Source organism: Bombina bombina, chromosome 11 (genome assembly GCF_027579735.1).
Source record: "Bombina bombina isolate aBomBom1 chromosome 11, aBomBom1.pri, whole genome shotgun sequence".
Taxonomy (NCBI): Eukaryota; Metazoa; Chordata; class Amphibia; order Anura; family Bombinatoridae; genus Bombina; species Bombina bombina.
In genome coordinates this window covers 199,386,646-199,530,824 of record NC_069509.1, presented here as the reverse complement: position 1 = coordinate 199,530,824, position 144,179 = coordinate 199,386,646, and the positions used below count along the sequence as shown (strand labels likewise).

Below are 144,179 nucleotides of genomic sequence, written 5' to 3'. Positions count from 1 at the left end.
TTGATCCCTATAAATGTTACCTTGTATACCGCCTATGATAATAGCGCTGAGGAATCTGTTGGGGCTCTACAAATCGATAATTTTCTTTCTTTTGATATCCTTTGTTAAAAAAAGCATATCTAGATAAGCTCAGTAGCTGCTTATTGGTGCTGCACATAGATGCCTCGTGATTGGCTTACTCATGCGCATTGCTATTTCTTGAACAAAGGATATCTAAAGAATCTAAATCATATTTTCTATCTGAATCATGAAAGAAAACAATTGGGTTTGATTTCCCTTTTAAAGGGACATTATAGTCAAAAATTAAAATACAATAATTTGATAGAGAAAATTTGCCATGGACACTTATTAAAAAATGTCCTGCTGAATTAGTTAAAAATGAGCATAAAGCTTCCTCATTTTAGCAGCCCTCATAAGAACTTTGAATATGGCCGCCGTAATACTTCCCACACAGCCTGCTCTTTACTGTCCCTAGATAGCATTAAAAGCAGTCTCTAGCACTGGCTGTTTACTAAGGCAAAGATAAGAATTTGCCGGTTCCCTTCTCCCCTCCCCAGCCTAGCAATGCTGCTGCTCCACGGCTCCTATAAGTAATGAATCAGAAGCTGCTGTCCTGGGTTTTACTGTCTCAGGAGTGTTTCTGAGAAGGACACCAGGATGTTCTTTTTCTCTAGGAGACCAAGTAAAAAGGACGATTGCTGCAGAATCAGGGGCTTCTCAGCAGCTTGTCTGTCCCCTCAGTTGTGCACACTGCAAGTAGCAGCGGGTTTTACCTCCCTCTGATTCATTACTTATAAGAGCGGTGAAGCAGCAGCATTGCTAGGCTGGGGTGGGGAGAAGGGAACCGGCAAATTCTTATCAAGTCAAGAATACTTTATTAGCATGACATTATTACATGTGTTGCCAAAGTAATATGTTACAATAAACAGATCAATAACAATTTATAACGTAGGAGTATAATGGGTAAATATAAATATGGATAAAATTATCTTTGCCTTAGTAAACAGCCAGTGCTATAGACTGATTTTATAGCTATCTAGGGACAGTGTGTAAAGAGCAGGCTGTGTGGGAATTGTGTATTAAGGCTGAATTCAAAGCTCTTATCAGAGCTGCTAAAAACAGGAAACTTTATGCTCATTTTTAACTACTTTAGCAGCATCATTTTTAATAAGTGTCAATGTCAAATTTTGTTTATACATATTGCTCTATTAAATTAAAGGGACACTGAACCCAAGTTTTTTTCTTTCATGCTCTATCTGAATCACGAAAGTAAAAATTTGGGTTTAGTGTCCCTTTAATGTATTTTAGTTTTTTACTATAATGTCCCTTTCGAAAGAGAAATAAAAATGCTTGCTCACATTATGTGCTTTCATATGGATAAAATAACACCAATCCAGCACCACAGAACAGTATGAATATTTGAAGAATTCCATTCTAGATGCACTGTACAGTGTATTGGATATCTTTGTAAAATACAATTGATGCAATCTGGTTATTCAGAGAAGTAGCACACACTGTAAAAACAAACAAAAGTGGGTAGAATGTTAGGTTAAGGACAGATGATGGATTGCATTCAATGGAAGGGGCTGTCACTATTGGTGTGCCTCAGTGTTCAGTGATGGGGCCTGTTTTAATTAGTTATAATTATAGTAGAATTCAGGGGAAGTTTGCCTTTTTGCAGATGCTATGGGGAAGGATATATTCATTATTAACAAGGTATTAGACAAAGTTTTAAGCATCATACTTTTACTGTGACAGTAATGTATTTAATGGGGGTGTGCATTTGATGGCAGCTGTTTTTATATCAGATCCTGATAAATTCATTTAAAATTAAGTCATTTAGAGGGCTCAGTATGAAGACATTTTACACCTTTTGCTTTTGTGTAGAAATTGTACTTGTGCCGCTCTCTACAGAGGCTGGAAAACAAATTCTGTAACCTGAAAATGCAGCGTATCAAATAGCCAGTTTATGTAATTTGCAGGTTACTGAATTTGCTTACTCTAGGGAGTACGGGGTAAAGCACAATTTTTATACAAAAGCAACAGGTGTTTAATGTTTAAATCGTGTTGTAGGTAAAAAAAAAAAAAAAAAACTATTTTCCATGAGGTGCTGTATGAGTTAGGTGAAAATCCCTTCACCTGTGTCATAAGGGGCCCATTTTTTTGGTGCTGAGGGCCTTTGTTCCCAAGGTGACCTGCTGTAGGATAGATGCACAGTGTGCTTGTCTAGTTCAGAATAATGAAACTATGCAGTAGAATAACGCTTTCTTTCTTCCTCAGGGTGGCCCTTTCATCGGGTGAATGCTACATTGTGCACGAAATTTACAATGGGGACAATGCACAAGACCAGTTTGAGTATGAGCTGGAGCAGGCGCTGGAAGCTCAGTACAAATACATAGTAATCGAGCCCACACGGATCGGAGATGAGACGGCTCGCTGGATCACTGTGGGGAATTGCCTGCACAAGACAGCGGTCCTATCGGGCACAGCCTGCCTCCTTACCCCTCTAGCCCTTCCCTCTGAGTACTCACACTATGTTTCGCTGCCTGCTGGTGTGCTTAGTGTAGCCTGCTCTGCCCTTTACGGCATCTCTTGGCAGTTTGACCCCTGCTGCAAGTACCAGGTTGAGTATGATGCCTATAAACTGTCGCGGCTGCCGCTGCACACCCTCACCTCCTCTTCGCCAGTGGTGCTTGTACGAAAAGATGATGTCCACAGAAAAAGACTGCACAATACAATAGCGCTTGCTGCTCTGGTGTACTTCGCCAAGAAGATTTATGAACTGTACGCTGTATGATTTCCACAGAGAAAATAAGACACAATATTTTGACACTTCTGTCTCCTCCCGATACAGTGGTGGAAACAGAGGGTGTTAATCCCTTTTAGGACTGCTGCACTGAATATGATGCTCAGCCCCACGTACACTTTGAGGACCCGCAGTGAACCCGACCCAGGATACCAGCTGGGAGCTAACATAGAATATTGACAGGAGGAAATGGGGGTGTGAGGGAGTAAAACTTACCCTTTTTATAAAAAAAACCAAAACACAACATTTAAATATATTATTCCTTGTACCATACTAAACCAGCCTGGAGTCCGTGTGACCATTAAAACGTATACAATACAGTTTGCTTGCCTTGCTTTTCTTATGACTAAATAGTGGCTCTGAGGATTAATATAATTGTCATTTATTTTAAGACTGCACGATAAAGCAGCTTTGGTAACAAAGGGATCTGTTTATCAAATGCACATTTGTTTGCATAAATGACATGGTGACCTCCCCACACAGTGGCAGCACTGTCCTTGCTGCCGAGACCCTCACTCATTAGTCACTAGAGGCGCCTGCACGAGCGGCAGAACCATATTGGGGTAATAAAATACAAATGTCACTTGTAACCGTAGCAGAGCATATGCTGCAGCTTTATATGAGATGTTGCTGGAGCCTAGCACGGTCGCATTACAGTGAGAGGTAAATGTGGGTCCAACATAAGGAGGGAGACCATCTGCCACCAAATAGCAACTTTATTTACTATCATCGAGAACATTATGGTTTTAACCCAGAGATTTTCAGCAATTAAAGATTTCTGTGTGTCTTCTTATTAATGGCTTTCAGATACAGTGAGCTTAATGTTCATTGAAGCACAGATTCGAAAACAAGTTGTTCTGACAATGTAACTGGTGTTAGAGTGGATCTGTAAATATATATTTTTTGTAAGGCATTTGGTACTATCCTGTATATCAATAGAGTGCTGTCTTAATCTGGACTAGTTAGATGGGGTAGAAAATGTTAAATATCCTGCTGTTGTGCCTCAGGGGTTAGTCTTTGGTTAACTCATATCCATAAGAGTATATTGGTCGTGAGCTTCAGAGGAAGGTTTGTCTGATTGCAGATGGTGCAAAGATTTGTGATTCAGGTGATGTTCCGGGAGGGGAGGATCAAATGAGTAGTGATGTTTAAAAATAAATAAAATGGAGGATAAAACAAATAAGTGAGACTTGACATTTAATACCTTGAGTGTAAAATCATTTAGGTTGCAAAAATCCAACGGCTGATTATAAACACAATATTTTACTGTCTGTAACAAAACAAACAGGTTTTTGGAATTATTTCAGATGAGAAATTTGAAAAAAAAAACATTGGTACAAAAAGTAAGGTCAGTAGGTGCTGGGTGTATAGGAAGAGGTATTAGCAGCAGGTAAGGTCAGTAGGTGCTGGGTGTATAGGAAGAGGTATTAGCAGCAGGTAAGGTCAGTAGGTGCTGGGTGTATAGGAAGAGGTATTAGCAGCAGGTAAGGTCAGTAGGTGCTGGGTCTATAGGAAGAGGTATTAGCAGCAGGTAAGGTCAGTAGGTGCTAGGTGTATAGGAAGAGGTATTAGCAGCAGGTAAGGTCAGTAGGTGCTGGGTGTATAGGAAGAGGTATTAGCAGCAGGTAAGGTCAGTAGGTGCTGGGTGTATAGGAAGAGGTATTAGCAGCAGGTGAGGTCAGTAGGTGCTGGGTGTATAGGAAGAGGTATTAGCAGCAGGTAAGGTCCGTAGGTGCTGGGTGTACAGGAAGAGGTATTAGCAGCAGGTGAGGTCAGTAGGTGCTGGGTGTACAGGAAGAGGTATTAGCAGCAGGTAAGGTCCGTAGGTGCTGGGTGTATAGGAAGAGGTATTAGCAGCAGGTAAGGTCAGTAGGTGCTGGGTGTATAGGAAGAGGTATTAGCAGCAGGTAAGGTCAGTAGGTGCTGGGTGTATAGGAAGAGGTATTAGCAGCAGGTAAGGTCAGTAGGTGCTGGGTGTATAGGAAGAGGTATTAGCAGCAGGTAAGGTCAGTAGGTGCTGGGTGTATAGGAAGAGGTATTAGCAGCAGGTGAGGTCAGTAGGTGCTGGGTGTATAGGAAGAGGTATTAGCAGCAGGTAAGGTCAGTAGGTGCTGGGTGTATAGGAAGAGGTATTAGCAGCAGGTAAGGTCAGTAGGTGCTGGGTGTATAGGAAGAGGTATTAGCAGCAGGTAAGGTCAGTAGGTGCTGGGTGTATAGGAAGAGGTATTAGCAGCAGGTGAGGTCAGTAGGTGCTGGGTGTATAGGAAGAGGTATTAGCAGCAGGTAAGGTCCGTAGGTGCTGGGTGTACAGGAAGAGGTATTAGCAGCAGGTGAGGTCAGTAGGTGCTGGGTGTACAGGAAGAGGTATTAGCAGCAGGTAAGGTCCGTAAGTGCTGGGTGTATAGGAAGAGGTATTAGCAGCAGGTAAGGTCAGTATGTGCTGGGTGTATAGGAAGAGGTATTAGCAGCGGGTTAGGTCAGTAGGTGCTGGGTGTATAGGAAGAGGTATTAGCAGCAGGTAAGGTCAGTAAGTGCTGGGTGTATAGGAAGAGGTACTAGCAGCAGGTAAGGTCAGTAGGTGCTGGGTGTATAGGAAGAGGTACTAGCAGCAGGTAAGGTCAGTAGGTGCTGTGTGTATAGGAAGAGGTATTAGCAGCAGGTAAGGTCAGTAGGTGCTGGGTGTATAGGAAGAGGTATTAGCAGCAGATAAGGTCAGTAGGTGCTGGGTGTATAGGAAGAGGTATTAGCAGCAGGTAAGGTCAGTAGGTGCTGGTGTATAGGAAGAGGTATTAGCAGCAGGTAAGGTCAGTAGGTGCTAGGTGTATAGGAAGAGGTATTAGAAGCAGGTAAGGTCAGTAGGTGCTGGGTGTATAGAAAGAGGTATCAGCAGCAGGTGAGGTCAGTAGGTGCTGGGGGTATAGGAAGAGGTATTAGCAGCAGGTAAGGTCAGTAGGTGCTGGGTGTATAGGAAGAGGTATTAGGCAGCTGGTAAGGTCAGTAGGTGCTGGGTGTATAGGAAGAGGTATTAGCAGCAGGTAAGGTCAGTAGGTGCTGGGTGTATAGGAAGAGGTATTAGCAGCAGGTAAGGTCAGTAGGTGCTGGGTGTATAGGAAGAGGTATTAGCAGCAGGTAAGGTCAGTAGGTGCTGGGTGTATAGGAAGAGGTATTAGCAGCAGGTAAGGTCAGTAGGTGCTGGGTGTATAGGAAGAGGTATTAGCAGCAGGTAAGGTCAGTAGGTGCTGGGTGTATAGGAAGAGGTATTAGCAGCAGGTAAGGTCAGTAGGTGCTGGGTGTATAGGAAGAGGTATTAGCAGCAGGTAAGGTCAGTAGGTGCTGGGTGTATAGGAAGAGGTATTAGCAGCAGGTAAGGTCAGTAGGTGCTAGGTGTATAGGAAGAGGTATTAGCAGCAGGTAAGGTCAGTAGGTGCTGGGTGTATAGGAAGAGGTATTAGCAGCAGGTAAGGTCAGTAGGTGCTGGGTGTATAGGAAGAGGTATTAGCAGCAGGTAACGTCAGTAGGTGCTGGGTGTATAGGAAGAGGTATTAGCAGCAGGTAAGGTCAGTAGGTGCTGGGTGTATAGGAAGAGGTATTAGCAGCAGGTAAGGTCAGTAGGTGCTGGGTGTATAGGAAGAGGTATTAGCAGCAGGTAAGGTCAGTAGGTGCTGGGTGTATAGGAAGAGGTATTAGCAGCAGGTAAGGTCAGTAGGTGCTGGGTGTATAGGAAGAGTTATTAGCAGCAGGTAAGGTCAGTAGGTGCTGGGTGTATAGGAAGAGGTATTAGCAGTAGGTAAGGTCAGTATGTGCTGGGTGTATAGGAAGAGGTATTAGCAGCACGTAAGGTCAGTAAGTGCTGGGTGTATAGGAAGAGGTATTAGCTGCAGGTAAGGTCAGTAAGTGCTGGGTGTATAGGAAGAGGTATTAGCAGCAGGTAAGGTTAGTAGGTGCTGGGTGTATAGGAAGAGGTATTAGCAGCAGGTAAGGTCAGTAGGTGCTGGATGTATAGGAAGAGGTATTAGCAGCAGGTAAGGTCAGTAGGTGCTGGGTGTATAGGAAGAGGTATTAGCAGCAGGTAAGGTCAGTAGGTGCTGGGTGTATAGGAAGATTTAATAGCAGCAGGTAAGGTCAGTAGGTGCTGGGTGTATAGGAAGAGGTATTAGCAGCAGGTAAGGTCAGTAGGTGCTGGGTGTATAGGAAGAGGCATTAGCAGTAGGTAAGGTCAGTAGGTGCTGGGTGTATAGGAAGAGGTATTAGCAGCAGGTAAGGTAAGTAGGTGCTGGGTGTATAGGAAGAGGTATTAGCAGCACGTAAGGTCAGTAAGGTGCTGGGTGTATAGGAAGAGGTATTAGCAGCAGGTAAGGTCAGTACGTGCTGGGTGTATAGGAAGAGTTATTAGCAGCAGGTAAGGTCAGTAGGTGCTGGGTGTATAGGAAGAGGTATTAGCAGCAGGTAAGGTCAGTAGGCGCTGGGTGTATAGGAAGAGGTATTAGCAGCAGGTAAGGTCAGTAGGTGCTGGGTGTATAGGAAGAGGTATTAGCAGCAGGTAAGGTCAGTAGGTGCTGTTGTATAGGAAGAGAAATTAGCAGCAGGTAAGGTCAGTAGGTGCTGGGTGTATAGGAAGAGGTATTAGCAGCAGGTAAGGTCAGTAGGTGCTGGGTGTATAGGAAGAGGTATTAGCAGCAGGTAAGGTCAGTAGGTGCTGGGTGTATAGGAAGAGGTATTAGCAGCAGGTAAGGTCAGTAGGTGCTGGGTGTATAGGAAGAGGTATTAGCAGCAGGTAAGGTCAGTAGGTGCTGGGTGTATAGGAAGAGGTATTAACAGCAGGTAAGGTCAGTAGGTGCTGGGTGTATAGGAAGAGGTATTAACAGCAGGTAAGGTCAGTAGGTGCTGGGTGTATAGGAAGAGGTATTAGCAGCAGGTAAGGTCAGTAGGTGCTGGGTGTATAGGAAGAGGTATTAGCAGCAGGTAAGGTCAGTAAGTGCTGGGTGTATAGGAAGAGGTATTAGCAGCAGGTAAGGTCAGTAAGTGCTGGGTGTATAGGAAGAGGTATTAGCAGCAGGTGAGGTCAGTAGGTGCTGGGTGTATAGGAAGAGGTATTAGCAGTAGGTGCTGGGTGTATAGGAAGAGGTATTAGCAGCAGGTAATGTCAGTAGGTGCTGGGTGTATAGGAAGAGGTATTAGCAGCAGGTAAGGTCAGTAGGTGCTGGGTGTATAGGAAGAGTTATTAGCAGCAGGTAAGGTCAGTAGGTGCTGGGTGTATAGGAAGAGGTATTAGCAGCAGGTAAGGTCAGTAGGTGCTGGGTGTATAGGAAGAGGTATTAGCAGCAGGTAAGGTCAGTAGGTGCTGGGTGTATAGGAAGAGGTAATAGCAGCAGGTAAGGTCAGTAGGTGTTGGGTGTATAGGAAGAGGTATTAGCAGCAGGTAAGGTCAGTAGGTGCTGGGTGTATAGGGAGAGGTATTAGCAGCAGGTAAGGTCAGTAGGTGCTGGGTGTATAGGAAGAGGTATTAGCAGTAGGTAAGGTCAGTAGGTGCTGGGTGTATAGGAAGAGGTATTAGCAGCAGGTAAGGTCAGTAGGTGCTGGGTGTATAGGAAGAGGTATTAGTAGCAGGTAAGGTCAGTAGGTGCTGGGTGTATAGGAAGAGGTATTAGCAGCAGGTAAGGTCAGTAGGTGCTGTGTGTATAGGAAGAGGTAATAGCAGCAGGTAAGGTCAGTAGGTGCTGTGTGTATAGGAAGAGGTATTAGCAGCAGGTAAGGTCAGTAGGTGCTGGGTGTATAGGAAGAGGTATTAGCAGCAGGTAAGGTCAGTAGGTGCTGGGTGTATAGGAAGAGGTATTAGCAGCAGGTAAGGTCAGTAGGTGCTGGGTGTATATGAAGAGGTATTAGCAGTAGGTAAGGTCAGTAGGTGCTGGGTGTATAGGAAGAGGTATTAGCAGCAGGTAAGGTCAGTAGGTGCTGGGTGTATAGGAAGAGGTATTAGCAGCAGGTAAGGTCAGTAGGTGCTGGGTGTATAGGAAGAGGTATTAGCAGTAGGTAAGGTCAGTAGGTGCTGGGTGTATAGGAAGAGGTATTAGCAGCAGGTAAGGTCAGTAGGTGCTGGGTGTATAGGAAGAGGTATTAGCAGCAGGTAAGGTCAGTAGGTGCTGGGTGTATAGGAAGAGGTATTAGCAGCAGGTAAGGTCAGTAGGTGCTGGGTGTATAGGAAGAGGTACTAGCAGCAGGTAAGGTCAGTAGGTGCTGGGTGTATAGGAAGAGATATTAGCAGCAGGTAAGGTCAGTAGGTGCTGGGTGTATAGGAAGAGATATTAGCAGCAGGTAAGGTCAGTAGGTGCTGGGTGTATAGGAAGAGATATTAGCAGCAGGTAAGGTCAGTAGGTGCTGGGTGTATAGGAAGAGTTATTAGCAGCAGGTAAGATCAGTAGGTGCTGGGTGTATAGGAAGAGGTAATAGCAGCAGGTAAGGTCAGTAGGTGCTGGGTGTATAGGAAGAGGTATTAGCAGTAGGTAAGGTCAGTATGTGCTGGGTGTATAGGAAGAGGTATTAGCAGCACGTAAGGTCAGTAAGTGCTGGGTGTATAGGAAGAGGTATTAGCTGCAGGTAAGGTCAGTAAGTGCTGGGTGTATAGGAAGAGGTATTAGCAGCAGGTAAGGTCAGTAGGTGCTGGGTGTATAGGAAGAGTTATTAGCAGCAGGTAAGGTTAGTAGGTGCTGGGTGTATAGGAAGAGGTATTAGCAGCAGGTAAGGTCAGTAGGTGCTGGATGTATAGGAAGAGGTATTAGCAGCAGGTAAGGTCAGTAGGTGCTGGGTGTATAGGAAGAGATATTAGCAGCAGGTAAGGTCAGTAGGTGCTGGGTGTATAGGAAGAGATATTAGCAGCAGGTAAGGTCAGTAGATGCTGGGTGTATAAGAAGAGGTATTAGCAGCAGATAAGGTCAGTAGGTGCTGGGTGTATAGGAAGAGTTATTATGAGCAGGTAAGGTCAGTAGGTGCTGGGTGTATAGGAAGATTTAATAGCAGCAGGTAAGGTCAGTAGGTGCTGGGTGTATAGGAAGAGGTATTAGCAGCAGGTAAAGTCAGTAGGTGCTGGGTGTATAGGAAGAGGTATTAGCAGCAGGTAAGGTCAGTAGGTGCTGGGTGTATAGGAAGAGGTATCAGCAGCAGGTGAGGTCAGTAGGTGCTGAGTGTATAGGAAGAGTTATTAGCAGCAGGTAAGGTCAGTAGGTGCTGGGGGTATAGGAAGAGGTATTAGCAGCAGGTAAGGTCAGTAGGTGCTGGGTATATAGGAAGAGATATTAGCAGCAGGTAAGGTCAGTAGGTGCTGGGTGTATAGGAAGAGGTATTAGCAGCAGGTAAGGTCAGTAGGTGTTGGGTGTATAGGAAGAGGTATTAGCAGCAGGTAAGGTCAGTAGGTGTTGGGTGTATAGGAAGAGGTATTAGCAGCAGGTAAGGTCAGTAGGTGCTGGGTGTATAGGGAGAGGTATTAGCAGCAGGTAAGGTCAGTAGGTGCTGGGTGTATAGGAAGAGGTATCAGCAGCAGGTAAGGTCAGTAGGTGCTGGGTGTATAGGAAGAGATATTAGCAGCAGGTAAGGTCAGTAGGTGCTGGGTGTATAGGAAGAGGTATCAGCAGCAGGTAAGGTCAGTAGGTGCTGGGTGTATAGGAAGAGGTATCAGCAGCAGGTAAGGTCAGTAGGTGCTGGGTGTATAGGAAGAGGTATCAGCAGCAGGTAAGGTCAGTAGGTGCTGGGTGTATAGGAAGAGGTATCAGCAGCAGGTAAGGTCAGTAGGTGCTGGGTGTATAGGAAGAGGTATCAGCAGCAGGTAAGGTCAGTAGGTGCTGGGTGTATAGGAAGAGGTATTAGCAGCAGGTAAGGTCAGTAGGTGCTGAGTGTATAGGAAGAGGTATTAGCAGTAGGTAAGGTTAGTATGTGCTGGGTGTATAGGAAGAGGTATTAGCAGCACGTAAGGTCAGTAAGTGCTGGGTGTATAGGAAGAGGTATTAGCTGCAGGTAAGGTCAGTAAGGTGCTGGGTGTATAGGAAGAGGTATTAGCAGCAGGTGAGGTCAGTAGGTGCTGGGTGTATAGGAAGAGGTATTAGCAGCAGGTAAGGTCAGTAGCTGCTGTGTGTATAGGAAGAGGTATTAGCAGCAGGTAAGGTCAGTAGGTGCTGTGTGTATAGGAAGAGGTATTAGCAGCAGGTAAGGTCAGTAGGTGCTGAGTGTATAGGAAGAGGTATTAGCAGCAGGTATGGTCAGTATGTGCTGGGTGTATAGGAAGAGGTATTAGCAGCAGGTAAGGTCAGTAGGTGCTGGGTGTATAGGAAGAGGTATTAGCAGCAGGTAAGGTCAGTACGTGCTGGGTGTATAGGAAGAGGTATTAGCAGCAGGTAAGGTCAGTAGGTGCTGGGTGTATAGGAAGAGGTATTAGCAGCAGGTAAGGTCAGTAGGTGCTGGGTGTATAGGAAGAGGTATTAGCAGCAGGTAAGGTCAGTAGGCGCTGGGTGTATAGGAAGAGGTATTAGCATCAGGTAAGGTCAGTAGGTGCTGGGTGTATAGGAAGAGGTATTAGCAGCAGGTAAGGTCAGTAGGTGCTGGGTGTATAGGAAGAGGTATCAGCAGCAGGTAGGGTCAGTAGGTGCTGGGTGTATAGGAAGAGGTATTAGCAGTAGGTAAGGTCAGTAGGTGCTGGGTGTATAGGAAGAGGTATTAGCAGCAGGTAAGGTCAGTAGGTGCTGAGTGTATAGGAAGAGGTATTAGCAGCAGGTATGGTCAGTATGTGCTGGGTGTATAGGAAGAGGTATTAGCAGCAGTTAAGGTCAGTAGGTGCTGGGTGTATAGGAAGAGGTATTAGCAGCAGGTAAGGTCAGTATGTGCTGGGTGTATAGGAAGAGGTAATAGCAGCAGATAAGGTCAGTAGGTGCTGGGTGTATAGGAAGAGGTATTAGCAGCAGGTAAGGTCAGTAGGTGCTGGGTGTATAGGGAGAGGTATTAGCAGCAGGTAAGGTCAGTAGGTGCTGGGTCTATAGGAAGAAGTATTAGCAGCAGGTAAGGTCGGTAGATGATGGGTGTATAGGAAGAGATATTAGCAGCAGGTAAGGTCAGTAGTTGCTGGGTGTATAGGAAGAGGTATTAGCAGCAGGTAAGGTCAGTAGGTGCTAGGTGTATAGGAAGAGGTATTAGCAGCAGGTAAGGTCAGTAGGTGCTGGGTGTATAGGAAGAGATATTAGCAGTAGGTAAGGTCAGTAGGTGCTGGGTGTATAGGAAGAGATATTAGCAGCAGGTAAGGTCAGTAGTTGCTGGGTGTATAGGAAGAGGTATTAGCAGCAGGTGAAGTCAGTAGGTGCTGGGTGTATAGGAAGAGATATTAGCAGTAGGTAAGGTCAGTAGGTGCTGGGTGTATAGGAAGAGATATTAGCAGCAGGTAAGGTCAGTAAGGTGCTGGGTGTATAGGGAGAGGTATTAGCAGCAGGTAAGGTCAGTAGGTGCTGGGTGTATAGGAAGAGATATTAGCAGTAGGTAAGGTCAGTAGGTGCTGGGTGTATAGGAAGAGGTATTAGCAGCAGGTAAGGTCAGTAGGTGCTGAGTGTATAGGAAGAGGTATTAGCAGCAGGTAAGGTCAGTAGGTGCTGGGTGTATAGGAAGAGGTATTAGCAGTAGGTGCTGGGTGTATAGGGAGAGGTATTAGGAGCAGGTAAGGTCAGTAGGTGCTGGGTGTTTAGGAAGAGGTATTAGCAGTAGGTGCTGGGTGTATAGGAAGAGATATTAGCAGCAGGTAAGGTCAGTAGGTGCTGGGTGTATAGGAAGAGGTATTAGCAATAGGTAAGGTCAGTAGGTGCTGGGTGTATAGGAAGAGTTATTAGCTGCAGGTAAGGTCAGTAGGTGCTGGGTGTATAGGAAGAGGTATTAGCAGTAGGTAAGGTCAGTAGGTGCTGGGTGTATAGGAAGAGGTATTAGCTGCAGGTATGGTCAGTAGGTGCTGGGTGTATAGGAAGAGTTATTAGCTGCAGGTATGGTCAGTAGGTGCTGGATGTATAGGAAGAGGTATTAGCAGCAGATAAGGTCAGTAGGTGCTGGGTGTATAGGAAGATTTAATAGCAGCAGGTAAGGTCAGTAGGTGCTGGGTGTATAGGAAGAGGTATTAGCAGCAGGTAAGGTCAGTAGGTGCTGGGTGTATAGGAAGAGGTATTAGCAGTAGGTAAGGTCAGTAGGTGCTGGGTGTATAGGAAGAGGTATTAGCAGCAGGTAAGGTCAGTAGGTGCTGGGTGTATAGGAAGGAGGTATTAGCAGCAGGTAAGGTCAGTAGGTGCTGGGTATATAGGAAGAGGTATTAGCAGCAGGTAAGGTCAGTAGGTGCTGGGTGTATAGGAAGAGGTATTAGCAATAGGTAAGGTCAGTAGGTGCTGGGTGTATAGGAAGAGGTATTAGCAGCAGGTAAGGTCAGTAGGTGCTGGGTGTATAGGAAGAGGTATTAGCAGCAGCTAAGGTCAGTAGGTGCTGGGTGTATAGGAAGAGGTATTAGCAGCAGCTAAGGTCAGTAGGTGCTGGGTGTATAGGAAGAGGTATTAGCAGCAGGTAAGGTCAGTAGGTGCTGGGTGTATAGGAAGAGATATTAGCAGCAGGTAAGGTCATTAGGTGCTGGGTGTATAGGAAGAGGTGTTAGCAGCAGGTAAGGTCAATAGGTGCTGGGTGTATATGTATTAGCAGTAGGTAAGGTCAGTAGGGACTGGGTGTATAGGAAGAGGTATTAGCAGCAGGTAAGGTCAGTAGGTGCTGGGTGCATAGGAAGAGGTAGTAGCAGCAGGTAAGGTCAGTAGGTGCCGGGTGTATAGGAAGATGTATTAGCAGCAGGTAAGGTCAGTAGGTGCTGGGTGTATAGGAAGAGGTATTAGCAGCAGGTAAGGTCAGTAGGTGCTGGGTGTATAGGAAGAGGTATTAGCAGCAGGTAAGGTCAGTAGGTGCTGGGTGTATAGGAAGAGGTATTAGCAGCAGGTAAGGTCAGTAGGTGCTGGGGGTATAGGAAGAGGTATTAGCAGCAGGTAAGGTCAGTAGGTGCTGGGGGTATAGGAAGAGGTATTAGCAGCAGGTAAAGTCAGTAGGTGCTGGGTGTATAGGAAGAGGTATTAGCAGCAGGTAAGGTCAGTAGGTGCTGGGTGTATAGGAAGAGGTATTAGCAGCAGGTAAGGTCAGTAGATGCTGGGTGTATAGGAAGAGGCATTAGCAGCAGGTAAGGTCAGTACTGTGCTGGGTGTATAGGAAGAGGTATTAGCAGTAGGTAAGGTCAGTAGGGACTGGGTGTATAGGAAGAGATATTAGCAGCAAGTAAGGTCAGTAGGTGTTGGGTGTATAGGAAGAGGTATTAGCAGCAGGTAAGGTCAGTAGGTGCTGGGTGTATAGGAAGAGGTATTAGCTGCAGGTAAGGTCAGTAGGTGCTGGGTGTATAGGAAGAGGTATTAGCAGCAGGTAAGGTCAGTAGGTGCTGGGTGTATAGGAAGAGGTATTAGCAGTAGGTAAGGTCAGTAGGTGCTGGGTGTATAGGAAGAGTTATTAGCTGCAGGTAAGGTCAGTAGGTGCTGGGTGTATAGGAAGAGGTATTAGCAGTAGGTAAGGTCAGTAGGTGCTGGGTGTATAGGAAGAGTTATTAGCTGCAGGTAAGGTCAGTAGGCGCTGGGTGTATAGGAAGAGGTATTAGCAGCAGGTAAGGTCAGTAGGCGCTGGGTGTATAGGAAGAGTTATTAGCTGCAGGTAAGGTCAGTAGGCGCTGGGTGTATAGGAAGAGGTATTAGCAGCAGGTAAGGTCAGTAGGTGCTGGGTGTATAGGAAGAGGTATTAGCAGCAGGTAAGGTCAGTAGGTGCTGGGTGTATAGGAAGAGTTATTAGCTGCAGGTAAGGTCAGTAGGCGCTGTGTGTATAGGAAGAGGTATTAGCAGCAGGTAAGGTCAGTAGGCGCTGTGTGTATATTAAGAGGTATTAGCAGCAGGTAAGGTCAGTAGGTGCTGGGTGTATAGGAAGAGGTATTAGCAGCAGGTAAGGTCAGTAGGCGATGGGTGTATAGGAAGAGTTATTAGCTGCAGGTAAGGTCAGTAGGCGCTGGGTGTATAGGAAGAGGTATTAGCAGCAGGTAAGGTCAGTAGGCGCTGGGTGTATAGGAAGAGGTATTAGCAGCAGGTAAGGTCAGTAGGCGCTGGGTGTATAGGAAGAGGTATTAGCAGCAGGTAAGGTCAGTAGGTGCTGTGTGTATAGGAAGAGGTATTAGCAGCAGGTAAGGTCAGTAGGTGCTGGGTGTATAGGAAGAGGTATTAGCAGCAGGTGAGGTCAGTAGGTGCTGGGTGTATAGGAAGAGGTATTAGCAGCAGGTAAGGTCAGTAGGTGCTGTGAGTATAGGAAGAGGTACTAGCAGCAGGTAAGGTCAGTAGGTGCTGGGTGTATAGGAAGAGGTATTAGCAGCAGGTAAGGTCAGTAGGTGCTGGGTGTATAGGAAGAGGTATTAGCAGTAGGTAAGGTCAGTAGGTGCTGGGTGTATAGGATGAGGTATTAGCAGCAGGTAAGGTCAGTAGGTGCTGGGTGTATAGGAAGAGGTATTAGCAGCAGGTAAGGTCATTAGGTGCTGGGTGTATAGGAAGAGGTATTAGCAGCAGGTAAGGTCAGTAGGTGCTGGGTGTATAGGAAGAGATATTAGCAGCAGGTAAGGTCAGTAGGTGCTGGGTGTATAGGAAAAGAGGTATTAGCAGCAGATAAGGTCAGTAGGTGCTGGGTGTATAGGAAAAGAGGTATTAGCAGCAGATAAGGTCAGTAGGTGCTGGGTGTATAGGAAGAGGTATTAGCAGCAGGTAAGGTCAGTAGGTGCTGGGTGTATAGGAAGAGGTATTAGCAGCAGGTAAGGTCAGTAGGTGCTGGGTGTATAGGAAGAGGTATTAGCAGCAGGTAAGGTCAGTAGGTGCTGGGTGTATAGGAAGAGGTATTAGCAGCAGGTAAGGTCAGTAGGTGCTGGGTGTATAGGAAGAAGTATTAGCAGCAGGTAAGGTCAGTAGGTGCTGGGTGTATAGGAAGAGGTATTAGCAGCAGGTAAGGTCAGTAGGTGCTGGGTGTATAGGAAGAGGAATTAGCAGCAGGTAAGGTCAGTAGGTGCTGGGTGTATAGGAAGAGGTATTAGCAGCAGGTAAGGTCAGTAGGCGCTGGGTGTATAGGAAGAGGTATTAGCAGCAGGTAAGGTCAGTAGGTGCTGGGTGTATAGGAGAGGTATTAGCAGCAGGTAAGGTCAGTAGGCGCTGGGTGTATAGGAAGAGGTATTAGCAGCAGGTAAGGTCAGTAGGCGCTGGGTGTATAGTAAGAGGTATTAGCAGCAGGTAAGGTCAGTAGGTGCTGGGTGTATAGGAAGAGGTATTAGCAGCAGGTAAGGTCAGTAGGTGCTGGGTGTATAGGAAGAGGTATTAGCAGCAGGTAAGGTCAGTAGGTGCTGGGTGTATAGGAAGAGGTATTAGCAGCAGGTAAGGTCAGTAGGTGCTGGGTGTATAGGAAGAGGTATTAGCAGCAGGTAAGGTCAGTAGGTGCTGGGTGTATAGGAAGAGGTATTAGCAGCAGGTAAGGTCAGTAGGTGCTGGGTGTATAGGAAGAGGTATTAGCAGCAGGTAAGGTCAGTAGGTGCTGGGTGTATAGGAAGAGGTATTAGCAGCAGGTAAGGTCAGTAGGTGCTGGGTGTATAGGAAGAGGTATTAGCAGCAGGTAAGGTCAGTAGGTGCTGGGTGTATAGGAAGAGGTATTAGCAGCAGGTAAGGTCAGTAGGTGCTGGGTGTATAGGAAGAGGTATTAGCAGCAGGTAAGGTCAGTAGGTGCTGGGTGTATAGGAAGAGGTATTAGCAGCAGGTAAGGTCAGTAGGTGCTGGGTGTATAGGAAGAGGTATTAGCAGCAGGTAAGGTCAGTAGGAGCTGGGTGTATAGGAAGAGGTATTAGCAGCAGGTAAGGTCAGTAGGTGCTGGGTGTATAGGAAGAGGTATTAGCAGCAGGTAAGGTCAGTAGGTGCTGGGTGTATAGGCAGAGGTATTAGCAGCAGGTAAGGTCAGTAGGTGCTGGGTGTATAGGAAGAGGTATTAGCAGCAGGTAAGGTCAGTAGGTGCTGGGTGTATAGGAAGAGGTATTAGCAGCAGGTAAGGTCAGTAGGTGCTGGGTGTATAGGAAGAGGTATTAGCAGCAGGTAAGGTCAGTAGGTGCTGGGTGTATAGGAAGAGGTATTAGCAGCAGGTAAGGTCAGTAGGTGCTGGGTGTATAGGAAGAGGTATTAGCAGCAGGTAAGGTCAGTAGGTGCTGGGTGTATAGGAAGAGGTATTAGCAGCAGGTAAGGTCAGTAGGTGCTGGGTGTATAGGAAGAGGTATTAGCAGCAGGTAAGGTCAGTAGGTGCTGGGTGTATAGGAAGAGGTATTAGCAGCAGGTAAGGTCAGTAGGTGCTGGGTGTATAGGAAGAGGTATTAGCAGCAGGTAAGGTCAGTAGGTGCTGGGTGTATAGGAAGAGGTATTAGCAGCAGGTAAGGTCAGTAGGTGCTGGGTGTATAGGAAGAGGTATTAGCAGCAGGTAAGGTCAGTAGGTGCTGGGTGTATAGGAAGAGGTATTAGCAGCAGGTAAGGTCAGTAGGTGCTGGGTGTATAGGAAGAGGTATTAGCAGCAGGTAAGGTCAGTAGGTGCTGGGTGTATAGGAAGAGGTATTAGCAGCAGGTAAGGTCAGTAGGTGCTGGGTGTATAGGAAGAGGTATTAGCAGCAGGTAAGGTCAGTAGGTGCTGGGTGTATAGGAAGAGGTATTAGCAGCAGGTAAGGTCAGTACGTGCTAGGTGTATAGGAAGAGGTATTAGCAGCAGGTAAGGTCAGTAGGTGCTGGGTGTATAGGAAGAGGTATTAGCAGCAGGTAAGGTCAGTAGGTGCTGGGTGTATAGGAAGAGGTATTAGCAGCAGGTAAGGTCAGTAGGTTCTGGGTGTATAGGGAGAGGTATTAGCAGCAGGTAAGGTCAGTAGGTGCTGGGTGTATAGGAAGAGGTATTAGCAGCAGGTAAGGTCAGTACGTGCTAGGTGTATAGGAAGAGGTATTAGCAGCAGGTAAGGTCAGTACGTGCTAGGTGTATAGGAAGAGGTATTAGCAGCAGGTAAGGTCAGTAGGTACTGGGTGTATAGGAAGAGGTATTAGCAGCAGGTAAGGTCAGTAGGTGCTGGGTGTATAGGAAGAGGTATTAGCAGCAGGTAAGGTCAGTAGGTGTTGGGTGTATAGGGAGAGGTATTAGCAGCAGGTAAGGTCAGTAGGTGCTGGGTGTATAGGAAGAGGTATTAGTCAGCAGGTAAGGTCAGTAGGTGCTGGGTGTATAGGAAGAGGTATTAGCAGCAGGTAAGGTCAGTAGGTGCTGGGTGTATAGGAAGAGGTATTAGCAGCAGGTAAGGTCAGTAGGTACTGGGTGTATAGGAAGAGGTATTAGCAGCAGGTAAGGTCAGTAGGTGCTGGGTGTATAGGAAGAGGTATTAGCAGCAGGTAAGGTCAGTAGGTGCTGGGTGTATAGGAAGAGGTATTAGCAGCAGGTAAGGTCAGTAGGTGCTGGGTGTATAGGAAGAGGTATTAGCAGCAGGTAAGGTCAGTAGGTGCTGGGTGTATAGGGAGAGGTATTAGCAGCAGGTAAGGTCAGTAAGTGCTGGGTGTATAGGAAGAGGTATTGGCAGCAGGTAAGGTCAGTAGGTGCTGGGTGTATAGGAAGAGATATTAGCAGCAGGTAAGGTCAGTAGGTGCTGGGTGTATAGGAAGAGGCATTAGCAGCAGGTAAGGTCAGTACTGTGCTGGGTGTATAGGAAGAGGTATTAGCAGCAGGTAAGGTCAGTAGGTGCTGGGTGTATAGGAAGAGGTATTAGCAGTAGGTAAGGTCAGTAGTTTGCTGGGTGTATAGGAAGAGGTATTAGCAGCAGGTAAGGTCAGTAGTTTGCTGGGTGTATAGGAAGAGGTATTAGCAGCAGGTAAGGTCAGTAGGTGCTGGGTGTATAGGAAGAGGTATTAGCATCAGGTAAGGTCAGTAGGTGCTGGGTGTATAGGAAGAGGTATTAGCAGCAGGTAAGGTCAGTAGGTGCTGGGTGTATAGGAAGAGGTATTAGCAGCAGGTAAGGTCAGTAGGTGCTGGGTGTATAGGAAGAGATATTAGCAGCAGCTAAGGTCAGTAGGTGCTGGGTGTATAGGAAGAGGTATTAGCAGTAGGTAAGGTCAGTAGGTGCTGGGTGTATAGGAAGAGGTACTAGCAGCAGGTAAGGTCAGTAGGTGCTGGGTGTATAGGAAGAGGTATTAGCAGCAGGTAAGATCAGTAGCTGCTGGGTGTATAGGAAGAGTTATTAGCAGCAGGTAAGGTCAGTAGGCGCTGGGTGTATAGGAAGAGGTATTAGCAGCAGGTAAGGTCAGTAGGCGCTGGGTGTATAGGAAGAGGTATTAGCAGCAGGTAAGGTCAGTAGGTGCTGGGTGTATAGGAAGAGGTATTAGCAGCAGGTAAGGTCAGTAGGTGCTGGGTGTATAGGAAGAGGTATTAGCAGCAGGTAAGGTCAGTAGGTGCTGGGGGTATAGGAAGAGATATTAGCAGCAGGTAAGGTCAGTAGGTGCTGGGTGTATAGGAAGAGGAATTAGCAGCAGGTAAGGTCAGTAGGTGCTGGGTGTATAGGAAGAGGTATTAGCAGCAGGTAAGGTCAGTAGGTGCTGGGTGTATAGGAAGAGGTATTAGCAGCAGGTAAGGTCAGTAAGGTGCTGGGTGTATAGGAAGAGGTATTAGCAGCAGGTAAGGTCAGTAGGTGCTGGGGGTATAGGAAGAGATATTAGCAGCAGGTAAGGTCAGTAGGTGCTGGGTGTATAGGAAGAGGAATTAGCAGCAGGTAAGGTCAGTAGGTGCTGGGTGTATAGGAAGAGGTATTAGCAGCAGGTAAGGTCAGTAGGTGCTGGGTGTATAGGAAGAGATATTAGCAGCAGGTAAGGTCAGTAGGTGCTGGGTGTATAAGAAGAGGTATTAGCAGCAGGTAAGGTCAGTAGGTGCTGGGTGTATAGGAAGAGGTACTAGCAGCAGGTAAGGTCAGTAGGTGCTGGGTGTATAGGAAGAGGTATTAGCAGTAGGTAAGGTCAGTAGATGCTGTGTGTATAGGAAGAGTTATTAGCAGCAGGTAAGGTCAGTAGGCGCTGGGTGTATAGGAAGAGGTATTAGCAGCAGGTAAGGTCAGTAGGCGCTGGGTGTATAGGAAGAGGTATTAGCAGCAGGTAAGGTCAGTAGGTGCTGGGTGTATAGGAAGAGGTATTAGCAGCAGGTAAGGTCAGTAGGTGCTGGGTGTATAGGAAGAGGTATTAGCAGCAGGTAAGGTCAGTAGGTGCTGGGTGTATAGGAAGAGATATTAGCAGCAGGTAAGGTCAGTAGGTGCTGGGTGTATAGGAAGAGGAATTAGCAGCAGGTAAGGTCAGTAGGTGCTGGGTGTATAGGAAGAGGTATTAGCAGCAGGTAAGGTCAGTAGGTGCTGGGTGTATAGGAAGAGGTATTAGCAGCAGGTAAGGTCAGTAAGTGCTGGGTGTATAGGAAGAGGTATTAGCAGCAGGTAAGGTCAGTAGGTGCTGGGTGTATAGGAAGAGATATTAGCAGCAGGTAAGGTCAGTAGGTGCTGGGTGTATAGGAAGAGGTATTAGCAGCAGGTAAGGTCAGTAGGTGCTGGGTGTATAGGAAGAGGTATTAGCAGCAGGTAAGGTCAGTAGGTGCTGGGTGTATAAGAAGAGGTATTAGCAGCAGGTAAGGTCTGTAGGTGCTGGGTGTATAGGTAGAGGTATTAGCAGCGTTTTTTTAGTGATATTAAAAGGATACTGAACACAAATTTTGTCTTTCACGATTTAGACAGAGCAGCAATTTTCTAATTCACTCTTGCAATTTTTTTCTTCATTCTCTTGGTATCTTTATTTTAAAAAGCAGGAATGTAAGCTCATGAGCTGGCCCCTCTTTGGTTCAGCACCAGGAAGTAGCACTTGCTAATTGGGGGATAAACATAGCCACCAATCAGCAAGCACTATCCATGGTGCTGAACCACAAATGGGCCTGCTCCTAAGCTTACATTCCTGCTATTTCAAATAAAGATACCAAGAGAAGGAAGACAAATTGATAATAGGAGTACATTGGAAAGTTGCTTAAGATTGCTGCTCTATCGGAATCATGAAAACAAACATTTGGGTTTAGTGTCCCTTTAATTAGATCTTTTCTATCTGATTTACTGTGACCTTAGTGTTTGACAGAAGATTCCTCTAACAGCCCTTTCCCTCAAATTTAGTGGTTTTGTACATTTACCTTGCCCAAGAGGAATATTGTTTTGCCATTTCTTGTGTGTGCACTCTGGGCATTGAGTGACCCATTTCTTGTGTGTGCACTCTGGGCATTGAGTGACCCATTATTTCTTGTGTGTGCACTCTGGGCATTGAGTGACCCATTTCTTGTGTGTGCACTCTGGGCATTGAGTGACCCATTACTTGTGTGTGCACTCTGGGCATTGAGTGACCCATTTCTTGTGTGTGCACTCTGGGCATTGAGTGACCCATTTCTTGTGTGTGCACTCTGGGCATTGAGTGACCCATTACTTGTGTGTGCACTCTGGGCATTGAGTGACCCATTTCTTGTGTGTGCACTCTGGGCATTGAGTGACCCATTTCTTGTGTGTGCACTCTGGGCATTGAGTGACCCATTACTTGTGTGTGCACTCTGGGCATTGAGTGACCCATTACTTGTGTGTGCACTCTGGGCATTGAGTGACCCATTACTTGTATGTGCACTCTGGGCATTGAGTGACCCATTATTTCTTGTGTGTGCACTCTGGGCATTGAGTGACCCATTATTTCTTGTGTGTGCACTCTGGGCATTGAGTGACCCATTATTTCTTGTGTGTGCACTCTGGGCATTGAGTGACCCATTTCTTGTGTGTGCACTCTGGGCATTGAGTGACCCATTATTTCTTGTGTGTGCACTCTGGGCATTGAGTGACCCATTTCTTGTGTGTGCACTCTGGGCATTGAGTGACCCATTTCTTGTGTGTGCACTCTGGGCATTGAGTGACCCATTATTTCTTGTGTGTGCACTCTGGGCATTGAGTGACCCATTTCTTGTGTGTGCACTCTGGGCATTGAGTGACCCATTATTACTTGTGTGTACACTCTGGGCATTGAGTGACCCATTATTTCTTGTGTGTGCACTCTGGGCATTGAGTGACCCATTATTTCTTGTGTGTGCACTCTGGGCATTGAGTGACCCATTATTTCTTGTGTGTGCACTCTGGGCATTGAGTGACCCATTATTACTTGTGTGTGCACTCTGGGCATTGAGTGACCCATTTCTTGTGTGTGCACTCTGGGCATTGAGTGACCCATTATTTCTTGTGTGTGCACTCTGGGCATTGAGTGACCCATTATTTCTTGTGTGTGCACTCTGGGCATTGAGTGACCCATTATTTCTTGTGTGTGCACTCTGGGCATTGAGTGACCCATTATTTCTTGTGTGTGCACTCTGGGCATTGAGTGACCCATTTCTTGTGTGTGCACTCTGGGCATTGAGTGACCCATTTCTTGTGTGTGCACTCTGGGCATTGAGTGACCCATTTCTTGTGTGTGCACTCTGGGCATTGAGTGACCCATTACTTGTGTGTGCACTCTGGGCATTGAGTGACCCATTTCTTGTGTGTGCACTCTGGGCATTGAGTGACCCATTACTTGTGTGTGCACTCTGGGCATTGAGTGACCCATTTCTTGTGTGTGCACTCTGGGCATTGAGTGACCCATTTCTTGTGTGTGCAGTCTGGGCATTGAGTGACCCATTTCTTGTGTGTGCACTCTGGGCATTGAGTGACCCATTACTTGTGTGTGCACTCTGGGCATTGAGTGACCCATTTCTTGTGTGTGCACTCTGGGCATTGAGTGACCCATTTCTTGTGTGTGCACTCTGGGCATTGAGTGACCCATTTCTTGTGTGTGCACTCTGGGCATTGAGTGACCCATTTCTTGTGTGTGCACTCTGGGCATTGAGTGACCCATTTCTTGTGTGTGCACTCTGGGCATTGAGTGACCCATTTCTTGTGTGTGCACTCTGGGCATTGAGTGACCCATTTCTTGTGTGTACACTCTGGGCATTGAGTGACCCATTTCTTGTGTGTGCACTCTGGGCATTGAGTGACCCATTACTTGTGTGTGCACTCTGGGCATTGAGTGACCCATTACTTGTGTGTGCACTCTGGGCATTGAGTGACCCATTATTTCTTGTGTGTGCACTCTGGGCATTGAGTGACCCATTTCTTGTGTGTGCACTCTGGGCATTGAGTGACCCATTTCTTGTGTGTGCACTCTGGGCATTGAGTGACCCATTTCTTGTGTGTGCACTCTGGGCATTGAGTGACCCATTTCTTGTGTGTGCACTCTGGGCATTGAGTGACCCATTACTTGTGTGTGCACTCTGGGCATTGAGTGACCCATTTCTTGTGTGTGCACTCTGGGCATTGAGTGACCCATTTCTTGTGTGTGCACTCTGGGCATTGAGTGACCCATTTCTTGTGTGTACACTCTGGGCATTGAGTGACCCATTTCTTGTGTGTACACTCTGGGCATTGAGTGACCCATTATTTCTTGTGTGTGCACTCTGGGCATTGAGTGACCCATTATTTCTTGTGTGTGCACTCTGGGCATTGAGTGACCCATTATTTCTTGTGTGTGCACTCTGGGCATTGAGTGACCCATTACTTGTGTGTGCACTCTGGGCATTGAGTGACCCATTTCTTGTGTGTGCACTCTGGGCATTGAGTGACCCATTATTTCTTGTGTGTGCACTCTGGGCATTGAGTGACCCATTATTTCTTGTGTGTGCACTCTGGGCATTGTGACCCATTATTTCTTGTGTGTGCACTCTGGGCATTGAGTGACCCATTACTTGTGTGTGCACTCTGGGCATTGAGTGACCCATTTCTTGTGTGTGCACTCTGGGCATTGAGTGACCCATTTCTTGTGTGTGCACTCTGGGCATTGAGTGACCCATTTCTTGTGTGTGCACTCTGGGCATTGAGTGACCCATTTCTTGTGTGTGCACTCTGGGCATTGAGTGACCCATTTCTTGTGTGTGCACTCTGGGCATTGAGTGACCCATTTCTTGTGTGTGCACTCTGGGCATTGAGTGACCCATTTCTTGTGTGTGCACTCTGGGCATTGAGTGACCCATTTCTTGTGTGTGCACTCTGGGCATTGAGTGACCCATTACTATATGTGGGCTCTGTAGATTTTTACTGCTGTGATTATTGCTATAATGAAAGGGTTAGATCCAGGAAATCTATTGCTGCATTCAAATGGTTAAATGTGAATTTTTTAGATTGTAATGATTTTTATTTGTGTTATTAGCCAGATTATAATATCATCTGTATAACAATGATAAAAGGATTATTCTCTACACTGAACTTGTAGAGATTTGCAGATACTATTGATATATATTCCGGCATTTGATCAAGGACAGCAGCGCTACGCGTTTCGTTTATTTAGTGCCATTGTCTATGTTAATACTGTTGTATTATCAGAACCCACAACCTAGGTTCTCAACCTGTGGGGCTTTCACAAGGGCTACTCCAAGTATTGCCTTTTATTATTGCTAAAGTAAATATATGACACAAAGTTGTCTCTCATTTCTAAGCTCTGGCACTGCTTACTGGGCAGATTGTATTTCCCTGATCCATTGATTCGCCACAAATGAGTAAAACCTAAGATTCTGGCTTATTAGTGACATATGAGGACTGGAGAAGAGCTTCACTGACAAGTGTCACAGTAAAATGAGCAGATAAACGGTGTATGAAATGATTCTTCCCTTATCATCCACTAACGTGCCTGTAAGTTTATTTTCTTCTTGTTTAATGTCAGAGGCACCGTAAAGAGCCACTAACGTGCCTGTAACAGTTTATTTTCCTCTTGTTTAATGTCAGAGGCACCGTAAAGAGCCACTAACGTGCCTGTAAGTTTATTTTCCTCTTGTTTAATGTCAGAGGCACCGTAAAGAGCCACTAACGTGCCTGTAAGTTTATTTTCCTCTTGTTTAATGTCAGAGGCACCGTAAAGAGCCACTAACGTGCCTGTAAGAGTTTATTTTCCTCTTGTTTAATGTCAGAGGCACCGTAAAGAGCCACTAACGTGCCTGTAAGAGTTTATTTTCCTCTTGTTTAATGTCAGAGGCACCGTAAAGAGCCACTAACGTGCCTGTAAGTTTAAAACAAAGAAAATAATGTCAGAGGCACCGTAAAGAGCCACTAACGTGCCTGTAAGTTTATTTTCTTTGTTTTAATGTCAGAGGCACCGTAAAGTGCCACTAACGTGCCTGTAAGAGTTTATTTTCCTCTTGTTTAATGTCAGAGGCACCGTAAAGAGCCACTAACGTGCCTGTAAGAGTTTATTTTCCTCTTGTTTAATGTCAGAGGCACCGTAAAGAGCCACTAACGTGCCTGTAACAGTTTATTTTCCTCTTGTTTAATGCCAGAGGCACCGTAAAGAACCACTAACGTGCCTGTAAGAGTTTATTTTCCTCTTGTTTAATGTCAGAGGCACCGTAAAGAGCCACTAACGTGCCTGTAAGTTTATTTTCCTCTTGTTTAATGTCAGAGGCACCGTAAAGAGCCACTAACGTGCCTGTAAGTTTATTTTCTTCTTGTTTAATGTCAGAGGCACCGTAAAGAGCCACTAACGTGCCTGTAAGTTTATTTTCTTCTTGTTTAATGTCAGAGGCACCGTAAAGAGCCACTAACGTGCCTGTAAGAGTTTATTTTCCTCTTGTTTAATGTCAGAGGCACCGTAAAGAGCCACTAACATGCCTGTAAGTTTATTTTCTTTGTTTTAATGTCAGAGGCACCGTAAAGAACCACTAACGTGCCTGTAACAGTTTATTTTCCTCTTGTTTAATGTCAGAGGCACCGTAAAGAACCACTAACGTGCCTGTAAGAGTTTATTTTCTTCTTGTTTAATGTCAGAGGCACCGTAAAGAGCCACTAACGTGCCTGTAAGAGTTTATTTTCCTCTTGTTTAATGTCAGAGGCACCGTAAAGAGCCACTAACGTGCCTGTAAGAGTTTATTTTCTTCTTGTTTAATGTCAGAGGCACCGTAAAGAGCCACTAACGTGCCTGTAAGTTTATTTTCCTCTTGTTTAATGCCAGAGGCACCGTAAAGAACCACTAACGTGCCTGTAAGAGTTTATTTTCCTCTTGTTTAATGTCAGAGGCACCGTAAAGAGCCACTAACGTGCCTGTAAGAGTTTATTTTCTTCTTGTTTAATGTCAGAGGCACCGTAAAGAGCCACTAACGTGCCTGTAAGTTTATTTTCTTCTTGTTTAATGTCAGAGGCACCGTAAAGAACCACTAACGTGCCTGTAACAGTTTATTTTCCTCTTGTTTAATGCCAGAGGCACCGTAAAGAACCACTAACGTGCCTGTAAGAGTTTATTTTCCTCTTGTTTAATGTCAGAGGCACCGTAAAGAGCCACTAACGTGCCTGTAAGAGTTTATTTTCTTCTTGTTTAATGTCAGAGGCACCGTAAAGAGCCACTAACGTGCCTGTAAGAGTTTATTTTCTTCTTGTTTAATGTCAGAGGCACCGTAAAGAGCCACTAACGTGCCTGTAAGTTTATTTTCTTCTTGTTTAATGTCAGAAGCACCGTAAAGAACCACTAACGTGCCTGTAACAGTTTATTTTCCTCTTGTTTAATGCCAGAGGCACCGTAAAGAACCACTAATGTGCCTGTAAGTTTATTTTCTTCGTTTTAATGTCAGAGGCACCGTAAAGAACCACTAACGTGCCTGTAAGTTTATTTTCCTCGTTTTAATGTCAGAGGCACCGTAAAGAGCCACAAAATTCAGAATTAAAGTTTCATGAACGTCACATTAATTTTATATGAACACTTTCTGAGGCTCCAGCTCCTAGTGAGCATGGGCAAAAGTGCACAGTATAAACTTAAATGCATTTTGTGATTGGCTTATGGCTGTCACATGATGCAGGAAGAGGAAATTTGTGATTTACTTTGAAACTTTCCAGAAAATATTCTACTGGTAATTTAAAATGCAAAGTAAATGCTATTGTCTTCTTTTATGATGTATTTGCCAATTATTACAATTCTACTTTATTTAGTGGTCTTTTAATACTATACCGTTATTAATATCAATGGACTATTTGTGTTGTATGTGTTTATCCTTCTCTGTTTTAATACTTCTAAAGAGCAAATTTTTGAAAAAACGTAAAACAAATATCCGATTCCAGTATATCTCTGGTTAATATATCTGATACAAACTTATGAAATCAAGTAATACACATGATTTCCATTTTTGCTCACGTGAAAGCTTAAGATCAATAGTATTTGTGCCACAGTTGGGGTACATCGGAAACAACTGTGGGGGATATCTATCAAGCCGTCAACCTTGTTGCATTCGCCGGCATCAATACGCTCGCTTAACATCGCGGCCACGTAGCTCAATACACTCTACTTATTTATAAAAAAAAAGTCAAAAAGCCGTGCACCAAGTACGGGGTGATGAGCATCGGATTGTTGTTAACTAACAGTCATCGATCTCGCGTCTATTCTGCCTTTTCCCAACTTTATTTATACCCAACTTTATTTATACCCTAGAAAAAACAACAAAGAAAGAGGCGCCGTATGTGTGAATCTGCAACAACCAGTTCCAAAGATAAAGCAAGTGCAGGGTACTCACAATATGGGAAGGCACTCAGATGTGCCTATAGATGCAGGCTGGTATTTGCAGCAAACCAGCTGGCTGTACAGGGCACTTTAGAGTCCAAAGATGGAGATCTGTGTGTCTCAGCAGGCTGGGAATTAGGAATCCAGCAGTGTAGCGCACAGGGGCTAGGTGCAAACAAAAGCACACAACTGTGTGAATCTGTAAGATTACAATGATTAATCTAAACACCTGTGCAGGGTACTCACATTTGGTAGTGGCACTCAAATATGCCAGTGGAGGCGGGCTGGTTTTCACAGCAAACCAGCTAGCTGTGGAGGATGTATAACAGGATATTCCACAGCAGACAGGAACAACAGGTAGCTCAGCAGACAGGAACAGCAGGTAGCTCAGAGTATATAATAATAATCAGCAGCAATGAGGATATATAAATTTAAAAGATGTTTTAATAGTAATGATAAAATCAATCATAAAATATATATATATCACTCATGCATCATAAGTAAAAAACATGCAACGCGTTTCTCGGGATACACCATTTCATCAGGCATGTAATATGTTCTGAATTCACATCTTAAATAAGCCTGAGCTACCTGTATATTGCCCCACCCAAAAAACAATAAAAACCAATCACAATGGCCCTTTGTTTAATTGCTCTTTAGTTAGAGCACCTGAATACTTCTCATAGGTTCCCCTTCTATATGCCACAATTAGCAATTGAATTGGTTAATAACATACCCCTGTGAGAAAAAATATAATAGATAAATTAAAAATATATATGTACACACCCCCCAATGGGAAAGATTTTAAAAGCATCTAAAATCTTATTATGGATACACAGTTAACTAACTGTACATATCTAGATAAATGTACCAATATTCCAACTAATGTTTAACACACTTTCCTAACTTGAATAAAGCACCCTGCTGCTATATTTGCTATACGAGCGCTTGTACAGCTTAAGTTTTCATACACTCCCATTTTTGTAACCGGATTATTTTATTATGTGACAGGTATAGAAACAAAGTCCTTCCACATCTAGTAAACTGAATTTTACCTTTGTCAGAATGATCGAGTAAAGTGTGGGATATTCGCTTAACCATATAGCGTCTGACGTGTGATCCAGTGATAGGCTCACTTGCCCCCGACATACGGCCAATCAATGGCCTCAAAAGTCTTACGCCCCTATGATCGCACACATTTGGCGTTTACAGATTCCCAGTTATAATTAGAAAAAAGTCCAACACATTTCCCCACATCAGCGGCGCACAGCGCACCCACATCATACTCACATTTTGTCGCCGCCATCGTATACATCAGTCCACTGAAGCCCATAGATCTCCACCCCCACAACACATCCTTAACTGATCACTCCTCCTCCTCTCCTCGTAACAAACAAAAATTGACAACTAGCGTCTAAATCCCTGTGATTGGTCCGATGACCGTCCCTATTCCTACCAGAAAAATACCCACAGCAATCGTCCCTATCTCAATCCACCTATTAATAGCAGTAGTGCTGACCCATAGTATATACTATGTTCCTAACCGAAACAAACGCAGTTGGTACACTTAGAAAGTCACGGCACATATGTATATCTACCCAATCCCTAACATCCACAATGCAGTACTTTATGACTGCTGCTCCATTATATTGAGTTCAACTGATAAGCTAATCTTCTCTACAGTCGCCGAAAGAAAAACTACCATTTATAATCATGACTATATTGTGCAATTGTTAAGTACATAATTACCCCATTCCACATAAAATACTTTGTCCTAATAATACCAAAATCTATAGTATCTTGTATCAAAAATATTGAAACAAGATGCCAGAAAAAAGTAAAAAATGTGACCATATGTATCATAAATACTCAAATTATATAAACAAGAGTGTGATAAAGTAGTCGCTCTAAATACCAAACTATTATACCCAAAAATAAATGTAAATCTATAAAATGAATAACTTATACCCATAATTACTACACCAGTAATGCCCTAATAGATTGCCCATAATGAGTCAAACCTATATAATAGTATAAATAACACTGTTATTGGGAATCATGATGTGGGTGACATGGTTGATCCAACACATATTTCTGTAAACTGGAGTCTAATTGACTGTTGCCATCTGTCCACTTCTCTATATATTTAAACACATTTAAGCCAACTCACTATATGGCGAGTTTAGTATAATTATTATTTATAACTATTTATGGGTCACATGGCACATTGCCAATTTAGTATAAATTATTATTATGGATACATAGTTATATCACTATTAGGATATTCATTAGGATTGTATATTATTATTAGGAGTGTATATCATTATTGAATACATCAATATAGCACAGCTATCACATATTATTTTGGTTTAGCATTGGTTTTCATGACCATCTTAGTGTTATTTTGTATTCCAACCAGGAACAGGGCCATTGTGATTGTTTTTTATTGTTTTTTGGGTGGGGCAATGTACAGGTAGCTCAGGCTTATTTAAGATGTGTATTCAGAACATATTACATGCCTGATGAAATGGTGTATCCCGAGAAACGCGTTGTATGTTTTTTTTTACTTATGATGCATGAGTGATATATATATATTTTATGATTGATTTTATCATTACTATTAAAACATCTTTTAAATTTATATATCCTCATTGCTGCTGATTATTATTATATACTCTGAGCTACCTGCTGTTCCTGTCTGCTGAGCTACCTGTTGTTCCTGTCTGCTGTGGAATATCCTGTTATACATCCTCCACAGCTAGCTGGTTTGCTGTGAAAACCAGCCCGCCTCCACTGGCATATTTGAGTGCCACTACCAAATGTGAGTACCCTGCACAGGTGTTTAGATTAATCATTGTAATCTTACAGATTCACACAGTTGTGTGCTTTTGTTTGCACTTAGCCCCTGTGCGCTACACTGCTGGATTCCTAATTCCCAGCCTGCTGAGACACACAGATCTCCATCTTTGGACTCTAAAGTGCCCTGTACAGCCAGCTGGTTTGCTGCAAATACCAGCCTGCATCTATAGGCACATCTGAGTGCCTTCCCATATTGTGAGTACCCTGCACTTGCTTTATCTTTGGAACTGGTTGTTGCAGATTCACACATACGGCGCCTCTTTCCTTTGTTGTTTTTTCTAGATTGTCTTACCTTTGGAGGGTGAAGATTGAGTGCGGCCTGGAATTGTACAGAACTGATACACCTTGGAATCTATCTGACCATTGTTGGAGTCTGATTCCATCTTCTATTTTTGGACTCTGGTATTTAACTGTGTAATGATACTGTTGTGCTATCTAATACCCTGCATATGGTGATCTGCATTAGACATTAATTTTACGGTCGTGTGTACACTCCTACGTGTATATATATATATATATGTGTGTGTGGATACTGATCCAATATTGGCTCTGCCAGATCTTCACTGTGCTGAGATTTCATACATACACATATATATATATTATTAAAATTACTAAATTACAGAAAAACAAACACTAAGTTACAAAAAAAATCAAAACACTAAATTACGAAAAATAAAAAACCACATTATCAAAAATAAAAGAATTGCACCTAATCTAATAGCCCTATCAAAATAAAAAAGCCCCCCCCCCCCAAATAAAAAAACCCTAGACTACAATAAACTACCAATGGCCCTTAAAAGGGCCTTTTGTGGGGCATTGCCCCAAAAAAATCAGCTCTTTTACTTGTAAAAAAATACAAAACACCCGCCAACAGTAAAACTCACCACCCAACCAACCAACCCCAAATAAATCTAAAATAACCTAAGCTCCAAATTGCCCTGAAAAGGGCATTTGTATGGGCATTGCCATTAAAAGGGCATTTAGCTCTTTTACATGCCCAGACCCTAATCTAAAAATAAAACCCACCCAAAAAAAACTTAAATAAACCTAACCCCCTGACGATCCACTTACAGTTATTGAAGTCCTGCTTGAAGGATCCATCCAGCCGGCAAGAAGTCCTCATCCAGACGGCAAGAAATCTTCATCCAGACAGCATCTTCTATCTTCATCCATCCGGCGCGGAGTGGGACCATCCAGAAGACATCTGGCACGGAGCATCCTCTTCATACAGTCGTCGCCGTAAACTGGAACTTCAATGCAAGTGATGTCATCCAAGATGGCGTCCCTTGCATTTCTATTGGCTGAAAGATGGCGTCCCTTGCATTCCTATTGGCTGATTGGAACAGCCAATAGAATTTTAGCAGCTCTAATCCTATTGGCTGATTGAAATCTTTCAGCCAATTGGAATGCAAGGGACGCCATCTTGGATGACATCACTTGCATTGAAGTTCCAGTTTAGGACGGCGACCGTATGAAGAGGATGCTCCGCGCCGGATGTCTTCAGGATGGACCCGCTCCGCGCCAGATGGATGAATATAGAAGATGTTGTCTGGATGAAGATTTCTTGCCGCCTGGATGAGGACTTCTTGCCAGCTGGATGGATCCTTCAAGCGGGACTTCAATAACTGTAAGTGGATCGTCGGGGGTTAGTGTTAGGTTTATTTAAGGGTGTTTTGGGTGGGTTTTATTTTTAGATTTGGGTCTGGGCATGTAAAAGAGCTAAATGCCCTTACAAATGCCCTTTTCAGGGCAATGGGGAGCTTAGGTTATTTTAGATTTATTTGGGGGGTTGGTAGGTTGGGTGGTGTTTGTATTTTTTTTTTTTACAGGTTAAAGAGCTGATTTCTTTGGGGCAATGCCCCACAAAAGGCCCTTTTAAGGGCCATTGGTAGTTTATTGTAGGATAGGTTTTTGTTTTTATTTTGGGGGGTGGCTTTTTTATTTTGATAGGGCTTTTAGATTAGGTGTAATTCTTTTTGATAATGTGTTTTTTTTTCTGCAATGTATTACTTTTAATAATGTTTAATTGTATATTTAATTAATTTGAGTAGGGTTAGGTTTTTTAATATGCAATTTATTTAATTTAACTGGTAGTTTAATTTAATTTTAGGATAATAGTTAGGGTAGGTTAATTAATAGTTTAATATAGTTTATTTTAATTCTACAAGTAAGTTTAAAATTATATTAAGATATGGATGTTGTAATATTAATTTAAAGTTAGCAGGTTGTTATGTTTAGGGGTTAATAACTTAATTTATTTTTTGGCGATGTGGGGGGCTGGCGGTTTAGGGGTTAATTGGTTTAGTTAGTGGTAGTGATGTGGGAGGCCAGAGGTTTAGGAGTTAATACGTTTATTTAGGTTGGGGAGCGGCGGGATAGGGGTTAATACATTTATTTAGGTTGCATCGATGTCAGGGGCGGCAGATTAGGGGTGTTTAGACTCAGGGTTTATGTTAGGTGTAAACGTAACTTGTTTTCAACCATAGAAATCAATGGGATATTTGGCAGCATCGAACATAAGCTTTGGGTGCTTTCACACTCCCATTGATTTCTATGGCATGTTACGTCACAAATTTCAACATTTGTTGGTCTGTAGGCTTTGATAACTAGGTCTGATCAAGTTCGCAACAATTACGCTGCGGAATTCCGGCGTATTTGCGGTTGACGGCTTGATAGATATCCCCCTGTATGTTTACAGGGGAACTTGCTATAAAAGAGTTGGGAAACACTGACCATAGCGTGTAAATAAATTGAACCCCGCTCCTTTTATGGCAGGAAGTGCAGAGCACACACTACTTGTGTGAAGTGGGTCTGGGCAAAAATCACTAAGGTTTCTCTAACAGTTATTAACAGATTAATGTTATTCTATAATGAGATATTTTACGTGAGCTTTAGTGAATCAGCTGCATCGAACACAGGGATTTGTGTCGCTTTTTGTTGCACATTCACATTATTAATGCCGTAGAGAATTTGTTGTTATGCCTACAAAGTACGTGTGTGTAAAATGACACAGTCACCAGAAGACCAACAGTACCGCAGGAGTCCCATAGCCCTGACCTGGACACCATACACCGCTAGTTATACTGATGCTCCCGTGCCCGAGGGCCCTGCTGCTGGTGACTATCCTTGGGATCCGTCATGCTCCGGTCACTTCTCATGTTTATGTAATGGCTACCAGACTACTGGCTGGTTTCCAGGTGCAGAATTCACATGCGCACGTTTGTTAGAGCACGTTATTTTTGCGTCTGTTGCTGTGTGTTTAACCCACACAGAGGTGTTGTCTACAGGAGTCAGGATGCATTGCAGCTTGTGGTTATATGCCTACGCTGCTGCACCTCACAAATGGGACTTTAGCCATGTGTTTAATCCCTTTGTTAAAAACACTGCAAGAAATACTAATACAAAAATGTAATGCTCTAATAAATTATGTTTATTCAGTAGAAATGTAGTGCAGGCTCGCCTCTTCCTACGTGATCTCTCCTATAGCCATTGTCTTTATGGACTTTTCATGCTTTAGCAATAAAATAGGTAAATAAATAACAAAAGGGGATGTACAGGTGATGTGCGACGAGATAAGAAATATGTATACGTCCTGCGCATGGTTTAGTCCCAGAATACAGCTGTACCGGAGTGCATAAATACTAGACATGTATAGGGCAATATGTTCCGTTTCTTACTAAGGCCACACACTGTAAAAGTGAGTAAGGAGTTTGTTATTTTTACTGAAGTATAACAGCCAGACTCATCTCTAAAAAATGATTGATTTATTTATTAAGTAAATATGTCAGTACCATATTACACGGCATCAAATGAATAGAACATAGGAACAAAACTACATTACTGAGGCATTAGAGGAACTGGCCAGGAGAGGGGATTTGCTGATGGGCAAGACAGGACCATGTGTATCATGGAAACCCACAAATGACTCCATAAGATCTGTGATAAAATGTGCTGAAATATTTGTTATATAATATGAAACGCATGGGAGGTATTCATCATTTATTTAAAAAAACAAGATCTAAATGTGTGTACAATGAGAGAGCGACATACTTACATTCCCACTTTCCTGAGGGAAAATCAACACAAATGGACGGGCCAGCAGTGTGGGCCTTTAATACATTGAAAGCAGCAATTCTGTGTTTGTCAATGTTGTGAGTTCTCAGTTGGTAAACTGTAATTCATGGTGTTACAAAATAAGCTTTAAGTGCCAAATAAAATATGGAGCATCTACTGTAGCCAAGGTGCAGACAGGATGTGTTGCAACTAGCAAGCTGGTTCTGCCAGTGTACTGAGGCGTACAACTGGAATTGGGAGATCTTTAACAACACAAGTGGCCCTAATGGTTTCTGTGTGAGCCTGTGATTTTGTGTAGAACGTGTCACCATGATTATATTACATCCTTACACTCAGGCTCTCAGATACATACGTCAAGCACATGACAGTATTGACCCACCTGTTCCTTTAAACATGATTTGGACATTGAGCTCCAAGAGGAATTTAAGAACTGGTAATGGGAACAAGTGAATATTCCTTGATCACAGTAGGAAGCAAGTAAATTGTCTACATAGGGTTGTGCTACTCAGTAAGGAAGACCAATGTTCCCCATTCTTTGAATAATTCCACAACGTCCTTCCCAAGGCAGCCTATGCTTCTTTAAGTTTCCTCTCTTTCCTGGCTCGCGCTGCCATGACGGAGAAGAAGACTTTAGGAGCAAGAGCCCTCAGGTACACAGCCAGTGTGGGCACAAGCCCAGCTACAAGTACTTCCTTCCTCCTCTCACCCACTGCGCTTAGAACAATACGTGCTACCTCCTGCGCAGATCGGCCTTCAGCTGTGTTCTTATCCATCACTAGAGAGAAACACAATCAGTCACTTTCATGTTCTGATTATTTGTGTATAAATGGGACAATGTTATTGTATCATCAACATAGAGCTAACGGCATTGTTTTTTCTTCTTTTTATATGAGGTTTATTGATATTTCAAATCGAATACAATATTAAAAAGCATGATTCAAATAATCAAAACAGACTACAAAGAGACAATGTACATAATAGATGCAATGCTTAGTATCACGTTAAACAGTACAATAACATAGATAACGTTAGTACATATATCTTAAGTTACAGCATTAAATAAACCTCCATTTTCCTATTAGAAATTGAAATATTAATTAACAACAACAAAAAGAAAGAAAAAGGGGGGGGGGAATTCCTCCATCGTATCTCCTGTTCACAGCAACCCTCGCCCTCCCTTCCACTTCTGTCTGTTTAGCTTAACTTATACTCTCCTCATAAGATAGCTTCTTGTATATAGACTATATTTATAAAAGGGAAAATTAGTAGTTTCTGAATAACTGGGGGTGGCTTTTTTATATAGTCTCCCCATTTTTAAAAGAAATTAGGAATCTATTTTTAGATTATTTCGACAACATATTGTTCAGCTATCATTTTGCTCTTAACTGTTTCTGTGAATTTCTTAAAGCTTGGAGGTTTCTATGACTTTCAGCTGGAGAGAATTACATTGCGCCCGCATAGAAGGATAAAGTTATTTTTTAATTATATTTGGTAGTTCTTTGCTTTTTTCTTTTAGAAAAATGATATCTGGTATATCGATCTGGACATTGTAATTCAATATGTTTGCGAGCCAATGCTGACCATGACCCAAAATTTCTTAACTTTCGGACATGTTCCTAGACAATGCACAATATTAACATCTGGGAAGTTACATCTATAACATGCAACTGATCTCGTCTGATTCCATTTTGTCAGTTTATCCTGTGTTATGTAAGCTAAATTAATTAGTTTCAAATGTGACTCCCTCCAAGAAGATAATAAAGTGGCTTTATGTGCTCTTTGAATACTCTTATTGAGGGGATCGTTCCCTATGAGTTGGACCACTTTTTTTCCATTTTGGAGTTAATTTATTGGTATTATCTATCCCTTCTTTATTTAATATTCATTTCTACCAGTATGAGCTAGAGAATTTGCCAGGCTTAAAAAGATTTATCCCCGTTTCAATATCTTTCCACTGTTCTGTTTGAGGTTTTAATCTAATAGAGGCGCAATAACTTCTAGCTAGTAAATAAGCAAAAAAAAAAGCTCTTCTTATCAATATTAAATTCTTGTTTAATTTGTTAAAAAGTCTTAACTGAATCCTAGTTTATCTCAAGTAATTGTGCTGCATATTCTAGCCCTTTCCCCTTCCAGTGCCTGAAAACATATGATTTTACCCCTTCTGGAAAATTTGGATTACCATTTAATGGGAGGAATTTAGAAAGATAAGGAGAGACTTCTAAAGACTCACAAACCCTTTGCCATACTTTCTTCAATGCTTTTTAGAGTGAAATGATCCGTCTCTGATATCCAGTCATGTACAAGCTTAGCCTCACAGACCCTATTATATTTTTGTAATGAGGGAAGGTTAAATCCAGCTGAGTTATATACTTGACCCAATCTAAGTATTGACATTTTGACCTTCCCCCATAAAAATTCTCGATACCCGCGACTTCCGCTGGGTGGACCAACTAAGCAGTTGCACTTCACAGGAGCTCCGGCTGATGGAGTACACTTTACCCAAAAATATCACAGCTTCTGCTTAGCCACACACGACAGACTTGCTGGACTTACAAGGGAGCTATAGTGCCAGCCGACTAATGCAGTGTGTAGGGCAATTTCCACCAGCCCTGGTCCCTGGAAGCTTTTGAGTGAACGGCACGAAAGTCGCAAGCGCCATCTTGGATTGCTGCCCGGCTGCATCGGATCATCAGAGAGCAAGACAGACACGGTGATCCTATCAAGCTCTGCTTCTGCGGCTCTACACAATCCCTTGGAGACTGGGTGAGCGTGTCCTTGCATAACAGTACTGTTCTATTCCCCAAAGTTGCCTCACACTCCTAACTACAAACAGGGGCTGGGATCACACGGAGCTTGACACAGTAATCCCTTGGGACTGCAACCCTAGTCTCCAAACTGCCTCTGACAAGTCGGCCCTGCTTACCCACACAATATATGCACATACCCCCTGAGGGTTTGGTCAATCCCTTATCGTTCACAGAACTAGCCCTTTACCTTGGCTGTTGTGGTGTGTGTGATCAGAGCTCAGTCCGCATTATAAGGAAACCCCACCACTCACTACATACGGCGATAAACACACACTGTTAAACTACAAAGAACAGAAAAAGGGGGAAGAAAAAGAAAATAAATACCTAAAAAGTCAAGGGACAAGACAAAAAAAAAAAAAGAATAAGACACCATACACCCTAATATACGCGGGGACACCCCCGCAGCTGAGTTGGCCTCACCCCTGATTGAGCCGCCACGCAGCGTATGCCCCCTGCATCATATTAAGGGGAGTGAATAGTGATTTTTACATTCATTCAAGTAGCACTAATCAGCTGAAAGGACCACTTGAATTGCAGTCTCCCTTGACGTCTTGCAGCACTACGAAACACCCCTTCAATATTCATCATTTGTTAATACATTAGCAGACACATGCCCATGAAAGTGGATAAATACTTTCAAAAGCTTTCACCGACCAGAAAAGACAACATGAGCTACAAAACCGAAGACAACAGAAAGAAAACAGACACACGCTGAGAAACAAATAAAAATAGAGCATCTGGCCCACCACAATGGAGAACAATCATCACTATTGCAAGAGTTAAAGACTTTTTTTCCTACCCAAGATTGAATCATTACAAGCTGGAGCAGACACTCTCACGAGTGAAGTACGCCAATTCTCCACACGGCTGAAACACGTATTTCACAGGTAGAAGATCGGCAGTCAAGCGTAGAATCTTCTCTTAAGCAACTTCTCAAGCAAAACCAAATCTGCAAGGACCGAGTCGATGACTTGGAGAATAGAAGTAGGTGCAACAATCTTTGAATAGTAGGGGTACCAGAATCAGTCAAGGAGAGAGATCTCCTGGAATTTACTACCTTAACGCTTCCTAAATTGCTGGGCATACCATCAGATATACTTTCTATCGACGTAGAAAGTGCGCACCGTGTGGGCCCCGAAAGAACCCTGGAACACATAAAGATGAAACCTAGACAGGTCATATTCAAATGCCTAAACTTTCAGGAAAAGCTCAAGATTCTGAGGGCATAGCGAGCTCGGAAAGAGATTGTATATGAAGGTACGAAACTCCTGATTTTCCAGGAATACTCGGCCGAAGTCACAAAGCAAAGAAAGGAATTTGCACCCCTATGTTCATGCCTACACAAACAGGGTAGACAAGTGGCTCTACTTTTCCCAGATAAACTTAGTCTCCAAACATCCTCAGGAATCAAGGTTTTTCCACTCACCCCAAGCCTTGCAAAGCTATTTAACCACAGAGGAAAAACATGCACGCCCCTGAGCAAACTTTTTTTTAAAGGGACACTGTACCCAAATGTTTTCTTTTGTAATTCAGAAACAGCGTGCAATTTTAAGCAACTTTCTCATTTACTCCTATTATCAATTTTTCTTCGTTCTCTTGCTATCATTATTTGAAAAAGAAGGCATCTAAGCTTTTTTTTGGTTTCAGTACTCTGGACAGCACTTTTTTATTGGTGGATGAATTTATCCACCAATCAACAAGGACAACCCAGGTTGTTCACCAAAAATGGGCCGGCATCTAAACTTACATTCTTGCATTTCAAATAAAGATACTAAGAGAATGAAGAAAATTTGATAATAGGAGTAAATTAGAAAGTTGCTTAAAATTTCATGCTCAATCTGAATCACGGAAGAAAATTTTTGGGTACAGTGTCCCTTTAAGTAACCCAATTGCAATTTTGGACCCATTCCAGCTTTACAGATGGATACAGAATCTTTACTTTTACCCACTCTGCAAGTGCCCTACTGGTGCTTGCTCCTGATGCAGCTGTGGAAGATTTGGGATCCTCAATCTACCTTACTGGTTGAGAAAACCTCTCCTTGAGATCTCCAGACTCTATCCCAGCCTACTCTATCTCACTTGAGACTGAAAATATGTTTGTTTGAATTTAATGTTATGTTTTTACTAGTTTTTGTACTGTTTTATGGTTCAATGCAGGGAGTAGTTGGCAATCTTCTTGTTCCTTGCGGCCTTGGTGTGCAAACATGATTGCTCACTGATTGACTCACTTCACCATGCTTCGGTCCCAGTACGCCTTCATCGCTGGAACAACAGACTCGTCATTGGCTGTTTTGGGCGATGAGACACTTATAGTTGCCTCCATGGGAAGCTACTGGGGTTATTGATTGCTATGCTAGTTGAATTCTTGACTTGGTTGGGTGGGACAGCAGGATACTTGGATGGATTACTGCTTAGTCTGACAATGATAAAGACACTAATAATTACTGTTATCACTAGATTCACTTTGTGGCTTGTATTGGTGCTTGGCTTGATCACTCTACTTTGTGCATGTTCAGTGGGGGGGGGGGGGGGAGTCATATCCCGCTCTCTTGAGCCTGCGCCCGGACAAAACAGAAACTGGATTGTGGGTTTGACACATCTCTCATTGTATTTGCATTGATTCTTGTTTGCATTGCTTTTTGGTTTGATGTCGATCTGTGTCTCCCCTGCCTAGAGCAGACCGAGTGCCCTCTTTGGTACTCTCCCTACCGGCCATTTAGCAAGCCCCGCAGACTTTGGGCGCTGGGTCCGTGTGGGCGCTGGAGGCGTGGAGACAGACCTCAAACATACATACATATGTGGGGCCTACAGCTCAGTTGTTTTGTGCCTGTCAATACTGGTCCCTCATTCTCCCACATGTTGGCTCTTCCCTTTCAATTTATCTCCCCTCTCCTACTCCATCTCTGTCTGTTCAGAGAACTCCTCTCATACCAGTTTATACCACTTAGATTAGTGACGTGAAATGTCAGGGGCATTAACTCCCCTATAAAAAGGAAGTTGATTCTCACCCATCTTAGACGTGTGGGTGCTGATATAGCTTTCCTTTAGGAGACTCATTTGACTGACAAAAAGAATCTCAAGCTCAAAAGGGACTGGGTGGGGGAAGACTACATACCTATCACACACTAGTGCGAGTAGGGGTGTGGCCATTCTGTTTGGCAAAAAAACAAATTTATGCTTACCAGATAAATTCCTTTCTGGCAGGGAGAGTCCAGGACTTATTTTCTTACTGCTGGGAAATACAAACACCTGGCCACCAGGAGGAGGCAAAGACACCCCAGCCAAAGGCTTAAATAAGAAAATGTATTCTTACCTTTTTTGACACGATGAGTCCACGGATCATCTTAATTACTAATGGGATATTCACCTCCTGGTCAGCAGGAGGCGGCAAAGAGCACCACAGCAAAGCTGTTAAATTGCTCCTCCCTTCCCTCCCACCCCAGTCATTCGACTGAAGTTAAGGAAAGAAAGGAAAAAACAAGGTGCAGAGGTGTTTGAAGTTTATAATAACCAACAACCTTTCTTACAAGAACAGGGCGGGTCGTGGATTCATTGTGTCAAAAAAGAAATAAAATGTATTTTCGTTTTTATGACACGATGAGTCCACGGATCATCTTAATTACTAATGGGATTCTAAACCCAAGCTAGAGTACACAGATGATACGGGAGGGACAAGACAGGGAACCTAAACGGAAGGCACCACTGCTTGAAGAACCTTTCTCCCAAAACCAGCCTCAGAAGAAGCAAAAGTATCAAATTTGTAGAACTTTGAAAAAAGTGCGAAGAGAGGACCAAGTTGCAGTCCTGTAAATCAGATCCACAAAAACTTCCCCATGAGGAAGCAACAGCCCTCGTGGAATGAGCCGCAACTCTCTCAGGAGGCTGCTGTCCAGCAGTGTCATATGCAAAACGTATGACACTCCCTAGCCAAAAAGAGAAGTAGCCATAGCTTTCTGTCCCTTACGTCTTCCTGAGATAATCGCAAACGAAGAAGAAGACTGACGAAAGTCCTTCGACGCCTGCAGGTAAAACTTTAAAATACGGACCATGTCCAAATTGTGCAGAAGTCGTTCTAAGAAGAAGGATTCTTACCTGATAAATTTGTTTCTTTTACGATACGATGAGTCCACGGATTTCATCCTTACTTGTGGGATATCGCCTCCTTGTCAGCAGGAGGAGGCAAAGTGCACCACAGCAGAGCTGTATATATATAGCTCCTCCCTTCCCTCCCACTACAGTCATTCGACCGAAGTTAGGAAGAGAAAGGAAAAGCCAAGGTGCAGAGGTGACTGAAGTTTAACAAAATTAAAGACATGTCTTAGAAAAACAGGGCGGGCTGTGGACTCATCGTATCGTAAAAGAAATAAATTTATCAGGTAAGAATAAATTTCCTTTTCTTTTACAAGATACAATGAGTCCACGGATTTCATCGTTACTTGTGGGATACAATACCAAAGCTATAGTACACGGATGAAAAGGGAGGGAAAAGACAGAGAACCGAAAAGGGAGGGAAGACAGGGAACCTAAACAGAAGGCACCACTGCTTGAAGAACTTTTCTCCCCAAAACAGCCTCAGATGAGGCAAAAGTATCAAATTTGTAAAATTTGGAAAAAGTGTGAAGAGACGACCAAGTTGCAGCTTTGCAAAACTGTTCAACAGAAGCATCAATCTTGAATGTCCATGAGGAAGCCACAGCCCTAGTGGAATGAACCATAATTCGTACAGGAGGCCACCGTCCAGCAGTCTCATATGCAAAACGAATGATACTCTTCAGCTAAAATGAGAGAGAGGTAGCCGTAGCTTTATGACCCCTACGCTTCCCAGAAAACACAACAAACAGGGAAGACGATTGACGAAACTCCCTAGTCGCCTGAAAGTAAAACTTCAAGGCATGGACCATGTCCAAATTATGTAACAGCCGCTCCTTCTTAGAAGAAGGATTAGGACACAAGGAAGGAACAACAATTTCCTGATCAATATTTTTATTTGAAACAATCTTAGGAAGAAAACCAGGTTTGGTTCGTAACACCACCTTATCCGAATGGAAAATAAGTTAAGGAGAATCACATTGTAATGCCGAAAGCTCGGATACTCTGCGAGCAGAAGAAATAGCAACCAAAAATAAAACTTTCCAAGACAATAAGTTAATGTCTATGGAATGCATAGGTTCAAACGGAACCCCTTGAAGAACTGTAAGAACTAAATTCAAACCACAAGGAGGAGCAATTGGTCTAAACACAGGACTGGTTCTAGTCAGAGCCTGACAAAAAGATTGAACATCTGGAACATCGGCCAGACATTTGAGTAACAATATAGACAAAGCAGAAATCTGTCCCTTTAAGGAACTTGCTGACAACCCTTTCTCCAATCCTTCTTGGAGAAAAGATAAAATCCTGGGAATCCTAATCCTACTCCATGAGTAGCCCTTTAATTCGCATCAATAAAGATATTTACGCCATATCGTATGGTAAATCTTTCTAGTAACAGGCTTACGTGCCTGAATCAAGGTATCTATGACCGAATCAGAAAACCCTCGCTTAGATAAAATCAAGCGTTCAATCTCCAAGCAGTTAGCTGTAGAGAAACTAGATTTGGATGAAGGAAGGGCCCCTGAATGAGAAGGTCTTTCCTCAATGGAAGCTTCCGCGGTGGCTGAGATGACATGTCCACCAGGTCGGAATACCAAGTCCTGCGAGGCCACACAGGAGCAATGAGGATCACAGATGTCCTCTCCCGTTTGACTCGAGCAATCACCCTGGGAAGGAGAGCAAATGGAGGGAACACATAAGCTAGGCTGAAAGACCAAGGTACTGCCAAGGCATCTATCAGCATGGCCCGGGGATCCCTGGACCTGGACCTGTATCTCTCGGAAGCTTGGCATTCTGACGAGACGCCATAAAATCCAACTCCGGCCTGCCCCATCTGAGAATCAGGTTGGCAAATACCTCCAAGTGGAGTTCCCATTCTCCTGGATAAAAAGTCTGTCCAGAAAGTCCGCCTCCCAGTTTTCCACACCTGGGATGTGGATCGCCGACAGATAACAAGATTGAGAACCGCCCACTGAATTATCTTGGCTACTTCTGTCATCGCCAAGGAACTCCTCGTTCCTCCCTGATGATTGATGTAAGCTACAGTCGTAATGTTGTCCGACTGGAATCTGAGGAATTTGGCCGCAGCCAACTGAGGCCAAGCCAGAAGCGCATTGAATATTGCCCTCAACTCTAGGATATGGATAGGAAGGAGAGACTCCATTCGAGTCCATACACCCTGGGCCCTCAGGGAGTTGCAGACTGCTCCACATCCTATCAGTCTGGCATCCGTTGTCACAATCTCCCATGAGGGTCTGCGGAAACATGTCCCCTGGGATAGATGATCCAGCGACAACCACCATAGAAGAGAGTCCCTTGTCTTCTGATCTAAATTTATTTGAGGAGACAAATTTGTATAATCTCCATTCCACTGTCTGAGCATGGTCAGCTGCAGAGGCCGGAGATGAAACCGAGCAAACGGAATGATGTCCATTGCCGCTACCATCAACCCAATGACCTCCATGCACTGAGCCACTGACGGCCGAGGATTGGTCTGAAGGGCTTGGCATGTATTCAGAATCTTTAATTTTCTGACCTCCGTCAAAAAGATGTTCATGGATAGAGAGTCGATTAGAGTTCCCAAGAAAGGAACCCTTGTTTGTGGAACTAGCAAACTCTTTTCCAGATTTACCTTCCACCCATGAGTCCTCAGGAAGGATAGAACAATATCGGTATGAGACTTTGCTAGCTGATAAGACGACGCCTGGATCAGAATATCGTCCAAATAAGGCGCCACTGCAATGCCCCACGGTCTTAGAACCGCCAGCAGAGACCCCAGAACCTTTGAGAAAATTCTGGGTGCCTTGGCCAGATCGAAAGGAAGAGCCACAAACTGAAAAGGTTTGTCCAGAAAGGCAAACCTCAGGAACTTGTGATGATCTCTGTGGATAGGAACATGAAGATATGCATCCGTTAGATCCAAGGTAGTCATAAATTGACCCTCCTGGATCAATGGAAGAATGGTACCTTGTTTAGAGTCTTGAGATCTAAGATAGGTCTGAAAGTTCCCTCTTTTTTTAGGAATTACAAACAGATTTGAAGAAAACCCCTGTCCCTGTAATTGGAACGGGACAAATTACTCCCATGAAGGATAGGTCTCTTACACAGCGTAAGAACGCCTCTCTCTTTATCTGGTCTACAGACAAATCGAGAAAGAAGAAACCTTCCTCTGGGGAAAGAATTTCTGAATTCCAGCTTGTATCCCTGAGACACTATTTCCAATGCCCAGGGATCCGGAACATCTCTTATCCAAGCCTGGATGAAGAAAGACAGTCTGCCCCCTACTAGATCCGGTCCCGGATTGGGGGCCAACCCTACATGCTGACTCAGGAGCAGCAGCCAGTTTCTTGGATTGTTTACCCCTGCTCCAAGACTGGTTTGGTCTCCAGGTAGATTTGGCCTCTCTGTCTGGAGTTTTTATCCTGAGGGAGGGAATGACCCTTACCTGCCGTGACGCCAGAAATAATTTCTTACAGGTCAGGCCCAAACAGGGTCGTCCCCTTGTAAAGAATAGCCAAAAGCTTAGATTTAGATGACACATCCGCAGACCAAGATTTTAACCATAAGGCTATGCATGCTAAGATGGAAAATCCTGAACTCTTAGCCGCCAATTTGGTAATCTGCAGAGAAGCATCTGTAACAAAGGAATTAGCCAATTTAAGAGCTTAATTCTGTCCTGTATCTCTTCCAAAGAAGTCTCAGTCTTAATATATTCTTCCAGGGCATCAAACCAATAAGCAGCCGCAGTCGTAACCGTGACAATGCAGGCCACCGGTTGAAAATGCAACCCCTGATGAACATAAAGCTTCTTAAGGAGACCCCCTAATTTCTTATCCATAGGGTCCTTGAAGGCACAACTATCCTCAATAGGGATAGTAATACGTTTAACTAAGGTGGAAATAGCTCCGTCCACCTTAGGAACTGTGATAGCATCCGCTATAGGATACATCTTTCTGGTGAAGGGGAAAATCAGCTGCTGCTGGATTCAAACTCCCCACCCTCTGATTGCTAGGTGGCTTAGCTATCTAACGGACCACTAGAGCTTGCCGCCATAAAAGGAGAAGTTCAGAAAAAAATAAAGTAATATTTTAATATAAATTAACACAAAAAAACATTACTGTCACTTTTTTTTTTAAATCGAAAGTTTTTTTATTAAAGGGACAGTCTACACCAGAATTTTTATTGTTTTAAAAGATAGATAATCCCTTTATTACCCATTTCCCAATTTTGCATAACCAACACTGTTATAATAATATACTTTTAACCTCTGTGATTATCTTGTATCTAAGCCTCTGCAAACTGCCCCTTTTTCAGTTCTTTTGACAGACTTGCAGTCTAGCCAATCAATGCCTGCTCCCAGATTACTTCACGTGCACGAGCACAGTGTTATCTATATGAAATATGTGAACTAACACCCTCTAGTGGTGAAAAACTGTTAAAATGCAATCTGAAAGAGGTGGGCTTCAAGGTCTAAGAAATTAGCATATGAACCTCCTAGGTTAAGCTTTCAACTAAGAATACCAAGAGAACAAAGCAAAATTGGTGATAAAAGTAAATTGGAAAATTGTTTAAAATGGCATGCTCTATCTGAATCATGAAAGTTTATTTTGGCCTAGACTGTCCCTTTAAGGTATTTAGTCATACATTATTGATAATAACACATTACAAATGTCATCTCCAATACAACTTTGAAGGAGAAATAACAAATACCAGAGTGTCCTCATAACAATTAGTAATAAAGACATAGTGTGTATATGGAATCATGAAAACTAACTGTAGAACATACATGTCATATCAGAGTTATAACATGACTTAAAGATATGAATGACATATATAGTAATGATACCTTATTTTTATTTTTTTTAGCTTATATATCAGTAATATGGTGGTATCTCTTTATCCTTGTATACTGCCTACTAGAATGATACATGCTAATGAGCTACTTAGAGTACTGCCATACAATTTGAAATGAGAGATACATGTCTTTACAAAAAGGAAGGAGTACCACTTGATAATACTGCAAGTAAATATAAAATGCTCAAAATCTTATACTCATCTGATAATACTGCATGTGAATATAAAACATTCAGAATCCTATGATTTTAATAGGTGTGAGGAGGAGCTACCAAGATGCATAAATAACACAGGAGGTTTCTGTGTGCCCCAACACTTGGTGAATCTGAGATGAACTGATAGGGCATCTTATATAAAAATATTAGAATAGTAGGGATCATACTGGTTCCAATTGGGACAAAGTAAGTTTCCTCAGGGCAAAATAACATGAGATAGGAAGTAGCCCAAATGTAACTGATAAAGTGTTCCTGCTATCAAGCCCTAAACCTGCGTATTTCAACCTAATTGCCTAGGTATGGTAACCTAGAGCAACTTGTGTGTGCCTGAAGTAAGTAAGACTATCAGACTATTTGGGAGGGTACACAACATAGACAGATCTATGAGGTTAATGAGATATCTCTAGTAGATTTCCTTTTATTACAGTGAGTTCTGACCCCTGCTAATCAGCAGAAAGAGAGCCTAGGATCTTCCGATCACAGGGGATAACAGGCTGTGGAAATAAAAAGCATTATGTTGAAAGGATTATTGATGTTACTGCTGTACTGCAATGTAAAACGTTAAAAAATGATTAACAGACAACTAGATAGGAAACAAACAAAGCACACCAACGGCTACGAAATAACAATCATGGTTTAGGTGTAGACTACCAGCAAAAGAACTCCCTATATTTGCATATCCCGATAGTGTCATATCAAGTTTCAGGGCTATCATATGGAGGGGTAAGTCAAGCGGGGCAACAGGAAGCTTCATCACATCTGCACCTAGAAGTAAACTACACTATCCAATCCCATATCGGAAGTCACTCCATTGATCTCCATTATTATTATTAACCATGTCCTTGATAAGGTAATCTCCATTGTCCCCTCTGAGGTAGTAAGGAACTCGACACACCATGCACAACAATGTTCCTGCAATATGGCTGTCCATCCAAGACTACGGTTCAGGTGATATAGCGGGTCGGGACCCATACAGCTCTTCTATTAGCAATTGCTTGCTGCGGCTGCTGAGTGACAGGCTATGAACGAGACTCCGGTCAAAGGTAAATAGATACCGGGATCAGACATTCTCATCCTCTGATTACCCACAAACCACTCATCATCTCCGGGGGGACCGGCCACTTCCCACTCCAGTAGATCCAAGGATAATGACTTACTTTTAATATCGAGAATCAGAGGTGGGTTTTGTTTAGGCTGCTCTGTATACCGGATCTCAGCATGTCCAACCGCCTGGCCAAAACTATGCAATACAATATGCTGAGTTGGATTTGGTCCCGAGGCTATATACTGTAGTTGCCTTAATGAGCTTGTAACCTCCTCAAAAGCTCCAGGAGTTTCCAGCGGTGCATCCCGCCTACTCATAACTTCCCTGAATGTGCCTCTGAGATCAACAAAACTATGATCTGTCGCCCTAGGGCCTCCAGTTTAGCTCTTAGGATGTCACTTAAGTCCTCCATAAATTCTTATTTATGAGATAAGATGTAGCAGGTAAATACTGCTCTACTCGGATAGCTGGAATATCCGATGGGGGAAACGCATGGGTGTAAATGTGTTGCGGCCTATGTTCTGTGCCCGATCATATCGGATCTCGCAGGGAGGATCATAAAAATGTTATCTTTTAACTCCACGTCTTTTTCTGAATTCGCTCGTTAATTTTCAGGGCTATGTGATGTGTTTAGAAGAATAAAGACAACAATTTTAAATATTCACTTGAGGAGCTTCATTGAATTGCTGCTGATCATGGCCGCGGTAAACCCCACCCCATTACTGTCACTTTAAATTCACTTATTTCTGTGCCAGAAAATATCCAAGTAGCATGTTAACCTTGCTGGTAATAGACATTGCAATTAACACTAAAAGCAACCATGTCTTGTGCACACAATCCATAAGAAAATTGCAAGGAACCGCAGAGCACCGCATGTGGGCAAGAAAAACTTCATTTTATGTGTGCACTTGTTCCATTTCAAACACAAAGCTGCATCATACAGTAAACAGCTAAAAAGAATCAAAGAAAAGGAACCCTACAGAAAACGGTACTGTTTCTTTAAATTAAAAAATAACGTTATTTTTAGTGTACTTTTAGTCCATTCAAGACGTAATGGATGAATTAACACAAACATCCAGAATACCTTGAACAAAATCAACCAAATAAAAACGCTACTTTAAATGTGTAAAATACCTCACATTTGTACCATAAACAGTAGACAAGGTAAACAGATGGTGTAGGGCTTCTTATATAACTAGTTGTTTAACTAAAAGTCGGGTGGTACTGTGCCCTTAAATAGCAAACCAAACCGTGCATTATCTTTATAATATAAATTGCAACAGTCATTCCTAGTTGAATAATGTAAGGGTGTTAAAAGTCTGACCCCTTTACCACTCTGCCACTGTTCTCTTTAACAACAGACAGCAGACAACGCATCCCTGCAAACTAAACTTAATATGCACGAACAAGCCTCAATGCTGAATTAACCGCAGCAGAGGAGCCCCTTCACTTTATTTATAGTGCACAATACAAAAGCCCATTAATGTTATCAAGAGGTTGCGCTTTTTCGCTTTTCTCAACGTTAACCGGGACGGAGTTACAAAAAGGCGCGCAAACTGTCCTTAGAGTGACGTAGCGTAGCCTTGCTCCGCCCATCGTGGGCATATTAAACTGGAACTCCCGGGCAGCTAATAAGTAAAAATGGAGCCGTCGGAAAGAACTACACATCATGGCTCCGCCCATCGTGGGTGTATTAAGCATTAACTCCCGCGCGGTTAAACAACCACCGGACAGACAGTAAAATACTGTTATCGGGAGAGGAGAGTAACGGTAGCATGATTGTTTATCACTCTGCCACTGCGGAACATAATAAATGCAACACTTTCTGTAGATTTCCCCAGAAATAAAGTTAGTAATTATCCGAACTGCAAATTGTATTAAAAACTGCAGGGAGTAAAATAAAGCTGTTTGTTCTCCAGCCCCAGTGACCGTTAAAATAGTTCTCTCCCAAGAAGAGACCACAATCCCATCACAATAAGAGCCTTTCTTAATCTCAGCTCTTGCCATGTGAGTGTATGAAATGTAGTGCTTACTTTTGTTTTGAGAGGATGTGTCCCCAGAAATAATAAATTTAGCACTTACCTGGAATGCTGTGCGACAGCATGGCAGTCCAGCAGGTTTTCAGAGGTCCTGTCCCTCCCATAGCCCTGTGGACAAAGATCAGCCTGAGTTAAAAGTGCTTAGGCTATCTAGATTACGGCAGCAAGTATGTATAGGAGGCCCAGTGAGAATTATGTCCCACCAGTACCTATTGCTTTAAAGCCACCATATGCTTCTCTTTTTGTACTGAAGAGACTGACCTGGTCTAGGCTACACCCTATAACAAAGTAGCACTACTTTAAAAATAATAAACACTTGATTGAAGAATCTAAACCAACACCTCACTTTACCTCTTCCTATCAGTAACACAGGCAAAGAGAATGACTGGGGTGGGAGGGAAGGGAGGAGCTATATATACAGCTCTGCTGTGGTGCTCTTTGCCTCCTCCTGCTGACCAGGAGGCGATATCCCACAAGGATTAAATCAGTGGACTCATTGTATCTTGTAAAAGAAAAAAGGAACAACAATTTCCTGATTAATGTTCAGATCAGAAACAACCATAGGAAGAAATCCTAAGATAGTACGTAAAACTACCTTATCTGAATGGAAAATAAGGTAAGGAGACTCATGCTGCAATGCCAAGAGCTCTGATACTCTTCTGAGCAGAAGAAATAGCAACAAGAAATAAAACTTTCCAAGATAACAACTTAATATCTAAGGAATGCATAGGCTCAAACGGAGCCCCTAGAAGAACGTTGAGAACTAAATTAAGACCCCATGGAGGAGTAACTGGTTTGAACACAGGCCTGATCCTGACCAAGGCCTGACAAAATGATTGTACATCTGGGACATCCGCCAGACGTTTGAGTAACAAAATAGAAAATGCAGAGATTTGACCCTTTAGGGAACGTGTTGATAAATCTTTCTCCAAACTTTCTTGGAGAAAAGACAAAATTATAGAAATCCTAACTCCATGAGTAGCACTTAGATTCACACCAATAGAGATATAAACGCCAAATCTTATGGAATATCTTTCTAGTTACAGGCTTACGAGCCTTAAACATGGTCCCTATGACAGAGTCCGAAAACCCCTGCTTGGATAAAATTAAGCGTTCAATCTCCAATCAGTCAGCTTCAGAGAAACTAGATTTGGGTGAAGGAAGGGCCCTTGAATTAGAAGGTCCTTCCTCAACGGAAGTCTACCAGGTGGCAGAGATGACATGTCCACCAGATCTGCATACCAAATCTTGCAAGGTCAAGCAGGAACAATGAGGATTACCAACGCCCTCTCCTGCTTGATTCGAGCAATGACCCGAGGAAAAAGCGCAAACAAGAAAGTAGGAATGCTAGACTGAAGATCCAAGGAACCGCCAGAGCATCTATCAGCCGCCTGGGGGTCCCTGGACCTCGCCCGTATCTCAGAGGCTTGGCATTCTGTCGAAATGCCATAAGATCTAATTCCGGCCAACCCCACTTGAGAATCAGGCTGGAGAACACTTCCAGATGGAGTTCCCACTCCCCCGGATGAAAGGTCTGCCTGCTCAGGAAGTCAGTCTCCCAGTTGTCCACCCCTGGGATGTGGATTGCCGACAGGCAACAAGAATGGGCTTCCGCCCACTGAATTATCTTGACTACCTCTGTCATCACTAAGGAACTCCTCGTTCCTCCCTGATGAATGATGTAAGCCATTGAAGATATGTACCGACTGGAACCTGGTAAACTGGACCGACGCTAACTGAGGCCAGGCCCGAAGAGCATTGAAGATCGCTGTCAACTCCAGAATGTTTATAGAAAGAACAGACTCTGACTGAGTCCAAACTACCTGAGCCTTTAGGGAATTCCAGACTGCTCCCCACCCTAGAAGGCTGGCTCTGTTGTCACAATCACCCAAGATGGTCTGCGAAAGCAGGTACCATGGGAAAGATGATCCAGAGACAACCATCATTGAAGAGAATCCCTTGTCTCCTGATCCAGTAGTATTCGAGGAGACAAATCTGCATAATCTCCGTTCCACTGACTGAGCATGCTTAACTGTAGGGATCTGAGATGGAACCAAGCAAACGGGATGATGTTCATTGTCACTATCCTCAGCCCGATTAACTCCATGCACTTAGCCACTGATGGCCGCGAAGTGGACTGAAGGGCTAAACAAGAATCGAAAATCTTTGATTTCCTGACTTCTGTCAGAAAAATCTTCATCAATAGGGAATCTATTATGCTTCCCAAGAAGAACCCTTGACTTTGGGACTAAGGAACTCCTTCCCAAATTTACCTTCCACTTGTGAAACCACAGGAAGGATAACATTGTGTCCGTGTGGGATCTTGCTTGTTGTAAGGATGGCGTCTGGAATAGAATGTCGCCCAGATAGGGCGCCAATGCAATGCCCCTTAATCAAAGCACCGTCAACAGTGATACCAGAACCCTTGATAAAATCCTGGAAGTTGTGGCAAGACCGAAGGGAAGAGCCACAAATTGGCAGAGTCTGTCCAGGAAGGTATACCTTAGGAACTTGTGATGATCCCTGTTAACGGGAACATACAGATATGCGTCATTTAACTCCACGGTTGTCATAAATTGACCCTCTTGGATCAAAGGAAGAATGGAATGAATAGCTTCCATCTGAGGACAGTATTCTGAGAAATTTTTTCAGACCCTTGAGATCTAAAATAGGTCAGAAGGTTCCCTCTTATTTGGGAACCACGAACAAGTTGGAATAAAATCTCAGACCCTGTCCCTGAAACCAAACAGGAACTATCACTCCCAAGTCAGAGAGGTCTCCTACGCAGAGTAAGAACGCCTCTCTTCTACTGCAGATAATCTTGAAAACAAAGACCTTTCCCTGGGAGAAAAAGTCCTGAACTCTATATTGTATCCCTTGGATACAGAATCCTCCCGGATTGGGGACAGGCCTGCCATGCTGACTTTGATTCATCAGCAGGATCTTCGGATTGCTTTCCCCTATTCCAAGATTGACTGTGTCAACAGTAAAGTTTAGACGACTCCTGCTTGGAAGAAAGAGTTGAACAACTTCCTATGAAAGATCGAAAGGAAGTAAACTATACTGACAACTGCTTTCTTATTCTGAGGGAAGAAATTACCCTTACCTCTCGTAATATCAGAGAGAATTTCCGTTAAAACAGAACCAAACAAGGTCTTCCCTTTGTAGGGAATAACAAAAAATTTATACTCAGATGAGGCATTCACAGTCTTAACGATCTGCAGGCCTTATGGCAAATCCTGAAATCCTAGTTCCCAGTTTAAAAACCTTGAAGTGGAGCATCTGACATAGAGGCGTTGGCTAACTTAATTGCCTCAACCCTATCCTGGATTTCTTCGAGAGAAGTGTCTGTCCTACAGACAACGCATCAACCAGTATGTCACTGCACCAGTGACAAAGCAATACAAACCGCAGGTAGCTGTAACTCCGACGTACACACAATCCCTGGGTACCATTGGAAAAACTCCTTGATAGAGTCTGCTAAATCTGGAGAAAAAGGAATACCCAGTTTCTCCCTATCCTTCCAATCATTGGATTGCTGGACTTAAAATAATTGACTTTGCCGGAGAAGTCGTCGTTGTCCAGGGTAGCTCAAATCTACTACAATAACAAACGGAGGTGTTCAAGCTTAACTGAAAGAAAACACTTCAGTATCAGACAAAGGAATTACACAATTAGAGTCTGAGCTTTCCCCCTTATATACTACCAAAGTATCCTCCTCTTCATGCTTCAGAGAGGAAAATTCGGAATAGATACTACTGTATTAGCAACATTTCCTCGAGCGATTTCCCTACAGTATGGGAACAGATACAACAGATATGGATTAAAAGGTCGTATGGAAGCGATGTCTGGAGAATAACTCTAGGTGAAGTTTGTGAGGAAGCGCAGGGTACTGCATGTGTGGGCTATAAAAAGTTTTGTACATTTGCGAGAAAATATTTTATTCCTCTGGAAAAAAATCTCTCACAACATAGGGAACAGAGAATACATGATTAATCTAATAAAAGGTTTTTAATAAAATTAACATATAAAAACCGTTACTGTCTCTTTAAATTTGAAAGAGTAACTATTTAAGTGGCAGTTATTTAACAACATAGGGAACAGAGACAAAATGATTAATCCAATAACAATCTTAACTTTAACATTTAAAGAGATAGTAACAGTCTTTATGTGCTCACTTTTATTATAAAGAGTAACCTACTTATCTGGGTGGACAGAGATGACTTAATAGGTCACATAAACTCTACTGTCTCTTTAAGTTTAGTTTAAGAGAATACATTTTTATTCTAAGGTAAGCAGAAAAAGTTGGTGGATCGGTACATAAGGAGGTCCGTTGTAAAGATTGCTGCGTCAGCAAACCCCCTCTATACCTCAGCTTAACGCAGCTGACGTGCCTGTCAGCCCATCCGCACAAAATTCTGCTGCAACAGAAGCGCTGCTCTAAGCGCCAAAACCTTAAACTAAACAGCCTTTCCAAAAACCGGAAAAAGAGGAACAGCTGCGCAACTAAAATGGAGCCACATAAGTACCGCCCATCGTGGGCGTAACAATAACTCTCTGTCGCCATAACCAGCTTTATAACTAATTGTGTAGTTCGTTAGTTTTAACACAAAAAAAACCTACTGAGCCTGTTCATGTAGCAGCGTCCAAACCTGTAATAGTCAACATGTAATCTCCCGGTCGCTTAAAATAATGTTATGAAACTGCCAGGAGATGAGGGTCATGGCGCATCCAGCCCCAGTGCCTGCGTCTAAGTGAACGTAATATCTCCTAACACAATAGGACAATCTATCAACTTTAATGAGGCTTAAAAGAATAATAAAGCCCAAAAACTGTCATAGTGTCCCCTAACATAATAGGAGAATCTATTCCTTATTGATAATGAGGCTTTGAATAAAATAATACAGTGCCCAAACTTTTTTCTGAGATTTCCCTTCTATCCCTAGACAAAAATTTAGCACTTACCTCATCTTCTGCCTGACAGCAAGGCAGATCCCAGGTTTAAGAGGTCCTCTCCCTCCCATTGACCTGTGGAAAACAAGGCATGCTGAGTAATCCTTTTCCTCAGACTAAGGCATACAGGGCAGCAAAACACATGGGAGGCGCAGTGAGAATTATGTCCCACAAGTTCCCATTGCTCTAAAGCCACCAATAGCTTTACTGTAGAGACTGATATGGACTACGGCTACACCCCAGAACAAAACAGCACAATCTTGCACTACTTTAAAATATAAACTCTTGATTGAAGAATCTATACTAACACCTCACTTTACCTCCTACTAGCACTAACGTAGGCAAAGAGAATGACTGGAGTGGGAGGGAAGGGAGGAACTATTTAACAGCTTTGCTGTGGTGCTCTTTGCCGCCTCCTGCTGACCAGGAGGTGAATATCCCATTAGTAATTAAGATGATCCGTGGACTCATCGTGTCATAAAAAAAGAAATGTAGCTTAACCTTTCTCTTGTGTTTGTAGAGAGAGGTAAGGCACTCAGGGCCACAGACACCACTGATTGTAACTGGGCTGTAAAGTACGCTGGAAAAAGGCCCCCTCCAGATGGAGGATTAGTTGCCTATAGTGACGAAAGGCAAAGAATGACTGGGGGATAGGGGAAGTGGGAGGGATATTTAAGCCTTTGGCTGGGGTGTCTTTGCCTCCTCCTGATGGCCAGGTGTTGTATTTCCCAACAGTAAGGAATGAAGTCGTGGACTTTCCCTGCCTTATGGAAGGAAAGCTGACCACAGCTATTACACACACTCATACTGATGTGGCAGGCAGATTCGGATTATACCTTTTGTAACGTCTACACACCCAACCATAGATCACAATTTTTTTGGGACACATTGATACAGGCCTTAGTGCCGTATATGGGCACCAGACTGATAGTGGGAGGCGATTTTAACTTGTCGCCTTCACATACGTTTAATAGATTATGGCTGAGGGACAAAATGGCTAAGGATCCGTATATAAACTACAAGGCCAGGTTTGAGACCAGGATTTTTTAACAGACTATACTCGGACCTTAATTTGTGTGATATCTGGAGACTGCGCCACTCAGAGGGTAAAGATTTCACAGGCCTCTCCAAGGCTAAATCAACTTTATCCAGAATTAATTTTTTCTTAATATCCAACTCCCTAATCCCCTTAGTTCAACATGACAAAATACACGATATACTGGATTTCTGACCGTGCACCAGTTGAGATTACCTTAGAATCCCAGGGACTGAGCCCAAACAGAAATACATTTTGCTTCCCCACTTATCTAACCTCGTCAGAGGCTTTCACAACATTTCTGACTCACTGCTGGACGGATTACTATACTGATAACATAGCCCACCTTGACCATCCCCAGTTGTTCTGGGAAGCTGCAAAGTCGGTACTCACAGGTCACATACTTTCTTATGTCGCTAACATTAAACACAAAACCCAACAGAGATACATTGCGTTGCAGAGGAGACTAGGCTGCGTATATCAATCAGATCACACAAGAAAAACATAATTTATGCTTACCTGATAAATTCCTTTCTTCTGTTGTGTGATCAGTCCACGGGTCATCATTACTTCTGGGATATAACTCCTCCCCAACAGGAAATGCAAGAGGATTCACCCAGCAGAGCTGCATATAGCTCCTCCCCTCTACGTCAGTCCCAGTCATTCGACCAAGAATCAACGAGAAAGGAGTAACCAAGGGTGAAGTGGTGACTGGAGTATAATTTAAAAGATATTTACCTGCCTTAAAACAGGGCGGGCCGTGGACTGATCACACAACAGAAGAAAGGAATTTATCAGGTAAGCATAAATTATGTTTTCTTCTGTTATGTGTGATCAGTCCACGGGTCATCATTACTTCTGGGATACCAATACCAAAGCAAAAGTACACGGATGACGGGAGGGATAGGCAGGCTCATTATACAGAAGGAACCACTGCCTGAAGAACCTTTCTCCCAAAAATAGCCTCCGAAGAAGCAAAAGTGTCAAATTTGTAAAATTTGGAAAAAGTATGAAGCGAAGACCAAGTTGCAGCCTTGCAAATCTGTTCAACAGAGGCCTCATTCTTAAAGGCCCAAGTGGAAGCCACAGCTCTAGTGGAGTGAGCTGTAATTCTTTCAGGAGGCTGCTGTCCAGCAGTCTCATAGGCTAAACGTATTATGCTACGAAGCCAAAAAGAGAGAGAGGTAGCAGAAGCTTTTTGACCTCTCCTCTGTCCAGAATAAACGACAAACAGGGAAGAAGTTTGGCGAAAATCTTTAGTTGCCTGCAAGTAGAACTTGAGGGCACGAACTACATCCAGATTGTGTAGAAGACGTTCCTTCTTTGAAGAAGGATTTGGACACAAGGATGGAACAACAATCTCTTGATTGATATTCCTGTTAGTGACTACCTTAGGTAAGAACCCAGGTTTAGTACGCAGAACTACCTTGTCTGAGTGAAAAATCAGATAAGGAGAATCACAATGTAAAGCTGATAACTCAGAGACTCTTCGAGCCGAGGAAATAGCCATTAAAAACAGAACTTTCCAAGATAACAATTTTATATCAATGGAATGAAGGGGTTCAAACGGAACACCCTGTAAAACGTTAAGAACTAAGTTTAAACTCCATGGCGGAGCAACAGCTTTAAACACAGGCTTGATCCTAGCTAAAGCCTGACAAAAGGTCTGGACGTCTGGATTTTCTGACAGACGCCTGTGTAACAAGATGGACAGAGCTGAAATCTGTCCCTTTAATGAACTAGCTGATAAACCCTTTTCTAAACCTTCTTGTAGAAAGGACAATATCCTAGGGATCCTAACCTTACTCCAGGAGTAACGTTTGGATTCGCACCAGTATAGGTATTTACGCCATATTTTATGGTAAATCTTTCTGGTAACAGGCTTCCTAGCCTGTATCAGGGTATCAATTACCGACTCAGAAAAACCACGTTTTGATAAAATCAAGCGTTCAATTTCCAAGCAGTCAGCTTCAGAGAAGTTAGATTTTGATGTTTGAATGGACCCTGTATCAGAAGGTCCTGTCTTAGAGGTAGAGACCAAGGCGGACAGGATGACATGTCCACTAGATCTGCATACCAAGTCCTGCGTGGCCATGCAGGCGCTATTAGAATCACTGATGCTCTCTCCTGTTTGATTTTGGCAATCAATCGAGGAAGCAGCGGGAAGGGTGGAAACACATAAGCCATCCCGAAGTTCCAAGGTGCTGTCAAAGCATCTATCAGAACCGCTCCCGGATCCCTGGATCTGGACCCGTAGTGAGGAAGTTTGGCGTTCTGGCGAGACGCCATGAGATCTATCTCTGGTTTGCCCCAACGTCGAAGTATTTGGGCAAAGACCTCCGGATGAAGTTCCCACTCCCCCGGATGAAAAGTCTGGCGACTCAAAAAATCCGCCTCCCAGTTCTCCACTCCCGGGATGTGGATTGCTGACAGGTGGCAAGAGTGAGACTCTGCCCAGCGAATTATCTTTGATACTTCCATCATTGCTAGGGAGCTTCTTGTCCCTCCCTGATGGTTGATGTAAGCTACAGTCGTGATGTTGTCCGACTGAAACCTGATGAACCCCCGAGTTGTTAATTGGGGCCAAGCCAGAAGGGCATTGAGAACTGCTCTCAATTCCAGAATGTTTATTGGAAGGAGACTCTCCTCCTGATTCCATAGTCCCTGAACCTTCAGAGAATTCCAGACAGCGCCCCAACCTAGTAGGCTGGCGTCTGTTGTTACAATTGTCCAGTCTGGCCTGCTGAATGGCATCCCCCTGGACAGGTGTGGCCGATAAAGCCACCATAGAAGAGAATTTCTGGTCTCTTGATTCAGATTCAGAGTAGGGGACAAATCTGAGTAATCCCCATTCCACTGACTTAGCATGCACAATTGCAGCGGTCTGAGGTGTAGGCGTGCAAAAGGTACTATGTCCATTGCCGCTACCATTAAGCCGATCACCTCCATGCATTGAGCTACTGACGGGTGTTGAATGGAATGAAGGACACGGCATGCATTTAGAAGCTTTGTTAACCTGTCTTCTGTCAGGTAAATCTTCATTTCTACAGAATCTATAAGAGTCCCCAAGAATGGAACTCTTGTGAGAGGAAAAAGAGAACTCTTCTTTTCGTTCACTTTCCATCCATGCGACCTTAGAAATGCCAGAACTAACTCTGTATGAGACTTGGCAGTTTGAAAGCTTGAAGCTTGTATTAGAATGTCGTCTAGATACGGAGCTACTGAAATCCCTCGCGGTCTTAGTACCGCCAGAAGGGCACCCAGAACCTTTGTGAAGATTCTTGGAGCCGTAGCCAATCCGAATGGAAGAGCTACAAACTGGTAGTGCCTGTCTAAGAAGGCAAACCTTAGGTACCGGTGATGATCTTTGTGAATCGGTATGTGAAGGTAAGCATCTTTTAAATCCACTGTGGTCATGTACTGACCCTTTTGGATCATGGGTAAGATTGTCCGAATAGTTTCCATTTTGAACGATGGAACTCTTAGAAATTTGTTTAGAATCTTTAAATCTAAGATTGGCCTGAAAGTTCCCTCTTTTTTGGGAACCACAAACAGGTTTGAGTAGAATCCTTGTCCTTGTTCCGACCGCGGAACCGGATGGATCACTCCCATTAATAACAGATCTTGTACACAGCGTAGAAACGCTTCTTTCTTTATCTGGTTTGTTGACAACCTTGACAGATGAAATCTCCCTCTTGGGGGAGATAATTTGAAGTCTAGAAGGTATCCCTGAGATATGATCTCTAGCGCCCAGGGATCCTGAACATCTCTTGCCCAGGCCTGGGCGAAGAGAGAAAGTCTGCCCCCCACTAGATCCGGTCCCGGATCGAGGGCTCTCGGTTCATGCTGTCTTTGGGGCAGCAGCAGGTTTCCTGGCCTGCTTGCCCTTGTTCCAGGACTGGTTAGGTTTCCAGCCTTGCCTGTAACGAGCAACAGCTCCCTCCTGTTTTGGTGCAGTGGAGGTTGATGCTGCTCCTGTTTTGAAATTCCGAAAGGGACGAAAATTTGACTGTCTAGCCTTAGCTTTGGCTTTGTCTTGAGGTAGGGCGTGGCCCTTACCTCCTGTAATGTCAGCGATAATTTCTTTCAAACCGGGCCCAAATAAAGACTGCCCCTTGAAAGGTATATTAAGTAATTTGGACTTAGAAGTAACATCAGCTGACCAGGATTTTAGCCACAGCGCCCTACGTGCCTGGATGGCGAATCCTGAGTTCTTAGCCGTAAGTTTGGTTAAATGTACTACGGCCTCCGAAATGAATGAATTAGCTAGTTTAAGGACTCTAAGCCTGTCCGTAATGTCGTCTAGCGTAGATGAACTAAGGTTCTCTTCCAGAGACTCAATCCAAAATGCTGCCGCAGCCGTAATCGGCGCGATACATGCAAGGGGTTGCAATATAAAACCTTGTTGAACAAACATTTTCTTAAGGTAACCCTCTAATTTTTTATCCATTGGATCTGAAAAAGCACAGCTATCCTCCACCGGGATAGTGGTACGCTTAGCTAAAGTAGAAACTGCTCCCTCCACCTTAGGGACCGTTTGCCATAAGTCCCGAGTGGTGGCGTCTATTGGAAACATCTTTCTAAATATTGGAGGGGGTGAGAACGGCACACCGGGTCTATCCCACTCCTTAGTAACAATTTCAGTTAGTCTCTTAGGTATAGGAAAAACGTCAGTACTCGCCGGTACCGCAAAGTATTTATCCAACCTACACAATTTCTCTGGTATTGCAACGGTGTTACAATCATTGAGAGCTGCTAAAACCTCCCCTAGTAATACACGGAGGTTCTCCAATTTAAATTTAAAATTTGAAATATCTGAATCCAATCTGTTTGGATCAGAACCGTCACCCACAGAATGAAGCTCTCCGTCCTCATGCTCTGCAAGCTGTGACGCAGTATCAGACATGACCCTAGTATTGTCAGCGCACTCTGTTCTCACCCCAGAGTGATCACGCTTGCCTCTTAGTTCTGGTAATTTAGACAAAACTTCAGTCATAACAGTAGCCATATCTTGTAATGTTATCTGTAATGGTCGCCCAGATGTACTAGGCGCCATAATATCACGCACCTCCCGGGCGGGAGATGCAGGTACTGCCGCGTGAGGCGAGTTAGTCGGCATAACTCTCCCCTCGCTGTTTGGTGAAATTTGTTCAAATTGTACAGATTGACTTTTATTTAAAGTAGCATCAATACAGTTAGTACATAAATTTCTATTGGGCTCCACCTTGGCATTGGAACAAATGACACAGATATCTTCCTCTGAGTCAGACATGTTTAACACACTAGCAATAAACTTGCAACTTGGTTATAATCTTTTTTAGCAAAAACGTACTGTGCCTCAAAGAGGTACTAAACGATTAAATGACAGTTGAAATAATGAACTGAAAAACAGTTATAGCATCAAACTTTAAAACAACACAACTTTTAGTAAAGGTTTGTTCCCATTAGTAAAATAACAATAATTAAATTTGACATAAAAAATTACAGAGCAACGTTTTTATTCACAGTCAATATAAAATTCTCACAGCTCTGCTGAGAGAATCTACCTCCCTCCAAAGAAGTTTGAAGACCCCTGAGATCTGTCAGAGATGAACCGGATCATGCAGGGAATATAAGAGTAGCTGACTGGAAATTTTTGATGCGTAGCAAAGAGCGCCAAAAACGGCCCCTCCCTCTCACACACAGCAGTGAAGAGAAACGAAACTGTCACAATTAAAAGCAAACAACTGCCAAGTGGAAAATAATGCCCAAATATTTATTCACTCAGTACCTCAGAAATGTAAACGATTCTACATTCCAGCAAAAACGTTTAACATGATAAATACTTATTAAAAGGATTAGTGACTTTTAACAGAGTAGTTCCGGTGAAATACCATCCCCAGAATACTGAAATGTATACATACATGTCATTATAACGGTATGGCAGGATTTTCTCATCAATTCCATTCAGAAAATAAAAACTGCTACATACCTCAATGCAGATTCATCTGCCCGCTGTCCCCTGATCTGAAGCTTTTACCTCCCTCAGATGGCCGAGAACAGCAATATGATCTTAACTACTCCGGTTAAAATCATAGTAAAAAACTCTGGTAGATTCTTCCTCAAACTCTGCCAGAGAAGTAATAACACGCTCCGGTGCTATTGTAAAATAACAAACTTTTGATTGAAGTCATAAAAACTAAGTATAATCACCATAGTCCTCTCACACATCCTATCTAGTCGTTGGGTGCAAGAGAATGACTGGGACTGACGTAGAGGGGAGGAGCTATATGCAGCTCTGCTGGGTGAATCCTCTTGCATTTCCTGTTGGGGAGGAGTTATATCCCAGAAGTAATGATGACCCGTGGACTGATCACACATAACAGAAGAAAACAGACGCAACCTTAGATTTATATATTGCAGCTAAGGAAGATCTGGAGGCATTCCTCAAGCAACAGGCTGCATCTGGCCTCATAAAAACGTCAAGGAAGTACTATAGATACGGCAGTAGAACGGGTAGGCTGCTAGCATCCCTTACAAAATTTCATACAGCAAAAACAAATGTAGCCGCAATCAGATCCCAGGGTAGGACACTCACATCTCCTTCGGAGGTGGCATGCTGTTTTGCACAATACTACACGCAATTATACACCAAGCAGCCCCTCAGCTCTATAGACACTCAGCCGGCCTTTTGGCAGTCTCTTGAGCTGCCCCAAATGACACGGGATCAGCTGGATAGTTTGAACGCCCCCCATCGCCACCAACGAAATATCCCTCACCCTTAAATCCATATCATGTGAAAAGGCACCAGGCCCGGGTGGATCTCCCCCACCTTAGCTAAACCTTATAATGCTTATTTCCAAGACACCGTAACACCCTTTACAAAACTTCTCCTCTGCCCACATAACCCTCATCCCCACACCAGGCAAAAACCATACCCTACCGGAATCCTATCGCCCCATCTCCCTACTAAACACGGACTATAAAATCCTAATAAAAATTCTGGGAAACCGCTTTAAAAAAAAAAAAAAAATCAATCATACTCCTAAACTTATTACACACAGATCAAACAGGTTTTGTGTTGAGTGGCCACATCATCTGCACACAATGCAACGTTTCAAATTCCAGGGCCCATTCTTAGAGTTATTTAATAAAATATACACAAATCCTACAGCTCGTATTCTGGTAAATGGACTATTCTCCCCCGACTTCACCCTACAAAGGGGTACCCAACAGGGCTGCCCACTATCACCCCTACTTTTTGATCTCGCCCCAGAACCACTAGCATCTGAACTTAGGAGAGGGATCCCTTGGATGGTGATGCCTGGAAAATTCTGTCTATTAGCCTTATATGCGGATGACATGCTACTCTTTGTTGACACACCATCGTTACACATCCCACGTATATTACAGATAACAGAATTTGGTAGCTTCTCAGGCTACAAAATCAATACCTCCAAATCTGAAATACTGTGGCTGAACAAGCACCAACACTCCACCCATAGATATCCCTTCGTGGTGGCTCAGGAATCACTCACATACCTGGGTATTCGACTACATAGGAACCCACAAAAGATATATGAATTGAACGTCTCCAGACAATGCATTAATCTATCCACCATATTGAAGAACTGGGTGAACCTTCCTCTAGGCCTGATGGGCCAGATTAATCTAGTTAAAATGTCCATTCTGCCCAAAATAATGTACCTGCTGCTTGCACTTCCTTATCTTATAACCAAGAAAGATCTGGCACTAATATCCAGAGCTATAAATGCTTTTATATGGAAATGGAGGAAACCCCGTATAGCATCTGACAAACTACAACTACCCTACCTGAGTGGGGGGTTGGGTCTCCCCAATTTAAAACTTTATAAATGGGCCGCACTGACGAGACTAGTCACAGATTGGCAATTGAACGTCTCACTTCTTTGATCTGCGACTGGAGGAAGCCATATTGGCACCAGAAGTTCCCGGCAATTGGAACCTTTAATGGGACAGTCTACTCCAGAATTTTTATTGTATAAAAAGATAGAAAATTCCTTTATTACCCATTCCCCAGTTTTGCATAACCAATACTGTTATATTAATATACTTTTTACCTCTGTGACTACCTTGTATCTAAGCCTCTGCAGACTGCCCCTTATCTTAATTATAATATACTTTTTACCTCTGTGATTACCTTGTATCTAAGCCTCTGCAGACTGCCCCTTATCTCAGTTATAATATACTTTTTACCTCTGTGATTACCTTGTATCTAAGCCTCTGCAGACTGCCCCTTATCTCATTTATATTAATATACTTTTTACCTCTGTGATTACCTTGTATCTAAGCCTCTGCAGACTTATCCTTATCTCAGTTATATTAATATACTTTTTACCTCTGTAATTACCTTGTATCTAAGCCTCTGCAGACTGCTCCTTATCTCAGTTATATTAATATACTTTTTACCTCTGTGATTACCTTGTATCTAAGCCTCTGCAGACTGTTCCTTATCTCATTTATATTAATATACTTTTTACCTCTGTGATTACCTTGTATCTAAGCCTCTGCAGACTGCCCCTTATCTCAGTTATATTAATATACTTTTTACCTCTGTGATTACCTTGTATCTAAGCCTCTGCAGACTGCCCCCTTATTTCAGTTCTTTTTACAGATTTACATTTTAGCCAATCAGTGTTGATTAATAGATAACTCCATGGGAGTAAGCACAATGTTATCTATATGACACACATGAACAAGCACTGTCTAGCTGTGAAAATCTGTCAAAATGCATTCAGATAAAAGGCGGCCTTCAAGGACTTAGAAATTAGCATATGAGCCTACCTAACTTAAGCTTTCAAAAAAGAATATTAAGAAAACAAAGCAAATTTGATTATAAAAGTAAATTGGAAAGTTGTTTAAAATTGCATGCCCTATCTGAATAATGAAAGTTTAATTTTGACTTGACTATCACTTAGGTAAGTGTTTCTATGTGGTCGACGTGTTTATGAATCATTTAGAAATGAATTCATGGCTGTAGCTGTTTGTATTATTATTGTAATGATTCATAGCTGTAGTGGTTTGTATTATTGTGATGATTCATGGCTGTAACGGTTTGTATAGCTAATGTAATGATTCATGGTTGTAACGGTTTGTATAGTTATTGTAATGATTCATGGTTGTAACGGTTTTGTATAGTTATTGCAATGATTCATGGTTGTAACAATTTGTATAGTTATTGTAATGATTCATGGCTGTAACGGTTTGTATAGCTAATGTAATGATTCATGGTTGTAACGGTTTGTATAGTTATTGTAATGATTCATGGTTGTAACGGTTTTGTATAGTTATTGTAATGATTCATGGTTGTAACAATTTGTATAGTTATTGTAATGATTCATGGCTGTAACGGTTTGTATAGCTAATGTAATGATTCATGGTTGTAACGGTTTGTATAGTTATTGTAATGATTCATGGTTGTAACAATTTGTATAGTTATTGTAATGATTCATGGCTGTAACGGTTTGTATAGCTAATGTAATGATTCATGGTTGTAACGGTTTGTATAGTTATTGTAATGATTCATGGTTGTAACGGTTTGTATAGTTATTGTAATGATTCATGGTTGTAACAATTTGTATAGTTATTGTAATGATTCATGGCTGTAACGGTTTGTATAGCTAATGTAATGATTCATGGTTGTAACGGTTTGTATAGTTATTGTAATGATTCATGGTTGTAACAATTTGTATAGTTATTGTAATGATTCATGGCTGTAACGGTTTGTATAGCTAATGTAATGATTCATGGTTGTAACGGTTTGTATAGTTATTGTAATGATTCATGGTTGTAACAATTTGTATAGTTATTTTAATGATTCATGGTTGTAACGGTTTTGTATAGTGAACTTTTGGATTTCAGAAGACCAGAATACAAGTTGCTCTGGCCTAGAGATAGCGCAGTTCAGAGCTGTACTATTGTCGTTTCTTAACAGAAGTTTTGGAACTGTGGAATGACAAAAGTCTAAGACTTGTATTAATACTTCTAGTATCATGTGGTGTTATGTTAGAATTTGAGAGAACGACGGTACAAAAAGATTATACTGAATAGAAAAGCACAGTTATAATTTCTACTGATACATATGACTAAACAATAAATAAGGCCAGGTTCTCAGCTTCTGAATGTTCTGGCTAATGGATACATACCTCCATATTTGGACCCATCACCAGTTACAGCGTTCACAGAAAGGTTTGTCTGGATATAGCCTGGACTCACTACTGTGACGTCAATGTCATGTGGTTCCATCTCTGCTCTGAGGCAATCAAAGAAAGCTTGCGTAGCATGTTTAGAAGCAGCATCTGGATAATAGATTTAACAGAATTAAGAAGTAATAATTTCTCTATAAATGTGATATAACAGTATGGTAACAAGCATTAGTATGGGTTTTTGAGATCTTCTAGAGCACCTACAGACAAAAACAATTTTGGTCCACCTTGGAGAATCAGAACATTGTGAATGTGCCTTAGAATGTCCAAGTGGGTTTCCTTGGGGATGTGCGACAATAGAGCTGTGTAGGATAATGGCCCAGGGTAAAAGAGCGGGCTGTGTACTTACAGGCTGATCGGAAAGGTATACTAATCTTCCCCTGCACGCTGCTGATGGCCACAATATGCCCACGTCTGTTCTTGATCATAGATGGGAGAAGAGCTTGAAATGAGAGAAACACACAAATCATTCCAAGGAAACAGAAAATCTCAGACATTAATTAAAAATAGCTGCAAAACAGCAGATGGGTCGCTCTATTAGGTAGATTCAATATGAGCTGCACAGTGATAATGTTAATTCCTAGTCTCACTGTGTGTGCGTGTGTTCATTCCTAGTCTCACTGTGTGTGCTTGTGTTCATTCCTAGTCTCACTGTGTGCGCGTGCTCATTCCAAGTCTCACTGTGTGCGCGTGTGTTCATTCCTAGTCTCACTGTGTGCGCGTGTGTTCATTCCTAGTCTCACTGTGTGCGCGTGTGTTCATTCCTAGTCTCACTGTGTGCGCGTGTGTTCATTCCTAGTCTCACTGTGTGCGCGTGTGTTCATTCCTAGTCTCACTGTGTATGTGTGTTCATTCCTAGTCTCACTGTGTGCGCGTGCTCATTCCAAGTCTCACTGTGTGCGCGTGTGTTCATTCCTAGTCTCACTGTGTGCGCGTGTGTTCATTCCTAGTCTCACTGTGTGCGCGTGTGTTCATTCCTAGTCTCACTGTGTGCGCGTGTGTTCATTCCTAGTCTCACTGTGTGTGTGTGTTCATTACTAGTCTCACTGTGTGTGTTCATTCCTAGTCTCACTGTGTGTGTTCATTCCTAGTCTCACTGTGTGTGTGTGTGTTCATTCCTAGTCTCATTGTGTGTGTGTTCGTTCATTCCTAGTCTCATTGTGTGTGTGTTCGTTCATTCCTAGTCTCATTGTGTGTGTGTTCGTTCATTCCTAGTCTCATTGTGTGTGTGTTCATTCCTAGTCTCACTGTGTGTGTGTGTTCATTCCTAGTCTCACTGTGTGTGTGTGTGTTCATTCCTAGTCTCACTGTGTGTGTGTGTGTTCATTCCTAGTCTCACTGTGTGCGCGTGTGTTCATTCCTAGTCTCACTGTGTGTGTGTGTGTGTTCATTCCTAGTCTCACTGTGTGTGTGTGTGTTCATTTCTTGTCTCACTGTGTGTGTGTGTGTTCATTCCTAGTCTCACTGTGTGTGTGTGTGTTCATTCCTAGTCTCACTGTGTGTGTGTGTGTTCATTCCTAGTCTCACTGTGTGTGTGTGTTCATTCCTAGTCTCACTGTGTGTGTGTGTGTGTTCATTCCTAGTCTCACTGTGTATGTGTGTTCATTCCTAGTCTCACTGTGTGTGTGTGTGTTCATTCCTAGTCTCACTGTGTGTGTGTGTGTTCATTCCTAGTCTCACTGTGTGTGTTCATTCCTAGTCTCACTGTGTGTGTGTGTGTTCATTCCTAGTCTCACTGTGTGTGTGTGTGTGTTCATTCCTAGTCTCACTGTGTGTGTGTGTGTGTGTGTGTTCATTCCTAGTCTCACTGTGTGTGTGTGTTCATTCCTAGTCTCACTGTGTGTGTGTGTTCATTCCTAGTCTCACTGTGTGTGTGTGTGTTCATTCCTAGTCTCATTGTGTGTGTGTTCATTCCTAGTCTCACTGTGTGTGTGTTCATTCCTAGTCTCACTGTGTGTGTGTTCATTCCTAGTCTCACTGTGTGTGTGTTCATTCCTAGTCTCACTGTGTGTGTGTGTTCATTCCTAGTCTCACTGTGTGTGTGTGTGTGTGCATTCCTAGTCTCACTGTGTGTGTGTGTGCATTCCTAGTCTCACTGTGTGTGTGTGTGTGTGCATTCCTAGTCTCACTGTGTGTGTGTGTGTTCATTCCTAGTCTCATTCTGTGTGTGTTCATTCCTAGTCTCATTCTGTGTGTGTTCATTCCTAGTCTCATTCTGTGTGTGTTCATTCCTAGTCTCATTCTGTGCGTGTTCATTCCTAGTCTCACTCTCTGTGCCTGTTTGTTCATTCCGAGTCTCACTCTCTGTGCCTGTTTGTTCATTCCGTGTCTCACTCTCTGTGCCTGTTTGTTCATTCCGTGTCTCACTCTCTGTGCCTGTTTGTTCATTCCGTGTCTCACTCTGTGTGTTTGTTCATTCCGTGTTTCACTCTATTTGTTTAAAATTCTATAAAATCATAAAATATATAAAAAAGTTGCAAATGAGCAGGACATCCTTGTGTACAGCTGAAAGAGACATAGAAGTTCAACAAGCAAGAGGTTAAAAGGGATAGAAAGGTCAAAGTACAAGTGTGCCTGCACTATGCTTCTAGTAAAGGTTATTACTGTATTTCTGTGGCATACACACATATGCTGTGAGGGCCGTGCACCAGTATTCAAGCTGGCGCGTATTGTGTTTGTAAAGATTAATTTGTGTCAAACAAGCCACTGCTGACTCTCTGAGCTTGAATACTGGTGCACGGCCCTCACAGCATATGTGCATATGCCACTAAAAACACTAACCTTTACTAGAAGTATATTGTAAAAATGCTCCCATGCATATCCCTGTACTGTGCAATACTAAAATATACGTTTCTATTATTGGTTTACAAGCCCCAGGGCTGCCCTATATGTGGAATGTCTAAAGGGCGTTGGAGTCACTAGAACCAGCGAGAATCTATTTATTTCAATACAATACAAGGAAAAGGGGAAAAGGGAAGCATTGCTGTGCATCTGTAGTTTGTGTAGGGGCCGACCGTCTGCAAGGTTCACCAGGGGCCAATATCTCACTTATTTTATTCACCTTTAGTCAAAGCCACCGGACCAAAATAGTTTGTATCCATGACCATCCTGTCCACGCTGACGTTTGTATCCAGTATGGTACCACGGTAACTTATCCCAGCATTATTGATGAGAATGTCCACTCTCCCCACAAGATGTAGAATCTGCTCTGCAGCACTGGCCACGGTGTTCACGTCTGACAGGTCAAATATCACCTTGTGAGGTTTGTGTATCTGTGGTACGGGGGAGAAGCATTCAGTCTTTTACAGCAAATAAACACATGGATTGTCTCTTTAAGAGTGAGCACATTGCACACACTCACATTATGTAACATCTGCACACCTTGTATATAACGCCCCCTACACCAGTCAGCATATAGCCAATGACAAGGAGAGAGGAAGGGTATGACATGAGATCTGATGACGTCATGTGCCATCAGATTGACAGTTTGCAGCCAAGAGGGCGGAACAAACTATTACAAAAGTGAAAGCAATATAGCTGCTTTGTACATTCTGTCTGGCCTTGTGTCACACTACTGAGCTTTTTTATACATTTTATTCACTTTGTGTCTAGATAAGAACACCGCAATTAGCTGCCAATATTTCATATCTGAGACACTATCTCACACACTGTACTAAGCTGACGTTAGTGATTCGCATTTGTGAAAATTTTATTGCAAGTCTACTTCTAAATACCTTTTTCCTTAGACAAAACCAGCAGTCGGTATCCGCCCTGAAACATAAAGAGGCTGAAGCAACTCTGATATAATCATTTGTTCCCTGACATCAGCGCTCCGCAGACTACATACGACAAGACACTGTACTATGTGATATAATCATTTGTTCCCTGACATCAGCGCTCTGCAGACTGCATACGACAAGACACTGTACTATGTGATCTAATCATTTGTTCCCTGACATCAGCGCTCTGCAGACTGCATACGACAAGACACTGTACTATGTGATATAATCATTTGTTCCCTGACATCAGCGCTCTGCAGACTACATACGACAAGACACTGTACTATGTGATATAATCATTTGTTCCCTGACATCAGAGCTCTGCAGACTACATATGACAAGACACTGTACTGTGTGATATAATCATTTGTTCCCTGATATCAGCGCTCTGCAGACTACATAGGACAAGACACTGTACTGTTTGATATAATCATTTGTTCCCTGATATCAGCACTCTGCAGACTACATACGACAAGACACTGTACTGTGTGATATAATCATTTGTTCCCTGACATCAGCGCTCTGCAGACTACATATGACAAGACACTGTACTATGTGATATAATCATTTGTTCCCTGACATCAGCGTTCTGCAGACTACATACAACAAAACACTGTACTGTGTGATATAATCATTTGTTCCCTGACATCAGCGCTCTGCAGACTACATAGGACAAGACACTGTACTGTGTGATATAATCATTTGTTCCCTGATATCAGCGCTCTGCAGACTACATACGACAAGACACTGTACTGTGTGATATAATCATTTGTTCCCTGACATCAGCGTTCTGCAGACTACATACAACAAGACACTGTACTATGTGATATAATCATTTGTTCCCTGACATCAGCGCTCTGCAGACTACATAGGACAAGACACTGTACTATGTGATCTAATCATTTGTTCCCTGACATCAGCACTCTGCAGACTACATACAACATGACACTGTACTATGTGATATCATTTGTTCCCTGACATCAGCGCTCTGCAGACTACATACAACAAGACACTGTACTGTGTGATATAATCATTTGTTCCCTGACATCAGCGCTCTGCAGACTACATAGGACAAGACACTGTACTATGTGATCTAATCATTTGTTCCCTGATATCAGCGCTCTGCAGACTACATACGACAAGACACTGTACTATGTGATCTAATCATTTGTTCCCTGACATCAGCGTTCTGCAGACTACATACAACATGACACTGTACTATGTGATATCATTTGTTCCCTGACATCAGCGCTCTGCAGACTACATACGACAAGACACTGTACTATGTGATATAATCATTTGTTCCCTGACATCAGCGCTCTGCAGACTACATAGGACAAGACACTGTACTATGTGATCTAATCATTTGTTCCCTGACATCAGCGCTCTGCAGACTACATAGGACAAGACACTGTACTGTGTGATATAATCATTTGTTCCCTGACATCAGCGCTCTGCAGACTACATACGACAAGACACTGTACTATGTGATATCATTTGTTCCCCGACATCAGCGCTCTGCAGACTACATACAACATGACACTGTACTATGTGATATCATTTGTTCCCTGACATCAGCGCTCTGCAGACTACATACAACAAGACAATATATAAAAAGTGCTTAGTGAGTACAGCGCTACAAAATCCTAGAAAGAAGGATTTGTGGCTAAAGATGGTGTCCACGATTGGTATAAATATAAGTGACGAGTTGATAGTATTGCAAATAGCCTATAGGTCTAAGTGCATGAGTATTATAATATATACGAACAATAATAACTTATAATGGATCAGATGCTCCTATATGTTACGTTAAAAACCATTTTCTCTACAATTATTCTTTAGTAGCTTTATTGCACTATGTCCGTTTTTCTCGTTATTTTTTAGGTTCAAGATGTTATAATGAAGTTTTAATACACACCTCAAGAAGAGGACCTACACAATATAACTACACCTGTTTGGATATATACTTTGGACACATTTAAGTCTCAATAGACTTCTCAATACCATTTGCATTTGGAGTTATCAGTACCTTTTGGGAACATTTGTTACACCTTTTTGGGATTATTTGTTACACTATATTATATATATCACTATTTTTAAGGATATATTTGACTATCACCAAGGCATTTTTTTGGAAACACTTCACATATTTTTTCACAGTTGTGATATCACAAATTTTATATTTTTATATATTTTTATATTTTTGATATTTCGATAATTTTTTTATATATTTTTAATTTTGAATTTTTAATTTTTTCACATTTTTTCACACAACCTTATATCTTATATTTTTCATTGGGACACTCTACCAAGTCGATATAACATAGGATCTCATGACCATTCTTCAGTTTTAAGACTGTATTCTGGAACCTCCCTATTTTTATGTGCACTTATTGGTACCATAGATTTGTTTTTATATCCTGTCATAGAACTGTGTTTTAAAGGACTTTTATGTATTTTATGCACACACATATTGTCAAGGATTTTTAACTATATATGTTAAATCAAATGTTATTAGTAAAATATTATTAGCAAAATAAATGGTTTTTAACTTAACATATAGGAGCATCTGATCCATTATAAGTTATTATTGTTCGTATATATTATAATACTCATGCACTTAGACCTATAGGATATTTGCAATACTATCAACTCGTCACTTATATTTATACCAATCGTGGACACCATCTTTAGCCACAAATCCTTCTTTCTAGGATTTTGTAGCGCTGTACTCACTAAGCACTTTTTATATATTGACATTTTGGGATCTGGTTGGGAGATTCCGCAACAAGAGCACAGCTTGTATGGTTGACATCTTGGCGCTGCAAGATATACATCTATAACATTGTACATACAACAAGACACTGTACTATGTGATATCATTTGTTCCCCGACATCAGCGCTCTGCAGACTGCATACGACAAGACACTGTACTATGTGATATCATTTGTTCCCCGACATCAGCGCTCTGCAGACTGCATACGACAAGACACTGTACTATGTGATATCATTTGTTCCCTGACATCAGCGCTCTGCAGACTACATACAAAACACTGTACTATGTGATATCATTTGTTCCCTGACATCAGCGCTCTGCAGACTACATACAACAAGACACTGTACTATGTGATATCATTTGTTCCTCGACATCAGCGCTCTGCAGACTACATACAACAAGACACTGTACTATGTGATATCATTTGTTCCCTGACATCAGCGCTCTGCAGACTACATACAACATGACACTGTACTATGTGATATCATTTGTTACCTGACATCAGCGCTCTGCAGACTACATACAACAAGACACTGTACTATGTGATATCATTTGTTCCTCGACATCAGCGCTCTGCAGACTACATACAACAAGACACTGTACTATGTGATATCATTTGTTCCCCGACATCAGCGCTCTGCAGACTACATAGGACAAGACACTGTACTATGTGATATAATCATTTGTTCCCCGACATCAGCGCTCTGCAGACTACATACAACAAGACACTGTACTATGTGATATCATTTGTTCCCTGACATCAGCGCTCTGCAGACTACATACAACAAGACACTGTACTATGTGATATCATTTGTTCCCTGACATCAGCGCTCTGCAGACTACATACAACAAGACACTGTACTATGTGATATCATTTGTTCCCTGACATCAGCGCTCTGCAGACTACATACAACAAGACACTGTACTATGTGATATCATTTGTTCCCCGACATCAGCGCTCTGCAGACTACATAGGACAAGACACTGTACTATGTGATATCATTTGTTCCCTGACATCAGCGCTCTGCAGACTACATACAACAAGACACTGTACTGTGTGATCTAATCATTTGTTCCCTGACATCAGCGCTCTGCAGACTACATACAACAAGACACTGTACTGTGTGATCTAATCATTTGTTCCCTGACATCAGCGCTCTGCAGACTACATAGGACAAGACACTGTACTGTGTGATATAATCATTTGTTCCCTGATATCAGAGCTCTGCAGACTACATACGACAAGACACTGTACTATGTGATATAATCATTTGTTCCCTGACATCAGCGCTCTGCAGACTACATACGACAAGACACTGTACTGTGTGATATAATCATTTGTTCCCTGATATCAGAGCTCTGCAGACTACATACGACAAGACACTGTACTATGTGATATAATCATTTGTTCCCTGACATCAGCGCTCTGCAGACTACATACGACAAGACACTGTACTGTGTGATATAATCATTTGTTCCCTGATATCAGAGCTCTGCAGACTACATACGACAAGACACTGTACTATGTGATATAATTATTTGTTCCCTGACATCAGCGCTCTGCAGACTACATACGACAAGACACTGTACTATGTGATCTAATCATTTGTTCCCTGACATCAGCGCTCTGCAGACTACATACGACAAGACACTGTACTATGTGATATAATCATTTGTTCCCTGACATCAGCGCTCGTCAGGACAACACACAATTACATGACACTGTATTATAACAGGCTCTCGTGTGCCGCCGTCATCGCTGGCATTGGTAACTGACAGAGGGCTGTAAACACCAAACTGACTATGCTGGTAAAGCAATTGGAAAATTCTCAAAATGAGGAGTCAAAACTACGGAACCTAAGTTACATTTTTAAAAAGACAGAAATGTTTTACTCCCCTTTAATGTGTTCCCAATGATCCATTTTACCTGCTACAATGTATTACATTGATTACAAGTAGCCCCATTACCTTTGTTCCAGCATTTTAAAAAGCTGATTTTGCCTGCGGTAGCCACACCTATACTGAAAGCTTATATACTTAAGTATAGGCTATTGACAAGCTCTGTAAACACAGCCAGCAGAAAAATGTATACTCCCAGTGGGGGGTTAGGAGAGATAAGCAACACATTGTTAATTTTCAGTCATTCTCTCTAAATATTGAGCTTTAGTATACAGACAAAGATAACATAAAGAAGCATATCTGTGCACATAAAATGATAAAATAAAGAGATCAGATTTCTCGGCAAGCACAACCCATTTTGATGGGTGGTGGTTTCAAAGGACAAAACCAGCTATTTCATATACAAAAAAAAACTAAAGAAGAAATTTCCCATACATTTTATACTCTGCAACTGGTATAACAAGTCATTGAAAACACATTAAGGAAAAAACTAATTTTACAGTGTACTGTCCTATTAAAAAGGATCATTAAACCCATAATGTTTCTTTCATCTACAATTTTAAAACCACAAAATGACCAATTTAACTCTTGGTATCCTTTGTTGAGGAGCAGGCTCCGGTCTGGAATACTGTATGGTGCCAATTTTGCAAGAATAATTTAAACAATGTTATACACTGTGCAAACCTAGCTACTGTCATATGGTTCTCCACAGGCACACTACCTACCCAGGTAAAAAACAAAATTTATGCTTACCTGATAAATGTATTTCTCTTGTGGTGTATCCAGTCCACGGGTTCATCCATTACTTGTGGGATATTCTCCTTCCCAACAGGAAGTTGCAAGAGGACACCCACAGCAGAGCTGTCTATATAGCTCCTCCCCTAACTGCCACCCCCAGTCATTCGACTGAAGACAAGCAAGAAAAAGGAGAAACTATAGGGTGCAGTGGTGACTGTAGTTTAAAAATAAAAAAACACCTGCCTTAAAGTGACAGGGCGGGCCGTGGACTGGATACACCACAAGAGAAAGAAATTTATCAGGTAAGCATAAATTTTGTTTTCTCTTGCAAGGTGTATCCAGTCCACGGGTTCATCCATTACTTGTGGGATACCAAAGCTTTAGGACACGGATGAAGGGAGGGACAAGGCAGGAACTTAAATGGAAGGTACCACTGCCTGTAAAAACTTTCTCCCAAAAATAGCCTCCGAGGAAGCAAAAGTATCAAATTTGTAGAATTTAGAAAAAGTATGAAGCGAAGACCAAGTCGCCGCTTTACAAATCTGTTCAACAGAGGCCTCATTTTTAAAAGCCCATGTGGAGGCCACCGCTCTAGTGGAATGAGCTGTAATTCTTTCAGGAGGCTGCTGGCCAGCAGTCTCATGAGCTAAACGGATTATGCTTCTCAGCCAAAAAGAAAGAGAAGATGCCGAAGCCTTTTGGCCTCTCCTCTGTCCAGAGTAGACAACAAACAATGCAGATGTTTGACGAAAATCCTTAGTAGCTTGTAAATAAAACTTTAAAGCACTAACCACGTAAAGATTGTGTAATAGACGTTCCTTCTTTGAAGAAGGATTAGGACACAGTGACGGAACTACAATCTCCTGATTGATATTCTTATTAGATACCACCTTAGGAAGAAATCCAGGTTTCGTACGCAACACTACCTTATCTGTATGGAATATCAGATAAGGGGAATCACACTGCAAGGCAGATAACTCTGAAACTCTTCGAGCCGAAGAGATAACTACCAAAAACAGAACTTTCCAAGATAAAAGCTTGATATCTATGGAATGCAGAGGTTCAAACTGAACCCCTTGAAGAACTTTAAGAACTAAATTTAAACTCCATGGCGGAGCAACAGGTTTAAACACAGGCTTGATTCTAACTAAAGCCTGACAAAACGCCTGAACGTCTGGAACATCTGCCAGATGCTTGTGCAGAAGAATAGACAGAGCAGAAATCTGTCCCTTTAAGGAACTAGCTGACAATCCCTTCTCCAATCCTTCTTGGAGAAAGGATAATATCCTAGGAATCCTGACTTTACTCCATGAGTAACCCTTGGATTCACACTAATGAGGATATTTACACCATATCTTATGATAGATTTTCCTGGTGACAGGCTTTCGAGCCTGAATTAAGGTATCAATGACCGATTCGGAGAATCCACGTTTTGATAAAATCAAGCGTTCAATCTCTAAGCAGTCAGCCGCAGAGAAATTAGATTTGGATGTTTGAATGGACCTTGGAGTAGAAGGTCCTGCCTCAACGGCAGAGTCCATGGTGGAAGGGATGACATGTCCACCAGATCTGCATACCAAGTCCTGCGTGGCCACGCAGGTGCTATCAAAATTACAGAAGCTCTCTCCTGCTTGATCTTGGCAAATAGACGAGGGAGGAGAGGAAATAGTGGGAACGCATAAGCCAGGCTGAAAGACCAGGGCACTGCTAGAGCATCTATCAGTGCTGCCTGGGGATCCCTTGACCTGGACCCGTAACAGGGAAGTTTGGCGTTCTGACGAGACGCCATCAGATCCACTTCTGGTTTGCCCCATAGTTGAATCAGCTGGGCAAATACCTCCGGATGGAGCTCCCACTCCCCCGGATGAAAAGTCTGCCGACTTAGAAAATCTGCCTCCCAGTTCTCTACTCCTGGGATATGGATAGCTGAGAGATGGCAAGAGTGAACCTCTGCCCATAGAATTATCTTTGAAACCTCCAACATTGCCAGAGGGCTTCTTTTCCCCCCTGATGGTTGATATAGGCTACAGTCGTGATATTGTCCGACTGAAATCTGATGAACCTGACCGCAGCTAGCTGAGGCCAAGCCTGAAGAGCATTGAATATCGCTCTTAGTTCCAGAATGTTTATCGGAAGGAGGGCTTCCTCCTGAGTCCACGAACCCTGAGCCTTCAGGGAGTTCCAGACTGCGCCCCAGCCCAGAAGGCTGGCATCTGTCGTGACTATAGTCCACTCTGGCCTGCGGAAAATCATTCCCCTGGACAGATGGACCCGAGAGAACCACCAGAGAAGAGAATCCCTGGTCTCTTGATCCAGATTTAGCAGAGGGGACAAATCTGTGTAATCCCCATTCCACTGATTGAGCATGCAAAGTTGCAGTGGTCTGAGATATAGGCGGGCAAACGGAACTATGTCCATTGCCGCTACCATTAGGCCGATTACTTCCATACACTGAGCCACTGACGGCCGAGAAGTGGAATGAAGAGCACGGCAGGAAGTTAGAAGCTTTGATAACCTGACCTCTGTCAGAAAAAATTTCATTTCTACTGAATCTATCAGTGTTCCTAGAACTTGTGAGAGGGGAGAGAGAACTCTTTTCTTTGTTCACCTTCCACCCGTGAGACCTCAGAAAGGCCAGAACAATGTCCGTATGGGACTTGGCGATTTGAAAAGTCGACGCCTGTATCAGAATGTCGTCTAGGTAAGGAGCCACCGCTATGCCCCGTGGCTTTAGAACCGCCAGTAGGGACCCTAGAACCTTCGTAAAGATTCTTGGTGCCGTGGCTAACCCGAAGGGAAGAGCCACAAACTGGTAATGCCTGTCTAGGAAGGCGAACCTGAGGAACTGATGATGATCTCTGTAAATCGGAATGTGGAGATAAGCATCCTTTAAGTCCACGGTAGTCATATATTGACCCTCCTGGATCATAGGGAGGATGGTTCGGATAGTCTCCATCTTGAAGGATGGGACCCTGAGAAATTTGTTTAGGATCTTGAGATCCAAGATTGGTCTGAAAGTTCCCTCTTTTTTGGGAACTATAAACAGATTTGAATAGAAGCCCTGCCCCTGTTCCTCCCTTGGAACTGGTTGGATAACTCCCATAACCAGTAGGTCTTGAACACAACGTAAGAATGCCTCTCTCTTTATCCGGTTTACAGATAATTGTGAGAGATGAAATCTCCCCTTTGGAGATGAAGCTTTGAAGTCCAGAAGATATCCCTGGGAAACAATCTAATGCCCAGGGATCCTGGACATCTCTTGCCCAAGCCTGGGCGAAGAGAGAGAGTCTGCCCCCCACTAGATCCGGTCCCGGATCGGGGGCTACTCCTTCATGCTGTCTTAGAGGCAGTAGCAGGTTTCTTGGCCTGCTTCCCCTTGTTCCAAGCCTGGTTAGGTCTCCAGACTGGTTTGGACTGGGCGAAATTTCCCTCTTGTTTTGCATTAGAGGAAACTAAAGCTGCGCCACTCTTGAAGTTTCGAAAGGAACGAAAATTATTCTGTTTGGTCCTTAACTTATTGGACCTATCTTGAGGAAGGGCGTGACCTTTTCCTCCAGTAATATCAGAAATGATCTCCTTCAGACCAGGCCCGAATAGGGTCTGTCCCTTGAAGGGGATGTTAAGAAGCTTAGACTTTGAAGTAACGTCTGCTGACCAGGACTTAAGCCATAGCACCCTACGTGCCAAAATGGCAAAACCTGAATTCTTAGCTGTTAGCTTGGCTAAATGAAAAATGGCGTCAGAAATAAAGGAGTTAGCTAACTTAAGAGCTTTAATCCTGTCTAGAATATCCCAAAAAGCCGCTGCAGCAGTAACTGGGGCAATGCATGCAAGAGGCTGGAGAATAAAACCTTGATGTATAAAAATGTTCTTAAGGAGACCCTCCAATTTTTTATCCATAGGATCTAGGAAAGCACAACTGTCCTCGACGGGGATAGTTGTACGCTTAGCTAGGGTGGAGACTGCTCCCTCCACCTTAGGAACCGTCTCACGAGTCCCGTATGGTGGCATCAAGCAGGAGGGGGAGAGAACGGCACACCTGGTCTATCCCATTCCTTAGTAATAATTTCCGAAAACCTTTTAGGGACTGGAAAAACATCGGTGTAAACAGGCACTGCAAAGTATTTGTCCATTTTACACAATTTCTCTGGAACCACAATGGGGTCACAGTCATCCAGAGTCGCTAAAACCTCCCTAAGCAATAAGCGGAGGTGTTCAAGCTTAAATTTAAACGCTGTAATCTCAGAATCAGACTAAAGTAACGCCTTCCCTGAGTCTGAAATGTCACCCACAGATAGAAGCTCACCTGCCTCGGCTTCTGAGCATTGTGAGGGTATATCGGACACAGGCAATAAAGGATCAGAAAGCTCTGTATTAATTCTAGCCCCAGAGCTGTCTCGTTTTCCTTGTAGCCCTGGCAGTTTGGAGAATACCTCTGTGAGGGTAGCATTCATAACTGCCGCCATGTCCTGTAAGGTAAAAGAATTAGACGCGCTAGATGTACTTGGCATCACTTGAGCGGGAGTTATAGGTTCTGACACATGGGGAGAGTTAGATGGCATTATCTCCCTCTTTTCAGTCAGAGAATCCCCTGGAGATAAATCTTTAAGCGCCATAATATGGTCTTTATAGCTTATAGAAATTTCAGTACATTTGGTACACATTCTAAGAGGGGGTTCCACAATGGCTTCCAAACATATTGAACAAGGAGTTTCCTCTATGTCAGACATGTTTAACAGACTAGTAATGAGACAAGCAAGCTTGGAAAACACTTTAATAAAAGGTGAAACAGCAATTAAACAAAAACGTTACTGTGCCTTTAAGAGAAAAAAACTAGCACTTAAACTGCAAAACAGTGAAAAAATACAGTAAAATCTTTGAAATTTTTACATTGTGAATAAGGGACTAAAGCAGCATTGCTCCCACTTGCAAATGGATGATTAACCCCTTAGGCCCCAAACCGGATTGAAAAACGTTAAAAATCAATTGAGCACCATGCCACAGCTCTGCTGAGGCTCCTACCTGCCCTTAAATACGATTTTGTGCAGAAATAACCCCTTTGAAATGGTTCTCAGATGCCAGAGGACTCTTCTAGGGAAGCTGGATGTCTCAGTCTGTATTAAAACTGCACAGTTAGAGTGCTAAAATAGGCCCCTCCCACCATGTACTGGATGTCAGAGGGGCCTTAAGAAAATACTCCTAGAAGTATCTGACTAGCCATGTGGAAACTAGGCCCCAAATAAAGACTTATCTCCCTCAGAGAAAAAACGTCCTATTTATTAAATCATGTAAACGTTTTGTCACTAAGCAATATGAATATTAACATAAGTATTTCCCTGTTTTGTAAGCATGATCCCAGTCGTTGTTAAATCACTGCATCAGGCTTACCTCAATATACACAAGGCTCTGTCAGCATTTTCTAGAACTTATTCCTCTCTCTAGAAATAAAAAACATAATTTATGCTTACCTGATAAATTTATTTCTCTTGTAGTGTGTTCAGTCCACGGGTCATCCATTACTTATGGGATATATTCTCCTTCCCAACAGGAAGTTGCAAGAGGATCACCCAAGCAGAGCTGCTATATAGCTCCTCCCCTCACATGTCATATCCAGTCATTCGACCGAAACAAGACGAGAAAGGAGAAACTATAAGGTGCAGTGGTGACTGGAGTTATAATTTTAAAATTTAGAACCTGCCTGAAAAAGACAGGGCGGGCCGTGGACTGAACACACTACAAGAGAAATAAATTTATCAGGTAAGCATAAATTATGTTTTCTCTTGTTAAGTGTGTTCAGTCCACGGGTCATCCATTACTTATGGGATACCAATACCAAAGCTAAGTACACGGATGATGGGAGGGACAAGGCAGGAACATTAAACAGAAGGAACCACTGCCTGTAGAACCTTTCTCCCAAAACCAGCCTCCGAAGAAGCGAAAGTGTCAAATTTGGAAAATTTGGAAAAAGTATGAAGTGAAGACCAAGTTGCAGTCTTGCAAATCTGTTCAACAGAGGCCTCATTCTTAAAGGCCCAGGTGGAAGCCACAGCTCTAGTGGAATGAGCTGCAATTTTTTCAGGAGGCTGCTGTCCAGCAGTCTCATAGGCTAAACGTATTATGCTACGAAGCCAAAAAGAGAGAGAGGTAGCCGAAGCCTTTTGACCTCTACTCTGTCCAGAGTAAACGACAAACAGAGAAGAAGTTTGTCTAAAATCTTTAGTTGCCTGTAAGTAGAACTTCAGAGCACGGACCACGTCTAGATTATGCAAAAGACGTTCCTTCTTTGAAGAAGGATTAGGACATAATGATGGAACAACAATCTCTTGATTGATATTCCTGTTAGAAACAACCTTAGGTAAAAACCCAGGTTTAGTACGCAGAACTACCTTATCTGAATGAAAGATCAAATAAGGAGAATCACAATGTAAGGCAGATAATTCAGATACTCTTCGAGCCGAGGAAATAGCCATCAAAAACAAAACTTTCCAAGATAAAAGCTTAATATCAATGGAATGAAGGGGTTCAAACTGGACACCCTGAAGAACTTTAAGAACCAAGTTTAAGCTCCACGGAGGAGCAACAGCTTTAAACACAGGCTTAATTCTAGCCAAAGCCTGACAAAAGGTCTGGACGTCTGGATTCTCTGCCAGACGTTTGTGTAAAAGAATAGACAGAGCTGAAATCTGTCCCTTTAGCGAACTAGCGGATAAACCCTTTTCTAAACCCTCTTGTAGAAAAGCTAATATCCTAGGAATCCTAACCTTACTCCATGAGTAACTCTTGGATTCGCACCAATATAAATATTTACGCCATATCTTATGGTAAATTTTTCTTGTCACAGGTTTCCGAGCCTGTATTAATGTATCAATAACCGAATCCGAAAACCCACGCTTTGATAGAATCAAGCGTTCAATTTCCAGGCAATCAGCCTCAGAGAAATTAGGTTTGGATGGTTGAAAGGACCCTGAATTAGAAGGTCCTGCCTCAGAGGAAGAGACCATGGTGGACAGGACGACATGTCCACTAGGTCTGCATACCAGGTCCTGCGTGGCCACGCAGGCGCTATCAGAATTACCGATGCCCTCTCCTGTTTGATCCTGGCAATCAGCCGAGGTAGCAACGGAAATGGTGGAAACACATAAGCTATGTTGAAAACCCAAGGGGCTGCTAATGCATCTACCAGCACCGCTCCCGGGTCCCTGGACCCGTAACAAGGAAGCTTCGCGTTCTGGCGAGATGCCATGAGATCCAGATCCGGTCTGCCCCAACGACGAATCAGTTGAGCAAATACCTCCGGGTGAAGTTCCCACTCTCCCGGATGAAAAGTCTGGCGACTTAGGAAATCCGCCTCCCAGTTCTCTACGCCTGGGATGTGAATCGCTGACAGGTGGCAAGAGTGAGACTCTGCCCAGCGAATTATCTTCGAGACTTCCAACATCGCTAGGGAACTCCTGGTTCCCCCTTGATGATTGATGTAAGCCACAGTTGTGATATTGTCCGACTGAAATCTGATGAACCTCAGCTTTGCTAACTGAGGCCAAGCTAGAAGAGCATTGAATATCGCTCTTAATTCTAGAATGTTTATTGGGAGGAGTTTCTCCTCCTGAGTCCACGATCCCTGAGCCTTCAGGGAATTCCAGACTGCTCCCCAGCCTAGAAGGCTGGCATCCGTTGTTACAATCGTCCAATCTGGCCTGCGAAAGGTCATTCCTTTGGACAGATGAACCGGTGACAACCACCAGAGAAGCGAATCTCTGGTCTCCTGGTCCAGATTTAGCAAAGGGGACAGATCTGAGTAATCCCCGTTCCATTGACTGAGCATGCATAGTTGCAGCGGTCTGAGATGCAGGCGCGCAAATGGCACTATGTCCATTGCCGCGACCATTAAGCCGATTACCTCCATGCACTGAGCTACCGATGGGCTTGGAATGGAATGAAGGACACGGCAAGCATTGAGAATCTTTGATAACCTGGACTCCGTCAGGTAAATCTTCATCTCTACAGAATCTATAAGAGTCCCTAGAAAAGGAACCCGTGTGAGTGGTAACAGAGAACTCTTTTCCACGTTCACTTTCCACCCATGCGACCTCAGAAATGCTAGAACTATCTCTGTATGAGACTTTGCATTCTGAAAACTTGACGCTTGTATCAGAATGTCGTCTAGGTACGGAGCCACCGCTATGCCTCGTGGTCTTAGTACCGCCAGAAGTGAGCCCAGAACCTTTGTAAAAATTCTCGGGGCCGTGGCTAACCCGAAGGGAAGAGCCACAAACTGGTAATGCCTGTCTAGAAAGGCAAACCTCAGGTACCGATAATGATCTTTGTGAATCGGTATATGAAGGTAAGCATCCTTTAAGTCCACCGTGGTCATATATTGACCCTCTTGGATCATGGGTAGGATGGTTCGAATGGTTTCCATCTTGAACGATGGTACCCTTAGGAATTTGTTTAAAGGGCCACTGTAAGTAAATATTTTCTATGCCTGTTACTAACTAACTACCCCAAATAAGCTTTTTATCAATAGCATTTCATTAACATATCTCTACCGTATATCAGAAATCTTGTCTGCAAATTTAATTGTTTTCCAAACCCACTTCGTGGGTATCCTTTGCTCTGTACCAATACGTTTACAATACCTAGGTTTCAAAATGGCGCTTTAAACACAAAGTTATTGGTTTAAGTATTTTGAACATGCAGTGCTGAAAATAGTGGGCAGGATAACGTGACATCATCGGCGAATAAAAGATATAACTTTTAGAACGTTATGAAACTTCGTTTTGGAGAAAATATAGGTTAGTAGGTGTTACTTAATGTTTATTAACTTTAATATGTTAGTTGTTTAGCTTAAAAATTATGACAGAAAGTAATCCTTTAAGATCTTTAAGTCCAAGATTGGTCTGAAGGTTCCCTCTTTTTTGGGAACCACAAATAGATTTGGAGTAAAATCCTTGTCCCTGTTCCGATCGCGGAACTGAGTGGATCACCCCCATGATTAAGAGGTCTTGTACACATTGTAGAAATGCCTCTCTCTTTACTAGGTTTGTCGATAACCTCGAAAGATGGAACCTCCCTTGTGGACGAGAGGATTTGAAATCCAGAAGGTATCCCCGAGATATAATCTTTAACGTCCAGGGATCCTGCACATCTCTTGCCCAAGCCTGGGCAAAGAGAGAAAGTCTGCCCCCCACTAAATCCGTCTCTGGATAGGGGGCCCTGACTTCATGCTGTCTTAGGGGCGGGAGTAGGCTTTCTGGCCTGCTTGCCCTTGTTCCATGACTGGTTGCCTTTCCAACCTTGTCTGTAACGAGCAGCAGTTCCTTCCTGTTTTGGAGCGGAGGAAGTCGATGCTGCTCCTGCCTTGAAGTTACGAAAGGCACGAAAATTAGACTGTTTGGCCTTTGGTTTGGCCCTGTCCTGAGGAAGGGCGTGGCCCTTACCTCCCGTAATGTCAGCAATAATTTCCTTCAAGCCGGGCCCGAATAAGGTCTGCCCTTTGAAAGGAATGTTAAGTAGTTTAGACTTGGAAGTTACATCCGCTGACCAGGATTTAAGCCAGAGCGCTCTGCGCGCCTGTATGGCGAATCCGGAATTTTTAGCCGTAAGTTTGGTTAGATGTACTACAGCATCTGAAACAAACGCATTAGCTTGCTTAAGGGTTCTAACTTTGCTCAAGGCCTCATCCAACGGCTCTGTGCGAATCGCCTCTTCCAGAGACTCAAACCAGAATGCCGCTGCAGCCGTGACAGGCGCAATGCATGCAAGAGGCTGCAATATAAAACCCTGTTGAACAAACCCTCTAATTTTTTATCCATTGGATCTGAGAAAGCACAGCTATCCTCCACCGGGATAGTGGTACGCTTGGCTAACGTAGAAACTGCTCCCTCCACCTTAGGGACCGTCTGCCATAAGTCTCGTGTGGTGGCGTCTATAGGGAACATTTTTCTAAATATCGGGGGAGGGGAAAAAGGCACACCGGGTCTATCCCACTCCTTACTGATAATTTCTTTTTGGTATAGGAAAAACGTCAGTACACACCGGTACCGCATAGTATCTATCCAACCTACACAATTTCTCTGGAATTGCCACCGTGTCGCAATCATTCAGGGCCGCTAATACCTCACCTAGTAACACACAGAGGTTCTCAAGCTTAAATTTAAAATTTCTGAATCCGGTCTCCCCGGATCAGAACCGTCACCGACAGAATGAAGCTCACCGTCCTCATGTTCTGCAAGTTGTGACGCAGTATCAGACATGGCTTTCGTGTCATCAGCGCGCTCTGTCCTTAACCCAGAGCTATCACGTTTGCCCCTTAATTCGGGCATATTATATAATACTTCTTTCATAACATTAGCCATATCATGTAAAGTGATTTGTAAGAGCCTAGATGTATTAGGTGTCTCAATCCTACGCATCTCCCGAGCGGGAGACGCAGGTACTGACACGTGAGGAGAGTTAGGCGGCATAACTTCCCCCTCGTTGTCTGGTGATAGCTTCTTTATCGGTACAGATTGACTTTTATTCAAAGCAATATCAATACAATTGGTACACATCGTTCTATTGGGCTCCACATTGGCTTTTGAACATGATGAACAAACAGTTTCCTCTGAATCAGACATGTTTAAAACAGACTTAGCAATGAAACTAACAAATAATCATCAAAGCGAGAATGTGTTCAGAACAAAAATCCCCAAGTGCTCTAAACGTATATAGAAGCACACAATAATGGGGAATTCAGGTCCCAATAATCAGTGTATCAATTTTTGGACCCCGGTCAGTATGGAAAGTCACTCAGATTGGTACAGAGTCCATTGTCCCATGGAAAGGGTAAAATCCCCTTCAAAGTGTCAAAGTATGTCCCAGAGCCTAGTAGTCACGGGTGGGAATGCCAGTTCACAATGTTATAAGATCAACTCTTACCCTCCACTACGTTGGTGGGGTGCCTGGGAACACTTCCGTACTTCTCCTCGAATGGGTCGATGAAACCCTTCCTAGGGGGTGCAGTCTGTGTTTCCCTTCTCGGCGTGCTTCAGAGAGATCCGGCGTGGAGACGTTTCCTTAGTGCATCACCCGTGACGTTGCAAGGCTAAACCAACTGGTATTTCCTGGGGGGGAGGTGTAAACCAAAAGGACAAGGAGCCGGTTCTGTATCCCAAGAGTGGCTTAAGCAGGTAGCTGGTGCAATAGAGCGGTAAGCCCAACCGCTAAAGAAACAAAGTCAGAAAGAAATATGCACCAATGAGGCGTAGTATCTGCTGCAGTAAAAAATGTTTATTGTACAATCCAAAAGTAATGTACAAACAGAGTCACAGTGGAGAACGCCTGACGCGTTTCGCGTCAGGCGTTCTCCACTGTGACTCTGTTTGTACATTACTTTTGGATTGTACAATAAACATTTTTTACTGCAGCAGATACTACGCCTCATTGGTGCATATTTCTTTCTGACTTTATGTAATGAAACTAACAAGCTTGGAAATCACCTTCAATAAGTTTTACAAGCAATATAAAAAACGCTGCAGCGCTTCAAAAATACAGATATAATTAAACAATTCTTAACAAGAAGTGTACTATTAGCAGAGGATTGCAACCATTAGCAAAAGGATGATTAACCCCCAATACCCAAAACGGATAAAACAGATATCAATAAAGATTTAACGCTTTTAATCACAGTCAGCACACGGTCACAGATCTGCTGTGACTGATTACCTCCCTTACAAATGAAATTTGCAGACCCCTGAGCTCTCTAGAGACATCCTGGATCAAGGAGGAAGAAGCAGAAAGACTGTGCAATAATTTTAACTGCGCAACAAGGCGCTAAAACAAGGGCCCTCCCACTCTAATCACAACAGTGGGAGCCCTGATATAACGGTTTCCATGCAGAAAAATATGTTAGCCAAGTGGAAAAAATCATGCCCAAAGCGATTTATCACCAAAGTACCTCACAAAAACGAATAACATGCCAGTAAACGTTTTATTAAAAACAACATTTGTCAATGTCATGCAAAGCTATCACTAAGCCTGCTACCAGTCGCTACCACTGCAGAGAAGGCTTAAGTATTATTTCAGTGTTAACAGTATTTTCTCAGTCAAATTCTAGTCCCTAGAATATAACTCGACTGCGCATACATTTATCAGCCTGATACCAGTTGCTACTACTGCATTTAAGGCTGTACTTACATCATACGGTAACAGCAGTATTTTCTTAGTCAATTCCATTCCCAGAAAATAAAGTACTGCACATACCTCATTTGCGGAGGACCCCGCATGCTATTCCCAGTTTCTGAAGTTACCCCACTCCTCAGAATGTAGAGAACAGCCAGTGGATCTTAGTTACGCCTGCTAAGATCATAAATAAAAAACGCAGGCAGTTTCTTCTTCCAAATACTGCCTGAGATAGAAAAACAGCACACTCCGGTGCCATTTAAAATAACAAACTTTTGATTGAAGAATAGTTAAGTAAAAACTCCAGCTCCTCTCGCGACCTCCTCCTTTGTTGAGGGTTGCAAGAGAATGACTGGATATGACATGTGAGGGGAGGAGCTATATAGCAGCTCTGCTTGGGTGATCCTCTTGCAACTTCCTGTTGGGAAGGAGAATATATCCCATAAGTAATGGATGACCCGTGGACTGAACACACTTAACAAGAGAAATACTGAACATACCTCAAAGCAGGTAATCTGCAGGCCGTTCCCCCAACTGAAGTTTTCCCATATTCATCAGTTATGTGTGAGAACAGCAATGGACCTTAGTTACAAACCGCTAAGATCATCAAATCTCCAGGCAGAATTCTTCTTCTAATTTCTGCCTGAGAGAAAAACAGTACAACGCCGGTACCGTTTAAAAATAACAAACTCTTGATTGAAGGTAAAACTACACTAAGTCACCATATATCTCTTGATACTTCCTTTCTTGTTGGGAGTTGCAAGAGAATGACTGGGGGTGGCAGTTAGGGGAGGAGCTATATAGACAGCTCTGCTGTGGGTGTCCTCTTGCAACTTCCTGTTGGGAAGGAGAATATCCCACAAGTAATGGATGAACCCGTGGACTGGATACACCTTACAAGAGAAAGTAAATTTGTTAATTGACGTAAGCTAGAAACTGTTTTTTTTACACTGTGCGCATCAAATATAAAAAAGTAATTTTTAATGTTCCTTTAAGGAAGTGATATCATGAGTCACAATGACTGTTGTGCACCATGTGATCTCAGTGATACGTTACGTCACAAAGCCTTAACACCGTTATAACTGTACAGACACATCTATCAGTAACATACAGATCTCTCAGTGACACAGGATCATATAAAGCTACAGGCACCTCTATCAGTAACATACGGATCTCTCAGTGACACAGGATCATATAAAGCTACAGGCACCTCTATCAGTAACATACGGATCTCTCAGTGACACAGGATCATATAAAGCTACATGCACCTCTATCAGTAACATACGGATCTCTCAGTGACACAGGATCATATAAAGCTACAGGCACCTCTATCAGTAACATACGGATCTCTCAGTGACACAGGATCATATAACGGTACAGACACCTCTATCAGTAACATACAGATCTCTCAGGGACAGAGGATCATATAACTGTACAGACACCTCTATCAGTAACATACGGATCTCTCAGTGACACAGGATCATATAACTGTACAGACACCTCTATCAGTAAAATACGGATCTCTCAGTGACACAGGATCATATAACGGTACAGACACCTCTATCAGTAACATACGGATCTCTCAGTGACACAGGATCATATAACGGTACAGGCACCTCTATCAGTAACATACGGATCTCTCAGTGACACAGGATCATATAAAGCTACAGGCACCTCTATCAGTAACATACGGATCTCTCAGTGACACAGGATCATATAACGCTACAGGCACCTCTATCAGTAACATACGGATCTCTCAGTGACACAGGATCATATAACGGTACAGACACCTCTATCAGTAACATACGGATCTCTCAGTGACACAGGATCATATAACGGTACAGGCACCTCTATCAGTAACATACGGATCTCTCAGTGACACAGGATCATATAAAGCTACAGGCACCTCTATCAGTAACATACGGATCTCTCAGTGACACAGGATCATATAACGGTACAGACACCTCTATCAGTAACATACGGATCTCTCAGTGACACAGGATCATATAACGGTACAGACACCTCTATCAGTAACATACGGATCTCTCAGTGACACAGGATCATATAAAGCTACAGACACCTCTATCAGTAACATACAGATCTCTCAGTGACACAGGATCATATAACGGTACAGACACCTCTATCAGTAACATACGGATCTCTCAGTGTCACAGGATCATATAACGGTACAGACACCTCTATCAGTAACATACGGATCTCTCAGTGACACAGGATCATATAAAGCTACAGACACCTCTATCAGTGACATACAGATCTCTCAGTGACACAGGGTTATATAACGGTACAGACACCTCTATCAGTAACATACAGATCTCTCAGTGACACAGGATCATATAACGCTACAGGCACCTCTATCAGTAACATACGGATCTCTCAGTGACACAGGATCATATAACGGTACAGACACCTCTATCAGTAACATACGGATCTCTCAGTGACACAGGATCATATAACGGTACAGACACCTCTATCAGTAACATACGGCTCTCTCAGTGACACAGGATCATATAACGGTACAGACACCTCTATCAGTAACATACGGATCTCTCAGTGACACAGGATCATATAACAGTACAGACACCTCTATCAGTAACATACGGCTCTCTCAGTGACACAGGATCATATAAAGCTACAGACACCTCTATCAGTAACATAAAGATCTCTCAGTGACACAGGATCATATAACGGTACAGACACCTCTATCAGTAACATACAGATCTCTCAGTGACACAGGATCATATAACGGTACAGAGAACTCTATCAGTAACATACGGATCTCTCAGTGACACAGGATCATATAACGGTACAGACTCCTCTATCAGTGACATACGGATCTCTCAGTGACACAGGATCATATAACAGTACAGACACCTATCAGTAACATACGTATCTCTCAGTGACACAGGATCATATAACGGTACAGGCACCTCTATCAGTAACATACAGATCTCTCAGTGACACAGGATCATATAACGCTACAGACACCTCTATCAGTAACATACAGATCTCTCAGTGACACAGGATCATATAACGCTACAGACACCTCTATCAGTAACATACGGATCTCTCAGTGACACAGGATCATATAAAGCTACAGACACCTCTATCAGTAACATACGGATCTCTCAGTGACACAGGATCATATAAAGCTACAGACACCTCTATCAGTAACATACTGATCTCTCAGTGACACAGGATCATATAACGGTACAGACACCTCTATCAGTAACATACAGATCTCTCAGTGACACAGGATCATATAACGGTACAGACACCTCTATCAGTAACATACGGATCTCTCAGTGACACAGGATCATATAACAGTACAGACACCTCTATCAGTAACATACAGATCTCTCAGGGACAGAGGATCATATAACGGTACAGACACCTCTATCAGTAACATACGGATCTCTCAGTGACACAGGATCATATAACGGTACAGACACCTCTATCAGTAACATACGGATCGCTCAGTGACACAGGATCATATAAAGCTACAGACACCTCTATCAGTAACATACAGATCTCTCAGTGACACAGGATCATATAAAGCTACAGACACCTCTATCAGTAACATACAGATCTCTCAGTGACACAGGATCATATAACGGTAGAGACACCTCTATCAGTAACATACAGATCTCTCAGTGACACAGGATCATATAAAGCTACAGACACCTCTATCAGTAACATACGGATCTCTCAGTGACACAGGATCATATAAAGCTACAGGCACCTCTATCAGTAACATACGGATCTCTCAGTGACACAGGATCATATAACTGTACAGACACCTCTATCAGTAACATACAGATCTCTCAGTGACACAGGATCATATAACGCTACAGACACCTCTATCAGTAGCATACGGATCTCTCAGTGACACAGGATCATATAACGCTACAGACACCTCTATCAGTAACATACGGATCTCTCAGTGACACAGGATCATATAACGGTACAGACACCTCTATCAGTAACATACGGATCTCTCAGGGACAGAGGATCCTATAAAGCTACAGACACCTCTATCAGTAACATACGGATCTCTCAGTGACACAGGATCATATAACGGTACAGACACCTCTATCAGTAACATACAGATCTCTCAGTGACACAGGATCATATAAAGCTACAGACACCTCTATCAGTAACATACGGATCTCTCAGTGACACAGGATCATATAACTGTACAGACACCTCTATCAGTAACATACGGATCTCTCAGTGACACAGGATCATATAACGGTACAGACACCTCTATCAGTAACATACGGATCTCTCAGTGACACAGGATCATATAACGGTACAGACACCTCTATCAGTAACATACAGATCTCTCAGGGACAGAGGATCATATAACTGTACAGACACCTCTATCAGTAACATACGGATCTCTCAGTGACACAGGATCATATAAAGCTATAGACACTTCTATCAGTAACATACAGATCTCTCAGTGACACAGGATCATATAAAGCTTCAGACACCTCTATTAGTAACATACAGATCTCTCAGTGACACAGGATCATATAAAGCTACAGACTCCTCTATCAGTGACATACGGATCTCTCAGTGACACAGGATCATATAACTGTACAGACACCTCTATCAGTAACATACGGATCTCTCAGTGACACAGGATCATATAACTGTACAGACACCTCTATCAGTAACATACGGATCTCTCAGTGACACAGGATCATATAACTGTACAGACACCTCTATCAGTAACATACGGATCTCTCAGTGACAAAGGATCATATAAAGCTACAGACACCTCCATCAGTAACATACAGATCTCTCAGTGACACAGGATCAGATAACGGTACAGACACCTCTATCAGTAACATACAGATCTCACAGTGACACAGGATCATATAACGGTACAGGCACCTCTATCAGTAACATACGGATCTCTCAGTGACACAGGGTCATAACTGTACAGACACCTCTATCAGTAACATACAGATCTCTCAGTGACACAGGATCATATATCGGTACAGGCACCTCTATCAGTAACATACGGATCTCTCAGTGACACAGGATCATATAAAGCTATAGACACCTCTATCAGTAACATTCGGATCTCTCAGTGACACAGGATCATATAACGCTACAGACACCTCTATCAGTAACATACAGATCTCTCAGTGACACAGGATCATATAACGGTACAGGCACCTCTATCAGTAACATACGGATCTCTCAGTGACACAGGATCATATAACGGTACAGACACCTCTATCAGTAACATACGGATCTCTCAGTGACACAGGATCATATAAAGCTATAGACACCTCTATCAGTAACATACGGATCTCTCAGTGACACAGGATCATATAAAGCTTCAGACACCTCTATCAGTAACATACGGATCTCTCAGTGACACAGGATCATATAAAGCTACAGACACCTCTATCAGTAACATACAGATCTCTCAGTGACACAGGATCATATAACGGTACAGACACCTCTATCAGTAACATACGAATCTCTCAGTGACACAGGATCATATAACTGTACAGACACCTCTATCAGTAACATACGGATCTCTCAGTGACACAGGATCATATAAAGCTACAGACACCTCTATCAGTAACATACGGATCTCTCAGTGACACAGGATCATATAACTGTACAGACACCTCTATCAGTAACATACAGATCTCTCAGTGACACAGGATCATATAAAGCTACAGACACCTCTATCAGTAACATACGGATCTCTCAGTGACACAGGATCATATAACTGTACAGACACCTCTATCAGTAACATACAGATCTCTCAGTGACACAGGATCATAAAAAGCTACAGACACCTCTATCAGTGACATACAGATCTCTCAGTGACACAGGATCATATAACGGTACAGACACCTCTATCAGTAACATACAGATCTCTCAGTGACACAGGATCATATAACGGTACAGACACCTCTATTAGTAACATACAGATCTCTCAGTGACACAGGATCATATAACGGTACAGACACCTCTATCAGTAACATACAGATCTCTCAGTGACACAGGATCATATAACGGTATAGACACCTCTATCAGTAACATACGGATCTCTCAGTGACACAGGATCATATAAAGCTACAGACACCTCTATCAGTAACATACGGATCTCTCAGTGACACAGGATCATATAACGGTACAGACACCTCTATCAGTAACATACAGGGGCGCGATCCGATATAGATCGCAGTTTGCGGCGCAAGCGAGGGATCCGGCGTCGCCCACAGTTTCAGCTCGCAACTCGAGCTATCCCATATAAATCTCCGTCAGATGCTAACGTGCCGTAAGTCTGACAAACCAGCGATGTCCAGAAATCTGCGTAAGTACAAATTTCTGGCGTCGCCAGTGACTTGCGGCACGTTAGAAACTGCCGGCGCCTATAAAACCTGACTAAAGTCTAAAACACCCGCACTGTCTAACACGCCTCCCTAACATAGCCCGCACTGTCTAACCCTCTATCCGCTATCCCCCCTCACTAACCTAACAATAAAAAAGCTATTAACCCCTAAACCGCCGCTCCCGTACCCCGCCGCAACCTAATAATGTTATTAACCCCTAAACCGCCGCTCCCGTACCCCGCCGCCAGCTATATTATATCTATAACCCCCTAAAGTGAGCCCCTAACACCGCCGCCATCTATATTAAAATTATTAACCCCCAATGTAAGCCCCTTACACCGCCGCCATCTCTATTAAAATGATTAACCCCTAATTTAATCTACCTACCCCGCCGCCAGCTATATTATCTATATTAACCCTAAGTATATTATAGTTAATATAGGTATTACATTATATATATTAACTATATTAACCCTAATTATATTAGGGTTAATATAGTTAATATAGTTAATATAGTATTTATATTAACTCTATCTAACCCTAACACCCCTAACTAAATTCTTATTAAATAAATCTAATTCATATTATAAACTAAAATATTCCTATTTAAATCTAAATACTTACCTATAAAATAAACCCTAAAATAGCTACAATATAATTAATAATTACATTGTAGCTATGTTAGGGTTAATATTTATTTTACAGGTAAATTGTTAATTATTTTAACTAGGTATAATAGATATTAAATAGTTATTAACTATTTAATATCTACCTAGTTAAAATAATTACCCAATTACCTGTAAAATAAATCCTAACCTAAGTTACAAATACACCTACACTATCAATAAATTAAATAAACTACAAACATCTATCTAAAAATACAATTAAATTAACTAAACTAAATTACAAAAAAAACCAAACACTAAATTACAAAAAATAAAAAAAAGATTACAAGATTTTTAAGCTAATTACACCTATTCTAAGCCCCCTAATAAAATAATAAACCCCCAAAATAAAAAAATTCCCTGCCCTATTCTAAATTAAACAAATTTCAAAGCTCTTTACCTTACCAGCCCTTAAAAGGGCCTTTTGTGGGGCATGCCCCAAAGAATTCAGCTCTTTTGCATACAAATACACTCCCCCCCCCCCATTACAACCCACCACCCACATACCCCTATTCTAAAACCACCCAAACCCCCCTTAAAAAAGCCTAACACTACCCCCCTGAAGATCTCCCTACCTTGTCTTCACCACACCGGGCCGAACTCCTGATCCGATCCGGGCGATGTCTTCCTCCAAGCGGCAAAGAGGAATTCTTCCTCCGGCGACGTCTTCCTCCAAGCGGCAGCAAAGTCTTCATTCTTCCGGCGGCATCTTCAATCTTCTTTCTTCACTCCGCCGCCGCGGAGCATCCATCCCGGCCGACTGCTGTACTACGAATGAGGTACCTTTAAATGACGTCATCCAAGATGGCGTCCGCCGAATTCCGATTGGCTGATAGGATTCTATCAGCCAATCGGAATTAAGTTAAAAAAATCTGATTGGCTGATTGAATCAGCCAATCAGATTAAAGTTCAATCCGATTGGCTGATCCAATCAGCCAATCAGATTGAGCTCGCATTCTATTGGCTGTTCCGATCAGCCAATAGAATGCGAGCTCAATCTGATTGGCTGTTCGGATCAGCCAATCGGATTGAACTTGAATCTGATTGGCTGATTCAATCAGCCAATCAGATTTTTTTTAACTTAATTCCGATTGGCTGATGGAATCCTATCAGCCAATCGGAATTCGGCTGACGCCATCTTGGATGACGTCATTTAAAGGTACCTCATTCCAAGTTCAGTAGTCGGCCGGGATGGATGCTCCGCGGCGGCGGAGCGAAGAAAGAAGATTGAAGATGCCACCGGAAGAATGAAGACTTTGCTGCCGCTTGGAGGAAGACGTCGCCGGAGGAAGAATTCTTCTTTGCCGCTTGGAGGAAGACATCGCAGGAGGAAGAATTCTTCTTTGCCGCTTGTAGGAAGACATCGCCCGGATCGGATCAGGAGTTCGGCCCGGTGTGGTGAAGACAAGGTAGGGAGATCTTCAGGGGGGTAGTGTTAGGCTTTTTTAAGGGGGGTTTGGGTGGTTTTAGAATAGGGGTATGTGGGTGGTGGGTTGTAATGGGGGGGGGGTATTGTATTTGTATGCAAAAGAGCTGAATTCTTTGGGGCATGCCCCACAAAAGGCCCTTTTAAGGGCTGGTAAGGTAAAGAGCTTTGAAATTTGTTTAATTTAGAATAGGGCAGGGAATTTTTTTTATTTTGGGGGTTTATTATTTTATTAGGGGGCTTAGAATAGGTGTAATTAGCTTAAAAATCTTGTAATCTTTTTTTATTTTTTGTAATTTAGTGTTTGTTTTTTTTTGTAATTTAGTTTAGTTAATTTAATTGTATTTTTAGATAGATATTTGTAGTTTATTGAATTTATTGATAGTGTAGGTGTATGTTACAGTACCAACAGTGTACCAAGGGTTAATACCAGGGAACAACGTCCTGCATAGGGAATCAGCAATTCACAAACCAGCCAGTTTTCAGGTTTAAAACAGAATGACATTTATTAAAGGCTAGATGCCTAGTATTTATACAGGTTTGACACCCCCCCAGATGGAGGTTGAAAGACTGTTGTACATTACATGGAGGGAACAAGCCCTTTGACATGATACAATAGAATTATATTACTTAAACACTTCAACCACAAGACACTCTTGGCCCTTCTTATCACTTAGGCGTTTTCTCTCTGGAGGTGATCAAACAATAGAATGCTTAGCACTAATTAGATTATAGCTGGAGCCAGCAACTCTGTCTTTAGAAATTAGTTTCTTAGCTAAACACAATTAACTCCTTCAGTCCTGACAGAAGGGTCTGTCACATATCTCCCCCGTTGTGGAACACTCCGGCAGACCCGGCTTGACCCTTTGGCGGGTCAACCTGGGGATGACCGGACTAGGAGGTGGTAGGCATGTCAGTTTGCCAGGACAATCCATCTGTATTCCCGTTATGAGAGAGAATTCCTGTCCATACAAAGAAGGGTTCAACTTCCTCAGTGCCCAGACTAGGGCTAAACAGTCCTTCAAAATCCCATCAGCTTCTTTACGAGTTTTCTGTACCTGCTCTTTATAGGTATCCACAATCCCTTCATACTGACATAGGGTGCCCTTGAGTTGCTGCACCTCACTATGAGCCAGCGTCAGCTTCTCCTCAAGTGTCGCTAAGTTTGTCTTTAAGGTTTCATGTCCCACTCTCAAGCTGGTGTTTTCTGCAGTCTGTCGGTGCAGCTTGTCTAGCAGAGATTCACGTTCTAAACGTGCTTTTTCCTCTGCGCTCCTCTTCTCCTTCATCAGCGCATTGTAACGGGACCTCCACATATCAATAGCGGATAGAGATTTACTGAGCTCAGCGTCCTGGGGCTTAGCAGCAGGTGGGTCAGTCTCTGCTGCACGGATCTGGGCACGGGTAGTCAGAGAGTTAACATCAGCGGGACCCATAGGAGCGTAGGCAGAAACAAGGGGGGCCAAGTCATTTCCAAGAAGAACATCAGCAGGTAAGTCCTTCTTGACCCCCACATTCACAGGTCTAGCGCCCACTCCCCAATCCAAATGTACCCTGGCAACAGGTAGGCTGAACACATCGCCCCTTGCTACCCTCACAGCCACAGTGTCTCCAGTGTACTGTTTCTCAGACACCAAGTTCTTTTGAAGCAAGGTCATGGTAGCACCAGTATCCCGTAGACCACTGACCTTCTTCCCATTCACTTTAACCAGTTGCCGGTTATTCCGGTGGGCAGCTTGCACAAGGTCTGCCTCATGTAGGATGCTCCAGCATTCTTGCGCCTCTACGTAGCGGGCCGCAGGCTGAGGATTACGTGGGATTCCGCCGGCAGGTCTTCTCCAGGACTGTGCTTGGTTCGCTGCGTTTAGGGGACACTCTGGTCTTTTGTGCCCTAGTTGCTTACATCCAAAGCATCGAATCGGTTGTGAGTAGCCCCGCAAATTGAACAGGGCTCTCTGAGGGTAGTTCGTGGCCGGAGGCCGTGTGGTATAGCGGTGCGCCGGGGTTTGGTAACTGGCAGCTGCTGGGGTGACTGGGGGTCTGTACTCCACTCTAGCAGGGGGCTTAGTGGTAGCAGTGTCCAGTTTGCGGGCATCCGTATACTCATCTGCCAAGCGAGCCGCTTCCTGCAGGGTGGAGGGTTTACGGTCCCGAACCCACTCTCGAACTCCTGCGGGTAACTTGTCGAAGCAATGTTCCAACAGGAATAGCTGCAGCACCTCTTCCCCAGATATGGCTTGGCACCCCGCTATCCAGTGAGCTGCTGTGCGGTGCACCTTACATGCCCACTCAAGGTAGGAATCTCCAGCTAATTTAACAGCGTCTCTGAACCGCCTCCGGTATGCCTCCGGTGTAACCGCATACCTGGAGAGCAGAGCCTCTTTTACCGTATTATAATCCCTGACTTCCTCATCTGGAATGGCCCGAAAAGCCTCTCTGGCCCGGCCGGATAATTTTCCAGATAATATCGTGACCCAGTCCTCTGCGGGTACCTTGTGTAGTGCACATTGCCTCTCAAAATCCGCAAGGTACCCATCAATCTCTCCTTCTGTTTCCAGGAAGTTTTTAAAAGCTGCAAAATTTACTTTTCTCTTTTCCATCTTAGTCAGTATTGTAATAATCCCCCTCTTCCTGAGGTTACTGGCTTGTGTAGTTGCTCTTCTGGGCGATAAGGTTCATTCCGTCGCTGCCACCAATGTTACAGTACCAACAGTGTACCAAGGGTTAATACCAGGGAACAACGTCCTGCATAGGGAATCAGCAATTCACAACCCAGCCAGTTTTCAGGTTTAAAACAGAATGACATTTATTAAAGGCTAGATGCCTAGTATTTATACAGGTTTGACACCCCCCCAGATGGAGGTTGAAAGACTGTTGTACATTACATGGAGGGAACAAGCCCTTTGACATGATACAATAGAATTATATTACTTAAACACTTCAACCACAAGACACTCTTGGCCCTTCTTATCACTTAGGCGTTTTCTCTCTGGAGGTGATCAAACAATAGAATGCTTAGCACTAATTAGATTATAGCTGGAGCCAGCAACTCTGTCTTTAGAAATTAGTTTCTTAGCTAAACACAATTAACTCCTTCAGTCCTGACAGAAGGGTCTGTCACAGTGTATTTGTAACTTAGGTTAGGATTTATTTTACAGGTAATTGGGTAATTATTTTAACTAGGTAGATATTAAATAGTTAATAACTATTTAATATCTATTATACCTAGTTAAAATAATTAACAATTTACCTGTAAAATAAATATTAACCCTAACATAGCTACAATGTAATTATTAATTATATTGTAGCTATCTTAGGGTTTATGTTATAGGTAAGTATTTAGATTTAAATAGGAACATTTTAGTTTATAAATGAATTAGATTAATTTAATATCAATTTAGTTAGGGGTGTTAGGGTTAGATAGAGTTAATATAGTTAATATAAATACTATAGTAACTATATTAACTATATTAACCCTAATATAATTAGGGTTAATATAGTTAATATATATAATGTAATACCTATATTAACTATAATATACTTAGGGTTAATATAGATAATATAGCTGGCGGCGGGGTAGGTAGATTAAATAAGGGGTTAATCATTTTAATAGAGATGGCGGCGGTGTAAGTGGCTTACATTAGGGGTTAATAATATTAATATAGCTGGCGGCGGTATAGGGGGATTAGGTTAGGGGTTAATAATTTTTATATAGGTGGCGGCGGTGTAAGGGGTCAGATTAGGGGATAGATAAGGTAGATGGCGGCGGTTTTAGGGGCTCACAGTAGGGGGTTAGTTTATGTAGATGGCGGCGGGGTCCGTGAGCGGCGGTTTAGGGGTTAATAACTTTATTAGGGATTTCGGGGGGGGGGGGGGGATCGCGGTTGACAGGTAGATAGACATTGCGCATGCGTTAGGTGTTAGGTTTATTTTAGCAGATCGCGGTTGACAGGGAGATAGACATTGCGCATGCGTTAGGTGTTAGGTTTATTTTAGCAGCCAGTTTAGGGAGTTACGGGGCTCCAATAGTCAGCGTAAGGCTTCTTACGGCTGCTTTTTGTGGCGAGGTGAAAATGGAGTAAGTTTTCTCCATTTTCGCCACGTAAGTCCTTACGCTGCATATTGGATAACAAACTGCGCGGGTTTGGTATACCTGCCTATAGCCCAAAAAACTACGGGCGAAGGCAGAAATATACGCGCGTAACTTCTAGGTTACGCCGTATATAGGATACCAAACCCGCGCAAATATTGGCGTCGCCGGCTTTTGCGGGCGACGATTTTTATCGGATCGACCCCTAGATCTCTCAGTGACACAGGATCATATAACGGTACAGACACCTCTAACAGTAACATACGGATCTCTCAGTGACACAGGATCATATAACGGTACAGACACCTCTATCAGTAACATACGGATCTCTCAGTGACACAGGATCATATAAAGCTATAGGCACCTCTATCAGTAACATACGGATCTCTCAGTGACACAGGATCATATAACGCTACAGACACCTCTATCAGTAACATACAGATCTCTCAGTGACACAGGATCATATAACGGTACAGACACCTCTAACAGTAACATACGGATCTCTCAGTGACACAGGATCATATAACGGTACAGACACCTCTAACAGTAACATACGGATCTCTCAGTGACACAGGATCATATAACGCTACAGACTCCTCTATCAGTAACATACAGATCTCTCAGTGACACAGGATCATATAACGGTACAGACACCTCTAACAGTAACATACGGATCTCTCAGTGACACAGGATCATATAACGGTACAGACACCTCTATCAGTAACATACGGATCTCTCAGTGACACAGGATCATATAAAGCTATAGGCACCTCTATCAGTAACATACGGATCTCTCAGTGACACAGGATCATATAACGCTACAGACTCCTCTATCAGTGACATACAGATCTCTCAGTGACACAGGATCATATAACGGTACAGACACCTCTATCAGTAACATACGGATCTCTCAGGGACAGAGGATCATATAACGGTACAGACACCTCTATCAGTAACATACAGATCTCTCAGTGACACAGGATCATATAAAGCTACAGGCACCTCTATCAGTAACATACAGATCTCTCAGTGACACAGGATCATATAACGCTACAGACACCTCTATCAGTAACATACGGATCTCTCAGTGACACAGGATCATATAACGGTACAGACACCTCTATCAGTAACATACGGATCTCTCAGGGACAGAGGATCATATAACGGTACAGACACCTCTATCAGTAACATACGGATCGCTCAGTGACACAGGATCATATAACTGTACAGACACCTCTATCAGTAACATACGGATCGCTCAGTGACACAGGATCATATAAAGCTACAGACACCTCTATCAGTAACATACGGCTCTCTCAGTGACACAGGATCATATAACGGTACAGACACCTCTATCAGTAACATACGGATCGCTCAGTGACACAGGATCATATAAAGCTACAGACACCTCTATCAGTAACATACGGCTCTCTCAGTGACACAGGATCATATAACGGTACAGACACCTCTATCAGTAACATACGGATCGCTCAGTGACACAGGATCATATAAAGCTACAGACACCTCTATCAGTAACATACGGCTCTCTCAGTGACACAGGATCATATAACTGTACAGACACCTCTATCAGTAACATACGGATCGCTCAGTGACACAGGATCATATAACGGTACAGACACCTCTATCAGTAACATACAGATCTCTCAGTGACACAGGATCATATAACGGTACAGACACCTCTATCAGTAACATACGGATCTCTCAGTGACACAGGATCATATAACAGTACAGACACCTCTATCAGTAACATACGGATCTCTCAGTGACACAGGATCATATAAAGCTACAGACACCTCTATCAGTAAGATACAGATCTCTCAGTGACACAGGATCATATAAAGCTACAGACACCTCTATCAGTAACATACAGATCTCTCAGTGACACAGGATCATATAACGGTACAGACACCTCTATCAGTAACATACGGATCTCTCAGTGACACAGGATCATATAACTGTACAGACACCTCTATCAGTAACATACGGATCTCTCAGTGACACAGGATCATATAACGGTACAGACACCTCTATCAGTAACATACGGATCTCTCAGTGACACAGGATCATATAACGCTACAGACACCTCTATCAGTAACATTCGGATCTCTCAGTGACACAGGATCATATAACGCTACAGACACCTCTATCAGTAACATTCGGATCTCTCAGTGACACAGGATCATATAACGGTACAGACACCTCTATCAGTAACATTCGGATCTCTCAGTGACACAGGATCATATAACGCTACAGACACCTCTATCAGTAACATTCGGATCTCTCAGTGACACAGGATCATATAACGGTACAGACACCTCTATCAGTAACATACGGATCTCTCAGTGACACAGGATCATATAAAGCTACAGACACCTCTATCAGTAACATACAGATCTCTCAGTGACACAGGATCATATAAAGCTTCAGACACCTCTATCAGTAACATACGGATCTCTCAGTGACACAGGATCATATAACTGTACAGACACCTCTATCAGTAACATACGGATCTCTCAGGGACAGAGGATCATATAAAGCTACAGGCACCTCTATCAGTAACATACGGATCTCTCAGTGACACAGGATCATATAACGGTACAGGCACCTCTATCAGTAACATACGGATCTCTCAGTGACACAGGATCATATAAAGCTACAGACTCCTCTATCAGTAACATACAGATCTCTCAGTGACACAGGATCATATAACTGTACAGACACCTCTATCAGTAACATACGGATCTCTCAGTGACACAGGATCATATAAAGCTACAGGCACCTGTATCAGTAACATACGGATCTCTCAGTGACACAGGATCATATAAAGCTACAGACACCTCTATCAGTAACATACGGATCTCTCAGTGACACAGGATCATATAACGGTACAGACACCTCTATCAGTAACATACGGATCTCTCAGTGACACAGGATCATATAACGGTACAGACACCTCTATCAGTAACATACAGATCTCTCAGTGACACAGGATCATATAACGGTACAGGCACCTCTATCAGTAACATACAGATCTCTCAGTGACACAGGATCATATAAAGCTACAGACACCTCTATCAGTAACATACAGATCTCTCAGTGACACAGGATCATATAAAGCTTCAGACACCTCTATCAGTAACATACAGATCTCTCAGTGACACAGGATCATATAACGCTACAGACACCTCTATCAGTAACATTCGGATCTCTCAGTGACACAGGATCATATAACGGTACAGACACCTCTATCAGTAACATACGGATCTCTCAGGGACAGAGGATCATATAACTGTACAGACACCTCTATCAGTAACATACGGATCTCTCAGTGACACAGGATCATATAACGGTACAGACACCTCTATCAGTAACATACGGATCTCTCAGTGACACAGGATCATATAAAGCTACAGACACCTCTATCAGTAACATACAGATCTCTCAGTGACACAGGATCATATAAAGCTTCAGACACCTCTATCAGTAACATACGGATCTCTCAGTGACACAGGATCATATAAAGCTACAGACTCCTCTATCAGTAACATTCAGATCTCTCAGTGACACAGGATCATATAACTGTACAGACACCTCTATCAGTAACATACGGATCTCTCAGTGACACAGGATCATATAAAGCTACAGACACCTCTATCAGTAACATACAGATCTCTCAGTGACACAGGATCATATAACGGTACAGGCACCTCTATCAGTAACATACAGATCTCTCAGTGACACAGGATCATATAAAGCTACAGACACCTCTATCAGTAACATACAGATCTCTCAGTGACACAGGATCATATAAAGCTTCAGACACCTCTATCAGTAACATACGGATCTCTCAGTGACACAGGATCATATAAAGCTACAGACTCCTCTATCAGTAACATTCAGATCTCTCAGTGACACAGGATCATATAACGGTACAGGCACCTCTATCAGTAACATACGGATCTCTCAGTGACACAGGATCATATAAAGCTACAGACACCTCTATCAGTAACATACGGATCTCTCAGTGACACAGGATCATATAACGGTACAGACACCTCTATCAGTAACATACAGATCTCTCAGTGACACAGGATCATATAACGGTACAGACACCTCTATCAGTAACATACAGATCTCTCAGTGACACAGGATCATATAAAGCTACAGACACCTCTATCAGTGACATACAGATCTCTCAGTGACACAGGGTTATATAACGGTACAGACACCTCTATCAGTAACATACGGATCTCTCAGTGACACAGGATCATATAAAGCTACAGACACCTCTATCAGTAACATACGGATCTCTCAGTGACACAGGATCATATAACTGTACAGACACCTCTATCAGTAACATACAGATCTATCAGTGACACAGGATCATATAAAGCTACAGGCACCTCTATCAGTAACATACGGATCTCTCAGTGACACAGGATCATATAACGCTACAGACACCTCTATCAGTAACATTCGGATCTCTCAGTGACACAGGATCATATAACGGTACAGACACCTCTATCAGTAACATACGGATCGCTCAGTGACACAGGATCATATAAAGCTATAGACACCTCTATCAGTAACATACGGATCTCTCAGTGACACAGGATCATATAACGGTACAGAGACCTCTATCAGTAACATACAGATCTCTCAGTGACACAGGATCATATAACGGTACAGACACCTCTATCAGTAACATACGGATCTCTCAGTGACACAGGATCATATAACTGTACAGACACCTCTATCAGTAACATACAGATCTCTGTGACACAGGATCATATAAAGCTACAGACACCTGTATCAGTAACATACGGATCTCTCAGTGACACAGGATCATATAAAGCTACAGACACCTCTATCAGTAACATACGGATCACTCAGTGACACAGGATCATATAACGGTACAGACACCTCTATCAGTAACATACGGATCTCTCAGTGACACAGGATCATATAACGGTACAGACACCTCTATCAGTAACATACGGATCTCTCAGTGACACAGGATCATATAACGGTACAGACACCTCTATCAGTAACATACGGATCTCTCAGTGACACAGGATCATATAACGGTACAGACACCTCTATCAGTAACATACGGATCTCTCAGGGACAGAGGATCATATAACGCTACAGACACCTCTATCAGTAGCATACGGATCTCTCAGTGACACAGGATCATATAACGGTACAGACACCTCTATCAGTAACATACGGATCTCTCAGTGACACAGGGTCATAACTGTACAGACACCTCTATCAGTAACATACAGATCTCTCAGTGACACAGGATCATATAACGGTACAGGAGGAGACAAAGAGCACCACAGCAGAGCCGTTAAATAGCTCCTCCCTTCCCTCCCACTCCAGTCATTCGACCGAAGTTAGGAAGAGAAAGGAAAAGTCTAGGTGCAGAGGTGTCTGAAGTTTACATAACCCACAACCTGGCTTACAAGAACAGGGCGGGCCGTGGACTCATTGTGTCAAAAAATAAATACATTTATCAGGTAAGCATAAATTTTCTTTTTTAAGACACGATGAGTCCACGGATCATCTTAAATTACGAATGGGATTCAATACCCAAGCTAGAGTACACAGATGATACGGGAGGGAGAAGACCGGGAACCTAAACGGAAGACACCACTGCTTGAAGAACCTTTCTCCCAAAATGGCCCTCAGCCGAGGCAAAACGGTCAAATTTGTAAAACTCTGAAAAAGAGTGAAGAGAGGACCAAGTTGCAGCCTTTCAAATCTGTTCCACAGAAGCTTCATTTTTGAACACCCATGAGGAAGCAACAGCCCTCGTGGAATGAGCTGTAAATCTTCCGGGAGGCTGTTTTCCAGCAGTCTCATATGCAAAACATATGATACTCTTCAGCCAAAAAGAAAGAGAAGTAGCCGTAGCTTTCTGTCCCTTGAGAAAACCACAAACAAAGAAGAAGACTGACGATACTCCTTAGTCGTCTGCAGGTAAAACTTTAAAGCACAGACCACGTCCAAATTGTGCAGAAGTCTTTTTTTCTGAAAAGAAGGATTGGGACACAAAAAAAAAAAAACGATCAACAATCTCCTGATTATTGTACCGATCAGAAACAACCTTAGCAAGAAATCCTAATTTAGTACGTAAAACTACCTTTTCTGGATGGAAAATAAGATAAGAAGACACATATTGTAATGCCGAGAGCTCTGACACGCTTCATTAAATGAACAGTACTTGTGGGTAGATTTGAACTCTCAACCTTCTACCTTTTAACCAGGTGTGCTAGCCACTAGGCTACGCCAGAGAGCAACCAGAAATAAAACTTTCCCAGATAACTTAATATCTAAGGAATGCATAGGCTCAAACAGAGCCTCTTGAAGAACTATGAGAACTAAATTCAGACTCCATGAAGGAGTAACTGGTTTGTACACAGGCCTGACAAAATGATTGTACATCTGAGACATCTGCCAGATGTCTGTAACAAAATAAATAACAACAGAGATTTGACCCTTTAGGGAACTTGACGATAAACCTTTCTCCAAACCTTCTTGGAGAAAAGACAAAATTCTAGAAATCCTAACTCTACTCCATGAGTAGCCCATGGATTCACACCAAGAGAGATATTTACGTCATATCTTATGATAAATTTTTCTAGAGACAGGCTTACGAGGCTGAAGCATGGTCTCAATGACCAAGTCAGAAAACCCTGCTTGGATAATATTAAGCGTTCAATCTCCAAGCAGTCAGTTTCAGATAAACTAGAATTGGGTGAAGGAGGGGCCCTTGAATGAGAAGGTCCTTCCTCAAAGGACGTCCCCACGATGGTAGATATGATATATCCACCAGGTCTGCGTACCAAATCCAGCGAGGTGAAGCCGGTACGACGAGTATCACCGACTGAATGATTAGACAAATAACGATGATCTCCGATGTCCTGACATTCTATCAGAAAAATCTACATTGACATGGAATCTACTATGGTTCTCAAGAAAATTACCCTTGTGCTTGGCACTAAGGAACTCCATCCAAATTAACCTTTCACCCGAGAGATCGCGGGAAGGATAACCCCACGTCTGAGTGAAATCTTGTGAAAACTCTAAGACCTGTGGCAAGACCGAAAGGAAGAGCCACAAACTGGAAGCGTTTGTCGAAAAAGGCAAACCTTAGAACTTGAGACGATTCTTGTGAATGGCACATGAGGGTACGCGTCCTTTAAATCCACTGTAGTCATAAATTGACCCTTTTGGATCAAGGGAAGAATGGAACAAATAGTTTCCGTCTTGAAGGACGGTACACTAAGAAGTTGGTTTAGATGCTTGAGATCAAAAAAGTGGCCTGAAGGTTCCCTCTTTTGGGGAACCACAAACCAATTGGGATAAAAAAAACCAAACCAGTACCTGTATTTGAACTGGAATAATCACTCCCAGGTCTGAGAGGTCTCCTACACAGTGAAAGAACGGCTCTCCTTTTGTCTGATCTGCAGATTATCCTGAAAGCAGAAACCTGCTTCTGGGAGGAAAACTTTTGAACTCTAATTTGTATCCCTGGGACACTATTTTCTATTGCTCAGGGATCCTGAACATCTCGAACCCAAGTCTGAGTGAAGACGGAAAGTATGCCCCCTACAAGATCCGATCCCGGATCGGGGGCATGTCCTTCATGCTGTCTTTGAATCAACAGAAGGCTAATAGGATTTTATTTTTATTTATTTTTTAAATTTCAAAAGAGAATATTTCCGTCAAGCCAGGTCCCAACAAGGTCTTCCCCTTGTAAGGAATCACTAAAAGCTTAGACTTAGAGCATACATCCGTAGAACAAGGCTCTAACAATAAGGCTCTGTGAGCTGGAACAGAGAAAGGTGAAACCTATGCTCCCAGTTTGAAAACTTGAAGGAAGAATTTGAAATAACGGAATTAACCAATCTGAAAGCTTTTATCCTATCCTGGATTTTATCCAGGGGAGATTCTGATTTAGTAGTATCAGACAACGTATCAAACGCATATACCGTCACACTAGTGATGGAAGCAAAGTACACAATTGGCTGCCATTGTAAGCCCTGGTGTACATCCCTTTTCTAATGTTTGTTCATAGGACCTGTGAAAAAAACCCAACTATCCTCCAGGGGTATAGTAGTTCTTTTTTAAAACTACTCCTTCCATCCTAGGGAATTTTTTCCCAGCCTCCTTAGCCGAGTCGGATATGGGAAAACATCTTTCCAAATATAGGGAATGCGGTCTCTTCCCTTCCTTATAACTTACTGGACGCACTAGGATAGAGCACCCCAGTAGTGTCGGAGTCTTCCAGGGTAGTTAAAACCTCCTAAAGTAGCAAATGGAGATGTTCAAGCTAGAAAAACAACCTCAGTATCAAATAAAATATTATTCATCCGAGTCTGAGAAATCTCTCTCAGATAATCCCGAAGTATCTTCCTCTTTCAGGTAACAGGGAAGAACCATTCGGAATAGCAACTACTGAATCAAACCCCTAAATGATTGAAAATAAATTCCTCTAGTAATGTTTTCTACCACGTGGAAAAAACAATGCATGAAATGCAGAGTAACTCCAAATGGAGTGTGAGAGGAAGCGCAGGGCACTGCATGTGAGCCATAAAATTTTGTGGGACTATAGGAGAATAATAATTGTGGCATAGATAGACCATTGTCAACAGACTCCTAAACAGCAAAAGCCTTAGAAGAAGTAGGTTAAAAAATAAAAAGTTAAATCTTTTACTAAAAATTGACACACAAAAAAAGAAATACATTACTGTCTCTAAATTTTAAAAAGTAACCTTATTCTTTGTGTGCTCTTGTACCATCCTAAGTCGCAAAGGATGAATTAAACAAATAACTGAAATTCTTTTAATAAAAAAAAAAAAAAACCACGATACTGTCTCTTTAAATTTTAAACTGTAACTTTTTCTTTTTGCGAGCAGGAATGAGTTAGATTAGCAAGCAAATATTGTAGCACCTACTTACACCTCAGATATTGTACCGAGGTGCACATCTGTCCATCAGTACCCAATATTTAAATGCAGTAAGACTCATTTAACACCTCAGCTTAATGACAGAAAAATACATTTTAAACTGTTTATTTCCTATGAAATTTTAAACTGTTTATTTTCATGGATAAACGATACGTTAATATACATAAGCAAGTCTGAAGCGCTGTACTTTTAATAGTGCTGGCTGGACCCGCATTGAGAAGTAAAACACTAAAGGCTGTGTTAGATGCTCTGCCTTCCGATATCGTAATGGAGGTGAAGAGCACAATCCAACACAGCCTCAACGTAGCTCTGCCCCTCATGGGTGTGATAACACTCCATTTCCCTGCACCATTATGACTGTGCCTTGATATAGAGGATAATGCAGCCCTAAACGGCGCCAAAAGTAACCCCGCCCATCGTGGGCGTATCTAACAATCTCCCGGTCCCCATTAATATACATAGCTAGGCTACCGGGAGCTAGTTACATTTGTACACTCTGTTAGAAATTGGGGACAATTGTGCTACCGCATGTTAGGTAGCTCTATAGCCCAAAAGAGTGACCTAAACACCATCTCCTGAGTCCTTATCAGAGTACAGCCACATTTAATCTCCTTACTGCTAAAAATGTGCTGTCGCAGGATGCCCTCCCTTTATAGGACTAGGAGTAATGTCTCAATCAAGTGCTCCACTTCCTCTGAGATCTTCCCAGACCCAGAATAAAAAGTTAGCACTTACCTTTAAAATCTGCCCGACAGCAGGGCAGCTCAGCAGGTTAGTGAGGTCCTCTCCCTCACATAGCCCTGTGGAAAAAGGATAAAGCCTGAGTAATCTTGCTTAGGGTATCAGGATTAAGGCAGCATAAATATATGAGAGGTGCAGTGAGAATTATGTCCCACAAGTTCCCATTGCTCTAAAGCCACCAATGCTCAACTGTAGAGACTAATATGGACTATGGCTACACCCCATAACAAAGCAGCACAATCTTGCACTACTTTAAAAATAATAATAAACTCTTGATAGAAGAATCTATACTAACACCTCACTTTACCTCTTCCTATCACTAACGTAGGCAAAGAGAATGACTGGGGTGGGAGGGAAGGGAGGAGCTATTTAACAGCTCTGCTGTGGTGCTCTTTGCCTCCTCCTGCTCACCAGGAGGTGAATATCCCATAAGTAATGAAGATGATCCGTGGACTCATCGTGTCTTAAAAAAGAAAGTGTGGGTTTTTTCCCCATTTTTTTTTAAAAATGAAAATAATGGTACCTTTAGAAAGTCCATTTAATGGCGAGAAAAACGGTATATAATAATATGTGTGGGTACAGTAAATGAGTAAGAGGAAAATTACAGCTAAACACAAACACCGCAGAAATGTAAAAATGGCCTTGTCCTTAAGGGGTTACAGATACATAGGGAGAGAATATGAGAACGTGAGTGTGTGAGACAGAGACCATGACATACCGGTGTGGATCTAATCTTCATCCTGCTCAGCTCTCTCACCAGATCTTCCAGCCTCTCCTCATTGCGCCCACACAACACCAGCCGGGCACCTGCCTCGTAGAACAGCTTGGCACATTCTAGAATTTACAAGAATAAAATATACAGATAGCCAGATGGTAGTCTGCAGGAACAGTAGCTATGTGTATAGGTGCCCAAATAATACCACTGGTGACACAACACGTGACTTTGTATTTTATACTTTTTAGTAAAGGACCACTAAATAACTGACAAGTACAAAATGAAGAGACAATATGATAGCACTTAATTGAATTAGAAATAAGCAGTAGAATATTTTCTGGCAATCATGTGATAACGATCAGCCAATCACAAAATGCATATTTGTGTATACTGTGCACTTTTTCACATACTGTAGGAGCTGGAACCTCAGTAAATATAAATTTGCACATTTTGATAATGGAAGGATATTGTAAAAAAAATTAAAAAATTAAATTGCTGCTTTATCTGAATCATAAAACTTTAAATTTGACTTTAGTGGACTTATAAAAACTTAAAGTGAATGTAAATTTTGATGCTAAAGTGCCCGGTTTTTAATTCAGGGGCACTTTAATTCATCAAAATTTACATTTCACTCCTGTTGTGAAAAAAACAACTTTTAATCTTCACAGCAGCTCCAGCAGCCTCCACCCGTCACAAAGCCTCTTCCTGGGTCTAAAATAAGGAATCCAGCTTCCTCCAATCACGACATTTAATCAGACACCGATTCCCCCGGGGGGGGAAGCCATGATTGGAGGATGACCTATCCATCATTTCTGACGTTAGAAATGGCTTGCAACGACCAGAGGAAGCTGGAGCTGTTGTCAAGTTTAAAGGCAAGTTTTTTTTTCACAACAGGAGTGAAATGTAAATTTTTGATGAATTAAAGTGCCCCTGTTTTTAATAAAAAATTTAAAAACCGGGCACTTTAGCATCAAAATTGACATTCACTAACTGCAAACAAATAATTGAGAGAGTCTAAAGGGCTAAAGTGTGGACAAAGTCATACGTAAATTATTACATAAAAACTTTAATGCGTGGAAAATACATTAAGTACGAATAAAAATGCCATATAAAAATAAAATTATTCACGTTGCACCCTGGTAAGAAGGTTTGTGAGAGAGTACTACACGATTGAACTTATATATATGAATTTATGTGCATGTATCTAAAAATAATCCCTGAATAAGAGAAAAAAAAATGTGTGTGTAGAATGTATAAAAAAAAAAAACCAATGTCCAAAAATCATAATGTGACAGAAATGTCCAAAAAAATTAAACAAAACTGACGCTGGAGGAATCTTCACAGAGTGACGCTGTGAAGATCTAAAATACAATAGGTACAAAAAATGTCCCCAACATTAAAATTAGGCTGGCCTTTTTCAAGACTGATATCAGCTTGGTATTGTCACTTAAAGGGCCACTGTAAGTAAATATTTTCTATGCCTGTTACTAACTAACTACCCCAAATATGCTTTTTATCAATAGCATTTTATTAACATATCTCTACCGTATATCAGAAATCTTGTCTGCAAATTTAATTGTTTTCCAAACCCACTCCGTGGGTATCCTTTGCTCTGTACCAATCCGTTTACAATACCTAGGTTTCAAAATGGCGCTTTAAACACAGTTATTGGTTTAAGTATTTTGAACACTCAGTGATGAAAATAGTGGGCAGGATAACGTGACATCGGCGAATAAAAGATATAACTTTTAGAACGTTATGAAACTTCGTTTTGGAGAAAATATAGGTCAGTAGGTTTTAATTAATGTTTATTAACTTTAATATGTTAGTTGTTTAGCTTAAAAATGATAACAGAAAGTAATCCTTTAAAGGGACAGTGAAATCAAAATTAAGCTTTCATGATTCAGATAGGGCATGTAAGTTAAAACAACTTTCCAATTTAATTTTATCATCAAATTTGCTTTGTTCTCTTGGAATTCTATTTTAAAAGCTAAACCTACGTAGACTCATATGATAATTTCTAAGCTGTTAAAGGCCTCCTCCTATCTCAGTGCATTGTGACAGTTTTTCACAGCTAGACAGCGCTAATTAATGTGTGCCATATAGATAACAACATTGTGCTCACTCCTGTGGAATTACCTATGAGTCAGCACTGATTGGCTAAAATGCAAATCTGTCAAAAGCATGAGAATACATATACACACACACAAAACCTGGCACTCGCCAGCAGATTCACAGTAATGTTTAAAAGCAAAACTGGGGGAAGTCCGCCCTGAACACTGACAGACAGCCTACACATTACTGTGAATCTGCTGGTGAGTGCCAGGTTTTGTGTGTGTTGTGTTGATAATGTTTGTAAGGCTTCCCTGCGGGCCTGTCACCCAGGCTGCTCAGGGGTTAACTGCCTGGGTTGGTGGGAACTGTGCAGCTGTCTGTCAGTGATCAGGGCTATGGAGTTTACAGTGGCTTAGGATGTGTACCCAGTCCAGTCTGAGTGTGGTCCATTCCTGTGTTTTGTATTTACATAGGGGACATTACAAAAGCCTGTGTCACCCTGGGAAGTTCCCAGTTAGTTTGTTTAAAAGTGTGCATTGTGTTGGTGCTGGTTTAGGGTCCCAGGAAGATGGAGACCTTGACGTGGTCCTGGGCTTGATCCTTTGGCGCCAAATGTAACTGACTTCCACAGTTTGGGTTTTAAACATTACTGTGATTCTGCTGGTGAGTGCCTGTGCTGTGTTGGTATAGATGTATGTATGTATATATATATATATATATATATATATATATATATATATATATATATATATATATATATATATATATATATATATATATATATATATACACACACACACACACACACATATACAGTGGGGCAAAAAAGTATTTAGTCAGCCACCAATTGTGCAAGTTCTTCCACTTAAGAAGATGAGATAGGCCTGTAATTTTCATCATAGGTAAACCTCAACTATGAGAGACAAAATGGGGAAACAAATCCAGACAATCACATTGTCTGATTTGGAAAGAATTTATTTGCAAATTATGGTGGAAAATAAGTATTTGGTCAATATCAAAAGTTCATCTCAATACTTTGTTATATATGCTTTGTTGGCAATGACAGAGGTCATACATTTTCTGTAAGTATTCACAAGGTTGTCACACACTGTTGCTGGTATGTTGGCCCATTCCTGCATGCAGATCTCCTCTAGAGCAGTGATGTTTTGGGGCTGTCGCTAGGCAACACGGACTTTCAAATCCCTCCAAAGGTTTTCTATGGGGTTGAGATCTGGAGACTGGCTAGGCCACTCCAGGACCTTAAAATGCTTCTTACGAAGCCACTCCTTCGTTGCCCGGGCGGTGTTTGGGATCATTGTCATGCTGAAAGACCCAGCCACATTTCATCTTCAATGCCCTTGCTGATGGAAGGAGGTTTGCACTCAAAATCTCACGATACATGGCCCCATTCATTCTTTCATGTACACGGATCAGTCATCCTGTTCCCTTTGCAGACAAACAGCCCCAAAGCATGATGTTGCCACCCCCATGCCTCACAGTAGGTATGGTGTTCTTTGGTTGCAACTCAGCATTCTCTCTCCTCCAAACACGACGAGTTGTGTTTCTACCAAACAGTTCTACTTTGGTTTCATCTGACCATATGACATTCTCCCAATCTGCTTCTGGATCATCCAAATGCTCTCTAGCATACTTCAGACGGGCCCGGACATGTACAGGATAAGCAGGGGGACATGTTTGGCACTGCAGGATCTGAGTCCCTGGCGGCGTAGTGTGTTACTGATGGTAGCATTTGTTACGTTGGTCCCAGCTCTGTGCAGGTCATTCACTAGGCCCCCCCGTGTGGTTCTGGAATGTTTGCTCACCATTCTTGTGATCATTTTGACCCCACGGGGTGAGATCTTGCATGGAGCCCCAGATCGAGGGAAATTATCAGTGTTCTTGTATGTCTTCCATTTTCTAATTATTGCTCCCACAGTTGATTTCTTCACACCAAGCTGCTTGCCTATTGCAGTCTTCCCAGCCTGATGCAGGTCTACAATTTTGTTTCTGGTCTCCTTCGACAGCTCTTTCGTCTTCACCATAGTGGAGTTTGGAGTGTGACTGTTGTGGACAGGTGTCTTTTATACTGATAACAAGTTCAAACTGGTGCCATTAATAGAGGTAATGAGTGGAGGACAGAGGAGCCTCTTAAAGAAGAAGATACAGGTCTGTGAGAGCCAGAAATCTTACTTGTTTGTAGGTGACCAAATACTTATTTTCCACCATAATATGCAAATAAATTCTTTCAAAATCAAACAATGTGATTGTCTGGATTTGTTTCCACATTTTGTCTCTCATAGTTGAGGTTTACCTATGATGAAAATTACAGGCCTCTCTCATCTTCTTAAGTGGGAGAACTTGCACAATTGACTAAATACTTTTTTGCCCCACTGTATATACACACACACACACATATATACAGACACACACATATTATAGAGAAATCTAAAAAGATAAGCACACAAAAACACCTCTCATAGTGCAGATCAATTTTAATAAAATATTATAAACATAAAATACACCTTCCCCTAGGGTAATCCCTACTCACAATATGAGACCTCAATCATATGAGGTAAATAAGGACGAGTTGATATAAAAAAAATTGTCCCCACTGTGTCCACAGAATAGCATCTTGATGTGAGAAAAAGTTCCTTCCTTTGAATCAAAAACGACCAAGTTCTGTATTGAGGACCGGAGGTATTGACTGTAGCCGAACCAAAGGCTCAAACAATAAAAAATCCAAAGAACGCTGAAAACAGCCACAACCGGCGTGGAGTACTAGGCAGCGTGTGAATAGCACTATAAGAATTATTCTCTACCAAAGGATAAGACTTTTTTATAGAGCTGCAACAACTAATCGGCATAATCGATAATAATCGATTATGAAAATAGTTGTCAACGAATCTAATAATCGATTAGTTGGTTTGCAATTAGTTGGTCTGTGCACAACACCAACTGCTTCACTCCAATGAGCTCCTGCACATGGTTTTGTGTTTTATGGTTATGCCCTTAGCCTAAAGGACATCTACAGACGCTCACTCTATACTTTTTCAGGACAGTATAAGTTTCTTTTTAAGTTTACAACTACTCCTGGCTTATGTGCAACCCAGAAATAATAGGAGTCATAATTTGGATTGTTTATATAAAATCAAGTGATTTGGGACTATGCTTTGCATGATATAGTGCCGTGGTTGTTATTTACACCTAGCCCTAGATTGATGGCATTTGTTATATGAATTAATGTCACTATTACCTGTTTACACAATTTTTAGTGGATTGCTTGCTATTGCCGATTATATGTACTCTATAGATAAATGTGTAAGGCTGTGTCCTGTTACTGATATATAGTCTTTAGCTCTTTTGCCTTTTTTTTTTTTTTTTTTTTTTATATATTTTTAATTAATTGGATATGTATGAAATTCAACCTCTGTAAGTATATATCTGTTATTTTAAGAGTGCACTAGATATTGTCCCCCCTAATCTGGTTGTTTACCATTGCAAATAGATATTCAAGATATTTTTATGTCAGAATGAAGTCCAGGCTTACTTTATTAAGAAGCCCCTTGCATTGGTAAGAGCTAACAAAGATAAATAGACCACCTTGGTGAAATTGGTAAAACCCTACTTATGCATCCCAGGCACCTCAACACCATCTGAGCGCCTCTTCTCTGCTGAAGGCAAAATATCTGCAAAAAGAGAGCCAGCCTCAGCCAGGAGCATGTGAATATGTTGACATTTTTGCATTTCAATGCAAAGTTTCTTAAAGACTGAATAACAGAATGTTATAAACAGTGATAGTCTACCTACCTCTTACTAGCTCTACCTCTTTTTAAACAGTTTGTGGTTTTGTTTTGCTTAATTATAAAAAAAAAATTCTACTGCAAATTGGACCAACAGTTGTGTTAATGTAAAGTTTTAGTCTTAAGTTTATATTTATAACACTCAGTATGTGGATTTTATTTCAAATATAGGAAAAAAGGATTTATTTATTTTTTATCCGATTAATCGAAAAAATAATCGGCCGATTAATCGATTATGAAAATAATCGTTAGTTGCAGCCCTACTTTTTTACTTAATATATTTTTGCATTATCAGTATATGTCTTATAATATTTATTGCATTTAATAGTATTGTATTATCAATAGGGAGACTAAATATACACAGAGTTCTATTACGCTCAGTCCAGCACCGAAATACCAGGCAATTCCTTTCTGAACAAGGAACACAGCAACCCCAGACAATTGTTTTGGCCTTCATTGGGTGCATTTCTCTCTGTGTGTATTTAGTCTCCCTATGGGAAAAAGGGGAAACCAGACGTGGACTCCTTGCTCAGTGTGCTTAGAGGAATATGGCTACACCTCACTGACGAAGCCCAATGAAGGCCGAAACGATCGTCTGGGGTTGCTGTGTTCCTTGTTCAGAAAGGAATTGCCTGGTATTTTGGTGCTGGACTGACCGTAATAGGCGGGATCAGACTGATATACTACAGGAAAGTTCTACTCTGTGAAAAGCATTGCTGGGCTAAAAGAAGCTGCACACCCAGGTGGTAAATCGCCATAGAACAGGCTAACAATGGTATTGAGCTGGTTGTTCGTTCCTGTGAGAGAGAGAGAGAGTGTGTGTGAGTGTGTGTGAGTGTGTGTGAGTGTGTGTGAGTGTGTACACAAACATACACCTTGTTTTATTGCACTTCATATTATTGCTTTTTGCAGATATTGCTCTTTTTACAAATTTAAGGTTTGGGACAACCCTGTGTATATACACGCACGCAGAAAAAAAGATTATGACTCACTGAAAGCTCAGATGGTGATTAGCATTATTTAGCAATAAAGTATTTTTTAATTAAAGTTATTTACATTGTTTTTTTTAGACATAATGCTATTGCACATGGTATAGAATAAATAACTTTTATATGCACTAGGAAACAAAAACATTAGTGTGACTGTTTATTGCTATATTCACTTTATTGGGGTGGTCTGGAATCGAACCCGCAATAAATAATATATATATCTCTGCAACAACTAATCATCATAATCGATTATGAAAATAGCTGTCAACGAATCTCATAATCAATTAGTTTGTCTGTGCACAGCACCAGCTGCTTTACTCCGATAAACTCCTGCACATGGTATTGTGTTTTATGGTTATGCCCTTAGCCTAAAGGACGTCTACAGACCTTTAACTTTTCACTTTTTCAGGACACTATAAGTTTATTTTTAAGTTTACAACTACTCCTGGCTTATGTGCAACCCAGAAATAAAATAGGAGTCATCTTTTGGATTGTTTATATAAAATCATGTGTGTTTGCATGATACAGTGCCGAGCTTATTATTTACACTTAGCCCTAGATTGATGGCATTTGTTTTATGAATTGATGCCACTATTACCTGTTTACACAATTTTAGTGGATCGCTTGCTATTGCTGATTATATGTACTCTATAGATAAATGTGTAAGGCTGTTTCCTGTTACTGATATATAGTCTTTAGCCCTTTTGCCTTTTTTTGTTTTTGCTTTTAATATTTTTAATTAATTGGAATATGTACCAAATTCAACCTCTGTAAGTATATATCTGTTATTTTAAGAGTGGACTAGATATTTTTTCCCCTAACCTTATAGCTGGTAGTTTACCATTGCATATAGATATTCAATATATTTTTATGTCAGAATGAAGTCCAGGCTTACTTTAAGAGTCCCCTTGCATTGGTGGAGAGCTAGCAAAGATACCTTGTTGAAATTGGCAAAAACCCTACTTATGCATCTCAGGCACCTCAACACCATCTAAGTGCCTCTTCTCTGCTGCAGGCAAAATAGCTGCAAAAGAGAGCCAGCCTCAGCCAGGAGCATGTGGACATTTTTACATTTCAATGCAAAGTTTCTGAAAAAGTGAATAACAGAATGGTATAAACAGTGGTAGTTTACTTCTTTTCAAAAAGTTTGTGGGTTTGTTTTTGCTTAATTATAAAAAATTGTTCTGCGGCTTAAAAAAATTGGGCCAACAGTTGTGTTAATGTACAGTTTTAGTCTAAAGTTTATACTTATAACATTCAGTATGCGGATTTTACTTTAAAATATAGGAAAAAGATTATTTTTTTTTTTATCTGATTAGTCGATGAATCGAAAAAATAATCGTCCGATTAATCGATTATGAAAATAATTGTTAGTTGCAGATAGAGTCACGAATACCTCATGATTGAGAAAGGGTTAACTTTCTGTAGTTTTGTGCTAAAAAACCATTTAGTTTTCAAGAGGAAATGTGTCCTGCGTTTATGTTTGTGTTCCCTTTGAAGTGCCAGGACCTTCATAAATACTTTGAAGCATACACAGAAGGGACCTTTATGGCTCAAACTGTCAGCAGAGGGCATGATACAAAACAGTGCCTCTTTACAGAAACTGATAAGGTCAATAAAGGGGCATGGGTACAATGTAGATATGTGTTTAAAACATGTTATGACATTAGATGAAGGGAAATATGGCACCCATGTCATATTTGGTATCAAATTGATTCTCAACATGTAAATAAGAGATTGCCTTTCTGTCAATATGAAAATGGATGTATCTAGCAGAAATTATAATGTGTTCTATAATTTCAGGCAAAGACTTAGAGTTTATTGACTGTCGTAAAAGATAAGGGGCTTCTCAGCCCCTGCAAAAAGGGTTGGGCAAGCAACCTGATCTCCTGAAAATTGTATAAAGTTTTGTGTTTTAACTAGACTTGTGCATGAACAAAAAATTTGTTGTTTCGGATCGATTCAGATTTTTTCTAATTTCGGTTCGGATCGATTTGAATTAGAATAAATTCGGTTCGGAATTTCGGTATGTGTTAGGTGGGATGTGCTCTGTATTAGACTAGTATTATATACTGTATATTAGGTGTAACCCATAACAGAGTGATATAACCTAATATACTGTACAATACTAGTGTAATCCATGGCCATCCGAATTTACCAAATAAATCTGAACTAATTCAGATTTATTCGGTAGATTCGGTACTACCATAATTCGGAAATTCGATCCGAAACTCCAAATTTCACAAATTCGTCCGAATTTCAATTCGGAACGAATCGAACCGCACACATCTAGTTTTTACATGTAAAATTGTCATTCTTACAAGGGAGGCTGTGACAAACGTAGTAAGGACCCATTGCTTCATGCCATCTCCCTGGCACAAGATTCCAAAGACCAGTACAGTATATGGTTTCTATTTTCTTCTTTTTATTTTAACCTGTTTGCTGTGTGTAATTTTACTTGTAACAACGTTTTATTAATAATGAATTGTGCATAATAATGTTTGGCATAATAAATAATTCATTTATTTATTAAGCTTTGGCCTTTGTCTAATATTTAAACCATGTTACTGAAAGAGACTGGAGTATAAGAACTGTATAATTTAGGTTATTTTCTGCTAAATTGTATTCTGAGAGTTAATGTTTAAGTCTGGGTTTTTCCTTAGGATTTTCCCTTTAATAAATCATAAGTGGTGGCAGCTTGGAGCTATATGGTTTTTAGTTTAGTGTGGGTGGCATTAAAGGGGAGTTTGGGGCATTTCTTTTAAGTCTAGTACAGACTACAGATTGTTGTTAACCCTTGCACCCACTGAACTAAGTCATAAGCTTGCCTGACGTGGCATACACATACATATATATACATACACACACACTAGAGAGAAATGCACTCACAGGAACGAACAACAAGCTCAATACCATTGTAGTATATCAGTCTGATCCCGCCTATTACGGTCAGTCCAGCGCTGAAATACCAGGCAACTCCTCTCTGAACAAGGAACACAGCAACCCCAGACGATTGTTGCGGCCTTCATTGGGCCTCGTCAGTGAGGTGTAGCCATATTCCTCTAAGCACACTGAACAAGGAGTCCACGTCTGGTTTCCCCTTTTTTACATAGGGAGACTAGAGACTATATATAGTGTAAGTAGGGCTGGTGCACACTGATAGCTCCAGTGCAGGCGGCACTGATATAATCTGTATATAGTGCTCTGCATTAGTGTGATGTACATAAGACGTTGGGGAACGGTTTCTTTTTTCCTCTCCTATAATACGTCTTAGGTTACCCACCTTTTCCCAGTCCAGAAGTAGCCCCAGTAATCACCACCACAGCATCCTGGATGTAGGCTCCGCTGCGCAGCTTCTGCAGCAGTTTGTACAGACCGTAGACTCCAGCACTGCCCAGGAGAAGAGGTAAAATCACCCAAGATGTCAGATCCATAAGCTTCAACCGAGAGGAGCCCGACCTGCAGGTAAACAGCAAACACTAATGTTTATACCTAATAAAGAGGTTACAGACTAGAACACTGACACTCACTCGCTATATGACAGGTATTGCACTGACACTCGCTATATGACACGCATTACACTGACACTCGCTCTATAACACATATATTGCACTGACACTCACTCTCTATACCCTACCCCGCTATAAAGCCCTATGAGGCGGTCCTGCACTCCCCCGCTATAAAGCCCTATGAGGCGGTCCTGCACTCCCCCGCTATAAAGCCCTATGAGGCGGTCCTGCACTCCCCCGCTATAAAGCCCTATGAGGCGGTCCTGCACTCCCTCACTATAAAGCCCTATGAGGCGGTCCTGCACTCCCCCGCTATAAAGCCCTATGAGGCGGTCCTGCACTCCTCCGCTATAAAGCCCTATGAGGCGGTCCTGCACTCCCCCGCTATAAGGCCCTATGAGGCGGTCCTGCACTCCCCCGCTATAAGGCCCTATGAGGCGGTCCTGCACTCCCCCGCTATAAAGCCCTATGAGGCGGTCCTGCACTCCCCCGCTATAAAGCCCTATGAGGCGGTCCTGCACTCCCCTGCTATAAAGCCCTATGAGGCGGTCCTGCACTCCCCCGCTATAAAGCCCTATGAGGCGGTCCTGCACTCCCCCGCTATAAAGCGAAGTAATAATATGTGATATTGCACAAAGCTTGCCAGCGGCAAGTGGTGATGTCACATCCGGCACATATATTTAAAACATTGAGTATGAGGGATAGCACAGCCAGTGTACCCTGCATGTCTGTAGTTACCCGCTGAATATATTCATTACTTATAAAATAGATTTATGTTATGAACAAACCCTGGGATAGATCACTTCCTGACTGTTGGTAAATTTAGGGATAAACTTATGAAGAAGAATAGTGACCACTAACTGTTTACACGCACACCTGTAGCAGAGTCTGTGTCGCCTACACATTGTTTGTACCAGCAGTGACCTGTGTGACTGACACCAGAAACCTACAGCCCCCGCTTACCTCCTGATGTGTGACCAGATGCTGCATACACACCGTGGCTGTGACTCAGAGTAGATCGGCCAGCAGGCTGTGTCCAGGAGGCACGAGGTGATGGGCACAGAGGGGGCTGCTGCCTGAGAAGGATAAGACAGAGTCAGCAGCGTAATGATATCCAGGCCACTCTCTCAGAGTTCGCTTGTTCCCCTTCTAGGAAGCAGTGTCCCTGTCCCAGCAAGCTCACAAGGGCAGGCTAATTTAAACTGGGATATGGCCGTGTGACAAGCAGACAATCTGTCCCACACGCGCCCCCAGCAGTCTGGCACATGGTGGAATTCCTGCATCATCTCACTGACCTTTTCCTCTGGGGGGCAGGGCAGGGGGGTAACCAAGCTTGACAGCTAATATCACTTCTGTCCAGCAAACTTGCACGGCATTCCCAGCATATCATGGTACAGAACAAGCAGACTACCCGGTATTAACTCTGTATCTGCTGGCTACTGTGCATGCAGCGGCTCACGTTATGGATCGTTACAGCACTTTATATAGACACATTAACCATATAGTAAATCACCTGAAAGTAATGCTTTACAACTGTACAAAGCTGGCTAGGAAATGTCACATATCTAGGTAAAAAGGGAGATACTTTATCGCACAATTCAGCAAGTGCTCTGTGTTGTCAGCCAATCGGCATCCTCACTCTGCGTTACTGTGATCTTACAGGGATTCCGTAGTGAACTTGATAATACTGACGAGGGGAACAAGGTGTCTGTGCTGCACGTCAGATGCACGCTCCCTTGCTAGACCCACAATTAACATCTTGATTGGTGGCTTAAAGTCCCTTTACAATGGGAAGTAGCTACTGAGGACGTTTTGAGGTAAAATATATTTGTTTATTACATAGAGATGTTCAGGTGATACTGTCTAGTCAGCTTTTTATAGATGTGCTGCATCACTTTCATGTTATTCAGGATATGGGTAATACGTCCCTTTAAAGGGACACTGAACCCAATTTTTTTCTTTTGTGATTCAGAGAGCAGCAATTTTAAGAAACCTTATAATTTACTTCTGTTATCAAATTTTCTTCATTCTCTTGGTATCTTTAGTTGAAAATCAAGAATGTAAGTTTAGATGCCGGCCCATTTTTGGTGAACAACCTGGGTTCTTCTTGATGATTGGTGGATAAATTCACCCACCAATAAACAAGTGCTGTCCAGGGTTCTGAATCAAATATTGTCTTGCTCCTTAGCTTAGATACCTTCTTTTTCAAATAAAGATAGCAAGAGAACGAAGAAAAATGTATAATAGGAGTAAATTAGAAAGTTGCTGCTCTATCTGAATCACGAAAAGAAAAAATGGGTTCAGTGTCCCTTTAAGTACTCAACACATTGTGGACACCACCTTAAGCAACTTATCCCTTAGCAGAGATATTGTAGCGCTCCCTCTTGGCATTAATCTGTCCCTTTAAGTACTCACTCACAAAATACATATTTTATAAGCATTTAAACTGTCACTTTATTAAAAGGGACGGTCTAGTCAAAACTAAACTTTCATGATTCAGATAGGGCATGACATTTTAAACAACTTTCCAATTGACTTTTAACATTAAATTTGCTTTGTTCCCTTGGTGGTATTTTTGAAAAGCTAAACCTAGGTAGGCTCAAACTGATTTCTAAACCGTTGAAAACCGCCTCTTAGCTCAGAGCATTTTGAAAGTTTTTCACAGTTAGACTGTGCTAGATCATGTGTGTCATATAGATAACAGTGTGCTCACTCCCGTGGAGTTATTTAGGAGTCTGCACTGGTTGGCTAAACTGTATGTCTGACAAAAGAACTGAGATAAGGGGGCAGTCTGCAGAGGCTTAGATACAAGGTAATCACAGAGGTAAAAAGTGTATTAATATAACAGTGCTGGTTATGCAAAACTGGGGAATGGATATTAAAGGGATCATCAATCTTTTTAAACAATAAATATTATGGTGTAGACTGTCCCTTTAATTAGTTGCAAGCATCTGCACACTGTGCTAACAAACTACTAGAAAACATCTGATTAGTATGTTTATCTGATCATTTTTAATTGTGGCCAATTAGTGCTACCTGGAAAGCAGTTTGTGCACCACCCTAAACAATCACTGTGTAATGTGTAGCTGGTTCAGATTTTGAGCTCCAGTCTCAATGGGGAGGGTGGACAAGCTCTATTATAAAGTAAACAATGATTATATACTGCAGTGTTGTCTCACTATAAGTCAGTGCTTGTGTTATTGAATGTGGAGTTCACTGTCGCTCTATGTAACAATAAATAAATCAGGATATAAAGAGTTTTACTCAAATACAGACCAGAGCAAGGAGATGATGTGTCTGCCAAGCTGGGCAACAGCAAGCCCCCAATAGCATCATAAACATAGAAACAGATATTGACAGCAGATAAGAGCCATAGGCCCAACAAGTCTGCCCGATATTACCTAACAGTAAAAAACTTATCTAGTTTGTAGGATAGCCTTATGCTTGTCCCAGGCATTAGTTATTATGTAGGATAGCCTTATGCTTGTCCCAGGCATTCTTAAAGTCCCCCACAGTGTTTGTCATTACTACCTCTTGTGAAAGTTTATTCCATAAATCAATCACTCTTTCTGTAAAGAAGCTTCCTCAAATTACTCCTGAAACTACCACCCTTCAGCTTGAGATCATGACCCCTTGTTCTTGAATTTTCCATTTTATGTAAACAAAAGGCGGCAAAGAGCACCACAGCAAAGCTGCCAAATATCACCTCCCCCTAACCCCAGTCATTCGACCAAAGTAAAAGAGAAAAAGGAAGCAACAAGGTGCAGAAGTGTCTGAAGTTTATAACATACCAACAACCTGTCTAAGGAACAAGGCAGGCCGTGGACTCATTGTGTCAAGAAATAAATTTATCAGGTAAGCATAAATTTTGTTTTCTTTCTAATGACACGATGAGTCCACGGATCATCTAATTACTATTGGGAATCAATACCCAAGCTAGAGTACACAGATGATAAGGGAGGGACAAGACAGGGAACCTAAACGGAAGGCACCACTGCTTGAAGAACCTTTCTCCCAAAAGCGGCCTCAGCCAAGGCAAAAGAATCAAATTTGTAGAATTTTGAAAAAGTGTGAAGAGTGGACCAAGTTGCAGCCTTGCAAATCTGTTGCATAGAAGCTTAATTTTTGAATGCCCAGGAAGAGGAAACCGCCCTCGTAGAATGAGCTGTAACTCTCTCAGGAGGCTGCTGTCCAGCAGTTTCATAGGCAAAGCGAATGATACTCTTTAGCCACAAAGAAAAAGAAGTAGCCGTAGCTTTCTGTCCCTTACGTTTCCCAGAGAATACCACAAACAGAGCAGAAGACTGACGAAAGTTCTTAGTCGCCTGCAAATAAAATTTTAATGCACGTACCACATCCAGATTGTGCAGAAGTCGTTCCTTCTGAGAAGAAGGATTAGGACACAAGGAAGGAATAACAATCTTCTGATTAATGTTCCAGTCTGAAACTACTTTAGGGAGAAACCCTAATTTAGTATGTAAAACCACCTTATCCGAATGAAAAATAAGGTAAGAAAACTCATACTTTAATGCTGAGAGCTCTGACACTCTACTAGCAGATGAAATAGCAACAAGAAACAAAACTTTCCAAGATAGCAACTTAATATCTAAGGAATGTATAGGCTCCAACGGAGCCCCTTGAAGAACCTTGATAACTAAATTAAGACTCCAGGGAGGAGTAACTGGTTTGAACACAGGCCTGATCCTGACCAAGGCCTGACAAAACGATTGCACGTCTGGGACGTCTGCCAGACGTTTATGTAACAAAATAGATAAGGCAGATATCTGACCATTTAGGGAACTTGCCAATAAACCCTTCTCCAAACCTTCTTGAAAAAAGGACAGGGTTCTAGGAATCCTAACTCTACTCCAAGAATAGCTTGGTATCTTATGGTAAACCCTTCTAGTCACAGGTTTACGAGCCTGAATCATGGTCTCAAGGACAGATTCCAAAAATCCACGCTTGGATAAAATTAAGCTTTCAATCTCCAAGCAGTCGGCTTCAGAGAAACTAGATTTGGATGAAGGAAGGGCCCTTGAAGTAGAAGGTCCTTCCTCAATGGAAGTCTCCAAGGTGGAAAAGATGACATGTCCACCAGATCTGCATACCAAATCCTTCAAGGTCACGTTCGTGCAATGAGGATCACAGACACCTTCTCCTGCTTGATTCAAGCAATGACCCGTGGTAGAAGAGTGAACGGAGGAAATAGGTATGCGAGACTGAAATCCCAAGGTACCGCCAGAGCGTCTATCAGTACAGCCTGAGGGTCTCTTGACCTTGACCCGTACCTCGGAAGTTTGGCATTCTGCAGATATGCCATGAGATCTAAATCCGGCTGGAAAAAAACCTCCGGATGGAGCTCCTACTCCCCTGGGTGAAAGATCTGCCTGCTCAGGAAGTCCGCCTCCCAGTTGTCCACTCCTGGAATGTGGATCGCCGACAGACAGCAATTGTGGTTCTCCGCCCGCATAATGATCTTGGCTACCTCTGTCATGGCCAAGGAACTCCGAGTTCCTCCCTGATGGTTGATGTAAGTCACTGAGGTTATATTGTCCGACTGGAACCTGATGAACCAGACCGAGGCTAACTGATGCCAGGTCAGAATAGCATTGAAGATTGCTCTCAGTTCCAGAATGTTTATGGGTAGAACAGACTCCGACTGAGTCCATGTTCCCTGAGTCTTTAGAGAGTCCCAGACTGCTCCCTATCCCAGAAGGCTGGCATCTGTTGTCACAATCACCCAAGAGGGTCTGCAAAAGCAGGTCCCCTGGGAAAGATGATCCTGAGACAACCACCAAAGTAGAGAATCCCTTGTCTCCTGTTCCAGCTGTAATTGCGGAGTCAGATCTGCATAATCTCTGTTCCACCGCATGAGCATGCTTAACTGCAGAGGTCTTAGGTGGAAATGGGCGAACGGGATGATGTTCATTGACGCTACCATCAGACCGATTACCTCCATGCACTGAGCCACTGATGGCCGAGGAGAGAACTGAAGTGCTAGGCAAGAATCGAAAATCTTTGATTTCCTGACATCTGTCAGAAAAATCTTCATTAATAAGGAATCTATTATGGTTCCCAAGAAAATTACCCTTGTATTTGGAACTAAGGAACTCTTTTCCAAATTCACCTTCCATCCGTGAGACCACAGGAAAGTTAATAACATTTCCATGTGTGATCTTGCTTGTTGAAAGGAAGGCGCCTGCACCAGAATTTCGTCCAGATAAGGTGCCACAGCAATGCCCCGCAATCGGAGCACTGCCAACAGGGATCCCAGAACCTTTGAGAAAATTCTGGGAGCTGTGGCAAAACCAAATGGAAGAGCCACGAATTGGAAGGGTTTGTCTAGAAATGCAAACCTTAGAGACTTGTGATGGTCCCTGTGGATGGGAACATGCAGGTACACATCCTTTAAATCCACGGTAGTCATAAATTGACCCTCCTGGACCAAAGGAAGAATGGAACGAATAGTTTCCATCTTGAAGGACGGCACTCTGAGAAATTTATTTAGACTCTTGAGATCTAAAATTGGTCTGAAATTTCCCTCCTTTTTGGGAACCACGAACAGATTAGAATAGAACCCCAGACCCCTTTCCTGCATTGGGACAGGAACTATCACTCTCAGGTCGGAGAGGTCCGTACACAGTGCAAGAACGCCTCTCTTTTTGTCTGGTCTACAGATAATCTTGAAAACAGAAATCTACCCCTGGGAGGAAAGGTCTTGAACTCTAGCTTGTATGCCTGGGACACGATGTCCACCGCCCAGGGATCCTGCACATCTCTTCACCAGAATGGCAAAACCTGAAATCTTAGCTCCCAGTTTAATAACCTGAAGGGAAGCATCTGTAATAAAGGAGTTGGCCTTAATCCTATCCTGGATTTCTTCGAGGGGAGTGTCGGTCCGAATGGATTCAGACAGTGCATCAAACCAATATGCGGCCGCACTAGTGACTATAGCAATACAAACTGTGGGTTGTCATTGTAAACCCTGGTGTACATACATCTTCTTGGAGTAACCCCTCTAACTTTTTGTCCATAGGATCCTTAAAGGAACAACTATCCTCTATTGGAATAGTAGTTCTCTTGGCTAGTGTGGAAATTGCCCCTTCCACCTTGGGTACCGTCTGCCAAGATTCCTTGATAGAATCTTCTATAGGAAACATCTTTTTAAATATGGGGATGGAGAAAAAGGAATACCTGGTCTCTCCCATTCCTTAGCAATGATCTCTGTAGCCCTATCTGGTACAGGAAATACCTCCACCATGGAGGGCACAATAGTTGTTTAGTTTACTAGACTTCTTAGGATTGACTACGACAGTAGTATCAGAGTCGTTCAGGGTAGCTAAAACCTCCTTAAGTAACAAACGGAGGTGTTCTAGCTTAAACCTGAAGGAAACAACTTCAGTATCAGCAGGAGGAATTACACTGTCAGAGTCTGAGACTTCCCCTTCAGATGCTACCGAAATATCCTCCTCCTCAGGCTTCTGGGAGGGTGTATTTGAAAAAGCAACAGCTGTGTCAGTAACCTCACTTACTGATTGTTTACTTTTCCTCTTGCGCTTTCTCTGCAGCATGGGAAAAGCAGACAACGCATCAGAAACCGCAGAGGACATGAGGGAAGCGATGTCTTGCAAAGTAACTCCAGACGGAGTAATGGAGGAAGAGCAGGGCACTGGCTGTATGGACGCTAAGTTTTGGGACACTTGAGGAGAAAGCTGCGGCATATTTTGAACATTGTCAGAAGGCTCCTGAACAGCATCCGCCCTGGACAATGTTGGCTCAGAAAAAAGTCTTTCCCTATAATGTAAAGTTCTCTCAATACACGAGGAACAGAAATGGATTGGTGGTTCAACATTAGCATCAAAACATAAAGAACATGTAACATCCTGCAGGGCCTCTTGGTCCATCTTTATTCACCCCAAAACAACTGAATAAATATAGAAATTTTTATATTTTATTAAAAAATACCTCACAAATGTTACTGTTCCTTTAAATATTTTAAAATAAACTGCTTTATTTTTTAGCAATAAAATAAAATGACATAAGTAGCAATTAAATGCTCCGGACACCTTTACACCTCAGCTTAACTTTGCTGAGGTGCTTACCTGCCTGACTAACACCAGAGATTATGGGCTGTTAGATGATACGGAATCAATCTATTTATTCTGGAGATGAAGTCCGCTCAAAAAAGAAGACAAAGTGTTCCGTGTCACAGAACACCGGAACTATGAGGGGAAGTGCGCAACAAATTTTGGCGCTTCCGTTAGCCCTGCAAATAACTTCCCTCAGCTCTTTTAACTGTAGTATGCCGTTTAAATGATAAGAAAGTTAAAAACATCACCTCATCCCCAGTGCCTGCTATTACTGCCCAAAATAATTATTCTCCAAGTCGCAAGAGAATTATTATAATCTTTCCCATTGTATAATGTAATTTTGCCATCTTTTATTCTGAACGTATCCTCAGAAAATAAAAAGTCAGCACTTACTTTTATACATCTGCCCGGCAGCAAGGCAGCTCACTAGGTTTGAGAGGCAAGATCCTTCACATGGACCTGTGGGAAAAAAACAAAGCCTGAATAATCTTATTCAGGCTTTAGAAATAGGGCAGCATCAGTATATGACTTTTTTACCTACAGGGTGTTACTGCTGCTCACCGACGTTCTCCTGTGAAGCACCATCATATTGTTTTGCGTTATATATTCTGCCTATTTGCATTAGCAAGCAGGTGTCATTTGTATTCATTATCTTTATTTTGCTTCAACCTCACTATCCACACCCACCTCAACAAGCCACACCCATATAATGTCCAGCCACAAAGCTATGCCCAGCCCCACCCAACCCTATCCAGCCACATTATGCCCAGTCACACCAAAACTACACCCAGCCCTACCAACCGTATCCAGTCACACCCAGCTCTACAAGTCACACCCAAATTATACCCAGACACACCCATACCCCACCCAATGACATTCATACCCAGACAACACGCAGGACCACTCTAACCCAACCCTGCATCACTCAGCCCATGCCCAAGAATCTCTTGGCTCACCCCTAGGTCTCTTACCCTTGCTCCCAGTTTTAGACTTTAGCCTATTATAGTGGCCTCAGCAGGTGTAAAATAAACACCCACATCACACCCAGCCACAGCCCCTTATGACCCAAACGTCAGCAGGGGAGAAACCCTAAAGCTCAACACAGCCCCCCCCCCTTTTTTTTACCATTAACACCTGAGAGTGGTACAGTGATGCAGCAGTAATCTGGGCAATAAAGTGCTGGGGTAGTAATCTGAGCAATATTGTGCTGGGGTAGTAATCTGAGCAATATTGTGCTGGGGCAGTAATCTGTTTTACCATTAACACCTGAGAATGGTAAAGTGCTGGGGCAGTAATCTGAGCAATATTGGCTGGGGCAGTAATCTGTTTTACCATTAACACCTGAGAGTAAAGTGCTGGGGCAGTAATCTGTTTTACCATTAACACCTGAGAGTAAAGTGCTGGGGCAGTAATCTGTTTTACCATTAACACCTGAGAGTAAAGTGCTGGGGCAGTAATCTGTTTTACCATTAACACCTGAGAGTAAAGTGCTGGGGCAGTAATCTGTTTTACCATTAACACCTGAGAGTAAAGTGCTGGGGCAGTAATCTGTTTTACCATTAACACCTGAGAGTAAAGTGCTGGGGCAGTAATCTGTTTTACCATTAACACCTGAGAGTAAAGTGCTGGGGCAGTAATCTTGGTAATAGGGGGCAGTTGTACTCTGGGTAATATGGTGCTGGGGCAGTTGTACTCTGGGTAATATGGTGCTGGGGCAGTAAGGCAGTTGTACTCTGGGTAATATGGTGCTGGGGCAGTAGGGCAGTTGTACTCTGGGTAATATGGTGCTGGGGCAGTAGGGCAATTGTACACTGGGTAATATGGTGCTGGGGCAGTAGGGCAGTTGTACTCTGGGTAATATGGTGCTGGGGCAGTAGGGCAGTTGTACACTGGGTAATATGGTGCTGGGGCAGTAGGGCAATTGTACACTGGGTAATATGGTGCTGGGGCAGTAGGGCAGTTGTACTCTGGGTAATATGGTGCTGGGGCAGTAGGGCAGTTGTACTCTGGGTAATATGGTGCTGGGGCAGTAGGGCAGTTGTACTCTGGGTAATATGGTGCTGGGGCAGTTGTACTCTGGGTAATATAGTGCTGGGGCAGTAGGGCAGTTGTACTCTGGGTGATATGGTGCTGGGGCAGTAGGGCAGTTGTACTCTGGGTGATATGGTGCTGGGGCAGTAGGGCAGTTGTACTCTGGGCAATATGGCGCTGGGGCAGTAGGGCAGTTGTACTCTGGGTAATATGGCGCTGGGGCAGTAAGGCAGTTGTACTCTGGGTAATATGGTGCTGGGGCAGTAAGGCAGTTGTACTCTGGGTAATATGGTGCTGGGGCAGTAAGGCAGTTGTACTCTGGGTAATATGGTGCTGGGGCAGTTGTACTCTGGGTAATATGGTGCTGGGGCAGTTGTACTCTGGGTAATATGGTGCTGGGGCAGTTGTACTCTGGGTAATATGGTGCTGGGGCAGTTGTACTCTGGGTAATATGGTGCTGGGGCAGTTGTACTCTGGGTAATATGGTGCTGGGGCAGTTGTACTCTGGGTAATATGGTGCTGGGGCAGTTGTACTCTGGGTAATATGGTGCTGGGGCAGTTGTACTCTGGGTAATATGGTGCTGGGGCAGTTGTACTCTGGGTAATATGGTGCTGGGGCAGTAGGGCAGTTGTACTCTGGGTAATATGGTGCTGGGGCAGTTGTACTCTGGGTAATATAGTGCTGGGGCAGTAGGGCAGTTGTACTCTGGGTAATATAGTGCTGGGGCAGTAGGGCAGTTGTACTCTGGGTAATATAGTGCTGGGGCAGTAGGGCAGTTGTACTCTGGGTAATATGGTGCTGGGGCAGTAGGGCAGTTGTACTCTGGGTAATATGGTGCTGGGGCAGTAGGGCAGTTGTACTCTGGGTAATATGGTGCTGGGGCAGTAGGGCAGTTGTACTCTGGGTAATATGGCGCTGGGGCAGTAGGGCAGTTGTACTCTGGGTAATATGGCGCTGGGGCAGTAGGGCAGTTGTACTCTGGGTAATATGGTGCTAGGGCAGTTGTACTCTGGGTAATATAGTGCTGGGGCAGTAGGGCAGTTGTACTCTGGGTAATATGGCGCTGGGGCAGTAAGGCAGTTGTACTCTGGGTAATATGGTGCTGGGGCAGTTGTACTCTGGGTAATATAGTGCTGGGGCAGTAGGGCAGTTGTACTCTGGGCAATATGGCGCTAGGGCAGTTGTACTCTGGGAAATATGGTACTGGGGCAGTAAGGCAGTTGTACTCTGGGCAATATGGTGCTGGGGCAGTAGGGCAGTTGTACTCTGGGTAATATGGCGCTGGGGCAGTAGGGCAGTTGTACTCTGGGTAATATGGCGCTGGGGCAGTAGGGCAGTTGTACTCTGGGTAATATGGTGCTGGGGCAGTTGTACTCTGGGTAATATGGTGCTGGGGCAGTTGTACTCTGGGTAATATAGTGCTGGGGCAGTAGGGCAGTTGTACTCTGGGCAATATGGTGCTGGGGCAGTTGTACTCTGGGCAATATGGTGCTGGGGCAGTAGGGCAGTTGTACTCTGGGTAATATGGTGCTGGGGCAGTTGTACTCTGGGTAATATGGTGCTGGGGCAGTAGGGCAGTTGTACTCTGGGTAATATGGTGCTGGGGCAGTTGTACTCTGGGTAATATGGTGCTGGGGCAGTAGGGCAGTTGTACTCTGGGTAATATGGTGCTGGGGCAGTAGGGCAGTTGTACTCTGGGTAATATGGTGCTGGGGCAGTAGGGCAGTTGTACTCTGGGTAATATGGTGCTGGGGCAGTAGGGCAGTTGTACTCTGGGTAATATGGTGCTGGGGCAGTAGGGCAGTTGTACTCTGGGTAATATGGTGCTGGGGCAGTAGGGCAGTTGTACTCTGGGTAATATGGTGCTGGGGCAGTAGGGCAGTTGTACTCTGGGTAATATGGTGCTGGGGCAGTAGGGCAGTTGTACTCTGGGTAATATGGTGCTGGGGCAGTAGGGCAGTTGTACTCTGGGTAATATGGTGCTGGGGCAGTAGGGCAGTTGTACTCTGGGTAATATGGTGCTGGGGCAGTAGGGCAGTTGTACTCTGGGTAATATGGTGCTGGGGCAGTAGGGCAGTTGTACTCTGGGTAATATGGTGCTGGGGCAGTAGGGCAGTTGTACTCTGGGTAATATGGTGCTGGAGCAGTAGGGCAGTTGTACTCTGGGTAATATGGTGCTGGGGCAGTAGGGCAGTTGTACTCTGGGTAATATGGTGCTGGGGCAGTAGGGCAGTTGTACTCTGGGTAATATGGTGCTGGGGCAGTAGGGCAGTTGTACTCTGGGTAATATGGTGCTGGGGCAGTAGGGCAGTTGTACTCTGGGTAATATGGTGCTGGGGCAGTAGGGCAGTTGTACTCTGGGTAATATGGTGCTGGGGCAGTAGGGCAGTTGTACTCTGGGTAATATGGTGCTGGGGCAGTAGGGCAGTTGTACTCTGGGTAATATGGTGCTGGGGCAGTAGGGCAGTTGTACTCTGGGTAATATGGCGCTGGGGCAGTAGGGCAGTTGTACTCTGGGTAATATGGTGCTGGGGCAGTAGGGCAGTTGTACTCTGGGTAATATGGTGCTGGGGCAGTAGGGCAGTTGTACTCTGGGCAATATGGTGCTGGGGCAGTAGGGCAGTTGTACTCTGGGTAATATGGCGCTGGGGCAGTAGGGCAGTTGTACTCTGGGCAATATGGTGCTGGGGCAGTAGGGCAGTTGTACTCTGGGTAATATGGTGCTGGGGCAGTTGTACTCTGGGTAATATGGTGATGGGGCAGTTGTACTCTGGGCAATATGGTGCTGGGGCAGTTGTACTCTGGGCAATATGGTGCTGGGGCAGTTGTACTCTGGGCAATATGGGGCAGTAATCTGGGCTAACTGCGTGACAATACAAACCAGCGACTAAGGGGAATCTGCGTCACCCACCCAAGTGCCCCTGTAGCCACCTGTCTGTCCTCACCTGGTTGTCAGGGAGACCATGTGTCACTCTCGATCTGTCACTTCACAGGAACAACCAATCAGCCCACTATACCTCAGGAATAACCTGTCACTCAGCTTAGTCCTCGCCCACCATAAGTAATACCCTATCAGCTCAGACCCCCTCCCTATCATGAATTAACCAATCACTCCGGTCACGCCCTTACTTAGCAACGCATAAGCATTTACAAAGTGGCCAATAATACTCGGTTTGGGTCATGTGACAGAAGATGAAGCGGTCATGTTTGTTGAGGCCCAGTGCTGACAAACCTTGGCACGCTAGCTGTTTGGAACTACATTTCCTATGATGCTTAGACCCTCTACATGCTACTTGAGCATCATGGGAAATGTAGTTACCAAGGTTAAGGTGCCAGTCAGACGACGGTACTCACTACTCACGGCCCCAGGGCACTTCCCTTTATATTCTCACGCAGTCTGTTGCAGAAAGAACACTAAGCCCTACAGAATGTGACATCACTTCCTGTTTGCAAGGCCTAATTGGAGAAGGGTCTGGCTGCACACTGGAGCTCCACTCTAGACAGGAAACATGTGACCTCCACTCAAAGCTTTTTTTTTTCTTTCCTTTTTTTAAAAAAAAAACTTTAAACAACCTATAGAGTTTGACAATTATTCTGAAAACGAAACATTTTGCAGCTTTCTTGTTCCTTATGTTCATTCACAATGGATTATGCTGATTGTCACTTATAAGGTAATCACTGTGACTGTCATTTATAAGGTAATCACTGTGACTGTCACTTATAAGGTAATCACTGTGACTGTCATTTATAAGGTAATCACTGTGACTGTCACTTATAAGGTAATCACTGTGACTGTCACTTATAAGGTAATCACTGTGACTGTCATTTATAAGGTAATCACTGTGACTGTCACTTATAAGGTAATCACTGTGACTGTCATTTATAAGGTAACCACTGTGACTGTCATTTATAAGGTAACCACTGTGACTGTTACTTATAAGGTAATCACTGTGACTGTCATTTATAAGGTAATCACTGTGACTGTCATTTATAAGGTAACCACTGTGACTGTCACTTATAAGGTAATCACTGTGACTGTTACTTATAAGGTAATCACTGTAACTGTCATTTATAAGGTAATCACTGTGACTGTCACTTATAAGATAATCACTGTGACTGTCATTTATAAATAAGGTAATCACTGTGACTGTCACTTATATGGTAATCACTGTGACTGTCACTTATAAGGTAATCACTGTGACTGTCATTTACAAGGTAATCCCTGTGACTGTCACTTATAAGGTAATCCCTGTGACTGTCACTTATAAGGTAATCACTGTGACTGTCATTTATAAGGTAACCACTGTGACTGTCATTTATAAGGTAACCACTGTGACTGTCACTTATAAGGTAATCCCTGTGACTGTCATTTATAAGGTAACCACTGTGACTGTCACTTATAAGGTAATCCCTGTGACTGTCATTTATAAGGTAATCCCTGTGACTGTCATTTATAAGGTAACCACTGTGACTGTCACTTATAAGGTAATCCCTGTGACTGTCATTTATAAGGTAATCACTGTGACTGTCATTTATATGGTAATCACTGTGACTGTCATTTACAAGGTAATCACTGTGACTGTCATTTATAAGGTAATCACTGTGACTGTCACTTATAAGGTAATCACTGTGACTGTCATTTATAAGGTAATCACTGTGACTGTCATTTATAAGGTAATCACTGTGACTGTCATTTATATGGTAATCACTGTGACTGTCACTTATAAGATAATCACTGTGACTGTCATTTATAAGGTAATCACTGTGACTGTCACTTATAAGGTAACCACTGTGACTGTTACTTATAAGGTAATCACTGTGACTGTCATTTATAAGGTAACCACTGTGACTGTCACTTATAAGGTAACCACTGTGACTGTCACTTATAAGGTAACCACTGTGACTGTTACTTATAAGGTAATCACTGTGACTGTCACTTATAAGGTAACCACTGTTACTTATAAGGTAATCACTGTGACTGTCATTTATAAGGTAACCACTGTGACTATCATTTATAAGGTAATCACTGTGTCTGTCATTTATAAGGTAATCACTGTGACTGTCATTTATAAGGTAATCACTGTGACTGTCACTTATAAGATAATCACTGTGACTGTCATTTATAAATAAGGTAATCACTGTGACTGTCATTTATATGGTAATCACTGTGACTGTCACTTATAAGGTAATCACTGTGACTGTCATTTACAAGGTAATCCCTGTGACTGTCACTTATAAGGTAATCCCTGTGACTGTCACTTATAAGGTAATCCCTGTGACTGTCATTTATAAGGTAATCACTGTGACTGTCATTTATAAGGTAACCACTGTGACTGTCACTTATAAGGTAATCCCTGTGACTGTCATTTATAAGGTAACCACTGTGACTGTCACTTATAAGGTAATCCCTGTGACTGTCATTTATAAGGTAATCCCTGTGACTGTCATTTATAAGGTAACCACTGTGACTGTCACTTATAAGGTAATCCCTGTGACTGTCATTTATAAGGTAATCACTGTGACTGTCATTTATATGGTAATCACTGTGACTGTCATTTATAAGGTAATCACTGTGACTGTCATTTACAAGGTAATCACTGTGACTGTCACTTATAAGGTAATCACTGTGACTGTCATTTATAAGGTAATCACTGTGACTGTCACTTATAAGGTAATCACTGTGACTGTCATTTATAAATAAGGTAATCACTGTGACTGTCATTTATAAATAAGGTAATCACTGTGACTGTCACTTATAAGATAATCACTGTGACTGTCATTTATAAATAAGGTAATCACTGTGACTGTCATTTATATGGTAATCACTGTGACTGTCATTTACAAGGTAATCACTGTGACTGTTACTTATAAGGTAATCACTGTGACTGTCATTTATATGGTAATCACTGTGACTGTCATTTACAAGGTAATCACTGTGACTGTCATTTATAAGGTAACCCCTGTGACTGTGATTTATATGGTAATCACTGTGACTGTCATTTACAAGGTAATCACTGTGACTGTCATTTATATGGTAATCACTGTGACTGTCACTTATAAGGTAATCACTGTGACTGTCATTTACAAGGTAATCCCTGTGACTGTCACTTATAAGGTAATCCCTGTGACTGTCACTTATAAGGTAATCCCTGTGACTGTCATTTATAAGGTAATCACTGTGACTGTCATTTATAAGGTAACCACTGTGACTGTCATTTATAAGGTAACCACTGTGACTGTCACTTATAAGGTAATCCCTGTGACTGTCATTTATAAGGTAACCACTGTGACTGTCACTTATAAGGTAATCCCTGTGACTGTCATTTATAAGGTAATCCCTGTGACTGTCATTTATAAGGTAACCACTGTGACTGTCATTTATAAGGTAACCACTGTGACTGTCACTTATAAGGTAATCCCTGTGACTGTCATTTATAAGGTAATCACTGTGACTGTCATTTATATGGTAATCACTGTGACTGTCATTTACAAGGTAATCACTGTGACTGTCATTTATAAGGTAATCACTGTGACTGTCACTTATAAGGTAATCACTGTGACTGTCATTTATAAGGTAATCACTGTGACTGTCATTTATATGGTAATCACTGTGACTGTCATTTATATGGTAATCACTGTGACTGTCACTTATAAGATAATCACTGTGACTGTCATTTATAAGGTAATCACTGTGACTGTCACTTATAAGGTAACCACTGTGACTGTTACTTATAAGGTAATCACTGTGACTGTCATTTATAAGGTAACCACTGTGACTGTCACTTATAAGGTAACCACTGTGACTGTTACTTATAAGGTAATCACTGTGACTGTCACTTATAAGGTAACCACTGTGACTGTTACTTATAAGGTAATCACTGTGACTGTCATTTATAAGGTAATCACTGTGACTGTCATTTATAAGGTAACCACTGTGACTGTCACTTATAAGGTAACCACTGTGACTGTTACTTATAAGGTAACCACTGTGACTGTTACTTATAAGGTAATCACTGTGACTGTCATTTATAAGGTAATCACTGTGACTGTCATTTATAAGGTAATCACTGTGACTGTCATTTATAAGGTAATCACTGTGACTGTCACTTATAAGATAATCACTGTGACTGTCATTTATAAATAAGGTAATCACTGTGACTGTCATTTATATGGTAATCACTGTGACTGTCACTTATAAGGTAATCACTGTGACTGTCATTTACAAGGTAATCCCTGTGACTGTCACTTATAAGGTAATCCCTGTGACTGTCACTTATAAGGTAATCCCTGTGACTGTCATTTATAAGGTAATCACTGTGACTGTCATTTATAAGGTAACCACTGTGACTGTCACTTATAAGGTAATCCCTGTGACTGTCATTTATAAGGTAACCACTGTGACTGTCATTTATATGGTAATCACTGTGACTGTCACTTATAAGGTAATCACTGTGACTGTCATTTACAAGGTAATCACTGTGACTGTCATTTATAAGGTAACCACTGTGTCTGTCATTTATAAGGTAACCACTGTGACTGTCATTTATATGGTAATCACTGTGACTGTCATTTATATGGTAATCACTGTGACTGTCACTTATAAGATAATCACTGTGACTGTCATTTATATGGTAATCACTGTGACTGTCACTTATAAGATAATCACTGTGACTGTCATTTATAAATAAGGTAATCACTGTGACTGTCATTTATATGGTAATCACTGTGACTGTCACTTATAAGGTAATCACTGTGACTGTCATTTACAAGGTAATCACTGTGACTGTTACTTATAAGGTAACCCCTGTGACTGTGATTTATATGGTAATCACTGTGACTGTCATTTACAAGGTAATCACTGTGACTGTCATTTATATGGTAATCACTGTGACTGTCATTTATATGGTAATCACTGTGACTGTCATTTATATGGTAATCACTGTGACTGTCATTTATATGGTAATCACTGTGACTGTCACTTATAAGGTAATCACTGTGACTGTCATTTATATGGTAATCACTGTGACTGTCACTTATAAGATAATCACTGTGACTGTCATTTATAAATAAGGTAATCACTGTGACTGTCATTTATATGGTAATCACTGTGACTGTCACTTATAAGGTAATCACTGTGACTGTCATTTACAAGGTAATCACTGTGACTGTTACTTATAAGGTAACCCCTGTGACTGTGATTTATATGGTAATCACTGTGACTGTCATTTACAAGGTAATCACTGTGACTGTCATTTATATGGTAATCACTGTGACTGTCATTTATAAGGTAATCACTGTGACTGTCATTTACAAGGTAATCACTGTGACTGTCACTTATAAGGTAACCCCTGTGACTGTCATTTATAAGGTAACCACTGTGACTGTCATTTATAAGGTAACCACTGTGACTGTCATTTATAAGGTAATCACTGTGACTGTCATTTATAAAGCAACCACTGTGACTGTCACTTATAAGGTAATCACTGTGACTGTCATTTATAAGGTAACCACTGTGACTGTCATTTATAAGGTAATCATTGTGACTGTCATTTATATGGTAATCACTGTGACTGTCATTTATAAGGTAATCACTGTGACTGTCATTTATAAGGTAATCACTGTGACTGTCATTTATAAGGTAATCACTGTGACTGTCATTTATAAGGTAACCACTGTGACTGTCACTTATAAGGTAATCCCTGTGACTGTCATTTATAAGGTAATCACTGTGACTGTCATTTATATGTAATCACTGTGACTGTCACTTATAAGGTAATCACTGTGACTGTCACTTATAAGGTAATCACTGTGACTGTCATTTATAAAGCAACCACTGTGACTGACATTTATAAGGTAACCACTGTGACTGTCATTTATAAGGTAACCACTGTGACTGTCATTTATAAGGTAATCACTGTGACTGTCATTTATATGGTAATCACTGTGACTGTCATTTATAAGGTAATCACTGTGACTGTCATTTATAAAGTAATCACTGTGACTGTCATTTATAAGGTAACTACTGTGACTATCATTTATAATGTAACCAATGTGACTGTCATTTATAAGGTAACCACTGTGAGTGTCATTTATAAGGTAACTACTGTGATTGTCACTTATAAGGTAACCCCTGTGATTGTCATAAGGTAACCACTGTGGGTCATTTATAAGGTAACCACTTTGACTGTCACTTATAAAGTAACCCCTGTGATTGTCATAAGGTAACCACTGTGACTGTCATTTATAAAGTAACCACTGTGACTGTCATATATAAGGTAACCCCTGTGATTGTCATTTATAAAGTAATCACTGTGACTGTCATTTATAAGGTAACCCCTGTGATTGTCATTTATAAGGTAACCACTGTGACTGTCATTTATAAGGTAACCACTGTGACTGTCATTTATAAGGTAACCACTGTGACTCTCATTTATGAGGTAACCACTGTGACTCTCACTTATAAAGTAACCACTGTGACTCTCATTTATAAGGTAACCACTGTGACTCTCATTTATAAGGTAACCACTGTGACTGTCTCTTATAAGGTAACCACTGTGACTGTCATTTATAAGGTAACCACTGTGACTGTCATTTATAAGGTAACCACTGTGACTCTCATTTATGAGGTAACCACTGTGACTCTCACTTATAAAGTAACCACTGTGACTCTCATTTATAAGGTAACCACTGTGACTCTCATTTATAAGGTAATCACTGTGACTGTCATTTATAAGGTAACCACTGTGACTGTCATTTATAAGGTAACCACTGTGACTGTCATTTATAAGGTAATCACTGTGTCTGTCATTTATAAGGTAATCACTGTGACTGTCATTTATAAGGTAATCACTGTGACTGTCATTTATAAGGTAATCACCGTGACTGTCACTTATAAGGTAATCCCTGTGACTGTCACTTATAAGGTAATCCCTGTGACTGTCATTTATAAGGTAATCACTGTGACTGTCATTTATAAGGTAATCACTGTGACTGTCATTTATATGGTAACAACTGTGAGTGTCATTTATAAGGTAATCACTGTGACTGTCACTTATAAGGTAATCACTGTGACTGTCATTTATAAGGTAACCCCTGTGACTGTCATTTATAAGGTAACCCCTGTGACTGTCATTTATAAAGTAACTACTGTGACTGTCATTTATAAAGTCACCACTGTGACTGTCATTTATAAGGTAACCACTGTGAGTGTCATTTATAAAGTAACCACTGTGACTGTCATTTATAAAGTAATCACTGTGACTGTCACTTATAAGGTAACCACTGTGACTGTCATTTATAAAGTAACCACTGAGTGTCACTTATAAGGTAATCACTGTGATTGTCATTTATAAGGTAACCACTGTGACTGTCATTTATAAAGTAATCACTGTGACTGTCACTTATAAGGTAACTACTGTGACTGTCATTTATAAAGTCACCACTGTGACTGTCACTTATAAGGTAACTACTGTGACTGTCATTTATAAAGTCACCACTGTGACTGTCATTTATAAGGTAATCACTGTGACTGTCATTTATAAGGTAACCACTGTGACTGTCATTTATAAGGTAATCACTGTAACTGTCATTTATAAGGTAACCCCTGTGACTGTCATTTATAAAGTAATCACTGTGACTGTTATTTATAAGGTAACTACTGTGACTGTCATTTATAAAGTCACCACTGTGACTGTCATTTATAAGGTAACCACTGTGACTGTCATTTATAAGGTAACCACTGTGACTGTCATTTATAAGGTAATCACTGTAACTGTCATTTATAAGGTAATCACTGTGACTGTCATTTATAAGGTAATCACTGTAACTGTCATTTATAAGGTAATCACTGTGACTGTCATTTATAAGGTAATCCCTGTGACTGTCACTTATAAGGTAACCACTGTGACTGTCATTTATAAGGTAATCACTGTGACTTATTTATAAGGTAACTACTGTGACTGTCATTTATAAAGTAATCACTGTGACTTATTTATAAGGTAACTACTGTGACTGTCATTTATAAAGTAATCACTGTGACTTATTTATAAGGTAACTACTGTGACTGTCATTTATAAAGTAATCACTGTGACTTATTTATAAGGTAACTACTGTGACTGTCATTTATAAAGTAATCACTGTGACTGTCACTTATAAGGTAACCACTGTGAATGAGCATTAAGAACAAGAAAGATACAAAATGTACAAGGCTGAAGTTGTCTTCTTATTCCGTCAGCTTCTTATTCTGCAACTGATTACAATTTGTAAAATAAAGATATCTACAGTTATTTTTAATTTAAATAAAATAATACACTTTACAAGAACCTAAACAAACTTCCATTTTATAAAAATAATCATCTTATAATGCAATAAACCGATGGCAAACATGGCACAATATTGAGTAACTGATATTTTAAATGGGTTAAAATCCTGTCGGCCACTCATTTATATGTGGATATATACAGGGCGTGAACCCATCATACAACAGACATATTAACAGCCTGGCCCAACGCTCTTTATGGCAAACAAATTGGTGACAACCTTGTCACTTCATATATTTTGTAATCCCCCCAAAAAAGAAAACCCCTATTTGGCACACATTTAAACACATAGGTAGATCATCAGAAAGGGAGCAAAAAATAAATAAAACAACTTTTACTGTCAAATCGTTGAGGCTCTAAGAAATCCCAGGTGAAACGTGCGTTAGGCGTTCGCCTGTGTGTGAGTAATCATGGTTATACTTTATTTGTGCTCTCTGTGATTGATATACAGGTAATTCCGTACCTTAGTCACTGCAAGCCGTACCCTTTTCACAATAATTGTAAGCAGCTGCCTACCAAGAGAGAGTCTGATAAGCCCCACCCTTCTCCCACCTAGGGATCTTTTTCTATCTCGGTGGACATCTTACAATGGGCCTCTGACAGTGTTGGAATCTGCTTAACTTTGCAAACTTAGAGCTTCAACCATTATTGTCTTATTTTGAAATAGACAACTGTAGTGTGTTTAATAAAGATGCTCCAATATTTGTATTTTAATATTTGACAGTAAAAGTTTTTTTTTTTTTGGCTCCCTTTCTGCGGATCTACCTATGTGTTTAAGTGTGTGCCAAATAGTGGTTTTCTTTTTCTTTGGGATGACACTGTATACCAAACACTAGGGCACCCCCTGCACTCCCCTAAGGAATATGAGTGTATGGGTTATAGATAAGGCAGTAAGATGAATAAGGCAGTTCTATACCTATCTCATTGATATACACTTCATATATTTTACCTTTTCTGAATAAGTAACTGGTATTTTAAAAGGGTTAAAATCCTTTGGGCCATTAATTTCTGCGTGGATACATACACAGCGTGAAGCCGTACACAGGATAAACGTGTTCAGCCTGGCCCAATGGTTTCTATGGCAAAAAAAACTATTGCCAACCTTGCCACTTCATATATTTGACCTTTTCTAAATAAATAACTGGTATTTCAAATGGCTTAAAATCCTTTGGGCTACTCTTTACTGTGTGGATATATCCCGGGAGTGAGCCCCTTCATATACAAGGAGTGAGCCCCTTCATATACAAGCAGTGAGTCCCTTCATATACAAGCAGTGAGCCCCTTCATATACAAGGAGTGAGCCCCTTCATATACAAGGAGTGAGCCCCTTCATATACAAGCAGTGAGCCCCTTCATATACAAGCAGTGAGCCCCTTCATATACAAGGAGTGAGCCCCTTCATATACAAGCAGTGAGCCCCTTCATATACAAGCAGTGAGCCCCTTCATATACAAGCAGTGAGCCCCTTCATATACAAGGAGTGAGCCCCTTCATATACAAGCAGTGAGCCCCTTCATATACAAGCAGTGAGCCCCTTCATATACAAGCAGTGAGCCCCTTCATATACAAGCAGTGAGCCCCTTCATATACAAGGAGTGAGCCCCTTCATAGAATAAACATGTTTTCAGCCTGGCCCAAAGCTTTTTGTAGCAAACAAACTTGTGCCAACATGGTAATCTCATACATTTACCTTTTCTGAATAAGTAACTGGTATTTTGAAAGGGTAAAAATACTTTGGGCCACTCATTTCTGTGTGGATATATACAGAACGGGAGCCCCATCATAGGAGAGACGTTCTCAGCCTGGCCCAATGCTATTTATGGCAACCTTGCCACTTTATATATTTTACCTTTTCTAAGTAAGTAAATAGTATTTTAAAACGGTTAAAATCCTTTGGGCCACTGATTTCTGTGTGGTTATATAGTGTGTGAGCCCCTTTGTACAATCCAAGTGTTTTCAGACTGTCCCAAAAAATTATATGGCAAAGAAATCCTTTCAAAATAGCAGTAACTTATTTAGAAAAGGTAGAATATGTGATTTGATAAAGTCGGCACCAGTTTGTTTGTCATAAAAAGCGTTGGGCCAGGCTGAGAACATGTCTGTGCTATAAAGGAGCTCATGCCCTGTATATATCCACACAGAAATGAGTGGCCCACATGATTTTAACCCTTTTAAAATACCACTTATTCAGAAAAGGTAAAATATATGAAGTGGCAAGGTTGTCACCAATTTGATTGCCATAAAGAGTGTTGGGCCAGGCTGACAACATGTCTGTCCTATGAAGGGTTCATGCCTTGTATATTCCA

At 42.3% G+C, this 144,179-nt stretch overlaps 3 protein-coding genes across 6 annotated transcripts in view; 1 reads left to right on the top strand and 2 right to left on the bottom strand.

Annotated features, from left to right (window-relative positions):
* Positions 1-3,126, top strand: part of TMEM11 (transmembrane protein 11) — a 73,448-nt gene extending 70,322 nt beyond the window's left edge. For both annotated transcript variants that reach the window (XM_053694702.1, XM_053694701.1), the window contains exon 2: positions 2,281-3,126. In XM_053694702.1, the coding sequence (XP_053550677.1) occupies positions 2,281-2,797 (517 nt within the window). In that variant the 3' untranslated portion in view covers positions 2,798-3,126. The remainder of the gene's footprint in view (positions 1-2,280) is intronic.
* Positions 3,127-21,091: 17,965 nt separating this feature from the next.
* LOC128641766 (putative uncharacterized protein DDB_G0286901) lies at positions 21,092-23,686 on the bottom strand. Its single transcript, XM_053694287.1, has one exon. The coding sequence runs from the start codon at positions 23,684-23,686 to the stop codon at positions 21,092-21,094; it is 2,595 nt and encodes an 864-aa protein (XP_053550262.1).
* A 10,433-nt stretch (positions 23,687-34,119) lies between these two features.
* Positions 34,120-133,597, bottom strand: DHRS7B (dehydrogenase/reductase 7B). 3 transcript variants are annotated; one of them, XM_053694699.1, is made up of 8 exons: positions 133,501-133,593; positions 121,397-121,509; positions 120,208-120,383; positions 110,084-110,199; positions 68,769-68,979; positions 66,057-66,149; positions 65,648-65,800; positions 34,120-35,221 (listed from the first exon to the last, which is right to left on the bottom strand). In XM_053694699.1, the coding sequence occupies exons 3-8, from the start codon at positions 120,356-120,358 to the stop codon at positions 35,016-35,018; spliced, it is 930 nt and encodes a 309-aa protein (XP_053550674.1). In that variant the 5' UTR covers positions 120,359-120,383; positions 121,397-121,509; positions 133,501-133,593; the 3' UTR covers positions 34,120-35,015. The 3 variants fall into 3 exon arrangements, with proteins under 3 accessions (XP_053550674.1, XP_053550672.1, XP_053550673.1); XM_053694697.1 differs by lacking the exon at positions 121,397-121,509 and having other exon boundaries at positions 133,501-133,597; XM_053694698.1 differs by lacking the exon at positions 133,501-133,593 and having other exon boundaries at positions 121,397-121,658.
* Positions 133,598-144,179: the final 10,582 nt, after the last annotated feature.

What these genes read in the sequence shown, in the direction of transcription:
- LOC128641766 (XM_053694287.1), bottom strand. Translation starts at nt 23,686, where the DNA reads ATGGGTCACAATGCCCAGAGTGCACACACAAGAAATAATGGGTCACTC.
- DHRS7B (XM_053694697.1), bottom strand. Translation starts at nt 133,520, where the DNA reads ATGGTCTCCCTGACAACCAG. An exon ending in ATGGTCTCCCTGACAACCAG is followed by an intron (nt 120,384 to 133,500) that starts GTGAGGACAGAC and finishes GTTTACCTGCAG; the next exon opens with GTCGGGCTCCTCTCGGTTGA. An exon ending in TACTTCTGGACTGGGAAAAG is followed by an intron (nt 110,200 to 120,207) that starts GTGGGTAACCTA and finishes TGTAAATTCTAG; the next exon opens with AATGTGCCAAGCTGTTCTAC.